The 128653-nt window shown below is 42.8% G+C and overlaps 8 protein-coding genes and 2 long non-coding RNA genes across 13 annotated transcripts; 2 read left to right on the top strand and 8 right to left on the bottom strand.

The window, feature by feature from the left end:
• Window positions 1–18643: 18643 nt before the first annotated feature.
• LOC116523868 lies at window positions 18644–21931 on the bottom strand. Its single transcript, XR_004257169.1, has 2 exons — window positions 21736–21931; window positions 18644–18827 (listed from the first exon to the last, which is right to left on the bottom strand). It is a non-coding gene; the product is annotated as an uncharacterized LOC116523868 (long non-coding RNA).
• Window positions 21932–28453: 6522 nt separating this feature from the next.
• LOC116523844 (zinc finger and SCAN domain-containing protein 2-like) lies at window positions 28454–30745 on the bottom strand. Its single transcript, XM_032238933.1, has 2 exons — window positions 29566–30745; window positions 28454–29406 (listed from the first exon to the last, which is right to left on the bottom strand). Exons 1-2 carry the CDS (start codon window positions 30647–30649, stop codon window positions 29351–29353), a joined length of 1140 nt encoding a protein of 379 aa, XP_032094824.1. The 5' UTR covers window positions 30650–30745; the 3' UTR covers window positions 28454–29350.
• A 591-nt stretch (window positions 30746–31336) lies between these two features.
• LOC116523866 lies at window positions 31337–33854 on the bottom strand. Its single transcript, XR_004257168.1, has 2 exons — window positions 33757–33854; window positions 31337–31373 (listed from the first exon to the last, which is right to left on the bottom strand). It is a non-coding gene; the product is annotated as an uncharacterized LOC116523866 (long non-coding RNA).
• A 4965-nt stretch (window positions 33855–38819) lies between these two features.
• LOC116502452 (zinc finger protein 850-like) lies at window positions 38820–53753 on the bottom strand. Its single transcript, XM_032208341.1, has 4 exons — window positions 53662–53753; window positions 48909–51228; window positions 43703–43766; window positions 38820–40529 (listed from the first exon to the last, which is right to left on the bottom strand). The coding sequence occupies exons 2-4, from the start codon at window positions 50537–50539 to the stop codon at window positions 38820–38822; spliced, it is 3405 nt and encodes a 1134-aa protein (XP_032064232.1). The 5' UTR covers window positions 50540–51228; window positions 53662–53753.
• A 4196-nt stretch (window positions 53754–57949) lies between these two features.
• Window positions 57950–63762, bottom strand: LOC116523841 (zinc finger protein 84-like). The gene is made up of 2 exons (XM_032238930.1): window positions 63689–63762; window positions 57950–60005 (listed from the first exon to the last, which is right to left on the bottom strand). The coding sequence occupies exon 2, from the start codon at window positions 59359–59361 to the stop codon at window positions 58129–58131; it is 1233 nt and encodes a 410-aa protein (XP_032094821.1). The 5' UTR covers window positions 59362–60005; window positions 63689–63762; the 3' UTR covers window positions 57950–58128.
• A 3079-nt stretch (window positions 63763–66841) lies between these two features.
• LOC116523846 (zinc finger protein 182-like) lies at window positions 66842–70930 on the bottom strand. Of its 2 annotated transcripts, none has more exons than XM_032238934.1 (2): window positions 70843–70930; window positions 66842–68859 (listed from the first exon to the last, which is right to left on the bottom strand). In XM_032238934.1, exon 2 carries the CDS (start codon window positions 68207–68209, stop codon window positions 67094–67096), a length of 1116 nt encoding a protein of 371 aa, XP_032094825.1. In that variant the 5' UTR covers window positions 68210–68859; window positions 70843–70930; the 3' UTR covers window positions 66842–67093. The 2 variants fall into 2 exon arrangements, with proteins under 2 accessions (XP_032094825.1, XP_032094826.1); XM_032238935.1 differs by having other exon boundaries at window positions 70847–70930.
• Window positions 70931–80362: 9432 nt separating this feature from the next.
• LOC116523842 (zinc finger protein OZF-like) lies at window positions 80363–85799 on the top strand. Its single transcript, XM_032238931.1, has 2 exons — window positions 80363–80446; window positions 84144–85799. The coding sequence occupies exon 2, from the start codon at window positions 84467–84469 to the stop codon at window positions 85676–85678; it is 1212 nt and encodes a 403-aa protein (XP_032094822.1). The 5' UTR covers window positions 80363–80446; window positions 84144–84466; the 3' UTR covers window positions 85679–85799.
• Window positions 85800–96165: 10366 nt separating this feature from the next.
• On the bottom strand, window positions 96166–102562 carry LOC116523849 (zinc finger and SCAN domain-containing protein 2-like). The gene is made up of 2 exons (XM_032238938.1): window positions 102486–102562; window positions 96166–97954 (listed from the first exon to the last, which is right to left on the bottom strand). Exon 2 carries the CDS (start codon window positions 97271–97273, stop codon window positions 96239–96241), a length of 1035 nt encoding a protein of 344 aa, XP_032094829.1. The 5' UTR covers window positions 97274–97954; window positions 102486–102562; the 3' UTR covers window positions 96166–96238.
• Window positions 102563–103670: 1108 nt separating this feature from the next.
• LOC116523837 (zinc finger protein 84-like) lies at window positions 103671–107865 on the bottom strand. Its single transcript, XM_032238924.1, has one exon. The coding sequence runs from the start codon at window positions 107430–107432 to the stop codon at window positions 105882–105884; it is 1551 nt and encodes a 516-aa protein (XP_032094815.1). The 5' UTR covers window positions 107433–107865; the 3' UTR covers window positions 103671–105881.
• Window positions 107866–111165: 3300 nt separating this feature from the next.
• Window positions 111166–124170, top strand: LOC116523823 (zinc finger protein 271-like). 3 transcript variants are annotated; one of them, XM_032238910.1, is made up of 2 exons: window positions 111166–111315; window positions 119544–124170. In XM_032238910.1, exon 2 carries the CDS (start codon window positions 120239–120241, stop codon window positions 123278–123280), a length of 3042 nt encoding a protein of 1013 aa, XP_032094801.1. In that variant the 5' UTR covers window positions 111166–111315; window positions 119544–120238; the 3' UTR covers window positions 123281–124170. The 3 variants fall into 3 exon arrangements, with proteins under 3 accessions (XP_032094801.1, XP_032094800.1, XP_032094799.1); XM_032238909.1 differs by lacking the exon at window positions 111166–111315 and adding an exon at window positions 111322–111750; XM_032238908.1 differs by lacking the exon at window positions 111166–111315 and adding an exon at window positions 113687–114443 and having other exon boundaries at window positions 120258–124170.
• The last annotated feature ends 4483 nt before the right edge of the window (window positions 124171–128653 follow it).

The following is a 128653-nucleotide window of genomic DNA, read 5'->3' as shown; positions in this document are numbered from 1 at the left end:
CAGAAGGATGTTTGCCATTGATTTCTATATTTACAATTGAAAGAAAGATTTGAACTAGACAAAAAGAGCAATAGATGGAATTTCGTGAAAAATGAAATGGAAGTGAATGGTTGAACATATTATTACTAAGATTTATAAATTGCTATTGAAATTGAATGTCAGCCCTGGGGCCCTTCTTTCTTTTGGATCTTCAGGGCTGCCACATTTAGTGCCTGGACAATCGAGAGGGGGATTGTGAGATGGTCGAGAATTATAGCCATAACAGCATCTTTTCTCTGGGAGTGAAGAACATTCAGTCTGCACCTGGATAGGCGTGACTGGGGGATGTCTCAACTTGGGTAGGTGGAGTGATTGGATTGTGTGATGGACATGTGGGTGCAGGGGATGGAACTCTGACTTTTTTTGAATGTGGAAAACCAGAAGCTTAGTTGCTGCTTGGTTGAAGGTTTTACTTGGAACCCTGACATTGAACTTGCAGAATGAGTAAGTAAAGCATTGTACAATTCAGTGGGCAAAGAACTTTGGATGTAATATAATGCTTGAACAATGGAAAGATATAGCAGAATTACAGATGGAAGGGACCTTGGAGGTCTTCTAGTCCAACCCCCTGCTCAAGCACGAAGCTCTATACCAAATATAAAGCTGTGGAAAATCCATTTGCTACCCAAATCCCAAAATGGTTTCAGTCAAACCGTCTGTGCTAATTTTAGAGATGTGGGGGCTTTAATTGATAAAATGATGCCTAAAGATTCTGCATGATTTGAAGCACCAGTTTTGCCACGGAAGTCCTCAGTTCCAAGTAAGGGCAGAAAATACTGTCCACAACCACTCTGGTGACATTCCTATTGAAGCAGTCCTCACTTTCTGACTGCATTTGGGAAAGGCATCTCTGTCACTAAGCAGCCAGATCAGGAAGCATGATATCATAGGACTGTGCCAACTTACATCTGTTCCTCTGCAGTTGTTAAACGAATCACTGTGGGTTATTAAAGACAATTTCACCTGACTGTGACTGGCAACTTCCTCCTGGCATCACTACGGATTTTGCTTAACAAGGGCCTAGCTGGGAAGGTGAGGACTACTTATACAGCTGAACATCCCAAAGTTTCTGAAACCATTTTTTAAAAAGTGCTGGTTTAAACACAGTTGATCCAGATTTATACATGGATGAGGCACCAACCTGTCCTCAACTCACCCACCAGCTGCTGCTGCTTCGACTCTTGCAGGAGCCCAGAAGCTACTCGGCTCTCTTCCTCCCATCACCGATCCTGTAGATCTTGCACTTCTCTCCCTTCCTATCTAGCAATGCAGCACTTGATGGTTTTAACTCCTTAAAGCTCAATCACAGATTCCTCCACAGATTTCTAGGCGCCAATGTTGCCCATTTGACTGCCATCTCCCGATAGGAGGAGGTAAAACAGGCTCGTCCCGTCTCTGCCTATGAAGGCGTTTGCAAGAGGTTTGCACTGATTACATGCCATCAAGTCATTTTCCACTCCTATCAACCGACCTTTGCAACCGATGCAAGTGAATATTGAAAGGTGACACTTGTGAAGATTATCTACAGGCTGAGCCCTAAACCTTCATGAAGTTCTTACAGCATAAGAGTCGGAAGGGATCAATTCTCCAAGCAGGGATCCCTGTGCTACTCCGCACAAATGGCTCTCCAGTCTCCTCTTCAAAAGCTCCTTCGATGGAGCAACCCAACTTCTGGAGACAAAGCATTTCCATTGATCAATTTTTCACTGACAGGAAGTTTCTCCTTAATTCCAGGTTGGATCCCTTTCTGATGTGTCTCCCTCTGTTCCTTCTTGTCCTGCTCTCAGGAGCTTTCAAAAATAGGCTGCCCCTCTTTCTTTTCTGTGTCAGCCCAGCTTAATTATGGTTATATGTCAAGGATTACCTGTGGTGTCTTTTATCTTCATTCTTGCAGAGCTTAAATAATTGCTCTGAGCAACCTTCCCAATTTCCAGAGGAGGTAGATTTTCCCTTTGATTATTCCGAGGTAGATACCTTGGGCAAAACCCTTGGAGGCGCTACTTTGTAAAAAGCTGGTCTAGAGATTCCTGATCTTTTTTAGCCTGAATCTCGTTGGAGATTTTTTTTAAAAAAATCTGCTCTACATTCTGTTAGAAGAAAATCCAGGCCTAGTTCCAAGCCGGGAATAAAATGAAGGCTGCTTAAGAAAGGGGGTCCGTTTATTGATGAGCAGAACCAGCCTCTGGTTCCAGGGCAGCTGACCGACTGGTTGAATGGGTGGATGGAGCTTTATAGGTTTCTGTTGTGTCTTTTGCTATTCTAATGGTGGTGGGTTAATCCTATTATGTCCTGTTCTTAGATGTGCCAAAGTTTTTTTTTTCAGAAGGCAAGTGGACTTTTTTATTTGTTTTCTTTTGAAGATGTTTCGCTTCTCCTCCAAGAAGCTTCTTCAGCTGTGAGAGGATAGTGGGGAATAGAATCCTGTCAGAGGTGAAGAAGCTTCCTGGATGAGAAGGGAAACATCTTCAAAAGAAAAATAAACAAGAAGCCCAGTTCCCTCCCGAAAAAGCACCTTTGGGACAATCATGGTCTGGATGACTGAGAATCTGTAAAGACTCCAGTTCTTAGAATTTGGGTGGTGGAGAATGTATTGCTGGAGAGGAGGTCTTTTACTTGTGAATAGCCTCACCCAGTCTTTCTTAATGAGGTGCGAATGCCAAAGAGACCGATTACAGGTAGAGTAACAATTGTGGAGTATTAGAAACCCACTGTATGTGTGGAGACCTCACCAGTGAAGAATAATTGAGAAAAGGGTTTTGTGTATAATTTTTAAAATTTATTATTAAACTTGTTCACTGCACATCTGGCAGTTAGAGTGCCTTGCTTTGTCCTAACAATCGTAGCAGCACTGAAGCTACCCAATTTTTGGGGATACAATAGATATGTCAGCATGCTGCTATCACCCAGAAGCCATCAAAGGGAAAAAGCAGGCACTTCCAAGAAAACGAGATCATAGCAGGAGTTGCTAATAAACGTGGAGATCCTGTCATCAAAGCTTCTTCGTACTGAGCGACTGAGGGAAACAGAGATGTTTGAACAAAACATGTTTATTGACAACCACAATAACAGCTTGGAACCACTCTCCTTCCATCTGACAGCTATTTATAGCATAGCTGTCAGATGGTTAAGCAATCTGATGGCTGCAATTCTCCTTCCAGGCGGCATGCGTGTTGGAACCAATAGGAACGTTTTTTTCTTTGATTGACGCCCCTCGGTTGTAACCACAAGGACTTAACAAAAGCCACAATCCCTTTTCTATTCAACTCAATATTCCTACAGTTCTTCTCCATCAGGTTCACCTGCAAGGCAGGATAGCCTTTTCATTTGAAACTTTACATTGCTTTTTTCATTGGGCCTTGGGCCTATTCCCTATACCTCTTCACCCATCAAAGCCATCAATTTCAGTGCACCCACAATTTATTTATTTATTTATTTATTTATTTATTTATTATTAAAATTTATATGCCGCCCAATCCTGAAGGACTCCAGGCAGCTTACAAAAAAGAAAAAAGAAAGAAAAAAGGATAATAAGAAAAGGATAGTTTAAAATTCACAAAACACATGCATTCGTTCTGATCGGGGCTGGACCTCAACAATGAGGTCAACAGCCCCAGGCCTGCCGGAACAGCCAGGTTTTAACAGCTTTCCTGAAGGGCATGAGAGTGGGTAAAGTCCGGATCTCTGGGGGTAGCTGATTCCAAAGGGTCGGAGCAGCCACAGAGAAGGCTCTCCTCTGCGGGCCCACCAGCCGACACTGTCTGGCTGACGGCATCCGAAGGAGGCCCAATCTATGGGATCTTACCGGCCGTTGGGAGGTATGTGGCAGTAGGCAGTCTCGCAGGTACGCTGGCCCTAAGCCATGTAGGGCTTTAAAGGTAATAACCAATACCTTGAATTGCATCCGGAGACCAATTGGTAGCCAGTGCAGCTCGTGGAGGACAGGTGTAATGTGGGTGTACCTCGGTACACCCAATATCGCTTGCGCGGCTGCATTCTGGACTAGCTGTAGTCTCTGAACGCTTTTCAAGGGTAGCCCCATGTAGAGCGCGTTGCAATAATCCAGCCTTGAGGTGACAAGGGCGTGAGTAACCATTTGGTGCCTCCTGATCCAAATAGGGCCGCAATTGGTGCACCAGGCGAACCTGGGCAAAGGCCCCCCTGGTCACAGCCGACAGATGGTGTTCCAGCCCTAAAGCACATGCATTCACGGCTGTCAAGTCCCTGCTTACTTCATCTGCTCTATGGCTACCACCTTATGCTCCTTCCTGATCATAAGCCTTTATTAGGTATAATAGCTGGGGACCGCCAAACACCGACTATATGTCCCCATGCATGTTGCGTTGGACAGTTTTCTTGGCTGCATATTCTTACCGATTAGAATAGCGTCCTGGTAAGAACATGGGGCATGCAGATGCTCTCAGCCACTGTCACTTGCCGTTGATCCAGCCCCAACTTCAGCAGTCCTTTTGATAGAGGACCTGGAGTTACCGTTGACAGCCATTGTTATTGCCTATCATACTAGGCTAGACCCAGTACTATCCAGACTCCTTGATTGGCTCTGCAGGGAGTGGCTATCTGTAGGAATACCCAAGGAATTCCTTCCTTATCACCGTCAATAGTTTGAGCTGTCAGAAATGAGAGATTGCTTATTATGGGGAAGTAGGGTGATTGTTCCACCTTTACTCCGCCATAAGGTAATGGAATACCTCCATGAGGGCCACCAGGGCGTATCACAGATGAAAGCCATGGCCCGCAGCTACATCTGGTGGTCCAAAATGGATGCTGCTATTGCAGAATGGGTTGACAGCCATCAACCATGTCAGTTGTCAAGGCCCGCTCTGCCAGCCTCACCTCCACGGGAATGGGAGTTGCCGCATGGACCATGGTCCCGCATCTAAGTGGACTTTGCTGGCCCAGTCCATGGGTTAAATATTTTAGTTGTCGTAGATGCGTTTTCACACTGGGTGGAAATAATACCAATGCAGTCAACCACGTCGGAAACAACTATCAGAGCATTAGACCGATTGTTTGCCACCCATGGGCCCCAGCCGACATAAACTGTGTTCCAGGACTTCATGGCCAGAGAAGACATTAGACACATACTTGTGGCTCCTTATCGTCCTGCCAGCAATGGCAGGATCGAACGGGCAGTGAGGTCAGCTAAGGAGGCATTGCACAGAATGGGCCCTAGGAACTGCATAGAAAAAAATCACAATTTATCTAGTGGTTTAATATTTGACTCCCTGTCCAGAGTCAGGCAAAAGTCTGGCCGAATTGCTAATCGGTCGGCGACTACGTACGGTGCTGGACCGTTTGCACCCTACGTATGAAACAAACTCACCGCAACCAAAATCAGGTCAACATAGAAATTTCAGGTCTGGGGTTGAACTGCCTGGAAGTTATTACCCAAGTAACCAAGCCCTGTTCTTACAGGGTCTGATTAGAAGATGGTCGACAGTGGCACCACCAGATAGATCAACTGCGATGCCAAGTCCTACAAAGCCAATCAGAAGAGTTATTTATTTATTTATTTATTAGACTTATATACTGCTTCATAGGGCTTTCAGAGTTACCCCCATGACCCGTTCAACCACAACCTGGACAGCCTGGGAATGCCGCCTGCCGGAAGGACTTATCACTCTCCACAGAAAACCCACTGCCACGACCCAATTTGTTCTTGTTGGCAAACTCACCTGCTAGTTCTGGTAGACCTCGGATGGTGGAGTCTCCAATTGCAGACAACAGCTCTGGGTCAGCAGAGGAGGAACGTGAACAGCAACTACCTCAGCCCCCCACCCAGGAATTGAAATGCTCTGGGCGGGTCCGACGCAGGCCCGCCTACGTACAGGACTATGTTTGTCCAATCCAGGAGGAAGGAGTGTTAAGTCCTTGGAGGCGTGACCTCACAGCTACAAACAATCCGAGAGCAATTCCTATTGGAGCTGATGCATCGTCAAGCTGGCAGGAGAATCGCAGGCTCCTGATTGGCTATCTGTCGGACAGCCGGAGGTATAAATAGCTGTCAGACAGAGAAAGCCCCGTTCACGCTGTTAGTTTAATTGTTAACATTTAAATAAATAGTTATTGTGAATGAGCTCCTGTCATTCCTCAGTAGCTTGAGATAAAGCATTCTCCCTCTCCTGTGTGAAAATGACACAGAAGCAACCGCCATTTTTGCCTAGAGGCAGGTGTGACAAAATGGCAGTTGCTTACACAAGTCCATCACATGGCCCAGGGTTAAATCCCAGGCACACTGAAAAATGGCTGCTTCCAGGACACAGCCATGTGGCCCTGGGATCCGTGTCCTGGCCTTCTTCACCAACTTGAGTTTCGGAGACCTTGGAAGAGGAGGCTGTGAGGCCTGGTGGGGTGGAAGTTAAGCCTAAGGACTGCGGGGATGTAGCGGGGAGGGAAGCCTTTGGGGAACCTGGGGTGGGGAAAAGGCCTGTGGGAACCTATGAGGGAGGAGAAGGCCGGGGGACCTTGTGGGGAGGGAAAGGCCGATGGGACTTTGTGGAGGAAAGAAATGCCTATATGGACACTATGGGAGAGGTCAAAGGTCGGAGGGATCCTGTGGAGAGGAAAAGGCTTGAGAACAGCAACAAAAAAAACATCGCACAGTACATCGCTATCAAATTTATATTTTCCATTTTTTCTCTCCAATCATAGCTGTACTTCTGTATAAATATAAATCTTTATTATGGTCCAAGACCAGCAATACGCATTACTTTTTACAATATGTTAAAGAGTACTGACATTAAAATATAATTAAAAACTATTGACGTTAAAAGTGGTTAATAGCATACATGTTCTCAAATTGTTTGGGTCACTCCCTGGTTTACCTGGGTGAAAAGCCGATAAGTATGGGAGTAAAAACAATGGTCCAGAAATTGTTAGAGATATGTCCAAATAATTGGTACAAGATGACAACTATACTTCTATAACCAATTTTTTTTCTTGTGGACATTGCAGCATCACAGAATTTTGCCACTGCATACGTGGTAGCCAGTTTTGTGTCTTGGAGGAGAAAGCCTACATAAAATTATCTGCCCTCCCTGGCAATCTCTTTAATAAGGGGAGAACATGTGCAGACCTACAAACTCTGTATAGCTCACAGTGTAATCGAACATATGAGATATCTTCAACTTCTTTACCACATATACAAAGCTGTTCTGCTATTGGTGTTCTCTTATACCTGCCCTAGAGGAGTGCTGAAGGAAGAATGTTAAATCTGGCTCTGAAGAAAGCTATTCTTTGTTTTGGAAAGATCAGGTCATTTAGATATCTTGCCAATTCCCTCACACCCTGTTTGATTCTGTCCCTACTGTGGAATGGCAACCTATTTAGTTCTTCTTGGAATTCCATGTCCTTCATTCTATTGATTACTACTTGCTTTGTTTGATCAAAGCCTAGAGACATTAAGAATACTAGTGACAGCCCATAAGAGCCCAGCTTGTGATCAATTGCCTGTTTCCAGGGGGAGGGGAAGATGTCAGTCAACACTAGTGGGGGACAGTCCCTCTGGAAAGAAATGCATTTTAAGCCAATGAATGATCATCATCTTCCACACTCTTACCTGAATTTGAGGCATGCCTGGCTCAATTCTTAACTGGGCATTTGGAGTTCCTTTGGTGCAGCTAAGATGGCTCCCAGGAATTTGGTTTGTATGGTTTCTAGCAAGTCTTTCTCTGCAAGGATTCCTGTTTGTGCCCCATACAGAATTTGTGCCAATGTTTTGGCCTCAAAAAGTTTTAAGGCAGCAGGTATCAACTGACCTGTGTAAAAGCAGTGTTTAATTGCGTTTGAGGACCTATTGGTTGCTTGCAATGTATGATCCAGGTGTGCCTTCCATGTCCTATGTGAGTGGAAAACCACATCCTATGTTCTAACCTGTTCCAAACTACGTCCTTCTATTTTCCAGCGGTATTGGCTAGGTCTTTTAGCAAAAACTAAATTTTTTGATTTATCAAAGTTAGGGACCAGCTTGTTTAGCCTGCAATAGCCGAGTGTTGCCCTAATTGCTCTCTTCAGTCCTATAGGAGTTTGTGAAATAATAGCAGCAGCAGCGTATAAGAGAATTGGAATTTTGCATTGTGCTAGGTTAGGAGGGTAGAAATCAGGGTTCTGTAAGAGGTCACAGGGGATTAATATCAAAATTAAAGAAAGAAGGGGACAGGATGTAATCTTGCTGTACCCCTTTGTACCCTTGCTGAAAGGCCTGCTTAAAATCAAGTAAGGCCACAAAAAGAGGGGATATATGTACTAAATGATGGAATACCAAGATATGATCCACTGTAGATCTTCCTTCTCTAAAACCGGCTTATTCGTCTTTGATTATCCTCCCTGAAATTATCCTATCCTGAAATTTATAGTTTAGGTATTTGGCATACAGTTTACTAATAACACTCAGAAGACTAATGGGTCTATAATTGCCTGGGTCATTTCTATTACCTTTTGTATAAATTGGTATGATAATTGCTACTCCCCAATCTCTTGGCATATGGCCTGTTTTATCTATAAATGTAAACAGAGATGCTAAAAGTGGAGCCCACCAACTAGCGTTCTTTTTAATTATTTCTGGCAGGACAATATCAGCACCAGGTGCCTTATTAGCCTTTAGGGCTCCACTCAAACCGGGATATCTCTTCTGGTTGTAACAAGGGGCCAATAAGAAGTTTGGTCCAAACTATTTTGGCTCTCCTTGGTTACATAGTCAGGGTCTGTATATAGCTCCCCTAAAATATTCTTCCCAGGCATGAATCGGAATTTGATTAGTTGGTGGTAGGGGAGGTTTCCCCCAATCTCTGGTGATGTAAACCAAAAAAGGGATGTATTTTTTGTCCCTGATTGGCACAATTAGTCTATGCCAAGACTCCTTCAGAGCTGCACTTTCTTTCCTTTTAGAAGGTTCTTATATTGTGCTTTCAGCTGCTTTAAGTAGTGAGTGTGATCCTCAAAAGAGGCATTGTTCCTTTTCCTGTACTCCATATTATATATCCTTTTTAGTTGCATGCAATCTCTATCAAACCATTTGTTTAATTCTTTGAAAACGGCCTTTGGGAGTAAGTTCTGTTAAAGAGAACCTAATTCATATTTAAAATTAAGTTTCAAACCCCTCTAAGTAAGATCTTCCACACTATTCCTTAGTAGAGATATACGTAGCTCTATGGTTTCTGGGACTAATATCCATTTGGTAACTTCCTTAGCATTTTTCTCATTCCATTTACTGTATTATTTATTTATTAGACTTATATACCGCTTCATAGGGCTTTCAGCCCACTCTAAGCGGTTTACAAATTTTTTAGCAAATTGAGTCAGCAAGTTGCCCCCACAGTCCGGGTCCTCATTTCACCCACCTTGGAAGGATGGAAGGCTGAGTCAACCTTGAGCCTGGTGAGATTTGAACCACTGAGCTGCAGATCACAGTCAGCTAAAGTGGCCTGCAGTACTGCACCCTAACCCACTGCGCCACCTCGGCTCTACGCCACCTCGGTATTTTTCAGAGTATAAGACACCCAGGAATATAAGACGCACCAGGCATTTTTTTAAAAGTAGGTAGGTAGATAGAGGGATAGATAGGGAGAGAAAGAAACACAGTAGTTAGGTAGGGGGAGAGAGAGAGAGTAGTTAGGTAGGTAGGTAGATAAAGGGATAGAGCCAAGGTGGCGCAGTGGTTTAAATGCAGCACTGCAGGCTACAGCTAGATCAGCAGTTCAGCGGTTCAAATCTCACCGGCTCAGGGTTGACTCAGCCTTCCATCCTTCCGAGGTGGGTAAAATGAGGACCCAGATTGTTGGGGGCAATATGCTGACTCTCTGTAAACCGCTTAGAGAGGGCTGAAAGCCCTATGAAGCGGTATATAAGTCTACTGCTATATATAGAGAGAGAAATAGAGAGAGATAGAGTGTAGGTAGATAGGTAGAGAGATAGAGAGAGAAAAATAGAAAGAGATAAAGAGAGACATACAGTAGATAGGTAGGGAGAGAGAGAGTAGTTAGATAAAGGGATAGAGAGAGAGAGGAATAGAAAGAGAGAGAGAGAGAAATACCGTAGGGAGGGAGGGAGAGTGAGAGAGTGTAGGAAGTTAGGTAGAGGGATAGCGAGAGAGAAATATATATAGAGAGAAATACAGCAGATAGGTAGGGAGAGGGAGAGAGTAGTTAGGTAGGTAGATAGATAGATAAAGGGATACACAGAGAGAGAAATAGAGATAAAGAAATACAAGAGGGAGGGAGGGAGGGAGAGAGTGTGTGTAGGTAAGTAGGTCGGTAGGTAGAGGGATAGAGAGAGAAAAAAGGAGAGGGAATACAGTAGATAGGTAGGGTTTCTGCTGGCACAGCACTTGATCAATGTAATTCTCATCAATCATTTAAAGAGCTTTCCAAAAGGAGGGGGAAAGTTTTTGCACTCTGCAAACCTCCCGAAAACAGCTTGTATTTCACGAAACGGGCCCGGTTTTGTTTCAAAAAGGCATGAATAGCCTTGGGGAGGCTTGCAGAGTGCTCCTGGGTGAGGGGAGCAAAAACAAGCGAAAAACAGCCCTTTTTTTCATGAAAACCGGTCTGTTTTTTGTCAAAAAAATTGCATGCATAGCCTTAAGGGGGCTTATTGAGTAGTGCTGGGGCTGGGGGAGGGGCAAAAAAGGCCCATTTTTTTGCTCATTTCTACCCTCCCCAGCCCCCAGGAGCTCTCCGAAGCCACCATAAGGGTATGCACGGCCATTCTGATGAAGGGGCGGGGCTTCAGGAGGCAAACAAATGCTGTATTCGGTGTATAAGACGCACCCAGATTTTCAGCCACTTTTTGAGGGAAAAAGGTCTGTCTTATAGTTCGAAAAATATGGTAATTTTTACCTGGGCATTTTGACTCTCTAACTTGAGTAAGTAGGCTGTGCCTGCCTTTAGAGATTTCTGGTGTAATGTGAGAGTAAGGAATATTGCATCATGATCGCTTTCTAATCGCGCGTCTACCTCCATCTTCTATAGAACTTCAGGAGATAATATCATATTATCCAGTAATGAAACTGTGGATTTTCTTCCTGCTCTCCGATTATATTCTGCTGGATAATTGACCCATGTGGACCCATTAAGGATACAAAGATCCAAGCATACAGTCATCTGTCTTACACACAAGCCTGTCCAATTTGCTTTAGGGTCTTTAAATTGTCTGGAATGCAGGGGTTCTCCTGTTATATTCTCATCATAGTGGATCTTAAATTGATTAAATAATGCTCGATCATTTGGTCCCATTCTAGCGTTTAAGTCCGTCCCCCATCCCCCCTGCTAGAATTATTGCTGCTTTGGGGTATTTGTCTGAGCAGCCAAGAATAAAATCTTCTATGCTGTCCCAAATCTTGTTGATCACATTATTCTTATTAAGTGGAGGAATATAGATATTAAAAATCCAAATCCCCTACTGTTTAAATAAGAGTAAGGTAGTCACAACCCATGGCTGGAAAGGTGGCAGTGATACACATTTAAATTGCAAGGATGTATTAACTAATGTCACAATAGCCCTTTTAGCTCTCCCCCAAATCTTGCGTGGGACAGCCAGGATCTGTGGAGGCCTCAGGTTTCCTGTAAGAAGAGGATATCAAATTGTGATATACAGTCAAAAAAGAGTTGGTATTTTGATGGAACAGACCAACCCGCTATATTCCAGGTTATAAGAGAAAGTGGGTCATCTTTGCAGCTCATCAGGAAACTTGATTTATACAAAGGGAAGTTGTCTGGTTGTTGCCATGGATTGATGTGTGATCATGCACAGAATTGGTCTTCTCTAAAAGTAGGAGGGTCCCATCTAAGTCCTGTGTAGACTCCTGAGGAACTTGTTCAGGGTAAGAGGTTTTAGCACCAGCTAACAGAGCTTGCCATTCCAATGGCTCTTCTCTGGGTGTAGAGCAAGAAGTTATTAGGTCATACTTCATTCTTTGAGATGGTGGCTCTGTCATGGGTCGTCTCTCAGTTTCTTGGGTTGGTGCTGAAGGTGTTATGGGATATTCACACAGGGATGAAAGCATCTCCATCTCTATTGGGACCTCTAATGGCCCCTTTGGGTCTTGGCTTCTATTTTCCATGATCTTGTGTTCATGCAATCCCTTGTCCTCTGGGGGAGAAGTGAGAGGCTCAATTATTGGGGAGACCAGATCTATAAGCGGCTCTGCTGTGACAATTGTGACCAATAAGGATTTATGTAAATTTTCTAACTTGAATAATATATTGTGTTGTTCTTTCCTTGGGAGAGCGCCAAAAGCATTAATGAGACCAGTTTCTGTGCTGTTAAGAATCTCTTCACTGGACAAGACTGGTTAACTCCCACTGTCTTTCTCTCCCTTTCCCAAGGTTGAAAATGAGGACGAGGGAAGAAGGTGGGGCTTAGCAGTGAGAAGACGGACTTTCAGGCTCTCCCTGAATCTCTTCTATTCCGAAGCATCTGGACGGTCCCTTGGACCCAAGCTGTCCCGGAGAGACAGTGAAAGGTAGGGGGAGACCCAGTGGTCCCAGAGACTTTTGCAAAGTCCTGGGATCCTGGAAAAACCTCCTTTGCCAGTGACTTCCAGATTAGCCACAAGGCTAATTGAAACTGCAGGCAGCCCTAAAGAGAGAGAAAGTTTTTTCAGCTGGTAAGAACATTTTATTATTTAGAGAGAATGGACCGCCTAAAAATTCAAACTAATTTAAAGAACAGAAGAATCTAGCGGCGATTTTGATCCTTTTAATGGTTTTGGACGGTGGTTTTAAATGTTATTCACACGGATAATGGATAGATTACTCCAACATCTCCTCTGATCTTCCGCAAACGGGCTGTAAACCAATTCACTAAAATTTGGCTGTTTAGATCTTGACACTTTCACTACTTGGCAGTATTGGCTTAAGATCTGATAAGATTGTACAGCTTTCAACCTGCTTTTACTTTTACTTGCAAATACTTCAGAGCTCTCAAGAAAAAATACTAACTGCGTATAAACATGGCGACTATTCAACCGTCTATTCAAATGATTTCTTCAGCACTACAGAAGATGTCTGACACACAAGATAGAATTCAGAGAAATTGGATTATTTGGTGTTTTTAGCAACAAAGTACGAGGAAAAAACTGAGAATGTTTTTCAAATACAAAATAAGGATGTGGAGATAAAGATTCTCAATTTGTTGATATTCAGGGCAACTGGTTTACTTCTGAGGGAGGAAAGAATGGAATGTTTGAAGGGGAGGCAGCCACACAGAAATTTACTTCAAAAGACAGGAGGAGGAGTGAGAAGCATTAAAGAATTCATACTTTATGAAATACTATTTGCAAAAAATTTGATACCACTACTGAGAATTAAAGACAAGCTGATAAAGGAAATAAAAAGAGGGCAGCAGCATTATATGAGGCATTATAAACAAAAAGGTGCAAAGATTTCTTCGTATGGACTTGCTCATAAAGATGTTTGGAGAACTGGATCTATGAATGGCAGCAGATATAAGACTGTTCTGTTATTGGAGAGACACAGGCTGATAGATGGAAGAGTATAATTCAAAATTAGCTAAACCTAGTTTAATTCATTGCAATAGGTATAGTTGAATAATAATTGATAATGATAGTAATGTATATAATGTTGAGTTGCTATGATAAGTAATAATTGGATATGAGAAGGGAAGGTTAGAAATATCTTTGGACTATATATAAAGATTATTAATCACAATAATAATTATTATAAAAATAAAATAAAACTATATACAGTTAAATCTTAACTAATAGGGGGGAAATGCTATAATATAGGATATAACTAAATAAAGAAAGGAGAATGATAATAAATTATATACATGGAGGATTAGAATTAGAAATCTTTGGTATTAAATATTATGTATGTTTAGCTAAAACAGGATATGAGGACTTAATGTTAATGGAGGATTTATAAATAAGTAAATGAAATGCCAGCATGTGGTTAGGGATTGAATTTTTGGTATAGTTAAGGATGAAGGATGTTTAAATAATTGTTGTCAACTAAAAGTGGAGGTATAATGATATTAATATAGTAAATATTTGTGTTAAGACATTTGAATTAATATGAATTAATGGAAGAGATGCACAAAAACTTTTTCGTAACCAGCTGATATACTTTTTATAACATATGCATGTTGTGGTTTTTTTTTCGTGTTTTTTTTAATCCAATATATAAGTATATACATAATAGAGAGATACAAAGTGTGTCTGTGGGGGGAAATATAGTTAGGATAGTTTAAATAATAAATGTATAAGAATGATAAATGCTAAATACTTGTAACCAAACGACATGCTATATGTGATGATGGCTTTTTTTCTGTTTTGTTTTTTGTTTTTGTTTTTGTCTTTTTTCTTTCATTGTTTGTTTGTGGATATGTGTTATCCATGTAACAAAAAATAATAAAAAAATTTATTAAAAAAAAAGAAAAAAGAAAAATGAGGACGAGACAGCCACCTTGGGAGCTCTCATGTTAACAATTAACGGAGTAACCCTTTCCTCATCAAATACTCTTATGGGAAAGACTTGAAAGGAGGATAAATTAACCTCACCGCAACCAAAATCAGGTCCACATAGAAATTTCAGGTCCGGGGTTGAACTGCCTGGGAGATCAAGTCTTCTGTAAGAACTTTAGTGGGGGTGCCTGGGGCCCGATATTGTACTTGAAGAAAACAGCTAAGTCTTTTTTCAATGTCTCAAAATCATGTTGGATGGCAATTAGTTGTTCGAATATTGAAACCACTGTTTGCGCTGTGAGAAGGCATTGTTTTGCCATAAACTCCGTTGAATTTTCCCAAGGTAAACTCTCCAATACTCTGAAATATCTGGTTGTTCTTTGCCTTTTTAGCCTTTAACTCAGACTCCATATAGGATGTAATTGGACTAGTTTTTGTGAGAAAGAGCTGGCTTTCAGTTTGTCATCCCCCCCTTCCAGGTCGGGAAAGTTTAGTAACTGCTGTTTGCCAATTCTTTTGCAGGTCCCATTCTAATCTCTCCAGATTGTTGGGAAGGGGGGGGAGGTTAGTTTTACTTTCAGATCTCTTGCCAACAAAGTGCTCCTCAATGCCTGGTTGTTTTGCTGTTTTCACTGGAGGGAGAGATCCAGGGCTGGTGCCATGGCGTTTCTTTCTTTTTCCCATACCTTTTTAATCCTTGGCAGCAACAAAAGCTTTTGTCTGTGTTATGGTCCTACGCTGTTATCTCCACGAAAAATGTTATTAAGTAAAAAAGGATCCAATGAGAGTACTAAAAAATGATAAAATAAAAGCAGGAGGCGCCACTGTAAACACGCTCGGCTGACACTAGCTGCAGCTCCGCCCCCTCCCAGCTGTATCTCTGAGATATTTTTCAATAAAATGAATCATGACAGAGTGTTTAGGTAAGTTTCCCGTTGGGAAAGCAAGTGTGTTCAGAGAAGCACTGTGAGAGTAGTGTTGGAGAACACACAAACCAGCATACAGAGACACTCAGTTTAAATAGGCTTTACTTTTGTGGAAATAGAGGTATCATCAACGTCTTTCAGTTAAGGGATAATCCACAAAAAAATAGTCCATAATCATACTAACAGTCCGGTACACAAAGTTTGCGAGCAGTTGCAAAACTTACAATAGCTCACGGTGATCACTATACGGCACTTCTAACAGACAGCTTCCAACACTCAGAGCAGATCAGCATCTAACAGTGATTCTGGCTCCATCTTATGGCCGATTGAGGAAACAGCAGCCAATCACATTTACAGCATGATTTGAAGAAACAGGTACAGCATTGTTACATGATTTATATATTGCCAACCCAACCGTTAGATTATATTCCTAACACAGAACTTAGTCAATTTTTTACCTTCACTTCCAATGACAGATAAGAAATGAAATTTAAGCCTTCTCTAAACTCATCAATTCTTGCCTTATGGGATTTCCTTGACTTTCTCTCCTGTGTGTAAACCTACAATACTGATAAGTCATTTGTACAGTTTCTCTCCTGTATGCATCCTCTGGTATCTCACCAGGTTAAAATTGTGACTTTTTCCACAATCCAGACATCCAAAGGGTTTCTCTCCTGTGTGAGTTCTCTAGTATATTATCAGGTTGGACAGCCGACTGATACTTTCCCCACAATCTGGACACTCGTATGGCTTTTCTCCTGTATGAGTCATCTGGTGTTCCACCAAGTGTGAATCCTGACTAAAACTGTTCCCACAATCAGGACATTCAAAGGGTTTCTCTCCTGTGTGGGTCCTTTGGTGGTTCACCAGGTTGAAATTAGGACTGAAACTTTTCGCACACTGTGGACATTCATACAATTTCTCTCCTGTGTGACATCTCTGGGGTTTCACTAGGTCAGAACAGTAAGTGAAACTATTTCCAGAATCTGGACACTCGTATGGCTTCACTCCTGTATCAGTCCTCTGGTGTATCAGTAGCTCAGAATTCCAACTGAAATGTTTTCTACAATCTGAATATTCATATTGTTTCTCTCGTGTGAGCCCACTGGGTTTCACCAATTGGAATTCTCACTGAAATGTTTCCCACACTGTAGACATTCATATGGTTTCTCCCGTGAGTATGTGAGTCCTCTGGTGTTTCACCAAGCTGGAATTATGACTGAAACGTTTCCCACAATCAGGACATTCAAAGGGTTTCTCTCCTGTGTGAGTCCTCTGATGAATCACCAGGACTGAATTATGACTGAAACTTTTCGCACAAACAGGACATTCAAAGGGTTTCTCTCCTGTGTGAATCCTGTGGTGTTTCAGCAAGCTGGAATTCTGAGTGAAATGTTCCCACAATCAGAACATTCAAAGGGTTTCTCTCCTGTGTGAGTCCTCTGGTGGTTCACCAAGTTTGAATTATGGCTGAAACTTTTCCCACAAACAGGACATTCAAAGGGTTTCTCTCCTGTGTGAGTCCTCTGGTATTTCACCAAGCTGGAATTCTGACTGAAATGTTTCCCACAATCAGGACATTCAAAGGGTTTTTCTCCTGTGTGAATCCTCTGGTGCTTCATCAGCCGATAATTCTGGCTGAAACGTTTCCCACAATCAGGACATTCAAAGGGTTTCTCTCCTGTGTGAGTCCTCTGGTGTTCCAACAGGTAGGAATACTGAATGAAACTTTCTCCACAACAGGACATTCAAAGGGTTTCTCTCCTGTATGAATCCTCTGATGGTTCACTAGCTGAATAATTCCGGCTGAAACGTTTTCCACAATCAGGACATTGATAGGGTTTCTCTCCTGTGTGAGTCCTCTGATGAATCACCAGCCTTGAATTATGACCTGAAAATTTTCCCACAATCAGGACATTCAAAGGGTTTCTCTCCTGTGTGAGTCCTCTGGTGTTCCAACAGGTAGGAATTCTGAATGAAAGTTTCCCCACAAACAGGACTTTCAAAGGGTTTCTCTCCTGTGTGAATCCTCTGGTGGTTTACCAGCTGATAATTCTGACTGAAACATTTCCCACAATCAGGACATTCAAAGGGTTTCTCTCCTGTGTGAGTCCTCTGGTGGTTCACCAGCCGATAATTCTGACTGAAACATTTCCACAATCAGGACATTCAAAGGGTTCTCTCCTGTGTGAGTCCTCTGGTGGTTCATCAGCTCATAATTCTGACTGAAACGTTTCCCACAATCAGGACATTCAAAGGGTTTATCCCCTGTGTGAGTCCTTTTGTGCGTCGCCAGGCTTGAATTACAACTGAAACGTTTTCCACAGTCAGAACATTCAAAGGGTTTCTCTCCTGTATGAATGCTCTGATGATTCAACAGGCTTGAATTTTGACTGAAACCTATCCCACAGTGAGGACATTCAAACGGTTTTTTCTCCTGTGTGAGTCCTCTGGTGTGAACCAAAGCGAAATTTCGACTGAAAAGTTTTGCCACAATCAGAACATTCAAAGGGTTTCTCCCCTGTGTGAGTCCTCTGATGATTCACCACCTCAGAATTCTGACTGAAACTTTCCCACAATCAGGACATTCAAACGGTTTCTCTCCTGTGTGAGTCCTCTGGTGTATCACCAGCTCGGAATTGTAATGAAATGTTTCCTACAATCAGGACAGTTATATGATTTCTTTCCTGTGTGCATCCTCCAGTGTACTACGAGGTTGGAATTCTGAGTGAAAGTTTTCCAACAATCAGAACATTTAAAGATTTTTTCCCCTCGTGTGAATCCTCGATGAATCAAGTTGCCATGCTCACAAAAGCGTTTTACTGCATTGGGAACAGTTATAGGGCTTCTCTCCTGTCTGGGTCCTTTCATGAATCACAAGGGAGCTAATCTTAGTAAATCTTTCCCACATACAGATAATTAGTATGGTTTCGTCCAGAGTTGATCCTGTTATGCATAATATGTGATTTACTATGTGTGTTTTTTCCCACAAACAGGCACATGTATGGAGCTTTTCCACCCTTGAGGTTCTTGAAGAGGTCAAAAATATGTGTTATCTTTTGTTGCATGGAGCTTTGATTCAAGCTACTGTTTTCCTCCTCACATGGCAAGGCCTGCATTACTGTCTACCTTTTGTGGCTATCCAATTGTCTTTTTCCTCCTCACTGACTCCTGGATATTTCCTTCTTTTTCTGAATGGAAAAAATAAATCTCCTTTGGCCTTTTCATGTAATCTGTTGTTGAGTTCTGCATACTCTATTTTTTCCAGTTTGAAATTTGTTCTGGATTTTCTCCCCTTTGTCTCTCACCAGCTGGGGAAAGAGAAGAATTGTGTGCTTTCCTGAAAGCTCAATTTGCTTTCATTTTCAAAGATGCTGGTTATTCTCAGTTGTGCAGAGTACTCTTGTTGGTATCCTCTTCATCTGTAAGATTAAAATAAAAGTGTAACTTTAAAATTATTTCTTTATAAAATGGTTGCAGAAGACTTGAAAAAGTATACATTACAAATAAAAAGCAAACAGGCCAAAAGGCTGAAATAGCTTCTAATGTTAGTTATGATTCATTTGACACATTGGAGATTACAGAAATATATGTTCAAAAATACATTGAATCATAAAATACACTTGTTGATTTCGGTCCATCATAAATTCTTCATACTGCAATTATTGGATAGAATCTCTGTAATCCAGATAAATGTTTTACCAAATATGCTATTTCTCTTTAACACTTTAAATATTATAACTGAAACTCAATTTAAACAATGGCTGATGGACATCTCTAGGTTTATATGGCAAGAGGAAAAACCCCAAATTAAACATAAATTATTGCAAGGTGATAAGGATAGTGGTTTGAGTTGACCAGATTTGAAATTGTACTTTGATGCTTGTTGTATTGTGGCAAAAAGAGTGAGGGACTCTCCAAAATAAGAGCTTCCTTGAGCTTGAAAGGCATGAATAAAGCATTTGATGGTAAAGCTCCTTAGGGTATGATAAGGTTAAAGCAACTGTTGATTTTAATCATCATTCCTTCCTCTTTGGGTGTCTCTCCAGGAACCTTTTTAAGAAAAGAAAGGGTGGGGAGGCCAGACTGATGGAATTATGGTCAAATAATATTATTCAATTATTGTGACCCTATCCACAAATCTACAAGTTGGAATCAGAAGGATGTTTGCCATTGATTTATATATTTACAATTGAAAGAAAGATTTGAATTAGACAAAAAGAGCAAGGGATGCAATTTCGTGAAAAATGAAATGGAAATGAATGGTTGAACATATTATTACTAAGGTTTAAAAACTGCTATTTTTGAGATATATAGTCATAACAACATTTTTTTTCTCTCGGAGTCAAGGACGTTCAGCCTGCACATGGATAGGCGTGACTTGGGGATGTCTCCACTTGGGTAGGTGGAGTGATTGGATCGGTGTGAGGGACATGTGGGTGCAGGAGATGGAACTTTTGACTTTTTTGAATGTGGAAAACCAGAAGCTTACAGATTCGGGTTTTCCCAGATGAGCCAATATGACATCTTCAATAAATTGGAACTTTGAGAAATTGCCTGCCTTGGAGTCTTCATTGGTTGAAGGTTTTACTTGGAACCCTGACATTGAACTTGCAGAATGAGTAAGTAAAGCATTGTATGATTCAGTGGGCAAAGAACTTTGGATGTAATATAATACTTGAACAATGGAAGGATATAACAGAATTACAGATGGAAGGGACCTGGAGGTCTTCTAGTCCAACCCCCTGCTCAAGCCCAAAAGTCTATACCAATTATTTATATATGTGGAAAATCCATGGGTTTTCAGCCTGAAAGCTGCCCCAGACCCAAATAGTTACAGTCACACTTCCTGTGCTAATTTTAGTAATGTGGGGCTTTAATTGATAAAATGATGCCTAAAGATTCTGCATGATTTGAAGCACCAGTTTTACCATGGAAGTCCTCAGTTCCAAGTAAGGCAGAAATACTGTCCACAACCATTCTGGTGACATTCCTCACTGACTGCATTTGGGAAAAGCATCTCTGTCACTAAGCAGCCTGTTCAGGAAGCATGATATCATAGGACTGTGCCAACTTACATCTGTTCCTCTGCAGTTGTTAAGCGAATCACTGTGGGTTGTTAAAGACAATTTCACCTGACTGTGACTGGCAACTTCCTGCTGGCATCACTACTGATTTTGCTTGACAAGAACCTAACTGGGAAGGTCACAAATGGGGATCCCAAGTGTGGGATGCTGAAACCATCATAAATGTGCACCAGTTGACAGATATATGAATATGTACTTTTATAGTGCCATTGTAACAGTGCCACTGAAGGCTCAGGGAACAAATTGTAAGTGAGGATTATCTATACAGCTGAACATCCCAAAGGTTCTGAAACCATTTTTTTTTTAAATTGCTGGGTTAAACCCAATTGATCCAGATTTATACATGGATGAGGCACCGATAGTCAAATGCCACCTTCTAGATCTAGACAAGTGATGGCTAACATTTTTCCCATCGTGCCAAAAGTCCCCCTTGCTTTTGCCGTGTGATGGCTAACACTTTTCACCCTCCCCAGGCTCCAGAGGCTTTCTAGGAACTTGGGGAGGGCGAAAATGGCCTCCCCCCCACCGAGGCTTTATTTTCGGTGTTTTTTTTGCCCCTGGAGATTTCCTTGCCCCCCCCAAAAAAGTCTGAAGTCAACTAACAGGGCAATGCTTCACGTGCCCTAACAAATGGCTCCGCGTGCAACACGTGTGCCATAGGTTCACCATCACGGGCCTAGGCTAATTCACTGCTAGGCCAGGAGAGCCCATACCATTCTGGATAAATGGCTGTGCAGTTGCTTCTTAGAGGTTCTGAGGAACCTGACAACTCTGTCATGCAAGAGATAATTAGAGGGTCAGCTATACTGGATTAATACTTATGAATAGGAAGGTTTGTTTGAAGAGAAGACACGAAAGAGCAACAAACATGACTGGGGCTTGAGGCGGGAAACATTAACTTCTCCAAAGCCCCAGAAGGAAAGACAAGAAGCAATGGATGGAACCAATGGACAGAAGCATTCTATAAATAAGAAGAAATCTCCTGACAGCGACCAGTGGAACGGCTTCCCTTCCCAAGTTGTGGGTGCTCCTCCCTGGAGGCTTGGAAGGAGATACTGGAGAGCCATTTGTCTGAAATTGTCTCAGTTCTGGTGCTTGAGCAGGGGGTTGGACTGCATGATCGCCAAGGTCACATCCAACTGCCTTTGTCTTTCTTCCAGTTGCTTCTCTGCTTCTACGCTGCGGAGGAAATCAAGCAGCCTTTCTTGCTCCCAGCCTCTCCCACAACCTGTCCTCAACTCACCCACCAGGTGCTGCTGCTTCGACTCTTGCAGGAGCCCAGAAACCACTCGGCTTTTCTTCCTCCCGTCAGCGATCCTGTACTTCTCTCCCCCACCCTTTCTAGCAATGCAACACTTGATGGTTTAACTCTTTAAAACTCAACCCCAATGTTGCCCATCTGACTGCCATCTCCCAATAGGAAGGGATAAAACAGGGTAATCCCGTCTCTGCTATTAAGGCGTTTGCAAGAGGTTTGCACGGATTACATGCCATCAAGTCATTTTCCACTCCTACCAACCGACCTTTGCAACCAATGCAAGTGAAATATTGAAGGTGACACTTGTGAAGATTATCTACAGGCTGAGCCCTAAACCTTCATGAAGTTCTTACAGCATAAGAGTCGGAAGGGATCAATTCTCCAAGCAGGGATCCCTGTGCTACTCCGCACAAATGGCTCTCCAGTCTCCTCTTCAAAGCTCCCCGGATGGAGGAGCCGAGACTTCTGGAGACAAAGCATTTCCACTGATCAATTGTTCTCACTGACAGGAAGTTTCTCCTTAATTCCAGGTTGGATCCCTTTCTGATGTGTCTCCCTCTGTTCCTTCTTGTCCTGCTCTCAGGAGCTTTCAAAAATAGGCTGCCCCTCTTTCTTTTCCGTGTCAGCCCAGCTCAATTATGGTTATATGTAAAGGATTACCTTTAGTATCTTTTTATCTTCATTCTTGCAGAGCCTAAAGAATTGCTCTGAGCAACCTTCCCAATTTCCAGAGGAGGTAGATTTTTCCCCTTGATTATTCCGAGGCAGATACCTTGGGCAAAACCCTTGGAGGGCGCTACTTTGTAAAAAGCTGATCTAAAGATTCCTGATCTTTTTTAGTGAATCTCAGTCCAGATTTAAAAAAACAAACTTCTCTACATCCTGCTAGAAGAAAAATCCAGGCCTAGTTCCAAACTGGGAATAAAATGGAGGCTGCTTAGGAAAAAGAGGGGTCCGTTTATTGATGAGCAGAACCAGCCTGTGGTTCCAGGGCAGCTGACCGACTGGTGAATGGGTGGATGGATCTTTATAGGTATCTGTGATGCTGCTGGGGTTGTGCAATGTATGAGTTCTGTCTCTTTTGCTATTCTAATGGTGGTGGGTTAATCCTATTATGTCCTAAAACAGTGTTTTTCAACCTTTTTTGGGCAAAGGCACACTTTTTTCATGAAAAAAATCACGAGGCACACCATCATTAGAAAATGTTAAAAAAAATTAACTCTGTGCCTATATTGACTATATATAAAGTGTTTTTCCCACGGCACACCTTACACTATGTCACGGCACACTAGTGTGCCACGGCACAGTGGTTGAAAAACACTGTCCTAAAAGGTCATGTCCTGTTCTTAGATGTGCCAAAGGTGCTTTTTCAGAAGGTAAGTGGACTTTATTTTATTTTTCTTTTGAAGCTGTTTCACTTCTCCTCCAAGAAGCTTCTTCAGCTCTGACAGGATAGTGGGGAATAGAATCCTGTCAGAGCTGAAGAAGCTTCCTGGATGAGAAGGAAAACATCTTCAAAAGAAAAAATAAACAAGAAAGCCAGTTCCCTCCCGAAGAAGCACCTTTGGGACAACCATGATCTGGATGACTGAGAATCTGTAGAGACTCCTGTTCTTAGAATTTGGGTGGTGAAGAATGTAAATTTTAATCCCATTGCTGGAGATGAAGGTCTTTTACTTGTGAATAGCCTCACCGAGTCTTTCATGATGAATACAAAATATCTGCTGGGGGCTATTAAGAAAAACTGCTTTCTTTCTTTCTTTCTTTCTTTCTTTCTTTCTTTCTTTCTTTCTTTCTTTCTTTCTTTCTTTCTTTCTTTCTTTCTTTCTTTCTTAGTATGCTTCTCCATTTTTCCTTTTGGAGAATATAATATCACGTCTCTTAATATTCCCCAAATATTTCATTCTTCCGAGGGGGGGTGATGTTTCCAGCAATATGCCTAGAAAATGGGGTCAAAAAAGAGAGCTTGATTTCTGTATATTGCAGAAGATATTTTTTAAAACAAATATTTGTAAAAGAAGAAAAAGGAAAAATAGAATATTCTGCCAAAGCACAAGGCTGATTGGACACCATGTTAATTTTTTTAGAGTGCTATCCTGCACTGCCATTTTAATGCAGATTTAATAACGTAAGATTTTTGATAGTGGCCATTTCATCCATTGGCTGTTTCTATGCATGACCTCAAGTTTCATAATGTTTGTTGGATCCAGTTCAGAACTGGGAGAATCATCAGGGAAATCAGACAGATCCTCTGTAATTTTATGTGTTTCAAAAGCTACAAACCCACTGGCACATCCAATGGCTGCTGATGGGGTTGTAAAGTTACAAGGGAAACCTACATTAGTTGCCCAGTTTGAAACCTCCTAATTTTGATCTCCCAAACTGGCAATGGTGGATAAGACCATCCCTGAATCTGAGAAGAATGCCAATCAAAACAGATCCAGTTTAGCCATTCTAATTTTTTAACTCTCCATAAAGAAATGTCATTCTTTCATAGTGTTTAGGACTGAGGTAAATAGCAATGCAACAAATTACGAGGGAGAAGCCTAATTACATCACACATCAGAGGCACAGAGTGGCAGGATGGAGGTACCATTGAAACTGAAAATTTAAATTTATAATGAGGGAAATGAAGCTGAAGAAGACAGATTGGTGATAGAGGTGCTGAATGCCAGAGAGACAGATTACAGGTAGATTAACAATTGTAGCGTATTAGAAACCCACTGAATGTGTGGAGACCTCACTACTAAAGAAGAATTGTGAAAAGTTTTTTGTGTTACAATTTTTTAAAGTTTATTATTAACCTTGTTCACTGCACATCTGGCATTTAGAGGCCATTCTGAGTGCCTAGTTTTGCCCTAACATTCATCGCAACACTGACACTATCCAATATTTTCCTTGCCAAAAGCTATTGATAGTTCTTACATTACGCAATGCACTATTAAAAATGAAAGATTATCCAGCGTTCAATAGATATGTCAGCATGCTGCTATCACCCAGTAGCAATCAAAGAGAAAAAAGCAAGTACTTTAGAGAAAATGAGATCACAGCAGGAGTTGCTAATAAACCTGGAGATTCCTTTCCTCTCATCACAGCCACAACCCCTTTTCTCCTCATCTCAATATTACTACAGTTCTTCTCCATCAGGCTCACCTGCAAGGCAGAATAAACTTTACATTTGAAATTTTACACTGCATTTTTCATTGGGCCTTGGGCCTATTCCCTACACGCCCCTCACCCATCAAACACGTTTACCTTTGGGAGACCTCTGGGAGGCAGCTGTCATTTTAAGTGCACCCACGATCCCTTAATGCAATTTGCACAGTGTTAAGGTAGTGAAATAGAACAGTTTCTCCCTCTCCTGTATGACAATGACTCAGAAGCAGCCGCCATTTTGGCCCAAAGGCAGATGAGACAAAATGGGAACTTCTTCCTCAAGTCCATCACATGACCAAGGATTTAATCCCGGGGACACTGAAAATAAGGGCTGCTTCCAGGACATAGCCATGTGGCCCTGGGATGTGTCTCCTGGCCTTCTTCACCAAGTTTAGGTTCAGAGATCTTCAAAGGATATGGAGGGGGCTGTGAGGCCTGGTGGGGTGGGAGTCAGGCCTAAGGACTGTGGGGACGCAGCAGGAGAGGAAAAAAGCCCTTGGGGACCCTTTGGGTGGGGAAACAGCTTGTGGAGACCTGGTGGGGGAAGGTGAAGGCCTTTGGGGACCCTGTGGAGGAGGGAAAGACCTGTGAGGACTCTGGGGAAGAGGGCAATGCCTATGGGGACCCTGTGGGAGGGCAAGCTTTGGAGGGATCCTGTGGAGAGGGAAAGGCTTGATAACCAAAAAAACAAAAAACAAAAACCAGACAGTATACCTTTATCAAATTAATATTTTCCATTTTTTTCTCTCCAATCACAGGTCTACATCTGAGATATCTTTCAGTAAAACGAACCTGGTGACACTCCTATTGAAGCAGTCCTCACTTACTGACTGCATTTGGGAAAGGCATCTCTGTCACTAAGCAGCCTGATCAGGAAGCATGATATCACATGACAGTGGCAACTTACATCTGTTCCTCTGCAGTTGTTAAGCGAATCACTGTGGGTTGTTAAAGGCAATTTCACCTGATTGTGACTGGCAACTTCCTGCTGGCATCACTACTTATTTTGCTTGACAAGGGCCTAGCTGAGAAGGTCACAAATGGGGATCCCAAGTATGGGATGCTGAAACCATCATAAATGTGCACCAGTTGGCAAAACCCAAATTGTTCTTGCACCTGCATAACCACAGGAACTGCTGACTTGTTGAGGTCACTGAGCTAATGCTACAATGATCACTAATTTGTGCCTTTACAGTCCCATTGTAACTTTGAAGGCTTAGGGAACAAAATGCTATGTGAGGACTACTTATACAACTGAACATCCCAAAGTTTCTGAAAACTTTTTTTAAATTGCTGGATGAAACACATTTGAACCTGATTAATATATGGATGGGGCACTAATAGGAAATGCCATCCTTGTTGGCTAGACGGAAACAAAAAAGGAAAAATCCCAGAAAGATTTCTGAGGATTTCCGATATAATTGCCAAACAAACCATCAAACACTTACCTTTTGGAAACCTCCTTTTGGAAACCTCCTGTAGGCAGCTGTCATTTTCAGTGCACCCACAATCCCTTAATGTAGTTTGCACAGTGTTAAGGTTGAGAAATAGAACAGTTTCTCCCTCTTCCGTGCGACAATGACTCAGAAGCAGCCGCCATTTTAGTCCAGAGGCAGATGAGACAAAATGGGAGCTCATTGCATGGCCAAGGGTTTAATCCCGGGCACACTAAAAATAAAGGCTGCTTCCAGGACATAGCCATATGGTCCTGGGGTGCGTGCCATGGCCTTCTTCACCAACTTGAGGTTCGGAGATCTTCAAAGGATATGGGGGAGAAGGCTGTGAGGCCTGGTGGGGTAGGAGTCAGGCCTAAGGACTGCGGGGACACAGCGGGAGAGGAAAAAGGCCTGTGGTGACCCTGTGAGGGAGGGAAAGGCCCATGGGGACCCTCTGAGGGAGATGTGGTGACCCTGGAGAGGAGGGAAATGCCTATAGGGCCCCTGTAGGAGAGGGCAAAGCTTAGACGGATCCTGTGGAGGAAAAGACTTGATAAACAAAAAAACTTCATGCAGTATATCTTTATCAAATTAATATTTTCCATTTGCTCTTTCTAATCACAAGTCTACATCTGAGATATCTTTCAGTAAAATGAATCAGATATGAACTTAAGTAGTCAATTTCTCTCTTACACTTCCAATGACAGATCAAAAATGAAATATAAGCTTTCTCTAAACTCACCAACTTTTGCCTAATGTGGGTTTCCTTGACTTTTTCTCCTGTGTGTAAAGCTACATTATTTATAGATCATTTGTACAGTTTCTCTCCTTTATGTATCCTCTGGTGTCTCACAAAATTAAAACGGTGACTTTTCACACAATCCAGACATTCAAAGGGTTTCTTTCCTGTGTGAGTTCTGTAGTGTATCACTAGGTTGGAAATCCGACGGAAACTTTTCCCACAATCTAGGCACTCGTGCATTTTCTTTCCTGTAGGTGTGCTTTGATGTTTTACCAGGTTGAAATTCCGACTGAAGCTTTTCCCACAATCTGGACACTCGTATGGATTTCCTCCTGTATGAGTCATCTGGTGTATCAGCAGGTGTGAATTCTGACTAAAACCCTTCCCACAATCAGGACATTCAAAGAGTTTCTCTCCTGTGTGGGTCCTTTGGTGGTTCACCAGGTTGAAATTCTGACTGAAACTTTTCCCACACCGTGAACCTTCATACGGTTTCTCTCCTGTGTGAGTTCTCTGATGTTTCACCAGGTCAGAACAGTAAGTGAAACTTTTTCCACACGCTGGACACTCATATGTCTTTGTAAATCAAAATTCCGACTGAAAAGCTTTCCATAATCTAGACATTCATATTATTTCCCTCTGGTGTTTCACCAGTTTGGACTTCTCACTGATTTTTTCCCCACAAACAGGACATTCAAAGGGTTTCTTTCCTGTATGAGTCCTCTGATGAATCACCAGGCTTAAATTATGACTGAAAGCTTTCCCACAATAAGAACATTCAAAGGGTTTCTCTCCTATATAGGTTCTCTGGTGTATCACCAGATTGGAAATTCGACTTAAACTTTTCCCACAATGTGAACACTCATATGGCTTATCTCCTGTATGAGTCGTCTGTATTACCAAGGGTGAATTCTGACTCTGGATACTCATATAGAGTGGCTTCACTCTTGTATAAGTCTTTTGGTGCAGGGGTTACCAATCTTTTGGACCCAAGGGACTACTAAATTCATAATTTTAAATTCCACAGACCACTAATACGAATCCAGTGCATTGCTCGCTGAAGCGCCAGGACTCCCAGTGACAGGATGAGGTTCTTCAGGCACTTATTTTGCCACCTGTTTCTGCGACCTTAAACAGAGCCATTTGGACCCGTTTCCCACAGAAAACAAAACACAAGGATCTCTCCCCGCAATCTGTCTCTCATCTCCTTTTCTCATCTCTCTCTCCCCCTCTCACTTTGTCTGTCTCTCACATTTCTTTCTCTCATGTCTCTGTGTCTCTTTCATCTTTCTGATTCTTTCTTTCTTTCTCTCTCATCTGTCTCTTTCTCTCGTCTGTCTCTCTCATCTCTCTCTGTCTCCCTCTCATCTCTGCCTGTCTCTCTTGCTCTCTAATATTTCTCTCTCTTTCATCTCTCTCTCTCTCTCATTCCGATTCTCAGACGCACTCTGGGTCTCATGGGTGCTTCTTTGGCCTTTGTTGGTGTTGGACGCACCTCGGTTGCTGGGACGACACACAACCTGCTCTCCACCGCGGCTGAAGTCAATGCTCCATGTCATAATATGCTCCAAGAAGAGAAGGGGATGTTGTCTCCCCTACTGTGAAGCACGCTAAATTTAACTGTGCTGCAGAAGCAACAGGCAGGCACTAACAGCAGTGGAGGAGAGAAACAGCTGAGTCAGGCCAGTGTCTCGGGGCTGAGAGGAAGTCACGTGTCTTCCCCCCCTCCCCTTAATGCAACTGAGGTACGTGGAGCACCAAGAAGGCCCGCGAGACCCAGCAAGGGGTGAAGCTTTGCTCCCAGTCTGGAGTGAATCTTCCCTTCCCAGGCCAGGCGAAGTGTGATGGGAAGGGCAAGGGGCTGGACCAGCCACTGGTGGGTTCAGCTGACAGGAAGCCACCACAAGGGGAAGAAAGAGCCACAGGTTGATGACACCCGTTGCTTCAGCCCACCTGCACCGCCAACCCTCTCCTTGCCATAACAGCACCATTAACTCGTTCCGGTCAGCGAGGACTGCACTACTCCTTGCACGTTCACCACCTACAAAGTTGCAAATTGCACGTACCCCCCTCTACGGTGGAGATTTCCAGCCCCGCCACGAATTGCCTGGCCAGTCCCATATTCCAGAGCTCTAGTCACACGACTGGCCATTGGTCATCCCGGAGCAGCTCATCCAGCCGGATACGCTGTGAACCACCAAAATATTTTGAGGGCCACACTGCTTAGTGATCACTGCTCTGGTGTATCAGAAGATCAGAATTCCAACTAAAGTTTTTCCATAATCTGGACATTTATATCATTTCTCTCATATGAGTCCTCTGATGTCTCACCAGTTTGAAATCCTCACTGAAATGTTTCCCACAATCAGGACATTAAAAATGTTTCTCCTCTCTGGTGTACCACCATGATGGACCTTTGACTGAAACTTTTACCAAAATCAGGACATTCAAAGGGTTTTTCTCCCGTGTGAGTCCTCTGGTGTTTAACCAAACTAGAATTCCAACTGAAACATTTGCCACAATCAGAACATTCAAAGGGTTTCTCTCCTGTGTGAGTCCTTTGGTGTTCCACCAGGTTGGAACTTTGACTGAAACCTTTTCCACAATCAGGACATTCAAAGGGTTTCTCTCCTGTGTGAGTTCTCTGGTGTTTCACCAGGGTGGAATTCTGACTGAAACTTTTCCCACAATCAGGACATTCAAAGGGTTTTTCTCCTGTGTGAGTCCTCTGATGATTCACCAGCTCAGAATTCTGACTGAAACTTTTCCCACAATCTGGACATTCAAAAGGCTTCTCTCCTGTGTGAGTCCTCTGATGTTTCACCAGGATGGAATTATGACTGAAACCTTTCCCACAATCAGGACATTCAAAGGGTTTTTCTCCTGTGTGAGTTCTCTGGTGTTTCACCAGGGTGGAATTCTGACTGAAACGTTTCCCACAATCGAGACATTCAAAGGGTTTTTCTCCTGTGTGAGTCCTCTGATGGTTCACCAGCTCAGAATTCTGACTGAAACTTTTCCCACAATCAGGACATTCAAAGGGTTTCTCCCCTGTGTGAATCCTCTGGTGTTTAACCAAATTGGAATTCAAACTGAAACTTTTCCCACAATCGGGACATTCAAAGGGTTTTTCTCCCGTGTGAGTCCTCTGATGAATCACCAGGCTTGAATTCTGACTGAAACCTTTCCCACAATCAGGACATTCAAAGGGTTTCTCTCCTGAGTAAGTTCTTTGGTGTCTAGCCAGGTTGGAATTCTCACTGAAATTTCTGCCACAATGAAGACATTCAAAGGGTTTTTCTCCTGTGTGAGTCCTCTGATGAATCAGCAGCCTCGAATTTTGACTGAAACCTTTACCACAATCAGAACATTCATAGGGTTTCTCTCCTGTGTGACTCATTTTGTGTATTGCCAGGCTTGAATTCCGACTGAACCGTTTGCCACAATCAGGACATTCAAACGGTTTCTCTCCTGTGTGAGTCCTCTGGTGTATCACCAACTGGGAATTTGCAATGAAAGTTTTCCCACAATGTGGACAGTTATATGACTTCTTTCCTGTGTGCATCCTGTAATGTACCACCAGGTTGAAATTCTGACTGAAAGTTTTCCAACAATCATCACATTCAAAGGGTTTTCCTCTTATGTGAGTCCTCTGATGTATCACCAAGTAGCCATGCTTGCAAAAGCATTTACTGCATTGGGAACACTTACACAGATTCTCTCCTGTGTGGGTCCTTTCATGAAACACTAGGGAAGTGTTTCAAGATCTAATGAAATCTTTACCTACATTCAGATAATTTGTACGACTTTCCTCCAGAGTGGATCCTCTTATACATAATATGTGATCTGCCATGTATTCTTTTCCCACAACAGGCACATCTATGCAGCTTTTCCACCACTGAGGTTCCTGAAGGGTTCAAAAATATGTGTGATCTTTTGATGCATGGAGCTTTGATTCAAGTTACTGTTTTCTTCCTCACAGGGCAAGGCCTGCATTACTGTCTACCTTTTGTGGCTATCCAATTGTCTTTTTCCTCCACACTGACTCCTAGATATTTCCTTCTTTTTCTGAATGGAAAAAATATATCTCCTTTGGCCTTTTCATGTAATCCATTGTTGAGTTCTGCATACTCTACTTTTTCCAGTTTGAAATCTCTTCTGGATTTTCTCCCCTTTGTCTCTCACCAGCTGGGGAAAGAGAAGAATTGTGTGCTTTCCTGAAGTCTAAATTTTCAAAGTTGCTCGCTATTCTCAGTTGTCCAGAGTGCTCTTATTGGTATCCTCTTCATCTGTAAGATTAAAATAAATTGTAAGTTTAAAATTGTTTCTTTATAAAATAAAAAAGTATACATTACAAGTTAAAAGTAAACATGCCACAATGCTGAAATAGCTTCTAATGTTAATTATGATTCAGTTGACACATGGAAGATTACTGAAATCCAAGTTCAAATATACATTTAATCATGAAATACACTTTTTGAATTTGGTCCATCACAAATTGTTCATACTGCAATTATTGGATAGAATCTCTGTAATTCCGATAAATGTTTTACCAAGCAAACTATTTCTCTTTCACACTTTAAATGTTATATGTGAAACTCAATTAAAATGATAGCAGATGGACATCTCTTAGTTTATATGGCAAGGGAAAAAACCAGAAAATTAAACCTAAATTATTGTAATGTTATAACTGAAACTTAATTTAAAGTATGGCAGATGGACATTACTAAGTTTATATGACAAGAGTGGAAACCATAAATTAAACATAAGTTATTGCAAGATGCTAAGGAAAGAGATTTGAGTTGAGCAGATTTGAAATTGTACTTTGATTCTTCTTGTTTTCTGGCAAAGAGTGAGTGACTCGCTAATATAAGAGCATCCTTGAGTTTGACAGGCATGAATAAAGATTTTGATGGCACAACTCTTTATGGTATGATAAGGTTAAAGCAAATGCTTATTTTAATCATCACTTTGTTAGACATGCCATCATCTTTGGGTGTCTCCCCAGGAACCTTTTTAAGAAAAGAAATTGTGGGGAGGCCAGACGGGTAGACTTATGGTCAAATAATATCATTCAATTATCATGACTCCCTCCTCAAATCTAAAGAGGAGTTGAAAACAGCAGGATGTTTGCATTAATTTATACATCTACAATTGAAAGAAAGATTTGAACTAGACAAAAAGAGCTACAGATACAATTTTGTGAAAAATGAATTGGAAATTGGAAGCGAATGGTTGAACATATGATTACTAAGGCTTGGAGATCTTCTAATCCAACTCCCTGCTAAGGCAGGAAGTCTATACCAAATGGTTTTATGATGTTGGTATCTAACATTGAAGAAATTCTCAAGAATATATAAAGGCACCTTGAATGTTTGAAATATAGATAAGAGATTTAATCATTTATGGTGGATGCGTGACAAAGAAATATTGGAATAGGATTCACATCTTAATACAGAATATTCTTAAAGAGAATATAAAGATAAAACCAGAAAGTTTTCTTTTAGTGGATAAAGAACTTGAAAAAAATGAAACTTTTCTCTCTTCCACTTTTCCTCCCATTTTTCCATTGTTTGTATTTTTTCTTTGCACTTCTGTATTTTACATTTTGATGAATTAATAAAATATTTGTGTAAAAAGAAATACTTAGCACTTTAAAGGGTTATTATGAAATATATCTACAGGTGCAGGGGATGGATTATACAATTGCAGTTATACAGTTCCATACAGATAAAAGTTCAAACACACATACCTACAAATATGTATATATGTGGAAAATCCATGTGTTTTTAGCCTAAAAGTTGTCCCAAAACCCAAAATGGTTACAGTCAAAACTTCTGTGCTAATTTTAAAGATGTGGGGGCTTTAACCGATAAAATGATGCCTAAAGACTCTGCAAGATTTGTAGCACCAGTTTTGCCACGGAAGTCCTCAATTCCAAGTAAGGGCAGAAAATACTGTCCAAAACCACTCTGCTGACATTCCTATTGAAGCAGTTCTCACTTACTGACTGTATTTGGAAAAGGCATCTCTGTCACTAAGCAGCCTGATCAGGAAGCATGATATCACAGGATGATGCCAACTGTTACAGCTGTTCCTCTGCAGTTGTTAAGTGAATCACTGTGGGTTAACTATACAGCTGAACAACCCAAAAGTTCTCACAGCTTTCATAACCACAGGGAAAGGTTCTCCTGGGGGCTTGATGTGAAAACACATGAAGAACAGCTGTAGGAATTGGGTAGGTCCAGTCTGGTGAAAAGAAGGACTAGAGGTGACATGTTCCAATACTTAAGGTGCTGCCACAAAGAAGAGAAGATGAACTACTTCTCCAAAACACCAGAAGGAAAGACAAGAAGCAATGGATGAAAATCAACGAAAGAGAGAAGCAACCTAGAAATAGGAAGAAATCTCCTGACAGCGACCAGTGGAACGGCTTCCCTTCCCAAGTTGTGGGTGCTCCTCCCTGGAGGCTTGGAAGAAGATACTGGAGAGCCATTTGTCTGAAATGGTCTCAGTTCTCATGCTTGAGCAGGGGGTTGGACTGCATGATCGCCAAGGTCACATCCAACTGCCTTTGTCTTTCTTCCAGTTGCTTCTCTGCTTCTACGCTGCGGAGGAAATCAAGCAGCCTTTCTTGCTCCCAGCCTCTCCCCCAACCTGTCCTCAACTCACCCTCCAGCTGCTGCTGCTGCTGCTTCGACTCTTGCAGGAGCCCAGAAACCACTCGGCTTCTCTTCCTCCCCTCAGCGATCCTGTAGATCCTGCACTTCTCTCCCTTCCTTTCTAGCAATGCAGCACTTGACGGTTTTAACTCCTTAAAGTTCAACCCCAATGTTGTCCATTTGACTGCCATCTCCCGATAGGAAGGGGCAAAACACGCTCGTCTTGTCTCTGCCTATGAAGGCGTTTGCAAGACGTTTGCACTGATTACATGCCATTTTCCACTCCTACCAACCGACCTTTGCAACCGATGCAAGTGAAATAGTGAAAGGTGACACTTGTGAAGATTATCTACAGGCTGAGCCCTAAACCTTCATGAAGTTCTTACAGCATAAGAGTCGGAAGGGATCAATTCTCCAAGCAGGGATATCTGTGCTACTCCGCACAAATGGCTCTCCAGTCTCCTCTTCAAAAGCTCCTCGGATGGAGCAGCTGCAACTTCTGGAGACAAAGCATTTCCACTGATCAATTGTTCTCACTGACAGGAAGTTTCTCCTTAATTCCAAGTTGGATCCCTTTCTGATGTGTCTCCCTCTGTTCCTTCTTGTCCTGCTCTCAGCTTTCAAGAATAGGCGTCCTCCCCCCTTTCTTTTCTGTGTCAGGCCAGCTGAAATTTGGTTATATGTCAAGGATTACCTGTGGTATCTTGATTATTCCAAGGCAGAGACCCCTGGGGCAAAACCCTTGGAGGGGGCTCATTTGTAAGAAGCTGGTCTAGAGCTTCTTGGTCTAGTTAGTCCAGAATGCAGCCGCGCGAGTGATAGTGGGCGCACCGCGGTTCGCCCACATTACACCCATCCTCCGCGAGCTGCACTGGCTACCTGTCGATCTCCGGGTGCGCTTCAGGGTACTGATGACCACCTTTAAAGCACTCCATGGTAGTGGATCTGGGTACTTGAGAGACCGCCTTCTGCCGATTACCTCCCTCCGACCGATTAGATCGCACAGACTGGGCCTCCTCCGAATCCCATCTGCCAGCCAATGCCGACTGGCGACTACACGGAGGAGAGCCTTTTCTGTTGCAGCTCCGACCCTGTGGAATGATCTCCCCGTCGAGATTCGTACCCTCACCACCATCCAGACCTTCCGCACAGCCCTTAAGACCTGGCTCTCCCATCAGGCCTGGGGATAGGTTCCCAATTTACCCGCCCGAGTGTTGACTGTTGAATGCAAGTTGTGTTTTATTATTTTATTCTGTTCACTTACTGTTTGTCTTTTGGTACTGCACCCCCCTCCCTGTGATTGTAAGCCGCCCTGAGTCCCCTCAGGGAGAAGGGCGGCCTATAAATCTTAATAAAATGTAAATGTAAAATATAAAATGGAGAGATTCCTGATCTTTTTTAGCGTGAATCTTGGTGGAGATTTAAAAACAACACCCTACTCTACATCCTGTTAGAAGGAAAATCCAGGCCTAGTTCCAAGCCAGGAATAAAATGGAGGCTGCTTAAGAAAGGGGGTCCGTTTATTGATGAGCAGAACCAGCCTCTGGTTCCAGGGCAACTGACCGACTGGTTGAATGGGTGGATGGATCTTTATAGGTTTCTGTAATGCTGCTGGGGTTGTGCAATGTAGTGAGCTCTGTGTCTTTTGCTATTCTAATGGTGGTGGGTTAATCCTATTATGTCCTATTCTTAGATGTGCCAAAGGTGTTTTATCAGAAGGCAAGTGGACTTTCTTATTTGTTTTCTTTTGAAGATGTCTCGCTTCTCCTCCAAGAAGCCTCTTCAGCTCTGACAGGATAGTGGGGAATGGAATCCTGGTCACAGAAAGAGAACAATATGCAGCAGGGCTTAGAAAATGGGGTGTAAAAAAGAGGGCTTGATTGTCCGTATAGGGCAGAAGATATTTTTGAAAAGAAATATTTGGGGGAAAAAACCCAAAAAGGAAAGATAGAATATTCCAACAAAGCACAAGGCTGATCGGACACCATGTTAACGTTTTTAGAGTGGTATCCTGCACTGCCATATTAATGCAAATTTAATAAGGTAAGATTTTTGATAGTGGCCATTTCATCTATTGTCTGAGTTTCCACCCACGAGGACCTTGACTTTCATAATGTCTGTTGGATCCAGTTCAGAACTGGGAGAATCATCAGGGAAGTCAGACAGACTCTCTGTAATGTTATGATTTTCGAAAGCTACAAACCCACTGGCACAACCAATGGCTACTTTAGGGGAGTAAAGTTACAAGGGAAACCTACCTTACTTGCCCAGTTTGAAACCTCCTAATGTTGATATCCCAGACTGGCAATGATCATCCCTGAATCTGAGAAGAATGCCAATCCAAACGGATCCAGTTTAGCCATTCTAATTTTTTAACTCTGCATAAAGAAATGTCATTCTTTCATAGAGTTTAGGACTGAGGTAAATAGCAATGCAACAAATTAAGAGGGAGAAGCCTAATTACATCACACATCAGAGGCACAGAGTGGTTGGATTGAGGTATCATTGAACCAGAACATTTAAATTTATAATGAGGGAAATGAACCTGAAGAAGACAGATTGGTTATAGAGGTGCAGAATGCCAAAGAGACAGGCAGATTAACAATTGTAGAATATTTGAAACCTACTGCATGTGTGGAGACCTCACCACTGAAGAATAATTGAGAAAAGGTTTTTGTGTTACAATTTTTTAAAGTTTATTATTAAACTTGTTCACTGCACATCTGGCAGTTAGAGTCCATTCAGAGTGCCTTGCTTTGCCCTAACATAGCAACACTGAAGCTACCCAATTTTTTCCTTGCCAAAAGCTATTGATTGTTCTTACATTAAACAATCAATTATTAAAATTAAAAGATTTTCTTCCGTTCAATTTTTTTCTCACATTGCCACCACCAAGGGGATGCAATAGATATGTCAGCATGCTGCTATCACCCAGCAGTCATCAAAGGGAAAAAGCAGAGACTTCCAAGAAAACGAGATCACAGCAGGAGTTGCTAATAAACATGGAGATCCTGTCATCAAAGCTGCTTAGTACTGAGCGACTGTGGGAAACAGAGACGTTTGAACCATTGACAACCACAATAACAGCTTAGAACAATTCTCTTTCCATCTGACAGCTATTTATACCATAGCTGTCAGATGGTTAAGCAATCTGATGGCTGCAATTCTCCCACCGGCCGGCAAGCATGTCGGAACCAATATGAACGGTTCATTCTTTGATTGACGTCCCACGGTTGCAACCACGAGGACTTAACAAAACCCACAATCCCTTTTCTCCTCATCTCAATATTCCTACAGTTCTTTTCCATCAGGCTCACCTGCAAGGCAGAATAACCTTTACATTTGAAATTTCAGACTGCTTTTTTCATTGGGCCTTGGGCCTATTCCGTACGTGCCCGTCAATCATCAAACACTTACCTTTGGGAGACGACCTGGAGGCAGCTGTCATTTTCATTAAAGCCAGAATCCCTTAATGCAGTTTGCACAGTGTTAAGGTAGTGAAATAGAACAGTTTTTCCCTCTCCTGTATGACAATGACTCAGAAGCAGCCGCCATTTTGGCCCAAAGGCAGATGAGACAATATGGGAGCTGCTTCCACAAGTCCATCACATGACCAAGGATTTAATCACGGGCACACTGAAAATAAGGGCTGCTTCCAGGACATAGCCATGTGGCCCTGGGATATGTATCCTGGCCTTCTTCACCAACTTGATGTTCGGAGACCTTCAAAGGGTATGGAGGAGGAGGCTATGAGGTTTGGTGGGGTGGGAGTGAGGCCTAAGGACTGTAGGGATGCAGTGGGAGAGGGAAAAAGCCTATGGGGACTCTGTGGATCAATGAAATGCCTATATGGACCCTGTGGCAGAGGGCAAAGCTTTGAGGGAAGGTAATAACCAAAAAAAAAAATCACACAGTATATCTTTATCAAATTTATATTTTCCATTTTCTCTCTCTAATCACATCTCTACATCTGAGATATCTTTCAGTAAAATGAAACAGGGAAGAACTTAAATAGTCAATTTCTCATCTACACTTCCAATGAGAGACCAATAATGAAATTTAAGCTCTAAACTCATCAACTTTTGCGTAATGTAGATTTCCTTGAGTTTTTCTCCTGTGTGCAAACCTATATTACCGATAGCTCATTTGTATGGTTTCTCTTCTGTATGCATCCTCTGGTGTCTCACCAGGTAAAAACGGTGACTTTTCAAACAATCCAGACATTCAAAGGGTTTCTCTCCTGTGTTAGTTCAGTAGTGTATCAACAAATGTGAATTCTGACTAAAACTCTTCCCAGAATCTGGACATTAAAAGAGTTTCTCTCTTGTGTGGGTTCTTTCATGGTTCACAAGGTAGAAATTCTGACTGAAACTTTTCCCACACTGTGGATATTCAAAGTTTCACTCCTGTGTGAGTTCTCTGGTATTTCACAAGGTCAGAACAATAAGTGAAACTTGCACCACAATCTGGAAACCAGTATGGCTTCACTCCTGTATTGGTGTTCTAGTGTATAAGTAGACCAGAATTCCTACTAAAACTTTTCCCATAATCTGTATATTCATATCGTTTCTCTCATATGAGTCCTCTGGTGTTTCACCAGTTTGGCTTTCTCACTGAATTTCCCCCCACAAACAGGACATTCAAAGGGTTTCTCACCTGTGTGAGTCCTCTGGTGGTTCACCAAGCTGGAATTATGACTGAAACCTTTCCCACAACCGGGACATTCAAAGGGTTTTCTCATGTGTGAGTCCTCTGGTGGTTCACCAGGTCATAATTCTGACTGAAACGTTTCCCACAATCTGGATATTCAAATGGTTTCTCCCCTGTGTGTGTCCTCTGGTATTTCACCAGGGTGCAATTCTGACTGAATAATTTCCCACAATCTGGACATTCAAAGGGTTTCTCTCCTGTGTGAGTCCTCTGGTGTATCACAAGGCTGGAATTCTGACTGAAACGTTTCCCACAATCAGGACATTCATAGGGTTTCTCTCCTGTGTGAATCCTCTGGTGGTTCACCAGGCAATAATTCTGACTGAAACGTTTCCCACCATCAGGACATTCAAAGGGTTTTTCTCATGTGTGAGTCCTCTGGTGGCTAACCAAATTGGAATTCTTACTGAAACTTTTCCCACAGATAGGACATTCAAAGGGTTTCTCTCCTGTGTGAGTCCTTTGATGAATCACCAGTCTTGACTTATAAATGAAACCTTTCCCACAATCAGGACATTCAAATGATTTTTCCCCTTGCTGAGTCCTCTGGTGTTGAACCAAAGCAGAATTGCAACGGAAACGTTTGCCACAATCAGAACATTCAAAGGGTTTCTCTCCTGTGTGAGTCCTCTGATGAATCACCAGGCTTGAATTATGACTGAAGCCTATCCCACACTCAGGGCATTCAAACGGTTTTTCTCCTGTGTGTGTCCTCTGGTGTTGAATCAAGGTGAAATTTCGACTGAAACGTTTGCCACAATCAGAACATTCAAAGGGTTTCTCACCTGTGTGAGTCCTCTGGTGGTCCACCAAGCTGGAATTACGACTGAAACCTTTCCCACAACCGGGACATTCAAAGGGTTTCTCTCCTGTGTGAGTCCTCTGGTGTTCCAACAGATGGGAATACATACTGAAACTTTTCCCACAAACAGGACATTCAAAGGGTTTTTCTCGTGTGTGAGTCCTCTGGTGGTTCACCAGGTCATAATTCTGACTGAAACGTTTCCCACAATCTGGACATTCAAATGGTTTCTCTCCTGTGTGTGTCCTCTGGTGTTTCACCAGGGTGCAATTCTGACTGAATAATTTCCCACAAACAGGACATTCAAAGGGTTTCTCTCCTGTGTGAGTCCTCTGGTGTATCACAAGGCTGGAATTCTGACTGAAACGTTTCCCACAATCAGGACATTCATAGGGTTTCTCTCCTGTGTGAATCCTCTGGTGGTTCACCAGGCAATAATTCTGACTGAAACGTTTCCCACAATCAGGACATTCAAAGGGTTTTTCTCCTGTGTGAATCCTCTGGTGTTCCACCAACCTGGAATTCTGATTGAAACCTTTCCCACAAAGAGGACATTCATAGGGTTTCTCTCCTGTGTGAGTCCTCTGATGAATCACCAGGTCATAATTCCGACTAAAACGTTTACCACAATCAGGACATTCAAAGGCTTTGTCTCCTGTGTGGGTCCTCTGGTGGCTAACCAAATTGGAATTCTTACTGAAACTTTTCCCACAGATAGGACATTCAAAGGGTTTCTCTCCTGTGTGAGTCCTTTGATGAATCACCAGGCTTGACTTATAAATGAAACCTTTCCCACAATCAGGACATTCAAACGATTTTTCTCCTTGCTGAGTCCTCTGGTGTTGAACCAAAGCAGAGTTGCAACGGAAACGTTTGCCACAATCGGAACATTCAAAGGGTTTCTCTCCTGTGTGAGTCCTCTGATGAACCACCAGGCTTGAATTATGACTGAAACCTATCCCACAGTCAGGGCATTCAAACGGTTTTTCTCCCGTGTGTGTCCTCTGGTGTTGAACCAAGGTGAAATTTCGACTGAAACGTTTGCCACAATCAGAACATTCAAAGGGTTTCTCTCCTGTGTGAGTCCTCTGATGAGTCACCAGGCTTGAATTATGACTGAAACTTTTCCCACAATCAGGACATTCAAACAGTTTCTCTCCTGTGTGAGTCCTCTGGTGTATCACCAGCTGGGAATTTGTAATGAAACTTTTTCCACAATCAGCACAATTATATGATTTCTTTCCTGTGTGCATCCTGTAATATACGTACCATCAGGTTGGAATTCTGACTGAATAATTTCCAACAATCAACACATTCAAAGGATTTTCCCCTCACGTGAGTCCTCTGATGTATCACCAAGTTGCCATGCTTACAAAAGCATTTACTATATTGCGAGTAGTTATAGAACTTCTCTCCTGTGTGGGTCATTCAAAGGGGATTTTCTCCCCTTTCTCTCATCAGTTGTGGAAAGAGAAGAATTTTGTGCTTTTCTGAAGGCTCAATTTACTTTCATTTTCAAAGTTGCTGGTTATTCTCAGTTGTCCAGAGCGTTCATATTGCTATCCTCTTTCATCTGTAAGATTTAAATAAAAGTGTAAGTTTAAAAAATATTCTTTATACAATGATTGCAGAAGTATACATTACAAGTAAAAAGCAAAGATGCCATAATGCTGAAATAACTTCTAACTTTAATTATTATTCTTTTGAAACATTGCAGAGTACTGAGATCCAAGTTCAAATATGCAATCATGAAATAAACTTGACAAATTCTTCAAACTTTAATTATTGGGTAGAATCTCTGTAATTCAGATAAATGTTTTAATAAACATGCTATTTCTCTTTCACTTGGAACCCTGACATTCCACTTGCAGAATGAGTATGCAAAGCATTGTATGATTCAGTGGGCAAAGAACTTTGGATGTAATATAATGTTTGAACAATGGAAGGATATAAAAGAATTACAGATGGAAGGGACCTTGGAGGTCTTCTAGTCCAACCCCCTGCTCAAGCATGAAGCTCTATACCAAATATAGAGCTGTGGAAAATCCATCTGTTTTCTACCAGAAAGCTACCCAAATCCCAAAATGGTTAGTCAAACCTGTGCTAATTTTAGAGATGTGGGGGCTTTAATTGATAAAATGATACCTAAAGACTCTGCACGATTTGAAGAATCAGTTTTGCCCGTGGAAGTTCTGAGATGCAAATATAGTTTATAGTTTATTTATTTGTATGCCGCCCTTTTCCCTGGGGGGACTCAGGGCGGCTCACAAGTCATGGGAAGGGGAGGACAGAACAAGTTATGAACATAAAACAATACATTGTTAAAAGAAAACACAGCAATCATACCATTCAGGTGGGGTTAGGGTCTTTAGCCCCAGGCCTGCTGGGACAGCCAGATTTTAAGGGCAGTGCGGAAGGTCTGGAGGGTGGTGAGGGTACGAATCTCCACGGGGAGTTCGTTCCAGAGGGTCGGAGCAGCCACCGAGAAGGCTCTCCTCCGGGTAGTTGCCAGATGACATTGGCTCGTTGATGGAATTCGGAGGAGGCCTAATCTATGCGATCTGATTGGTCTAGTGGAGGTAATTGGCAGTAGGCGGTCTCTCAAGTACCCAGACCCAATACCATGAAGGGCTTTGTCGGTGACAAGTAGCACCTTGAAGCGCATCCGGAGAGCAACAGGTAGCCAGTGCAGCTCGCGGAGGATAGGTGTTACGTGGGTGAAGCGAGGTGCACCCACGATCACTCGCGTGGCCGCATTCTGGACCAGCTGAAGTCGCCGGATACTCTTCAAGGGCAGCCCCATGTAGAGCACATTGCAGTACTCCAGCCTAGAGGTCACAAGTGACTGTTGTGAGGGCCTCCTGATTCAGGTAGGGGCGCAACTGGCGCACCAGACGAATCTGGGCAAATGCCCCCCTGGTCACAGCTGACAAGTGATGCTCGAAAGTCAGCTGTGGATCCAGGAGGACTCCCAAGTTGCGGACCCTATCTGAGGGGCGTATAATTTGACCCCCCAGCCTGAGAGATGGAACACTGGGCCAATTAGTGGGAGGGAAGCACAACAGCCACTCTGTCTTATCTGGATTGAGTACAAGCTTGTTAACCCCCATCCAGTCTCTAATGGCCTCAAGACCCTGGCACATCACGTCCATCGCTTCATTGAGTTGGCACGGGGCGGACAGATACAACTGCGTATCGTCCGCATATTGGTGGTATTTTATCCCGTGCCGTTGGATGATCTCGCCCAGAGGTTTCATGTAGAGATTAAAAAGAAGGGGGGACAGGACCGAACCCTGCGGCACCCCATACGTTAGGGGTCTAGGGGTCGATCTCTGCCCTCCAACTAACACCGACTGCGACCTGTCCGAGAGGTAAGAGGAGAACCACCGTAAAACAGTGCCTCCCACCCCCACCTCCCGCAGTCGTCGCAGAAGGATACCATGGTCGATGGTATTGAAAGCCGCCGAGAGGTCAAGGAGTACCAGGATGGAGGCGTGGCCTCCATCCCTGGCTCTCCAGAGATCATCGGTCAATGCGACCAAAGCGGTTTCTCTGCTGTAGCCAGGTCTGAAGCCTGACTGGAATGGATCCAGATAACAACAGAAAATGCCCACAACCACACTGGTGACATTCCTATTGAAGCAGTCCTCACTTACTGACTCCATTTGGGAAAGGCATCTCTGTCACTAAGCAGCCTGATCAGGAAGCATGATGTCGCCTGATAGTGCCAACTTATATTTTCCTCTGCAGTTGTGAGTTGTTAAAGGCAATTTCACCTAACTATGGCTGGCAACTTCCTGCTGGCATCACTACTGATTTTGCTTGACAGAATCTAGCTGGGAAGGTCACAAATGGGGATCCCGAGTGTGGGATGCTGAAACCATCATAAATGTGCATCGGTTGGCAGAACCCAAATTGTCGGAACTCTTTTTCTTGCACCTTCATAACCACAGGAACTGCTGACTTGTTCAGGTCACTGAACAAGTGCTACAATCAGCACTAATTTATGGACTAGATGTATATGTGCCATACCGTTCCCTTGTAACTTTGAAGGATCAGGGAACAAAGGGTAAGAAAGGACTACCTATTCAGCTGAACTTCCGAAAGGTTCTCGAAAGCTTTCATAACTGCAGGAACTACTGGCTTAAACTGGACTGCATGATCGCCAAGGTGGCTTAAACTGGACTGCATGATCGCCAAGGTCACATCCAACTGCCTTTGGAATCTGATTAATGCATGGATGGAGTTTCAATAGGAAATATCATGCTTCTTGGCTAGACGTGGAAACAAAAAAGCAAAAATCCCAGAAGAGATTTCTGGTGATTTTCTGATATACTATTGCCAAAAAAACCAGCAGGTCCATGACAGAATAACAGCGTTGGAAGGGATCTTGGAGCTTTGTTAGATCTAGACCAATCTCCTGCTCAGTCAAGAGAGTCCATACCATTCTGGATAAATGGCTGTCCAGTTTCTCCTTAAAGATTCCCGGGGAACCTGACAACTCTGTCCTGCAAAAGATAGGGGAGATAATTAGAAGAGTCTCTAGTCCAACCCCCTGCTCAGGCAGGGAGCTCTATACCAAATATCTATATATGTGGAAAATCCATGTGTTTTCTGCCTGAAAGCTGTCTCAAAACCCAAAATAGTTACAGTCAAACCTTTGGTGCTAATATTAGAGATGTGGGGCTTTAAATGATAAAATGATGCCTAAAGACTGCAAGATTTGAAGCACCAAACTTGCCCGTGGAAGCCCCAGGCTCCAGAGGCTTTCTATAAACCTGTTGTGGGTGAAAACGCCCCCCCCCCCCCATTTTATCTTTGGTAGTTTTTAACCTTCTGGAAATATCCCTGTAGCTGACAGGGCAGCGCCTCACGTGTCCTATCAAATGGCTCCGTGTGCGACCTGTGAGACGCGTGCCATAGGTTCGCCCTCACGGCTCTAGACTAATTCACTACTTGGTCAAGAGATCCCATACAATTCTGGATAAATGGCTGTCCAGTTGCTAATTAGAGGTTTCTGAGGAACCTGACAACAAAATTAGAGGGTCAGCTATACTGGATTTAATACTTATGAACAGGAAGGTTTGTTTGAAGAGAAGACACGAAAGAGCAACAAACATGACTGGGGGCTTTGGCGGAAACATATGAAGAACAGTTGTAGGAATTGGATATGTCAAGTCTTGGTGAAAAGAAGGACTAGAGGTGACATGTTCCAATACTTGAAGTGCTGCCACAAAGAAGAGAAAATGAACTTCTTTTGCAAAGCCCCAGAAGGAAAGACAAGAAGCAATGGATGGAAACCAAGGAAGGACAGAAGCATCCTAGAAATAAGAAGAAATCTCCTGACAGCGACCAGAGGAACGGCTTCCCTTCCCAACTTGTGGGTGCTCCTCCCTGGAGGCTTGGAAGGAGATACTGGAGAGCCATTTGTCTGAAATGGTCTCAGTTCTCGTGCTTAAGCAGGGGGTCGGACTGCATGATCGCCAAGGTCACATCCAACTGCCTTTGTCTTTCTTCCAGTTGCTTCTCTGCTTCGACGCTGCGGAGGAAATCAAGCAGCCTTTCTTGCTCCCAGCCTCTCCCCAATCTGTCCTCAACTCACCCACCAGCTGCTGCTGCTGCTGCTTCGACTCTTGCAGGAGCCCAGAAACCACTCGGCTTCTCTTCCTCCCCTCAGCGATCCTGTAGATCCTGCACTTCTCTCCCTTCCTTTCTAGCAATGCAGCACTTGATGGTTTTAACCTCTTAAAGCTCAACCCCAATGTTGCCCATTTGACTGCCATCTCCCGATGGGAGGGGGTAAAACACGCTCGTCCCGTCTCTGCCTATGAAGGCGTTTGCAAGAGGTTTGCACTGATTACATGCCATCAAGTCATTTTCCACTCCTACCAACCGACCTTTGCAACCGATGCAAGTGAAATAGTGAAATGTGACACTTGTAAAGATTATCTACAGGTTGAGCCCTAAACGTTCATGAAGTTCTTACAGCATAAGAGTCGGAAGGGATCAATTCTCCAAGCAGGGATCCCTGTGCTACTCCGCACAAATGGCTCTCCAGTCTCCTCTTCAAAAGCTCCTCGGATGGAGCAGCCGAGACTTCTGGAGACAAAGCATTTCCACTGATCAATTGTTCTCACTGACAGGAAGTTTCTCCTTAATTCCAGGTTGGATCCCTTTCTGATGTGTCTCCCTCTGTTCCTTCTTGTCCTGCTCTCAGGGGCTTTCAAGAATAGGCGTCCTCCCCCCTTTCTTTTTTGTGTCAGCCCAGCTCAAATATGGTTGTATGTCAAGGATTACCAGTGGCATCTTGATTATTACGAGGCAGTCACCTTGGGCAAAACCCTTGGAGGGCGCTACTTTGTAAGAAGCTGGTCTAGAGATTCCTGATCATTTTTAGTGAATCTCAGTCCAGATTTTTTTTTTAAAAAAAAATTCTCTACTCCCTGTCAGAAGGAAAATCCAGGCCTAGTTCCAAGTCGGGAATAAAATGGAGGCTGTTTAAGAAAGGGGGTCCGTTTATTGATGAGCAGAACCAGCCTGTGGTTCCAGGGCAACTGACCGACTGGTTGAATGGGCGGATGGAGCTTTATAGGTTTCTGTGATGCTGCTGGGGTTGTGCAATGTATGAGTTCTGCCTCTTTTGCTATTCTAATGGTGGTGGGTTAATCCTATTATGCCCTAAAAGGTCATTCCTGTTCTTAGATGTGCCAAAGGTGCTTTTTCAGAAGGAAAATGGACTTTTTTATTTGTTTTCTTTTGAAGATGTTTTTCTTCTCCTCCAAGAAACCTCTTCAGCTCTGACAGGATAGTGGGGAATGGAATCCTGATCACAGAGACAGAACAATATGCAGCAGGGCTTAGAAAATGGGGTGTAAAAAAAGAGGGCTTGATTGTCTGTATAGGGCAGAAGATATTTTTAAAAAAGAATTATTTGTAAAAAAACAGAAAGGAAAGATAGAATATTCCGCCAAAGAACAAGGCTGATTGGAAACCACATTAACGTTTTTAGAGTGGTAACCTGCACTGCCATTTTAATGCAGATTTAATAAGGTAAGATTTTTGATAGTGGCCATTTCATCTATTGGCTCTGTTTCCACCCACAAGGACCTCAACTTTCATAATGTCTGTTGGATCCAGTTGAGAACTGGGAGAATCATTAGGGAAATCTGACAGATCCTCTGTAATATTATGTGTTTCAAAAGCTACAAACCCACTGGCACATCCCATGGCTGCTTTAGGGGTTGTAAAGTTATAAGGGAAACCTATCTTAGTTCTCCTGTTTGAAACCTCCTAACTTTGATCTCCCAAACTGGCAATGGTGGAGAAGACCATCCCTGAATCTGAGAAGAATGCCAATCCAAACGGATCCAGTTTAGCCATTCTAATTTTTTAACTTTGCATAAAGAAATGTCATTGTTTCATAGAGTTTAGGACTGAGGTAAATAGCAATGCAACAAATTAAGAGGGAGAAGTCTAATTACATTACACATCAGAAGCACAGAGTGGCTGGATGGAGGTACCATTGGACCTGAAAATTTAAATTTATAATGGGGAGAGAAATGAAGCTGAAGGAGACAGATTGGTTATAGAGGTGCCGAATGCCAAAGAGACAGATTACAGGTAGATTAACAATTGTAGAGTATTAGAAACTCACTGTATGTGTGGAGACCTCGCCACTGAAGAATTGAGAAAATGGTTTTGTGTTATAATTTTTTAAAGTTTATTATTAAACTTGTTCACTGCACATCTGGCAGTTAGAGCCCATTCTGAGTGCCTTGCTTTGCCCCAACAATCATAGCAGCACTGAAGCTACCCATTTTTTTCCTTGCCAAAAGCTATTGATTATTCTTACATTACACAATCAATTATTAAAAATAAAAGATTTTCCTCCATTCAATTTTTTTCTCACATCGCCACCACCAAGGGGATACAATAGATATGTCAGCATGCTGCTATCATCCAGCAGCCAGCAAAGGGAAAAAGCAGGCACTTCCAAGAAAACGAGATCATAGCACAAGTTGCTAACAAACGTGGAGATCCTGTCATCAAAGCTGCTTAGTACTGAGCGACTGAGGGAAACAGAGGCATTTGCACCATTAACGCGTTTATTGACAACCACAATAACAGCTTAGAACAATTCTCCTTCCATCTGACAGCTATTTATAGCATAGCTGTCAGATGGTTAAGCAATCTGATGGCTGCAATTCTCCTGCCGGCCGGCACGTGTGTCGAACCAATAGGAACAGTTCCTTTTTTGATTGACTCCCCGGGATCGCGGTTTACCAGGTTGAAATTCTGACTGAAACTTTCCCCACACTGTGGATATTCAATACAATACAATACAATACCAGAGTTGGAAGGGACCTTGGGGGGTCTCCTAGTCCAAAGCCTGCCTAGGCAGGAAACCCTATACCTTTCAGACAAACGGCTACCCAACATCTTAAAGACTTCCAGTGTTGGGGCATTCACAACTTCTGGAGGCAAGCTGTTCCACTGATTAATTGTTCTCACTGTCAGGAAATTTCTCCTCAGTTCTAAGTTGCTTCTCTCCTTGATTAGTTTCCACCCATTGCTTCTTGTTCTACCCTCAGGTGCCTAGGAAAATAGTTTGACTCCCTCTTCTTTGTGGCAACCCCTGATATATTGGAACACTGCTATCATGTCTCCCCTAGTCCTTCTTTCTATTAAACTAGACATACCCAGTTCCTGCAACCGTTCTACATATGGTTTAGTCTCCAGTCCCCTAATCATCTTTTCTACATCGTGGCAACCAAAACTAAATGCAGTACTCAAAGTGTGGCCTTACCAAGGCATTATAAAGTGGTATTAACACTTCACATGATCTTGATTCTATCCCTGTTCATGCAGCCTAGAACTGTGTTGGCTTTTTTGGCAGCTGCTGCACACTGCTGGCTCATATTTAAATGCTTGTCCACTAGGATTCCAAGATCCCTTTCACAGTTACTACTATTGAGCAAGATACCACCTATACTGTACCTGTGCATTTTGTTTTTGTTGCCTAAATGTAGAACCCTACTCTTTTCACCATTGAATTTCATTTTATTAGATAGTGCCCAATGTTCAAGTTTTTCAAGATCCTTCTGTATCTTAAGCCTGTCTTCTGGAGTGTTGGCTATTCCTGCCAGCTTGGTGTCATCTGCAAACTTGATGAGTTCCCCATTTATTCCCTCATCCAAATCATTGATGAAGATGTTGAAGAGTACTGGGCCTAAAACAGCGCCTTGGGGTACTCCATTGCATACGTCCCTCCATGTAGATGCAGTTCCATTGAGGGCTACATGTTGAGTGCGGCTGGTCAGCCAGTTACAAATCCATCTGGTGGTGATGCTGTCTAACCCACATTCTTCTACTTTATCTTGTAGTAGGTTATGGTCTACCTTATCAAATGCCTTACTGAAGTCCAAGTAAACTATATTGATGGCATTCCTTTGGTCCACTAATTTTGTCACACTAATTTTATTCATACGATTTCACTCCTGCGTGAGTCCTCTGGTGTTTCACCAGGACAGAACAGTAAGTGAAACTTTTCCCACAACCTGGACACTAGTATAGCTTCACTCCTGTAAAGGTCCTCTGTATAAGTAGATCAAAACTCCAATTGAAAGGTTTCCCACAATCTGGACTTTCATATTGTTTCTCTCGTGTAAGTCCTCTGGTGTTTCATCAGTTTGGACTTCTCACTGAATTTTTTCCCACAAACAGGACATTCAAAGTGTTTTTCTCCTGTGTGACTCCTCTGGTGTTTCACCAGCCTGGAATTCTGATTGAAACCTTTCCCACAGATAGGACATTCATAGGGTTTCTCTCCTGTGTGAGTCCTCTGATGAATCACCAGGGAATAATTCCGACTGAAACGTTTATCACAATTAGAACATTCAAAGGCTTTCTCTCCTGTGTGAGTCCTCTGGTGGCTAACCAAATTGTAATTCAGACTGAAACGTTTGCCACAATCAGAACATTCAAAGGGTTTCTCTCCTGTGTGAGTCTTCTGGTGTTGAAACAAAGCGGAATTGCAACGGAAACGTTTGCCACAATCAGAACATTCAAAGGGTTTCTCTCCTGTGTGAGTCCTCTGGTGGTCCACCAGGCTTGAATTATGACTGAAACCTATCCCACATTCAGGACATTCAAATGGCTTTTCTCCTGTGTGAGTCCTTTGATGAATCACCAGGCTTGACTTATAAATGAAACCTTTCCCACAATCAGGACATTCAAATGGTTTTTCTCCTGTGTGAGTCCTTTGGTGTTGAACTAAAGTGGAATTTCGACTGAAATGTTTGCCACAATCAGAACATTCAAAGGGTTTCTCTCCTGTGTGAGTCCTCTGATGAGTCACCAGGCTTGAATTATGACTGAAACTTTTCCCACAATCAGGACATTCAAACGGTTTTTCTCCTGTGTGAGTCCTCTGGTGTTGAACTAAAGCGAACTTTTCACTGAAATGTTTGCCACAATCAGAACATTCAAAGGGTTTTTCTCCTGTGTGAGTCCTCTGGTGTTTAACCAAATGGGAATTCAGAATGAAACGTTTGCCACAATCAGAACATTCAAAGGGTTTCTCTCCTGTGTGAGTCCTCTGATGAATCACCAGGCTTGAATTATGACTGAAACATTTCACACAATCAGGACATTCAAAGGGCTTTTCTCCTGTGTGAGTCCTCTGGTGTTCCACCAGCCTGGAATTCTGATTGAAACCTTTCCCACAAAGAGGACATTCAAAGGGTTTCTCTCCTGTGTGAGTCCTCTGGTGTTTAACCAAATGGGAATTCTGACTGAAATGTTTCCCACAATCAGGACATTCAAAGGGTTTCTCTCCTGTGTGAATCCTCTGATGAGTCACCAGGCTTGAATTATGACTGAAACTTTTCCCACAATCAGGACATTCAAACGGTTTTTCTCCTGTGTGAGTCCTCTGGTGTTCCACCAGGTTGGAATTCTGACTAAAACCTTTCCCACAATCAGAACATTCAAAGGGTTTGTCTCCTGTGTGAGTCCTCTGATGTTGAACTAAAGTGAAATTTCGACTGAAATGTTTGCCACAATCAGAGCACTCAAAGGGTTTCTCTCCTGTGTGAGTCCTCTGATGAATCACCAGGCTTGAATTATGACTGAAACCTATCCCACAATCAGGACATTCAAATGCTTTCTCTCCTGTGTGCATCTTCTGGTGTATCACCAGCTGGGAATTTGTAATGAAACTTTTACCACAATCAGTACAGTTATTTGAATTCTTTCCTGTGTGCATCCCGTAATATTCCATTAGGTTCCAATTCTGACTGATTTTTTTCCAATCAGCACATTCTAAGAGTTTTCCTCTTATGTGAGTCCTCTGATATATCACCAAGTTGCCCTGCTTGTAAAAGCTTTTACTGCATTGGTAGTTATAGGGCTTCTCTCCTGTGTCGGTCCTTCAATGAACCACAAGTAATTTGTATGGCTTTCCTCCAGAGTGGATCCTCTTATGCATAATATGTTATTTGCTATGTGAGGTTTTCCTACAATAGGCCCATCTATAGAGTTTTTCTGCCACTGAGGTTCTTGAAGAGGTCAAAAATATGTGTGATCTCTTGTTGCATGGAGCTTTTATTCAAGCTACTGTTTTCTTCCTCACTGGGCAAGGCCTCCATTACTGTCTAGAGACTTGCATTACTGTCTACCTTTTGTGGCTATCCAATTGTCTGTTTCCTCCTCAGTCACTTCTAGATATTTCCTTCTTTTTCTAATTGGAAAAAATAAATCTCCTTTGACCTTTTCATGGAATCTGGTGTTGAATTCTGCATAATCTACTTTTTCCAATTTGAAATCTCTTCAAATTTCCTCCCCTTTTTCTCTCACCAGCTGGGGAAAGAGAAGAATTGTGTGCTTTTCTGAAGACTCAATTTACTTTCATTTTCAAATTGCTGGTTATTCTCAGTTGTCCCAGAGAACTCATATTGGTATCCTCTTCATCTGTAAGATTTAAATAAAAGTGTAAGTTTAAAATTGTTTCTTTATACAATGGTTGCAGAAGATGTGAAAAAGTGTACATTGCAAGTAAAAAGCAAAAATGCCACAATGCTGAAATAACTTCTAATGTTATTTATGATTCTTTTGAAACATTGCAGATTACTCATATCCAAATTCAAATATGCAATCATGAAATAGACTTGTTGACAAATTCTTCAAACTTCAATTATTGGGTAGAATCTCTGTAATTCAGATTTTTTTTTTTAATAAACATGCTATTTCTCTTTCACACTTTAGATGTTATAGCTGAAACTCAATTTAAAGTATGGCAGATAGACATCTCTAACTTTATATTGCAAGGAAAAAAAACAAAAATTAAACATAAATTATTGCAAGGTGCTAAGGAAAGAGGTTTGAGTTGACCAGATTTGAAATTGTACTTTGATGCTTGTTGTTTTGTGGCAAAAAGAGTGAAGGACTCTCCAAAATAAAAGCTTCTTTGAGATTGACAGGCATGAATAAAGATTTTGATGGCAAAGCTCTTTATCGTATGATAAAGTTAAAGCAAATGTTGATCATAGTCATCATTCTTTCCTCTTTGGTGTCTCCCCAGGAACTTTTTTAAGAAAAGAAAGGGTGGCAAAACCAGATTGGTTGACCTATGGTTAAAAATTATTGTTCAATTATCGTGCCCCTATCTGAAAATCTACAAGTTGGAATCAGAAGGACGTTTGCCATTGATTTATACATTTAAAGGAGTGGGAAATGACTAGACAAAAAGAGCAATGGATACAATTTCGTGAAAAATGAAATGGAAATGAATGGTTGAACATATTATTACTAAGGTTTATAAACTGCTATTGAATTTGAATATCAGCCCTGGGGCCCTTCTTTTCTTTTGGATCTTCAAGGCTGCCACATTTATTGCCTGGGAAATCGGGAGGGGGATTGTGAGATTGTTGAGAATTATAGCCATAACAGCATCTTTTCTCTGGGAGTCAAGGACGTTCAGCCTGCACATGGATAGGCGTGACTGGGGGATGTCTCCACTTGGGTAGGTGGAGTGATTGGATCATGTGATGGACATGTGGGTGTAGGGGATAGAACTCTGACTTTTTGGAATGTGGAAAACCGGAAGCTTTCAGTTTCAGGTTTTCCCAGATGTGCCAATATGACATCTTCAATAGATTGGAACTTTGAGGAATTGCCTGCCTTGGAGTCTTCATTGGTTGAAGGTTTTACTTGAAACCCTGACACTGAACTTGCAGAATGAGTAAGTAAAGCATTGTACGATTCAGTAGGCAAAGTACTTTGGATGTAATATAATACTTGAACAATGGAAGGATATAAAAGAATTACAGATGGAAGGGACCTTGGAGGTCCTTTAGTCCAACCCCCTGCTCAAGCACAAAGCTCTATTCCCATTATGTAAATATGTGGAAAATCCATGTGTTTTCTGCCTGAAAGCTGTCCCAAAACCCCAAGTAGTTACAGTCAAACCTTCGGTGCTAATATTAGAGATGTGGGGCTTTAAATGATAAAATGATACCTAAAGACTTGAAGCACCAATTTTGCCTGTGAAACCTGTTGTGGGTGAAAACAACCCCCCCCCCCCCGGCTTTATTTTTGGCGGTTTTTCACCCTCTGGAAATATCCCTGTAGCTGATAGGACAACGCCTCACGTGTCCTAACAAATGGCTCCGCATGCGACCTGTGACACGAGTGCCATATGTTCGTCATCACGGCTCTAGACTAATTCACTGCTAGGTCAGGAGAGCCCACACCATTCTGGATAAATGGCTGTGCAGTTGCTTCTTAGGGGTTTCTGAGGAACCTGACAACTCTGTCATGCAAGAGATAGGGGAGATAATTAGAGGGTCAGCTATACTGGATTTAATACTTATGAACAGGAAGGTTCGTTTGAAGAAAAGACACCAAAGAGGAACAAACATGACTGGAGGCTTGAGGTGGAAAATTATGAAGAACAGTTGTAGGAATTGGGTATGTTCAGTCTTGGTGAAAAGAAGGACTAGAGGTGACATGTTCCAATACTTGAAGTGCTGCCACAAAGAAGAGAAGATGAACTTCTTTTGCAAAGCCCCAGAAGGCAAGACAAGAAGCAATGGATGAAAATCAACGAAAGAGAGAAGCAACCAAGAAATAGGAAGAAATCTCCTGACAGCGACCAGTGGAACGGAAGCCCTTCCCAAGTTGTGGGTGCTCCTCCCTGGAGGCTTGGAAGGAGATACTGGAGAGCCATTTGTCTGAAATGGTCTCAGTTCTCGTGCTTGAGCAGGGGGTTGGACTGCATGATCGCCAAGGTCACATCCAACTGCCTTTGTCTTTCTTCCAGTTGCTTCTCTGCTTCTACGCTGCGGAGGAAATCAAGCAGCCTTTCTTGCTCCCAGCCTCTCCCACAACTTGTCCTCAACTCACCCACCAGCTGCTGCTGCTGCTGCTGCTGCTGCTACTGCTTCGACTCTTGCAGGAGCCTAGAAACCACTCGACTTTTCTTCCTCCCGTCAGCGATCCTGTAGATCCTGCACTTCTCTTCCCTCCTTTCTAGCAATGCAGCACTTGATGGTTTTAACTCCTTAAAGCTCAACTCCAGATGCCTCCATGGCTTTCTAGGTGCCAATGCTGCCCATCTGACCGCCATCTCCCGATAAGAGGAGGTAAAACAGGCTCGTCCCGTCTCTGCCTATTAAGGTGTTTGCAAAAGGTTTGCACTGATTACATGCCATCAAGTCATTTTCCACTCCTACCAACCGACCTTTGCAATCGATGCAAGTGAAATATTGAAAGGTGACACTTGTGAAAATTAGCTACAGGCTGAGCCCTAGACCTTCATGAAGTTTTTGGGCATAAAACTTGGAAAGGACCAATTCTCAAAGCAGGGATATTCCGCACAAATGGCTCTCCAGTCTCCTCTTAAAAAGCTCCTCCTCCTGCAGCCGCAACCTCTGGAGACAAAGAATTTCAACTGATCAATTGTTCTCACTGACAGGAGATTGGATCCCTTTCTGATGTGTCTCCCTTTGTTCCTTCTTGTCCTGCTCTCAGGAACTTTCAAGAATAGGCTGCCCCCCCCTTTCTTTTCTGTCTCAGCCCAGCTGAAATATGGTTGCATGTCAAGGATTACCTGTGGTATCTTTTTATCTGATTGCAGAGCCTAAAGAATTGCTCTGAGGAACTTTCCCAATTTCCAGAGGAGGTAGATTTTCCCCTTGATTATTCCAACGCAGACACCCTGAGCAAAACCCTTGGAGGGGGCTCCTTTGTAAAAAGCTGGTCTAGAGATTCCTGGTTTTTTAAGAGTGAATCTCTGTGGAATTTTTTTTAAAAAAACTGCTCTACATCCTGTTAAAAGGAAAATCCAGGCCTAGTTCCAAGCCGGGAATAAAATGGAGGCTGCTTAAAAAAGGGGGTCCGTTTATTGATGAGCAGAACCAGCCTGTGGTTCCAGGGCAGCTGACCGACTGGTTGAATGGGTGGATGAAGCTTTATAGGTTTCTGTGATGCTGCTGGGGTTCTGCAATGTAGTGAGCTCTGTGTCTTTTGCTATTCTAATGGTGGTGGGTTAATCCTATTATGTCCTGTTCTTAGATGTGCCAAAGGTGTTTTATCAGAAGGCAAGTGGACTTTTTTATTTGTTTACTTTTGAAGATGTTTTCCTTCTCCTCCAAGAAGCCTCTTCAGCTCTGACAGGAGAGTGGGGAATGGAATCCTGGTCACAGAAAGAGAAGAATATGCAGCAGGGCTTAGAAAATCAGGTGTAAAAAAGAGGGCTTGATTGTCTGTATAGGGCAGAAAATATTTTTAAAAAGAAATATTTGTAAAAGAAACAGAAAGGAAAGATAGAATATTCTGGAAAAAAAACACGGCTGATTGGACAACATGTTAACGTTTTTAGAGTGGTATCCTGCACTGCCATTTTAATGCATATTTAATAAGCTAAGTTTTTTGCTAGTGGCCATTTCATCTATTGGCTCTGTTTCTATCCATGAGGACCTTGACTTCCATAATTTGTTGGATCCAGTTCAGAACTGGGAGAATCATCAGGGAAGTCAGACAGATCCTCTGTAATGTTATGATTTTCAAAAGCTACAAACCCACTGGCACAACCAATGGCTGCTTTGGGGGTTGTAAAGTTACAAGGGAAACCTATCTTAGTTGCCCAGTTTGAAACCTTCTAATTTAAATTTATAATGAGGAGGGAAATGAAGCTGAAGGAGACAGATTGGTTATAGAGGGGCAAAATGCCAAAGAGACAGATTACAGATAGATTAACAATTGTGGAGCATTAGAAAGCCCCTCTATGTGTGGAGACCTCATCACTGAAGAATTGAGAAAAGGGTTTTGTGTTATTTAAGTTTATTATTAAACTTGTTCACTACACAGCTGGCAGTTAGAGCCCATTCGGAGTGCCTTGCTTTGTCCTAACAATCGTAGCAGCACTGAAGCTACCCAATTTTTTCCTTGCCAAAAGCTATTGATTGTTCTTACATTACACAAACAATTATTAAAATTAAAAGATTTTCCTCCGTTCATTTTTTTTCTCACATCGCCACCACCAAGGGGATACAATAGATCAGTGTTTTTCAACCACTGTGCTGCGGCACACTAGTGTGCCGTGACATAGTGTAAGGTGTGCCGTGGGAAAATTACTTTATATATAGTCAATATAAGCACAGAGTTAATTTTTTTTAACATTTTCTAATGGTGGTGTGCCTCATGATTTTTTTCATGAAAAAAGTGTGCCTTTGCACAAAAAAGGTTGAAAAACACTGCAATAGATATGTCAGCATGCTGCTATCACCCAGCAGCCATCAAAGGGAAAAAGCAGGCACTTCCAAGAAAACGAGATCACAGCACAAGTTGCTAACAAACGTGGAGATCCTGTCATCAAAGCTGCTTAGTACTGAGCGACTGAGGGAAATAGACGTTTGAACCATTAACACGTTTATTGACAACCACAATAACAGCTTAGAACAATTCTCCTTCCATCTGACAACTATTTATACCATAGCTGTCAGATGGTTAAGCGATCTGATGGTTGCAATTCTCCCGCTGGCCAGCACTCATGTCGGAACCAATAGGAATGGTTCCTTCTTTGATTGACGCCCCGGGATCGCGGTTCAGCAGGTTGAAATTCTGACTGATACTTTTCCCACACTGTGGATATTCAATACATTACAATACAATACCAGAGTTGGAAGGGACCTTGGAGGTCTTCAAGTCCAACTCCCCTGCCTAGGCAGGACACCCTATACCATTTCACACAAACGGCTACCCAACATCTTCTTAAAGACTTCCAGTGTTGGGGCATTCACAACCTCTGGAGGCAAGCTGTTTCACTAATTGTTCCAACTGTCAGGAAATTTCTCCTCAGTTCTAAGTTGCTTCTCTCCTTGATTAGTTTCCACCCATTGCTTTCTTTTTCTACCCTCAGGTGCCTTGGAAAATAGTTTGACTCCCTCTGTGGCAACCCCTGAGATATTGGAACACTGCTATCATGTCTCCCCTAGTCCTTCTTTCTATTAAACTAGACATACCCAGTTCCTGCAACCGTTCTTCATGTTTTAGTCTCTCTTCGGGGGAGTGCCTTCTCTGTAGCAGCCCCGGCCCTCTGGAACGATCTACCCCCTGAAATCCGGACCCTCCCCATTCTCTCGGCCTTCTGAAAGTCTGTTAAGATCTGGCTGTTCCGGCAGGCCTGGGGCTGCTGATCTTGATTGACCTTCAGCCCCACTAAGATCGAGTTCATGTTGTGTCTGTTTTTAATTTGCTCATATTTTTAATTTTTATTATCTTCTTTTTTAAACTGTTTTTATGTAAGCCGCCCGGAGTCCCCCGGGATTGGGGGGCATACAAATCTATTAAAATTGAAAATTGAAATTCCAGTCCCCTAATCATCTTTGTTGTTCTTCTCTGCACTCTTTCTAGAGTCTCCACATCTTTTCTACATTGTGGCAACCAAAACTAAATGCAGTACTCAAAGTGTGGCCTTACCAAGGCATTATAAAGTGGTATTAACACTTCACATGATCTTGATTCTATCCCTCTGTTTATGCAGCCTAGAACTGTGTTGACTTTTTTGGCAGCTGCTGCACACTGCTGGCTCATATTTAAATGCTTGTCCACTAGGATTCCAAGATCCCTTTCACAGTTACTACTATTGAGCAAGATACCACCTATACTGTACCTGTGCATTTTGTTTTTGTTGCCTAAATGTAGAACCCTACTCTTTTCACCATTGAATTTCATTTTATTAGATAGTGCCCAATGTTCAAGTTTGTCAAGATCCTTCTGTATCTTAAGCCTGTCTTCTGGAGTGTTGGCTATTCCTGCCAGCTTGGTGTCATCTGCAAACTTGATGAGTTCCCAATTTATTCCCTCATCCAAATCATTGATGAAGATGTTGAAGAGTACTGGGCCTAAAACAGAGCCTTGGGGTACTCCATTGCATACTTCCCTCCATGTAGATGCAGTTCCATTGAGGACATGTTGAGTGTGGTTGGTCAGCCAGTTACAAATCCATCTGGCGGTGCTGTCTAACCCACATTCTTCTACTTTATCTAGTAGTAGGTTATGGTCTACCTTATCAAATGGCTTACTGAAGTCCAAGTAAACTATATCGATGGCATTCCTTTGGTCCACTAATTTTGTCACAATAATTTTATTCATATGGTTTCACTCCTGCGTGAGTCCTCTGGTGTTTTACCAGGTCAGAATAGTAAGTGAAACTTTTCCCACAACCTGGACACTAGTATGGCTTTACTCCTGTAAAAGTCCTCTGGTGTATAAGTAGATCAAAATTCTAACTGAAAAGTTTTCCACAATCTGGACATTTATATTGTTTCTCTCATGTAAGTCCTCTGGTGTTTCACCAGTTTGGACTTCTCACTGAATTTTTCCCCACAAAGAAGGACATTCAAAGTGTTTTTCTCCTGTGTGAATCCTCTGGTGTTTCACCAGCCTGAAATTTTGATTGAAGCCTTTCCCACAGATAGGACATTTATAGGGTTTCTCTCCTGTGTGAGTCCTCTGATGAATCACCAGGGAATAATTCCGACTGAAACGTTTATCACAATCAGGACATTCAAAGGGTTTCTCTCCTGTGTGAGTCCTCTGGTGTCTCACAAGGCTGGAACTCAGACTAAAATCTTTCCCACAATCAGGACATTCAAGAGGTTTTTCTCTTGTGTGAGTCTTCTGGTGTTCCACCAGATTGGACTTCTGACTAAAACCTTTCCCACAATCAGAGCATTCAAAGGGTTTCTCTCCTGTGTGAGTCCTCTGGTGGCTAACCAAATTGGAATTCTTACTGAAACATTTCCCACAGATAGGACATTCAAAGGGTTTCTCTCCTGTGTGAGTCCTTTGATGAATCTCTAGGCTTGATTTATAAATGAAACCTTTCCCACAATCAGGACATTCAAACTGTTTTTCTCCTTGCTGAGTCCTCTGGTGTTGAACCAAAGTGGAATTGCAACGGAAACGTTTGCCACAATCAGAACATTCAAAGGGTTTCTCTCCTGTGTGAGTCCTCTGATGAATCACCAGGCTTGAATTATGACTGAAACCTATCCCACAGTCAGGACATTCAAACGGTTTTTCCCCTGTGTGAGTCCTCTGGTGTTGAACCAAGGTGAAATTTCGACTGAAACGTTTGCCACAATCAGAACATTCAAAGGGTTTCTCTCCTGTGTGAGTCCTCCGATGAATCACTAGGCTTGAATTATGACTGAAACCTATCCCACAATCAGGACATTCAAATGGTTTTTCTCCTGTGTGAGTCCTCTGGTGTTGAACCAAGGAGAAATTTCGACTGAAACGTTTGCCACAATCAGAACATTCAAAGGGTTTCTCTCCTGTGTGAGTCCTCTGATGAATCACCAGGCTTGAATTATGACTGAAACCTATCCCACAATCAGAACATTCAAAGGGTTTCTCTCCGGTGTGAGTCCTCTGATGAGTCACCAGGCTTGAATGATGACTGAAACTTTTCCCACAATCAGGACATTCAAATGGTTTCTCTCCTGTGTGAGTCCTCTGGTGTATTTCCAGCTGGGAATTTGTAATGAAGCTTTTTCCACAATCAGCACAGTTATATGATTTCTTTCCTGTGTGCATCGTGTAATATACGTACCATCAGGTTGGAATTCTGACTGAATGTTTTCCAACAGTCAACACATTCAAAGGGTTTTCCCCTCACTTGAGTCCTCTGATGTATCACCAAGTTGACATGCTTGCAAAAGCGTTTACTGCATTGCGAGTAGTTATAGAACTTCTCTCCTGTGTGGCTCATTCAATGAACCACAAGGGAGCTGATCTAACTAAATCTTTTCCCACATTCAGGTAATTTGTATGGCTTTCCTCCAGAGTGGATCCTCTTATGCATAATATGTGATTTGCTATGTGTGCTTTTTCCACAACAGGCACCTCTATGGAACCTTTCTACCACTGAAGTTCTTGAAGAGGTCAAAAATACATGTGATCTCTTGTTGCATGGAGCTTGGCTGCATTACCATCTAGAGACTTGCATTAGTGTCTACCTTTTGTGGCTATCCAATTGTCTTTTTCCTCCTCACTCATTTCTAGATTTTTACCTCTTTTTCTAAATGGAAGAAATAATCTCCTTTCACCTTTTCATGTAATCTATTGCTGAATTCTGCATAATCTACTTTTTCCAGTTTGAAATCTCTTCTGGATTTTCTCCCTGGTTGTTGCTGGTTATTCTCAGTTGTCCAGAGCGCTCATATTGGTATCCTCTTCATCTGTAAGATTTAAATAAAAGTGTAAGTTTAAAATTTTTTCTTTATACAATGGTTGCAGAAGATGTGAAAAAGTATACATTACAAGTAAAAAGCAAACTTGCCATAATGCTGAAATAACTTCTAACGTTAATTATGATTCTTTTAAAACATTGCAGAGTACTGAGATCCAAGTTCAAATATGCAATCATGAAATAGACCTGTTGACAAATTCTTCAAACTTCAATTATTGGGTAGAATCTCTGTAATTCAGATAAAATGTTTTAATAAACATGCTATTTCTCTTTCACTTGGAACTCTGCCATTCAACTTGCAAATGAGTATGTAAAGCATTGTATGATTCAGTGGGCAAAGAACTTTGGATGTAATATAATGCTTGAACAATGGAAGGATATAAAAGAATTACAGATGGAAGGGATCTTGGAGGTCTTCTAGTCCAACCCCCTTCTCAGGCAGGGAACTCTATACCAAATATGTACATACTTGGAAAATCCATGTGTTTTCTGGCTAAAAGCTGTCCCCAAACCCAAAATACTTACAGTCAAACCTTCTGTGCTAATTTTAATGATGTCGGAGCTTTAATTGATAAAATGATGCCTAAAGACTTTGCAAGATTTGAAGCATCAGTTTTGGCCGTGGAAGTTCTGAGATGCAAATAACGACAGAAAATACTGTCCACAACCACTCTGATGACATTCCTACTGAAGCAGTCCTCACTTACTGACTGCATTTGGGACTGGCATCTGTGTCACTAAGCAGCCTCTTCAGAAAGCATGATGTTGCCTGATAGTGCCACAATTAAAGGCGATAATCATAATAAATTAGTGATACAAATAAAGAAAGATTTAGAAAATTGGAAAAATATTCAGTTATCACTCATGGAACGTATAGCAACAATTAAAATGAATATTTTACCAAGAATCCTATTCCTGTTGCAAGCTGCACCTATTAATCCAGGTTAAAAATTCTTTCAAGAATTAAATAAAATAAGCGCTAGGTTCATTTGGCAGGGACGAAAACCGAGGATCAAACTAAAGTCAATGCAAGACAGCAAAGAGAGGGGAGGCTTAGCATTACCAAATTGGGATTTATATGCATCAGCAGTAACAATAACATTGGTGAAGGACTGGATAGAGCTAAATAATAAAAGAATTTTGACCTTTTGTAAGCAGGCTGGTATACATTCCTATGGGTTGATAAAAATAAAATGCACAAATACTTTCAAAATCATTTAATCAGAAGAGCGTTATTGCAAAAATAGTATTGATTGAACAAAATCCTAACATACAGAGACTTATTTGATAGACAGGGAAATTTAAAAACAGTTGAAGAATTGGCAGATCAGAACATGAAAGTTGACTGGCTAACTTACCTCCAAATCAAAATTAAATACAATAAAGATACTAAATTATATGACATCGAAACAGAACCACACGAATTGGATAAAATTATTCAAAGATCAGATAGAAAGATGATAGGGAGAATATATAAATTCCTCCTGAAGTATAAAATGGAAGAGGAAATTGTGAAAGAACAAATGATAAAAGAGGCGCAGAACTTTGGCTATAATATTGAATTAGACAAATGGAAAAATTTTGGGGGAACAAACTTAAAAATGACACTATCTGTTGTATACAAGGAAAACCAGTACAAAATGTTTTACAGATGGCACCTAGCACCAACAAGGTTAGCTAAAATCTTAACAAATACCTCCCCAAAATGTTGGAAATGCGAATCAATACACGGAACATATTACCATTTATGGTGGATCTGTGAGGAGGCTAAATTTTTTTGGAAAAGGATCAGAAATTGGCTGGAAGCAATAACAGGGGTTAAAATAGAATGGAAACCTGAAGTTTTTTTTATTTGGAATTATGTCTGCGAAATACAAAAAAGAAATCCAGTATTTAATACTACATATAATTATGGCGGCAAGGATTGCCTTGGCCCAGAAATGGAACAACAAATTAATTCCAAGGGAAGATGAAATAATAAGAAAGATTATGGACTGTGCCGAAATGGACAAACTAACTAAAGAAATCCAGGGAAAAGAAGAATCAGAATTCTACCAGATATGGGATAAATGGTATAGGTGGATGGAGGAAAGAAACAAAAATCAATGAAGGAATATAACAAAAATAAAAAATAATAGTTATGAGTAAAATAAGAGGGTTAAGAATGGTGAAATCCAAATGAAATACAATAGAGGAGAAATAATATAAAGTGAGCGGTATCGATTGATGATTGCTATTATAAAGAACAGGAAGTTCCTGTTCATATTGTATTATATAAATGTGGTGTACATCTAATTTTTGTGTGTGTATTTTACATGTTTGTTAATAAAAATCTTAAAAAAAGAAAAAACAGAAAGCATGATGTCGCCTGATAGTGCCAACTTATCTTTTCCTCTGCAGTTGTGAGTTGTTAAAGGCAATTTCACCTGACTATGGCTGGCAACTTCCTGCTGGCATCACTACTGATTTTGCTTGACAGAATCTAGCTGGGAAGGTCACAACTGGGGATCCCGAGTGTGGGATGCTGAAACCATCATAAATGTGCACCGGTTGGCAGAACCCAAATTGTCGGAACTCTTTTTCTTGCACCTTCATAACCACAGGAACTGCTGACTTGTTCAGGTCACTGAACAAGTGCTACAATCAGCACTAATTTATGGACTAGATGTATATGTGCCTTACCGTTCCCTTGTAACTTTGAAAGGATCAGGGAACAAAGGGTAAGAAAGGACTACCTATTCAGCTGAACTTCCGAAAGGTTCTCAAAGCTTTCATAACTACAGGAACTACTGGCTTAAGCACACTGGAATCTGATTAATACATGGATGGAGCATCAATAGGAAATGTGCTTCTTGGTTAGACATGGGGGGAAAAAGCCAAAATCCCAGAAGAGATTTCTGGTGATTTTCCGATATTATTGCCAAAAAAACCAGCAGATCCATGACATAATAACAGTGTTGGAAGGAATCTTGGAGCTCTGCTAGATCTAGACCAATCTCCTGCTCTGTCAAGAGAGCCCATACCATTCTGGATAAATGGCTGTCCAGTTTCTCCTTAAAGGTTCCCGAGGAACCTGACAACTCTGTCCTGCAAAAGATAGGGGAGATAATTAGAGGGTCAGCTATACTGGATTTAATACTTATGAACAGGAAGGTTCAATTGAAGAGATGACACAAAGAGCAACAAACATGACCCGGGGCTTGATGTGAAAACACATGAAAGAACAGTTGTAGGAATTGGGTAGGTCCATTCTTGGTGAAAAGAAGTACTAGAAGTGACATGTTACAATATTTGAGGTGCTGCCACAAAGAAGAGAAGATTAACTTCTCCAAAGCCGCAGAAGGCAAGACAAGAAGCAATGGATGGAAACCAACGAAGGACAGAAGCATCCTAGAAACAAAAAGAAATCTCCTGACAGCGACCAGTGGAACGGCTTCCCTTCCCAAGTTGTGGGTGCTCCTCCCTGGAGGCTTGGAAGGAGATACAGGAGAGCCATTTGTCTGAAATGGTCTAAGTTCTCGTGCTTGAGCAGGGGGTTGGACTGCATGATCGCCAAGGTCACATCCAACTGCCTTTGTCTTCCTTCCAGTTGCTTCTCTGCTTCTACGCTGCGGAGGAAATCAAGCAGCCTTTCTTGCTCCCAGCCTCTCCCACAACCTGTCCTCAACTCACCCACCAGCTGCTGCTGCTGCTACTGCTTCGACTCTTGCAGGAGCCCAGAAACCACTCGGCTTTTCTTCCTCTAGTAGATCCTGCACTTCTCCCTTCCTTTCTAGCAATGCAGCACTTGATGGTTTTAACTATTTAAAGTTCAACCCCAATGTTGCTCATCTGACTGCCATCTCCCGATAGGAGGGGGTAAAACAGACTCGTCCAGTCTCTGCCTACTATGGCGTTTGCAAGACGTTTGCATTGATTACATGGGGAAAACCCTTGGAGGGCCCTCCTTTGTAAAAAGCTGCTCTAAGATTCCTGATCTTTTTTAGCGTGAATCTCGGTGGAGATTTAAAAAGAACACCCTGTTCTACATCCTGTTAGAAGGAAAATCCATGCCTAGTTCCAAACCGGGAATAAAATGGAGGCTGCTTAAAAAAGGGGGTCCGTTTATTGATGAGCAGAACCAGCCTGTGTTTCCAGGGCAGCTGACCGACTGGTTGAATGGGTGGATGGATCTTTATAGGTTTCTGTGATGCTGCTGGGGTTGTGCAACGTAGTGAGCTCTGTGTCTTTTGCTACTCTAATGGTGGTGGGTTAATCCTATTATATCCTGTTCTTAGATGTACCAAAGGTGTTTTATCAGAAGGCAAGTGGACTTTCTTATTTGTTTTCTTTTGAAGATGTTTTCCTTCTCCTCCAAGAAGCCTCTTCAGCTCTGACAGGATAGAGGGGAATGGAATCCTGGTCACAGAGACAGAACAATATGCAGCAGGGCTTAGAAAATGGGGTGTAAAAAAAGAGGGCTTGATTGTCTGTATATGGCAGATTTTTGTAAAAGAAATATTTGTAAACCCAAAAAGGAAAAATAGAATATTCCGCCAAAGCACAAGGCTGATTGGACACCATGTTAACATTTTTGGAGCGGTATCCTGCACTGCTATTTTAATGCAGATTTAATAATGTATGATTTTTGATAGTGGCCATTTCATCTGTGTTGTCTGTGTTTCCACCCACGAAGACCTTGACTTTCATAATGTCTGTTGGATCCAGTTCAGAACTGGGAGAATCATCAGGGAATTCAGACAGACTCTCTGTAATGTTATGATTTTCAAAAGCTACAAACCCACTGGCACATCCAATGGCTGCTTTAGGGGTTGTAAAGTTACAAGGGAAACCTATCTTAGTTCTCCTGTTTGAAACCTCCTAACTTTGATCTCCCAGACTAGCAATGGCGGAGAAGACCATCCCTGAATCTGAGAAGAATGCCAATCCAAACGGATCCAGTTTAGCCATTCTAATTTTTTAACTCTGCATAAAGAAATGTCATTCTTTCATAGAGTTTAGGACTGAGGTAAATAGCAATGCAACAAATTAAGAGGGAGAAGCCTAATTACATCACACATCAGAGGCACAGAGTGGCTGGATGGATGTACCATTGAAACTGAAAATTTAAATTTATTACGGGAAGGGAAATGCAGCTGAAGAAAACAGATTGGTTATAGAGTTGCCAAATGCCAAAGAGACCAATTACAGGTAGATTAACAATTGTGGAGTATTAGAAACCCACTGTATGTGTGGAGATCTCCCCACAGAAGAATTGAGAAAAGGGTTTTGTGTTACAATTTTTTAAAGTTTATTATTAAACTCGTTCACTGCACATCTGGCAGTTAGAGGCCATTCTGAGTGCCTTGCTTTGTCCTAACAATCGTAGCAGCACTGAAGCTACCCAATTTTTTCCTTCCCAAAGGTATTGATTGTTCTTTTATTACACAATCGTTAAAAATAAAAGATTTTCCTCCATTCAATTTTTTTCTCACATTGTCACCACCAAGGGGAAACAATAAATATGTCAGCATGCTGCTATCACCCAATAGCCATCAAAGGGAAAAAGCAGGCACTTCCAAGAAAACGAGATCACAGCAGGAGTTGCTAATAAACATGGAGATCCTGTCATCAAAGCTGCTTAGTACTGAGCGACTGAGGGAAACAGAGGCATTTGCACCATTAACGCGTTTATTGACAACCACAATAACAGCTTAGAACAATTCTCCTTCCATCTGACATTTATACCATAGCTGTCATGATGGCTGTAATTCTCCTGCCGGCCGGCAAGCGTGTCGGAACCAATAGGAACGGTTCCTTCTTTGACGCCCCACGGTTGTAACCACAAGGACTTAACAAAACCCACAATCCCTTTTCTCCTCAATATTCCTACAGTTGTTCTCCATCAGGTTCACCTGCAAGGCAGAATAGCCTTTTCATTTGAAATTTCAGACTGCTATTTTCATTGGGCCTTGGGCGTCTTCCCTACACACCCCTCACCCATCAAAACACTTACCTTTTGGAGACCTCTGGGAGGCAGCTGTCATTTTCATTAAACCCACAATCCCTTAATGCAATTTGCACAGTGTTAAGGTAGTGAAATAGAACAGTTTTTCCCTCCCCTGTATGACAATGACTCAGAAGCAGCCGTCATTTTGGCCCAGAGGCAGATGAGACAAAATGGCAGTTGCTTCCACAAGTCCATCACATGGCCAAGTGTTTAGTCCTGGGCACACTGAAAATAACGGTTGTTTCCAGGACATGGCCATGTGGCCTTGGGATACGTATCCTGGCCTTCTTCACCAACTTGATGTTCGGAGACCTTCAAAGGTATGGAGGAGGCTGTGAGGCCTGGTGGGGTGGAGTCAGGCCTAAGGACTGTGGGGATGCAGTGGGAGAGGAAAAAAGCCTTTGGAGACCCTTTGGGTGGGGAAAAGGCTTGTGGAGACCCGGTGGGGGAGGTGAAGGCCTTTGGGACCCTGTGGAGGAGGGAAAGACTGTGAGGACTCTGGGGAAGAGGGAAATGCCTATGGGGACCCTGTGGGAGGGCAAACTTTGGAGGGATCCTGTGGAGAGGGAAAGGCTTGACAACCAAAAAATCAAAAAACAAAAACCAGACAGTATACCTTTATCAAATTAATATCTTTCATTTTGTCTCACCAATCACAGGTCTACATCTGAGATATCTTTCAGTATAATGAATCAGATATGAACTTAAGTAGTCAATTTCTCACTATACTTCCAATGACAGATCAAAAATGAAATTTAAGCCTTCTCTAAACTCATCAACTTTTGCCTAATGTGGATTAACTTGCCTTTCTCTTCTGTGTGTAAACCTACACTACTGATAGCTCATTTGTATGGTTTCTCTCCTGTATGCATCCTCTGGTGTCTCACCAGGTTAATACGGTGACATTTCACCTAATCCAGACATTCAATGGGCTTCTCTGCTGTATAAGTTCTGTAGTGTAACACCAGAGTGGAAAGCAGAACCTTTTCCCACAATCTGGATACTCAGGTGCTTACACTCCTGTATAAGTTCTCTGGTATATAAATATATCAGAATTCCGACTAAAACTTTTTCCACAATCTGGACATTCATATCATTTCTCTTGTGTGAGTCCTCTGGTGTACCACCAAGTTGGACCTATGGGAGAAACCTTTCCCACAATCAAGACATTCAAAGGGTTTCTCTCCAGTATGAGTCCTCTGATGTTTAACAAAATTGGAATTCTCACTGAATTTCTTTCCACAATCAGGACATTCAAAAGGTTTCTCTCCTGTGTGAGTCCTCTTGTGTATCACCAGGCTGGAATTCTGACAAAAACGTTTCCCACAATCTAGACATTCAAAGGGTTTCTCCCCTGTGTGAGTCCTCTGGTGTTTCACCAGGCTGGAATTCTGACAAAAACGTTTCCCACAATCTGGACATTCAAAACGTTTATCTCCTGTGTGAGTCCGTTGGTGTTCCAACAGGTGGGAATTTTGATTGAAACATTTCCCACAAACTGGACATTCAAAGGGTTTCTCTCCTGTGTGAGTCCTCTGGTGTATCACCAGGCTGCAGAACCAACTGAAACTTTTCCCACAATCAGGACATTCAAAGGGTTTCTCCCCTGTGTGAGTCCTCTGGTGTTTCACCAAATTGGAATTCAAACTGAAACATTTGCCACAATCAGGACATTCAAAGGGTTTCTCCCCTGTGTGAGTCCTCTGGTGTTCCAACAGGTGGGAATTCTGATTGAAACATTTTCCACAAACAGGACATTCAAAGGGTTTTTCTTCTGTGTGAGTCCTCTGGTGTATTACCAGGCTGGAGTACCAACTGAAACTTTTCCCACAATCAGGACATTGAAAGGGTTTTTCTCCTGTGTGACTCCTCTGATGGTTCACCAGATCATAATTCTGACTGAAACCTTTCCCACAATCTGGACATTCAAAAGGTTTCTCTCCTGTGTGGGTCCTCTGGTGTTTAACCAAATTGGAATTCCAACTGAAGCATTTGCCACAATCAGAACATTCAAAGGGTTTCTCTCCTGTGTGAGTCCTCTGATGAATCACCAGGCTTGAATTCTGACTGAAACATTTGCCACAATCAGGACATTCAAAAGGTTTCTCTCCTGTGTGAGTCCTCTGGTGTTTCACCAGTTGGGAATTTGTAATGAAACTTTTCCCACAATCAGGACAGTTAGCCGATTTCTTTCCTGTGTCCATTCTCTATTCTACCACCAGGTCCAAATTTTGACTGAAAGTTTTCCAACAATCAGCACTTTCAAAGGGTCTTCTCCTTGTGTGAGTCCTCTGATGTATCACCAAGTTACTATGCTTGCAAAAGCAATTACTGCATTGGGAGTAGTTATAGGGCTTCTCTGCTGTCTGAGTCCTTTCATGAACCACAAGGGAGCTGATCTAACAAAATCTTTTCCCACATTTGGATAATTGTTATTTCTTTCTTCAAATGTGGATCCTGTTGTGCATAATTTTTGATTTGATATGTGTGTTTTTCCCACAACAGGCACGTCTATAGAGCTGTTTTGTTCCTCATAGGGGGAGGCCTGTATTAATGTCTAGAGACCTGCATTACTGTCTACCAATTGTCTTTTTCCTCCCCTCTGACTTTTAGATATTTCCTTCTAAATGGAAAACATAATCTCCTTTGACCTTTTCATGTAATCTATTGTTGAATTCATCATAATCTACTTTTTCCAGTTTGAAATCTCTTCTGGATTTTCTCCCCTTTGTCTCTCACCAGCTGGGGAAAGAGAAGAATTGTATGCTTTTCTGAAGGCTCAATTTACTTTCCGTTTCAAAGTTGCTGGTTATTCTCATTTGTCCCAGAGGGCTCATATTTGTATCCTCTTCATCTATAAGATTTAAATAAAAATGTAAGTTTAAAATTATTTCTTTATAAAATGGTTGCAGATGTTGTGAAAAAAGTATACATTACATGTAAAAAAGCAAACACGCCATAATGCTGAAATAGCCTCTAATGTTAATTATGATTCATTTGACACATTGTAGATTACTCATATCCAAATTCAAATATACAATCATGAAATACACTTGTTGACAAATACTTAATACTGCTATTATTGGGTAGAATCTGTGTAATTCAGAGAGATGATTTACCAAACATGATATTTCTCTTTCACACTATAAATATTATATGTGAAACTCAATTTAAACTATGGCAGATGGACATCTGTATATGGCAAGGAGATAAAACAAAAAATTAAACATATATTATTGCAAGATTCAAAGGAAAGAGATTTGAGTTGACCATATTTGAAATTGTATGTTTATGCTTATTGTTTTCTGGCAAAAAGAGTGAGTGACTCTCCAAGATAAGAACTTCCTTAAGCTTGACAGGCATGAATAAAGATTTTAATGGCAAAGCTCTTTATGGTATGATAAGGTTAAAGCAATGTTGATTTTAATCACCACTTTGTTAGACATGCCTTCCTGTTTGGGAAGGGCACCTTGAATGTTGGAAATTTAAATAAGAGCTTTTATCATTTATGGTGGATGTGTAACAAAGAAATATTGGAGTAGGATTCACATCATACAGGATTCATACAGGAGATTCTTAAGGAAAATATATAAATATAAAACCAGAAAGTTTTATTTCAGTGGATAAAGAACTTGAAAATTTTTTTTTTCTCTGTTCCACTTTTCCTCCCATTTTTCCATTATTTTTATTTTTTCTTTGCACTTCTGTATTTTACGTTTTGATGCATTAATAAAATATTTGGGAAAAAACAAATTCTTAGCATAGTAAATGGTTATTATAAAATATATGTGCTTGGGATGGATTATACAATTGTAGATAGATGCATACAGAGAGAAGTACAAATACAGACGCCTACAAACATGTTTATATATGGAAAATTCATGGGTTTTCAGCCTGAAAGTTGTCCCAAAACCCAAAATGGTTACAGTTAACACCACCTGTGCTAATTTTAGTGATGTGGGGGCTTTAATTGATAAAAGGATGCCTAAAGACTCTGCATGATTTGAAGCATCAGTTTTGCCATGGAAGTCCTCAGTTCAACGTAAGGGAAGAAAATACTGTCCAAAACCACTCTGGTGACATTCCTACTGAATCAGTCCTTACTAACTGACTGTATTTGGGAAAGGCATCTGTGTCATTAAGCAGCCTGATCAGGAAGCATGATATCATAGGACAGTGCCAACTTACATCTGTTACTCTGCACTTGTTAAACAAATTACTGTGGGTTTTTAAAGGCAATTTCACCTGACTATGGCTTGCAACTTTCTGCTGGCATCCCCACTGATTTTGCTTGACATAATCTAGCTGGGAAGGTCACAACTAGGGATCCCGAGTGTGGGATGCTGAAACCATCATAAATGTGCACCGGTTGGCAGAACCCAAATTGTTGGAACTGCTTTTCTTGCAGCTTCATAAACATAAGAACTGCTGACTTAGAGGTGACATGTTCCAATACTTGAGGTGCTGCCACAAAGAGAAGATGAACTTCTTCTCCAAAGCACTAGAAGGCAAGACAAAAAGTAATGGATGGAAACCAATGAAGGACAGAAGCATCCTAGAAATAAGAAGAAATCTCCTGACAGCGACCAGTGGAACGGCTTCCCTTCCCAAGTTGTGGGTGCTCCTCCCTGGAGGCTTGGAAGGAGATACTGGAGAGCCATTTGTCTGAAATGGTCTCTGTTCTCATGCTTGAGCAGGGGGTTGGACTGCATGATCGCCAAGGTCACATCCAACTGCCTTTGTCTTTCTTCCAGTTGCTTCTCTGCTTCTACGCTGCGGAGGAAATCAAGCAGCCTTTCTTGCTCCCAGCCTCTCCCCCAACCTGCCCTCAACTCACCCACCAGCTGCTGCTGCTTCGACTCTTGCAGGAGCCCAGAAATCACTCGGCTTCTCTTCCTCCCGCCACGGATCCTGTAGGTCCTGCACTTCTCTCCCTTCCTTTCTAGCAATGAAGCACTTGATGGTTTTAACTCCTTAAAGCTCAATCCCAATGTTGCCCATCTGACCGCCATCTCCCGGTAGGAGGAGGTAAAACAGGCTCGTCCTATTAAGGCGTTTGCAAGACGTTTGCACTGATTACATGCCATCAAGTCATTTTCCACTCCCACCAACCGACCTTTGCAACCGATGCAAGTGAAATAGTGAAAGGTGACACTTCTTAACTTGTGAAGATTATCTACAGGCTGAGCCCTAAACGTTCATGAAGTTCTTAGGGCATAAGAGTCGAAAGGGATCAATTCTCCAAGCAGGGACCCCAATGCTATTCCGGACAAATGGCTCTCCAGTCTCCTCTTAAAAAGCTCCTCGGATCCAGCAGCCACAACTTCTGGAGACAAAGCATTTCCACTGATCAATTGTTCTCACTGACAGGAAGTTTCTCCTTAATTCCAGGTTGGATCCCTTTCTGATGTGTCTCCCTCTGTTCCTTCTTGTCCTGCTCTCAGGGGCTTTGAGGAATAGGCTGCCACGCTCCCCTTTTCTGTGTCAGCCGGCTCAGTTGGGTTATATGTCAAGGATTACCTGTAGTATCTCTTGGAAGAAATAATCTTCTGGGTTCAGTTCCAAGTGGTGAAAATATCACTGGATTCATGGAAGTTGCTTGGAAATATGGTTTAATAGTGGACAGGATCACATGACTTGAAGATGTTGGGTGAAGGGAAAAAAAGGGAAGAGATGCTGAGAGTACCTGAGATTTTGAATGTGAGCTTGTATTCTGATTGGTTGTCAAACTCTCACGGGCCATGCAGGGGCAACTCGGAAGGCTGTCCTGAGTCCCAAGCTTGGTTGAGCCTTGCTGGGAAATGTAATCTTTCCAGTTCCATATGGAAAGCTCTATTGCTAGATGGGTAGAGGGATACCTTTGTTGAATCTAGGATGAGGGCATTTGCCTATGAATATACCTATCTATCTCTTTATCTCTTAAGTGTGGACATCTGCTGTGGGTTCTTGAGGATGGTGAGGACTTTTAATAGTGAGTCTGTTGTTTCCTGCCTAAAAACATGTTTCTCCATTTCTCATGCAGGGAAATATAATCTGCTTTTTAATTATTTCCTAGTGTAGGAAGTTATCATCCAGCCCTCTCCCAGAAAAATGAAATATCCTAGGAAATATTGAAAAGGCAGAATATTTCTCTGGTTGTGAAAAGGAACAAACGTGTTTTAAAAGACAGAATAGCTCCTTGTAGCTTCCTGCCCATCCCCACTTTGTCAATGGGCCATTAAGAAGGCCAAACTAATCCACTTTACATAATAAAGAGCTCTCCCCTCCAGCTCCAAGGAGATGGGATTAAGGCATGATAATATTGGCCTTTTACCCAACTCACCACATGGCATCTGAGAACTCAACCTGTTATATATGCAAATGTTCCCTGTTACCAGCTCTCTGATTGGCTGGTCATTTGACAGTTGCTTTGGGCTCGAGTATAAATACCCTGACAGTTGCAGGGACGTTTTTGAATCGCTGTCATCTCGCAATAAACATCTTACTCTCTGATTCCATGGCTCATGCGTCTTTCTCACAAACATATACAACACTGGCGACGAAGGTGGGATTCGAACCGCAAATTGACAACACAAAAAGGTAAATGGATAACACACAAATAAATGGTTATTATGCAAATAACTGGGGGGAAGGAGTGTTATATATGCAAATGTTAGAGGAGTGTTGAGTATGCAAATAACTGGGGGGAAGGAGTGTTATATATGCAAATGTTCCCTGTTACCAGCTCTCTGATTGGCTGGTCATTTGACAGTTGCTTTGGGCTCGAGTATAAATACCCTGACAGTTGCAGGGACGTTTTTGAATTGCTGTCATCTCGCAATAAACATCTTACTCTCTGATTCCATGGCTCCTGCGTCTTTCTCACAAACATATACAACACAACCAAACCTGGATTCAAAACACAGCCTAGAGAGTTGCCACTGCATGGCCCCATGGGAGTCTGACAACCAATCAGAATACAAGGTCAAGATCAAAGGCCAGAGAGGGCATAAAACCAGGGACTCAGCATCTCAGTCCTTCCCTTCTCTTTTCTCCACCATTCTCCACCATGTGATCACCTTTTCTGTTCAGGACTCAAGCCATGTGGTTCTGTCCACCAATAAACCATCTTTCCAAGCAGCCTCCATGTCTCCAGTGTCTTTTTCCCCACTTGGAGCCGAACCCAGAAGGACATTTCTTTCATCACTAGAAAATTTCATTTTTCTTGGAGAGGAGTGGGTGGTAACGTCCTACATATGTTTTTATCTTCATACTTGCAGAGCCTAAAGAATTGCTCTGAACAACCTTCCCAATTTCCAGAGGAGGTAGATTTCCATCTTGATTATTCCGAGGCAGATACCTTAGGCAAAACCTTTGGAGGGGGCTACTTTGTAAAAAGCTGATCTAGAGATTCCTGATCTTTTTTAGGGTAAATCTTGGTGGAGATTTAAAAAAAAACCACTGTTCTATCCAATTACAGGTAGAGTAACAATTGTAGCATATTAGAAACCCAGGGTTTTGAGGGTTTTGTATTACAATTTTATTAATTTTATTATTAAACTTATTCACTGCACATCTGGAAGTTTGAGGCCATTCTAAGTGCCTTGTCTTCCCCTAATATTCATAGCAACACTGACGCTACCCAATATTTTCTTTGCCAAAAGTTATTTATTTCATTACACAATGCATTATTAAAAATGGAAGATTATCCACCATTCAATAGATATGTCAGCATACTGCTATCACCAGTGGTGGGTTTCAAAAAAAGTTTTTTTTAATATATATATTTTATTTTTGAATAAACACAGACAAAACACAACAAACACCACAAAAATATCTTCCATTACAAATTGTAAAAAGTGTCTCAATTGGTTACAAAGAGCTTTCTTTCATGCATCCCTTCCACAGTCATCACCTACAATTCACATTGTAGTACATATTTTAAATCAAATATATTTATATATATTACTATCATACCTCAATCTTCATATGACTATAATTGTTTTTACGTCCCTTTATATAAAATATTGCAAAATTTAAAGCAAAACTACATGATGGCATTCTGTTATCTACTCTCAATATCATCCAGCAACATTACATCTTTATGACACTTTCTAAATAAAAATTACGTTTAATAACAAAGTTTCTAAACCTCCTTTCTTAATCACTGTTTACAATTTATATCCAATTTCCTTTATCATGTTAATACAAATATTACATTATTATCATTCTCAATCATTTATTTAACAATATCCGTCATTTTTTTTTGGTTTTAGTTTAACTAAATTTAACTTACTTTTAAATATTATAAGCTTTCAGACATAACAGAGTTTCTAAACTTCCTTTCATGATCACTATTTAGAATTTATACCAAATTTCCTCTTATCAAACCAATACATATGTGTACATTGTTATCATTATCAATTATTTATCTAACTATATCCATTATCACTTCATTTTTAGCATAATGCTTTAATTTTAACTAAATTTGAGTAATATTTTGTTATTAGTTTTCACATCTCAACCTGCGTCTTTCCAGTAATAGTGCAGTCTTATATCTTTTGCCATTTGTGGAATTAGTCTTCTGGTTATTTCCTTAATCAAATTTGTGTGGACTTCTCTCACCCATCAAACACTTATCTTTTAGAGACCTCTGGGAGGCAGCTGTCATTTTCAGTGCACCCACGATCCCTTAATACAGTTTGCAGAGTGTTAAGGTGAAATAGTGAACAGTTTGAAACAGAATGAAATAGAACAGTTTCTCCCTCCGCTGTATGACAATGACTCAGAAGCAGCCGCCATTTTGGCCCAGAGGCAGATGAGACAAAATGGGAACTTCTTCCCCAAGTCCATCACATGACCAAGGATTTAATCACGGGCACACTGAAAATAACGGCTGCTTCCAGGACATAGCCATGTGGCCCTGGGATGCGTATCCTGGCCTTTTTCACCAACTTGAGTTTCAGAGACCTTCAAAGGGTATGGAGGAGGAGGCTGTGAGGCCTGGTGGGGTGGGAGTCAGGCCTAAGGACTGCGGGGATGCAGCGGGAGAGGAAAAATGCCTTTGGGGACATTGTGGGGGAGGGAAAGGCCTGTGGGGACTCTGCGGAGGAAAGAAATGTCTACAGGGACCCTGTGGGAGAGGGCAAAGCTTGGAGGGATCTTGTGGAGAGGGAAAGGCTTGATAACCAAAAAAATACTCTACTCCCCCCCCCCCCCCCGGTTGAAACCTCTTACTGATTTTCTTTCCTTTGTCTCTCAGCTGCTGGGGAAGGAGAAGAATTGTGTGGTTTTCTGAAGGAAATGGAAAATAGTTTTATTTCTGCCTCAATTTGCTTTGCTTTACAATGTTGCTTGTTATTCTCAGTTGTCTGGAGTTCTCTTATTGGCATCCTCTTTGCCTGTAAGATTCAAGCAAAAGTGTAACTTTACTTGTTTTAAAAAAAACCAATGTATAAATTGTTTTAATAGTTTTAAAAAAAGGAGAAAAGTATACATTACAACAAAAAAAGCAAACATGCCACAATGCTAGAATAATCGCTTACATTAATTATGATTCATTTGACACATGGAAGACTACTGAGATCCAAGCTGAAATATCCATTCAAGCAATTAAATGACTTGTTAGCTTATTGGCAAGTACAGTCACGCGAAAAAGAAAGTGCACTCTCTCTGAGTGCCTTTATCAATTGATCATCAGCAAGTACCTCTATAAAAGCCAAAGTTGAAGGAGTTTGCTGGTCTCCAGCATTGCTGGAGTTGCTGCCCACTGAACGGGAAGGGTTATAAGGCCATTTCCAAGTAATTTAAAATTTATCCTTCTAGAGCAGGGAAAATTATTCAGACATAGAAAACATTCAAGACAGTTGCCAATATTCCCAGAAGTAGACATCCCAGCAAATAAACCCCAAGGTCAGTCCGTGCAATGCTCAGAAAAATAGCAAAAAAAGAGTTATTGTATTTTATGGAATATAAGACGTACCAGAGTATAAGACCCACCAAGATTTTGAAGAGGCAAACTTAAAAAAAAGGTTTTGCATTCTGAAGACCTCCCAAAAATGGCCCATTTTTTGTCAAAAAAGGGCATGCATAGCCTTTAGGAGGCTTATAGAGTGCTTATAGGGGTTGGGGGGGGGCAAAAATGAGCAAAAAACAGCCAGTTTTGGGAAATTTTGGGGAAAGAAACATGTAGCAGCAGCTGACTTGTTTCACCCTGTTGCTTTTATGCCGTGGAAGAAATCAAACAGCCTACTTGCTCCCAGCCTCATAGAATAATAGAGTTGGAAGGACTTTGAAGGTCTTCTAGTCCAACACTCTGCACAAGGTGGAGACCCTGAAAAAAATGCTCTTTTCACTTCTCTGACTTGTCCTTAACTCACTGTCCAGTTGCTGCTCTTCCCTTGGAAGTGCACAAGAGCCACTCTGCACACCATATTCCTCCCATGAGTGAGCCAGACGTTCCCTTCTGCTTCTCCTCCACCACCCTTTCTAGCAATGCTAAGGGAGATATGATAGCAGTGTTCCAATATCTCAGGGGCTGCCACAAAGAAGAGGGAGTCAAATTATTCTGCAAAGCACCCAAGGGTAGAACAAGAAGCGATGGGTGGAAACTAATCAAGAAGAGAGGCAACTTAGAACTAAGGAGAAATTTCCTGACAGTTAGAACAATTAATCAGTGGAACAACTTGCATCCAGAAGTTGTGAATGCTCCAACACTGGACGTTTTTAAGAAGATGTTGGACAACCATTTGTCTGAAGTGGTGTAGGGTTTCCTGCCTGAGCAGAGGGTTGGACTATAAGACCTGTAAGGTCCCTTCCAACTCTGTTATTCTATTATATTATAATGCAGTACTTGATGTTTTAACTCCTTTTAGCTCCTCCAGATGCCACTATTATATTGTCGGCTTTCTAGTCACAGACGCTGCTTATTTGACTGCTATCTCCTGATAGGAGGCCAAAAAACAGGCTTGACCTGTCTCTACCTAAGGTGTTTGCAAGATGTTTTCACTGGTTACATGCTATCAAATCTTTATTTCTTTTATTCCTAGCAACCTATCATTCCAACTGAACCAAGTAAAATAGTGAAATCCACTTACCTTGTCAAGATTAGCTACTTGTTGAGCCCTAAAAGTTCATGAAGTTCTTACAGAATAAGAGTTGGAAGGAACTGGCTCTACAAGCAGGAGACCCTGTACCTTTCCAGACCAATGGCTGTCCAATCTCCTCTTAAAAATCTTCATTGACAGAGCATTCATAACGTCTGGAGACAGTCTGAAGAAGCCCTATCAAGAATGGTCTTTGTGGATGGGTAGTACCCAAGACACCACTTTTGCAGAAGGAGAGCAGGATGAAAAGGCTAAAATATGCTAAACCTCACAAAAACTGAACTAAGGATCAGTAAAAAAAAAATGTTATTTAATGATGACACCAAGATTGAAATTTTTGAATCCAATTGTCAACAATATGTAAGAAGAGTTGGAGAGAGAGAGATAAATGAGTGTTGTAGGTTTCAGGGAAACATGGTGGAGCATCTATCCTGGTTTGGAGCTACATTTCTGCAAGTGGTATTGGCAATACTGATGGGATCATGAACACTGAAAAGAACAGACAAGTTTTAATTTATTGTACCATTCCTTCTGGAAAGTGCCTGATTGGGAATAGGTTTATTTTTCAGCATGACAACAGTCCCAAGCACACTGTTCCTGCAGTGAAATGATATTTAGTGAGAGAAAGAGCTGATAAAACACAGAAATGGACTGGACTGGCTTCAACAGAGTTAATTTCTGAATATTATGAACACTGTATGGGATCAGCTGGATTAGAGAAAGAAATAAGATAACCTACCATATTTTTCGGAGTATAAGATGCACCTTTTCCCTCAAAAAAGAGGGTGAAAATCTGGGTGCATCTTATACACTGAATACAGCATTTTTGGCCTCCTGAAACCCCACCCCTTTTGCAAAAATGGCCATGCATAGCCTTTAGGAGGCTTCCAGAATGCTCCTGTGGGCTGGAGACGGTAAAAATGAGTGAAAAATGGACCATTTTTTGCTTGACACACACACACCCAGCCCGAAGGAACACTATAAGCCTCCTAAAGGCTATGCATGCCCTTTTTTTGACAAAAAATGGGGCCGTTTTTGCAAAGAATGGGCCGTTTTTGGTGGGGTCTGCAGAGTGCAATTTTTTTTTTATTTGCCTCTTCAAAATCTTGGTGCTTCTTATACTCTGAAAAACACAGTCAATCTAAAGAACAACTCTGGGATGTGCTGAAAGAAGCCTGGTATAATATACCAGAAGATAACCACAGAAAAGCTCAGGACAGTCTCCCAGATGTGCCTACAACCAAGTTTGTTCACACTAAATGCTGACTATTCCCCGAAGAAGCCATTTTGTTCTGCGATTTGTGTTTGTTTACATTTTATATACCTATTTCTTGTATTTCCTGTTCAGATCTTAATATGAAGATGGAAAAATAATTAGGGATGGTCATTAAAACTTTTGGTAAAACAACAAATCTAATGATGGCTTTAAACTTTTGCACAATACTATTAACTTTTCCATTAAAGCCGTATTTTACAACAGTTAAAAGAGTTCCAAACTTATGAGCAAGCTGTCAACAGAGATCCTTGAGAGCAGGGTGCGTCTCCCAAAGCTTGTCTTTGTGACACTCCAAAATCCAAATTATAAACAGTAGGGAGCTTCAGTGGAATTAGCAACCAAATGAAGGGGAAAATAAGTAGCAGCCACTTGAAACCTCTCAGCACTAAAAAGTTAAACATGTTGCTGCCAATCAAACAAGACAATTACCTCCACTAGACCGATTAGATCCCACAGATTAGGCCTCCTCCGAATTCCATCCGCCGGCCAGTGTCGACTGGCGACTACCCGGAGGAGAGCCTTCTCTGTGGCTGCTCCGACCCTCTGGAACGAACTCCCCGTGGACATTCGAACCCTCACCACCCTCCAGGCCTTCCGCAAAGCCCTCAAAACCTGGCTGTTCCGACAGGCCTGGGGCTAAAGAGCTGTTGCCCCCGTCTTGAATGGTATGACTGTTGTGAGTTTTAAATTATATATTGTTATGCTTGTTTTTAAATTTTTGTCTGTATCCCCCTTCCCCGGTTCGAGTTGTCCCCTTCGGGGGAAAAGGGCGGCATATAAATACAATAAACTGAAACTGAACTGAAATAATGTACTTGTGACCTCCCCTTGATTTTCATGATCCCGCTCCATTTGAAATCTCAGAAAATGATTGCAAATGCTGATAGCAGTTACAAAAGGAAGGTTGCATGAAATCCCCTGAGTTAGGCTGTGATCTACAGTGTTGTTATGCTGTCTTACCAGAGGTGGTATTCAGCAGGTTCTGACCAGGAGAACCTGTAGCGGAAATTTTGAGTCGGAGAACCGGTAAATACCATCTCTGACTGGCCCCACCCCCATCTATTATCTGATCTATTATCTCCCAAGTCCCAGCTGATTGGGAGGAAATGGGATTTTGCAGTAACCTTCCTCTGGAGTGGGGAGGGAATCAGAGGTGGGTTTTTGCCAGTTCGCCCTGGATCAGGTGAACCGGTAGTGGCGGCTTCTGCGCATGAGCAAACCCGTAATAAAATAAATTGAAACCCACCACTGGAGGGAATGGAGATTTTACAGTATCCTTCCCTTACCACACCCACGGAACTGGTAGTAAAAAAATTTAAACCCCCCCACTGTACAGTCTTATGGCTCTTTTTTATCCTTGGGGAACATGTAACTCTGTTGGTGGAAAGGGGAAATCAAGTTGTTTGGATGCAGCTTCATTTGAGAGATGAAAACTCTTAACACAGGAGAAGGAAGTCAGGAAATGGATCCTCCTACTCAGAACAAGGGATTCTCCCTATTTTTGGGAGGAGAGCCTGTGAATTTATGAGAGTCAAAATCGGATGGCATGGAAGATCACTTTTGTACATTAAGAGTTCCTTATGCATTTTAATGCAATTTGATAGTCAGAAAAGATGCTACCAGACTTCTCTTGACATACTGTATAAGGGTAGCTAGTCAGCAAGTCGCAGCATCTAATGGCGGGGTGAAAGATGTTGGGTGTTGTAATCCAACCACATCTACAGGGCTTTCTCGCTAATCTTTTGATAGCGATGAATTGCTAATTTGCATTTAGGGGTGCAGGTTTAACATAGGCAATTATCTTTTTCCATCTCGATCCTTGGTTTTGATCTTTCCTTGGGGGTGACGGTGTGTGGCATTGCTCGCTGACGCCCCAGTCGCCTTCTCCCCGCAGTGGCTTCAGCGAAGGGGTTAAACCTAGAGAGCTTTTCTTTTCCGCCTAGAGAGGAGGCAGGAAAGGGGAAAAAATAGGGGCTGGGAACCCAGTTTCAGGCCCCTCCTGCTTCCCGTTCTGGTCTTCCGATGGCTTTTAAGAGCCAGGGCTGCGGGCCACTCGGGGAGAGGCGCTCAAGGGCTGCCAGGTGGGCAAGGACGCTGCGAGTGGGGGAAGAGGAGGGGGGAATCCCCAGGTGCGGGAAGGGGAGGGGAGATTCCTTGGGGGAGGGAAGGAGAACGAGGTGGGGTTTCCCCAGTTGCGCCCCCTCCCCTTCCCATTCTCCGCCTTTCCTTGCAAGGTTTTCTGCTCCGTGGGAATCGCTGCGCTGCCGCTTCTCCTCCTCCTCCTCGGTTGCTGCTTCTGCGAACGGCTCTCTGACACCCCCTTAAAATCCTCCCTCCATTCCACCCCCTCCTTCCCTGCAGCCCCATATTTGGTGCAGCCCTGCTCCCGGGGGAGGCCGCCTGGTGTTGGGGAAGGATGAGCACCACCGTTCCCTGTGGCTGCTGGGGAGGATTCGCCTCCCGGGGTCTGGAGGGGAGGAAGAGCATCTGGGCTCAGGGATCGTGGCTGGGGGTGGGTGGGGTTCCCTGCCAGGGCGTCAACCCTGCTAGGAACCCAGTGGCATCTGAATGGCGGGCGACAGAGACCTGAAAGGCGTTCAGGTGCGTTTGGCCAATGGGCAGCCCTCTCCAGGTGGGCTTGCTTTGAGATGCAGCACCTGAATCTGCCTCTCTTACCTGCCCAGATTCTCTCTCTGGTGACTGCTGCATCCCTGTTTCTCTGCCCCTGTGTAAGGGAGCAGCCCTCTCTGCGGACATTTTCAATTTTTATTTCTTTTATGGGTTGTATAATCTACCCTGAAAAAGAAGCCCTCCTCTGTTTTTTTGCAAATAGCTTTGCAAAGAGATCAAGAGACTTCTATGAAGTATTTAGAAAGATAAAGGATTCTCAGGTCTAGGGATAGGCCTGGGAGCTCTTAAGAACTGCCTTTGAGCATTTTGGGGAAGAGAGACTGGTGTGCAGAAGAGGCAGGTTGGTTGAGCTCTAGAGAGGCTTCAGATTTTGGAATAAAATGCTGCACGGAGAGTTCCTGTTTATATTTTATTCAGCCAGCCCAGCTTCCTCTAGTTATTATATTACATTCTCCCCTTTCCAATTTTCAGTTTCCTCCCAATTTCATGTCTGTCGTAGGTATGGTATTTCTCTGAGTCTCTCCACCTTCACTTTTATAGCTTTCAGTTTCTGTAAATATTTAAGTATTTTAACATAATGTAAATCTTGGGCACTTCAGAGCCTACTAACTTCAGCCTGACACATTATATGATGCTATTTGTCCGGGCTTTTTTTTTTAAAAGGGAAGGGCCAGGTCCATTTTCCTCAGGCAATTCAAAAGAATAAACCACTGTCTGGATTGATCATTTTTAATGCAAATCAGTTCAGTAAGTTTAATGCCAAGGGCATTGCCCACACAAGCTCCCATATATTAAAAGTTCCTTACGTAGGATATTGGGAAAAGAAAGTATTAACATTTAGATGAACATTTTGTCCCCATAGCTCTCCATTTTTTTAAAAAAGTAGTTAACCTTGACCCTGGCTCAACAGCAGTAACTGTGAACAGGATCTAGGACTTTCAGTGGACAGTCACCCCAAGTATGAGCTAGCAGTGTGCTGCAGCTGCAGAAAAGCCAATGCAGTCCTAGTCTGCATCAATAGTGGGATAGTATGAAGAGCATGTGAAGTCCCAAAAGTGCGCTTATCAAGACACAACTACACTTCGTTTTTCCTTGAAGACGGTTCTGAAGAAAATTCTTGGATGCAAAGCGAAACATCTTCAAGGAAAAACAAAGGAAGTCCAGTTGCCTCTTGAAAAAAACACTTTTGGGGTAACCATGACCTGGATGAGACTGAGACTCTGCATAGACATCCCATGAAATGCTAGTTCTGCATACACTGACTGGTAAAACTACGCTTGGAATCCTGCACCCAGTTTTGGTCACCATGATACAGAAAAGATATTGAGACTCTAGAAAGAGTTCAGAGAAGAGCAACAAAGATGATTAGGGAATTGGAAGGCTAAAACGTACGAAGAAAAATAGCAGGAACTGGATATGTCTAACACAGAGAAGGGCTAGTGGGTGACATGATAGCAATCTTTCAATATTTGGAGGCTGACAAAGAAAGGATTGGCTTATTTTCCAAAATGCCTGAGAGCAGGAGAAATAACAGATAGAGACTTATCAAAAAGGAATCCAACTTAGAATTAAGGAGAAATGTCTTGTCAGTGAGAACAATCAGTGGCATGGCTTGCTTCCAGAAATTGTGCGTGTTCCATCAGGCGAGGTTGGGCAGCCATTTGTCCAGAATGGTATAGTATCTCCTGCTTAGAGAGTTGGTCCCTTCCAATTCTTATTTTCTAATTCTGTTAGAACCTCATGAACATTTAGGGCTTAGCATGTAGCTAATCTTCAGAAGCTAATTAGTGTCACACTTCACTATTTCACTTGGGTCAGTTGCAAAGGGAGGTTGCTAGGAGTCGAGCAGGTCAAAAGCATGTAAAAAATGCAAGTAGAAAAATAGGGACCACTTTGGTGGGAAGGTAACAGCGTTCTGTGTGATTTTGGTATTTAGTCATGCCAGCCACATGACCATGGAGACGTCTTCGGACAGTGCTGGCTCGTCGGCTTTGAAAGGGAGATGAGCACCGCCCCCTAGAATCGGGAACGACTAGCGCATATGTGCAAGGGAAACCTTTACTTTTAGGAGTCGAGCATGTAATCACTGAAAACATCTTGCAAACGCCTTAGGTGGATATGGAACAAATGTGTTTTTCCAACTCCTGTCAGGAGATGGCGCTCATGAAGGCAGCATCTGTGCTAGAAAGCCAACAATACAGTAGCTGCATCTGTGGTTGAGCTTAAAGGAGTTAAAACCATCAAGTTACTTTTATTGCTAGAAAGAATAGGAGGAGCCGAGAAGCTCAAGGAATTTCCTCTTCCTGCTCATCCCTGGGAGGCAGGTGATATGCATAGTGGCTTTTGTGCTCTTCCAAGGGTGGAAGCAGCAGCTGGAAGGTGAGTTGAAGACAGGTTGGAGGAGAGGCTGGGAGCAAGAAAGGCTGTTTGGTTTGGGTGCTGATTTATGAATATTTATGATGGTTGAAACATGATACCCATTTATGACTTTGCAAGCTAGCTTCTCATAAGCAAAGTCAGTGGGGATGCGGGCAAGATCCTTACAAGTGACAATCGTGAAATTGACTTTAACAACCCACAGTGATCTGCTTAACAAGTGCAGAGGTGCAGATGTAAGTGGGCACTGCCACGTGGCATCATGCTTCATGATCAAGCTGCTTAGTGATGCAGATGCCAGTCCCAATTGCTGTAGATAAGTGAGGACTGTTTGAATTGAAATGACACCAGAATGGCTATGGACAGTATTTTCTGCCCTTATTTGGAGCTGAGGACATTTTTCTGTCTGAAAATACATGGTTTTTCTACATATATGCCTTTATAGGTGTGTGTATTTGGACTTCTCTCAGTAGGCATATATCTACAATTGTATAATCTATCCCTAGCACTTCCAGATATATTTGATGATAACTCTTTGCAGTGCTAAGAACTTATGATTGATGCAAGTCAGTAAGAGAATTTCATGATTGGATGGCTATTTGAACTTGGATCTCTCTAATCTCTCTAATCTCTCAATCATAATATAAGAGGTTATTCTAGCATTGTAGCATGTTTGCTTTTCAATGGGATGTATACTTTTTTTCTTTTTCTCACATTTTCTGTAACCATTTTATAAATAATTAAAGTTACACTTTTCTTTGCATCTTACAGACAAAGAGGATGCCAATAAGAGCATTCTGGGCAACTGAAGAGTAACAAGCAAGGTTAAGAAATCAAGCCAGAAATCAAGTTGTTTTACATTTCCTTCAGAAAACCACACAATTCTTCTCCTTCCCCAGAAGCCGGGGAACAAAGGATAGAAAATAAAAAAAGAAGATTTTTCAAGCTGGAATTAGTAATTTATATAGAACACAAGAATACATTGTATGAAAAGATCAGAGGAGATTATTTTTCCATTCAGAAAAAGAAGGAAATAATCTGGAAGTCAGTGTAGAGTAAAAGATCACATTGGACAGTCACGTAGGGCAGACATAATGCAGGCTTCACACTGTGAGGAAGAAAATGCTTTGAATCAAAGTTCCACCCAACAAGGACCACACATATTTTTGACCTCTTCAATATCGGTGGTGGAACAGCTTCATAGATCTACCTATTGTGAGAAAGATTGCAAGTCACAGCTGATTATGGACAACCGGATCCACATTGGAGAAAAGCCATATAAATATTCTGAATGTGGCAAAAACTTTAGTCAAAACTGCTCCCTTGTGGTTGATGGAAGGACCCACACAGAACAGGCGCCGTACATGTTTTCCCAATGTGATGAAAGCTTTGGCATGCACAGCAACTTGGTAATACATCAGAGGACTCACAACAGGGAGAAATCATATGACTGTCCTGATTGTGGGAAGAGTTTCATTGGAAACTCTCACCTCATGAGACACCTGAGGACTCACACAGGAGAGAAACCCTTTGAGTGTCCCGCTTGTGGGAAAAGTTTCAGTCAGAATTCCACCCTGGTGAAACACCAGAGGACTCACACAGGGGAGAAGCTCTTTGAATGTTCTGACTGTGGGAAAAGTTTTAGTCAGAATTTCAACCTGATGATACATCAGAGGACTCATACAGGAGAGAAACCTTTTGAATGTCCTGACTGTGGAAAAACTTTCAGTCAGAATTCCAACCTGGTGATACATCAGAGAACTCACACAGGGGAGAAATTGTATGACTGCGCTGATTGTGGGAAAAGTTTCATTACAAATTCCCACCTGGTGATACATCAGAGGACTCACACAGGAGAGAAACCCTTTGAATGTCCTATTTGTGGGAAGAGTTTCAGTCAGAATTACAGCCTGGTGATACACCAGAGGACCCACACAGGAGAGAAACCTTTTGAATGTCCTGATTGTGGGAAGAGTTTTAGTCAGAATTCACACTTGGTAATACACCAGAGGATTCACACAGGAGAGAAACCGTATGAGTGTCCAGAGTGTGGGAAAAGTTTTAGTCGGAATTCCAGCCTGGTGGTACACCAGAGGATACATACAGGAGAGAAGCCGTATGAGTGTCCAGAGTGTGGCAAAGATTTCAGTAGTAGGTCTAGTCTTCTAAGTCATGTAGGCTTACACACAGGGGAGAAACCTTTCAAATGTCCAGTCTGTGGACGGTACTTCATGCGTAAATCATCTCTTATTGCACACAAGGAAATCCACACAAGGCAAACATTGATGAGTTTAGAGAAGGCTTGAATTTCATTTCTGATCTCTCATTGGGAATGTAGGTGAGAAATTGTCTGCAGGTAGTCCTTAACTTACCATCATAATTGAGCTCAAAAGTTCTGTTGCTGTGTGAGAAATTTGTTAAATGAGTTTTGCCCCCTTTGATGACTTCATACCATATTTGTTAAGTGAATCAATGCAGTTAAATGAGCAACATGGTTGTTAAGTGAATCTGATTTCCCCATTGACATTGTCAGGTTGCAAAAGGTGATCCCATGACCCTGGGAAGTGTAACCATTGTAAATGTCAGTTGTCAAGTAAATCCCGTGACCATGGGGATGCTGAAATGCTCATAAGTGTGAAAAATGCTCATAAGTCACTATTTTCATTGTAACTTTGAATGGTCATTAAGCAAACTGTTGTAAGACAAGGACTACCTGCATTTGAATCCTGACCTACTGCTTTTAAGTGAATACATATCAGAATAAGATGGAGGGGAAAAAGAGGAAAATCTGAATTTGAAAAATGCTAACTACCAATTTCTGATTATCAGCAAAGAATTTCTGGATATTTCCTGTTGCAGAAGTACAGGAATTCCTCAAAAAGGCTTTTGGGTGGTGTTTTTTGTATATTGATTGTGTAATTCTCACATGCGGATTTTCCACCTTCTACCTTGGTGTCCTCCAGCTTTTGAGCTCCAGAATTCCCCAGCCACTATACAAGTAGTAATTGATATACAACTCTAATGGGGCCTGCCAATTAGTTGCCTGTTAAGTGAGACTGTTTTGCTTAACTAATCAGTTCTCCCTGATGCAGCAATTAAACGAGTTGTTAAGTGGAACAGTGGCTACCTCAGTGTTGGGAGAAGCTCTTGGAGTCCAAGCGTGGGACAGGATTCCCTTCCCTAGGCCTCTCCCAAACACCCGGTGCTCTGCTTCCCAACTCTTGTGTTCCCCCAAGCCTTTCCCTCCCCCACAGGTCCCACACAACCTTTCCCCCTCCCCAGGCCTTTTCCCACTCCCACTGGATCTCTGAAGCCCTTAGGCCAAACTCCCACCCCACCAGGCTTCACACCCTAAACCTCATATTTTGAAGGTTTCTGATCTCACATTGTGAAAGGAGGGTAGACCAACATTGATTGTGTGCTGAGAGCAGTCATCATTTTCAGAGTGCCCAGGATACACCAATGGGCCACACAATGTACTTGTGGAAGCAGCCGCCATTTTGCCACACCTGTCTCAGGGCCAAAATAGTGGCTGCTTTTGAGTCACTGTTGTGTGGGAGAAACTGCTCTGTTTTGCTACCGTAACAATCTGCAGACCGCCTTAAGGAGTTGGGGTGCTCTTAAAATGAGGGATGACTCCGGGATACCTCCCAAAAGTAAGTGTATGATAGGTGTGCGGGGAGTTGGCCCAAGGCCCAGTGATAAAAAGCAGTGTAAAATTTCACAGGTAAAGCCTGTTTTGCCTTGCAGGTGAACCTGCTGAAGAGCTGTAGGAATATTGAGTTAAGGAGAAAAGGTATTCTGGGTTGATCACAGGATCTCCAGGTTTATTAGCAACTCCTGCTGGGATCTCACCCTTTTGGAGGTGTCTGCTTATTACCATTTGATAGCTGCTGGGTGACAGCAGGACCAAGTTGCTGAAAAAACTGTTGCATTCCCTTGCTGGTGGCGATGTGAGGGGAAAAATTGATCAGTGGAAAATGTTTCATTCTTAAAAATGCATTGTATAAGAACTGTCATTAGCTTTTGACAAGGAAAAAGTGGATAGTGTTGCTATGAACATCTGGGCAAGGCAAAATGCTCAGTCCCCTCAAACTGTGAGATGTGCAGTGAATAAATTTAATAATAAAATAATAACAAAAAGATAACGTAAAGCCATTTTCTGATCTATCCGACCTGCTGGGTTTCTAACACACTACAATTGTTAAGCCACCTTGCAACCTGTCTCTTGTGAATTCTGCATCTCTATAACCAATCTGTCTTCTTCAGTTTCCCTTCCCTCATTAAAAATTTAAAGTTTCAGTTCCAATTGTGCATCAGTCCCGCCATTCTGTCCCTCTGATGACGTGAGCTGCAGTTAGGTTTCTGCCTCTTAATTTATTGTTATATTGCTATCTGCCCCAGTCCTAAATTCTATGAAAGTACGACATTTCATTAGGCGCAGTTAAAAAAATTGAATGGCTAAACTGGATTTGTTTTGTTTGCCATTCTTCTCAGTTTCAGGGCTGGTCTTCTCCATCACTATCAGTCTGAGAGATGGAAATAAGGACGTTTCAAACTGGGCACCTAAGCTATGGTTTCCCTTGTAACTTTACAACCTCTAAACCAGCCATTGGTTGTGCCAGTGGGTTTGTAGGCTTTGAAAATCATAAAATTACAGAGGATCTGTCTGACTTCCCTGATGATTCTCCCAATTCTGAACCAAATCTGGACATTGTGAAAATAGAGGTTCTTGTGGATGGAGTCGGTGAATAAATACAAAAGTTTTTTTGTTTTTTGTTTTAAACCTGCCAATGATTTCCTTTAACATAAGAAGAACTTGGCTGATCAATTTGAAGCTAGTCCCGAGTTTGGCATTTGGGATATCTGAAGGTGCCTGTCACCCCTCTTAGTTCTTCTGGGCTCTTGTGTCCAGTGATTTTATTCTTTCTTTTAAAAGATTGAGAATGTCACAAATTATTTAATTAAAGTAAACTTCTGTTGCTGCAAACGATCCTTGTGTTTACAACCATCACATTGTTCCCCAATTCTGTGACAGCTACACTGCATGCTGGGGATAGATTATACTGTACAATTGTAGATACATGCATACAGAGAGAAGTTCAAACACACAAACACACTCTTACAAATGTATATATTAGAAAATCCATGTGTCTTAAACCTGAAGAATGTCTCCAAATGGTTACAGTGAAATATGAGCCCATTTTAGAGATGTGGGGACTTTGATGAAATGATGCCTAAGGCCTCTGCAAGATTTGAAAGACCAGTTTTGCCCATGGAAATCCTCAGCTCAAAGTAAGGGTAGAAAATCCTTTCCACAACTATTTTGCTGACATCCCCATTTAAGTAGTCCTCACTTGCTGTCTGCATTTGGGACTGGCTTCTGTGTCACTATGCAGCCCAATCATGAAGCATGATGTCATGTGAGACTGCCAACTTAACATCTGTTCCTCTGCGGTTGTGGGTTGTTAAAGGCAATTTCACCTGACTGTGGCTTGCAACATCCTGCCGGCATCCCCATTGATTTTGCTTGTGTGAAGCAAGCTGGGAAAGTCTCAAATGGGGACCTCAAATGGGATGCTGCAATCATCATAAATGTGCACCGGTTGGCAAGAACCCAAATTGGTGCAACTCCTTTTCCTGCACCTTCATAACCACAGGACCAGCTGACTTGTTCAAGTCACTAAACATGTGCTACAATGACCACAGATTTGTGGATCAGGTGTACATCTGTTTTCACAGTGCCATTGTAACTTTGAAGGCTAATGAAACAAAGGCTAAACAAGGACTACCTATACAAACTGAACACCTGAAAAGGTCCTCCATTGTAGTTGAATCTGGTTAATACACGGATGGGGCTCCAATGGGAAATATTGTGCTTGTTGGCTATACATGAAACTAAAACCACAAAAATTTCAGAAGAGACTGTGGCCTCTCAGTGCGCCTCCTCCCCCTCCGAGTCCCCTCTCCATCTCGCAGCCTCCTTGCCCACCTGGTGCCCCTTGAGCAAGGAGAGGAGGAGATCTCCCTGCGAGCCCTAGATTAAGAGACCATTTGGGTGACTAGGAAGGGAGGCGGGAGGGGAAGGAAACTGGATTCCCAGCCCCCACCTTCCCCGCCTCCTCTCTAGGCACAAAAGAAAAGCTCTCTGTGTTGAACCACTTGGCTGAAACCACTGAGGGGAGTGGGTGACTGGGACACTGCTGAGCAATACCAAAGTCCTCCATCCGGAGACTGCAAAAGACCATCATACCGCACTGGAAGGCCAAAAGACCAAAAACAAGGATCCACGTTTAAAAAGATAGCTGCATGCACTAATCTCCACCTCTAAATGCAAACTTAAAATTTGTCGCCATTGAAAATGGACAAGAAACTCCTGTAGATGTTGAGCTACAAAACCCATCCTCCTTCACCCTGGCATTATTGCCTCAATTTGCTCAATACAATATCTAACCTTATGCAGTATGTCAAAAGGAGTCTGGTAGCATCTTTTCTGACGACAAGAAATTGCATTAAAATACACGACTGACTCTTAATCTGCAAAAGGGCTACTCTTCACTCCTACAGTTTTGGGGTCCCATAAAGTCACATGGCTCTCCTCCCAAAAATAGGGAAAATCCCTTGTTCTGAGTAGGAGGATCCATTTCCTGCCTTCCTTCTCTTGTTTTAAGGGTTCTCATCTCTAAAATGAAGCTGCACCCAAAAAACAACTTGATTCCCCCTTTCCATCAACAGAGTTACATGTTCCCCAAAGAGAAAAATGAAATGAGGAACAGCAGCCATCGGACACCACAACGCTCTTCCTCACAATGCCAGGCTATCAACATTTCAGGTAATTTTCAGAGATTTCAAATGGTGAGGGATCCTGAAATTCAAGGGGAGGCCCCAAGCTACATGGTTCCCCTCTTGTTTGATTGGCAGCAACATATTTACCTGTTTAGTGCTAAGGGAGATTTCAAGCAGCAGTTATTTATTTTCATCTCTGTACCTGTTGGCACCTGCGTTTGGTTGCTAATTGACTCTGTACTGAAGCTCCCTACTGTTTATATTTTGGAGCAGTGGTGGGATTCAAAAAGTTTACTACCAGTTCTGTGGGCGTGGACTTGGTGGGTGTGACTTGGTGGGCGTGGCAGGGGAAGGTTACTGCAAAATCCCCATTCCCTCCTGATCAGCTGGGACTCAGGAGCTAGAGAATAGATGGGGGCAGGGCCAGTCAGAGGTGGTATTTACTGGTTCTCCGAACTACTCAAAATTTCCGCTACCGGTTTTCCAGCACTGATCAGAACCTGCTGAATACCAGCTCGGGTTTGGAGTCTCACGAAGACAAAATTTGGGAAACACTCTCTGCTCTTAGGATTTCTGTTGGCAGCTTGCTCCTGATTTGGGAAGTCTACTGCTGCAAAACATCGCTTTAAAGTAACTACAAGAAGAAAAAGTGGAATGGCTCCTTTACGAAGAAGGCCCATTGAAGAAGTGTTTTACTTGTTTTTATTCCCAAGAAGGGAATGCATCATACAATGCAAAGTACAACTGGGATAGAATTTACCTGTCTTCAGTTAATCGTACAAACTTGGAGAGGAAGATTGGAGTGAGAGTGTTGGAAGGAAAATCCATCTGGTTCAGTTCCAAGCTGGGAGAAAGACGCTAGAAACAGGCTGATTGGAAAGAAAGTTTAATGATGAACCGAACCACACACAAAGATAGTGTGCAGTTCTGGGTCAGCTGAACTACTGGTTTTGCTTGTACATGGACTTTTATACTGGTTTTTTTTTCAACAGCATTTTGTAATCTGGAGGCTTGCTTCATGTGTTTTTATTATTTGATTGGTTTTACTTGTTTAGCAACAGCTAATGATGGATCTTAATTATTACTTCCTTAGCTGTAATTCTGCCACACATATGTAATTTGATTTTATCCTGTTGTCTATTGCCTCTAGCTTGCTTTACTTAATGGATCGGTACTGTTTCCACTTTTCTTAATGAATGGAGTTTAAATTATGTCCTGTCCTTTCTTAATCCCATCTTAATTCCTAAAGGTGTTTGCAAATCAATTGGCCCAATTTTTCTTAATGGCCCCAAAATATCTGCTGAGAGCTATTAAGACTGTCTGTTTTTTGTTTGTTTGTTGTTGTTTTTTTGACTTTAAGAGCATGTTTCTCCATTTCTCCCTTTGGGGAAATATAATATTCTGCTTTTAATATTCCCAAAAATATTTCATTCTTCCGGGGGTGAGGGTGGGCTTCCCACAAGAGCAAGATACTTGAGGTCCTGAGCAGGGCTTAGATAGTATTGTGCAAAAGTTTTAAGCCGTCATTGTATTTGTTATTTTAGCAAAAAATTAAATGACCATAATTATTTTTCCATCTCTGTATTAAGAGTCAAATGCAAGAAATATGTATATAACCAACACAAATCGCAGAACAAAATGGCTTCTTCAGGGAATAGTCAGCAAGAGCCTTGGTGGGGCAGTGGTTAGAGTGCAGTACTGCAGGCTACTTCTGCTGACTGCCGGCTGACTGCAATTTGGCAGTTCAAATCTCACCAGGCTCAAGATTGACTCAGCCTTCCATCCTTCCAAGGTGGGTAAAATGAGGACCCAGATTGTTGGGGGGTAATAGGCTGACTCTGTAAACCGCTTAGAGAGGGCTGTAAAACACTGTAAAGCAGTATATAAGTCTAAGTGCTATTGCTATTTAATGTGACCTCGCTTGATCTCTTGAGTGTAAAATTCGAAATGAAACAGGGAGAAGAATAAAAAAGCAAAAAAAAAAAACCTACCAGAGAGCATTTGAGTGAGGCTCTTCCCACAAGGCAGTCACGCAGCCCAGGTGTGGGCGATGTTCCAAAAGTATGGAGATGTTCAAAATCAGAGATGATCAAAAGTATGGAGGAGGTGAAGGAGGGTGTGATGCCTGGTAGGGTGGGAGTCAGGCCTAAGGATTGCAGGGTGTCCAATATAAGTGTGGACCCTGTGGGGGAGGGAAAGGCTTATGGTAGTGACCAGATTTTAAAATTGGTAAAGCGGGACACCACTGACCATGGGGGGGGGGATGAAGGGGTGCCCAACACGTAGCCCAGCGTGCCCAGGTCCTTCTTCTCGCCTGGTCTCATCATCACCCTCTGGCCACCCGAAGCCTTCCAGCCAGCCTGGGGCGAGTCGGCCGCAGTGCAGCCGGTGGGGGCAGGAAGACTTCGGGCGGCTCCTGGGTGGCGGGCATCCGGGCGGGAAGAGCCAGCGAGGGAGTGGCAGTGGCATCTTCGGCGGCGGAACAGAGGCGCAGCCCCAGCAGCAGGGCAGCCTCCATCAGGTGGCGAGGCGAGCTGTGTGCACGAGGCCTCTTGGCCAGCCCGCCTCACGACTTGTTAGTGCTCAGCAGGGCGCAGCCTCCGTGCGGCCTCCAGCCCCGCAGGCTGCCCCCGCAGCGCACAGCCATTATAGTCATCCTGCAATTCCTTGGCGGTGGCTGCGGCAGCCGCGAGACCTCCTCCTCCTCAGCCACTGCCATCTTGGCTCCCCCCTCCCTCAGCCCCCTCCCTCCGGCTTCCCTCAGGCCCCGCCCTGCTCTTTCCTCGCCCTCGCTCAGCAGGTCCTGGCAGCACCGCCGACGCCCTTTCGTCAACTCACCCATGGGAAGCACTTAGAATTTCTCCCGTCCACCCATCCCTTTGTTAACTCTCTGACGAGGGAACAGTGAGAATGAATTTCATTTGGAAGCGCAGGAACCTGATTCGACGTAGGAGAATTCACCACACCCCTTCTTCCAGGACCGTACAGCAGCAATTAACCGAATGGTGGGGACGCTTCGTGGGGGCGGGGTGGGTGGGAAAAGAGCCGGAGAAGCCTGCCAGCCAATAGGGATGCAAAAGGGGAGGGGAGGGGCCCCGAGCAACCAGCCAATGGGAGGGAGCAGCTCAGGCGGCCTCTAATGGAAACTCTCTGCTAGCATAGTGAGAAGTCACCGGTGGATTTCTCAAAATCTTTGGAGTGAAACTGAGATACTAACTTGTGCATTTTTTTAAAAAATTGGGACTTTTTAAAAACACTGTGGGACAAATTGTGAAAAATCGTGACTGTCTCGCCAAAAGCAGGACGTCTGGTCACCTTAGCTTATGGGAACCATGTGGGGACCCTATGGGGGAGGAATGGCCTATGGGTATCTGTGAGGACCTAAAGATTGGGATAGGGGAGGCCTTTGGAAGGCAAGCCTGGACCTGTGCTAGGCCTCCAAGAGCTTCTCCAAACTCTAAATAGCCACTGTTGAGCTTAACAACTTGCACATTCATTTGACGGCTTCATCAGGGAGAGAAGGGAGTGGGGGTAGTTCAGCAAGGTAATCTCACTTAACCACCGTCACAACATGCAACCAAAATTGGCAGGCCCCATTACAGTTATATCTCAAGGGCTACTTACAGTATATGATAGTTGGGGAATTATGGCACTCAATCTGGAGGACAAGGTAGAAGACAGAAGCTCCACATGATGGAATTCCACAATCAATATAATATATGACATCTAGAAACAGGTAGTTCATCTTTATCAAACAACAGTTTCCATTTTTTCCTCTCCCAAGTACAGGTCTAAATCAGAGATGTGTTGAGTAAAAATGGTTAGGCTGGTATTCAGAGTCTATTTCTCACCTACCCTCAACAGGAGTTTAGAAATGAAATTCAAACTTTCTCCAAACTCATCAACTTTTGCCTCATATGAATTGTCTAGTATGCGATAAGGAGTTATTTAGGCCTAAAGTACTGTCCACAGACTGGACATTTGAAAGGTCTCTCCCATATGAGTCCTCTGGTGTTTGACCAGGTTTGAATTGAAATGGAAACTTTCCCCACAATTAGGGCATTCAAAGTGTTTCCCTCCTATGTGAAACCTCAGGTTTTAGCAAATCCAAGCATGCAGAGATGAAGTGAGGAAAGCTAAGGCTCATAATGAACAAAGGCTTGCAACAAAAGTAAAAAATAACAACAAAAAGCTTCTTCCAACATATTAAAAACAAGAAAAAGGTCAAGGAAACAATTGGTCCATTGGTGGGAGAAAGTGGCAAGAAGGTGACAAGCAAGAGGGAGAAAGCAGAACTACTTAACTCATTTTTGGTTTTTTTTTTCCATTTCTTTACACAAAGGGAAAGCTGTAGGATGCAAGTGGGTATACAAGAAGAAAGCACTACCAATAATGAGGTACAATATAAAGCAAGGTTAGTGGCACAAGTTTTTTCACAGATGAAAAATGTGCACTGTGATGAGGTATTCAGGTCAACAATGAAGAGTGAAAGCATAAGGCTGGCACTAGCATTGGCAGTGGCACTTGACCATAAAATTTGGCATTTTGACATAACCACTGCATTCCTCAATGCAGAATTAGAGGAAGAATTTACATGGTTCAAGCACCAGGGTATGAAAGTAAACATCCTAAAAAGTTGTATAAGTTGAACAAGGCCATTTATGGACTGAAACAGCCAGCCAGGAATTGGAATATCTATTTAGACAAGGTGTCAGCTCCGGCCAGGTCAGAGGCCTGGAGCTGCCATTCAGGGAAGACGACTGGGCCAGTTGCCAAGACTCACCATCCCACCTACACAAACTGAAGAAATTCATGCTAACAATCCATGATTAATTGCCGGGTGGTTTCACTCTGGGCCACAAGGTGATGGGGGTGCGCACGAGCGGGGTGCGGCTTATCTTAATTACCAACGTAGCTATAAAAGGTGATGGGAAGCACAGGGTGGCAGCTCTGGCAATTTATTCATTGCCTTAGTGCTTTGTTGGTCCGTTCGTGCCGAAGGAAGAATACAAACTGCATTTAAAAACCGTTTCTGTTTGGCTGATTTCATTAACCCTTCAGAACCTGACACAAGGTATTGAAGGGTCTTGGGTTTAAGAGTTGTAAGGCTGATGGTTGTATATACACTGAAAAGTTAACGGTGGGGATTGTCAACTATTAGTATTTCTGGATGATCTTTGTTTCATTGCAAAGGTTGTATCACAGTAAAAAGGATTCTCGGGTATTTGAAGGAAACTGTGAATTTGGGCCTTCAAATACAGATATATGAAGACTATTAAGGTAATTGGATTTATGTTTATTCCAGTCATGAAGGGAAGTGTGTCAGAGTAGATATATTCATGAATTGGAATATATTCATGAACTGGAATAGGACATAGTAAAAAGTCAGCCAATGAATAGGCATAACAAAAGATCAGCCAATGGAAGCTAAAACAATTTGGAGACTGGGCGTGGCTTAGCTCTGTCTGCTGCTGTGAACTGAAACTGTTCTCTCCTCTGCCCTGTGTTTGCTTGTATTTGCTACCACATTGGAACAATAAACATGGTATTGTATATTTGCCTTATGTGTTATTGAATCCTGCTGAATCAGTTACCTTTGTGTGTTTTCTGGATGTGACTGCTGCAAACTCTGATAGAACAGTTGCAGGAACTGGGTATGTCTAATTTGATGAAAAGAAGGACTAGGTGTGTCATGGAAACAGTGTTCCAATATCTCAGGGGCAGTCACAAAGAACAGGGGCTCAAAACTATTCTCCAAAGCACCTGAGGGCATAACAAAAAGCAAGAGGTGGAAACTAATCAGGGAAGCAAGCTAGAACTAAGCAGAAATTTCCTGACAGTTAGAACAATTAATCAGTGAACCAATTTGCCTCCGAATGTTGTAAACTGGAAGTTTTTCAGGAGAGATTGGATAACCATTTGTCTGAAATAGTGTAGGGTTTCCTGCCTAAGCAGGGAGTTGGACTAGAAGACCTCCAAGGTTCCTTCCAACTCTCGTTATTCTACCCTTCCATTCCCTTCCTTTCCCTTCTAATCACCAGGTGGGAATTCTGACTGAAACTTTTGCCACAAACAAGTCACTAATTTGGTTTCTCCTGTGTGTGAGTCCTCCGATGTGTCACCATGTGGGAATTCAGACTGAAACGTATGCCACAAACAGGACACTCATACGGCTTCTTTCCTGTGTGAGTCCTCTGGTGTATCACCACGCTGGAAGTACGACTGAAACGTTTCCCACACTCAGGACATTCAAAAGGTTTCTCTCCTGTGTGAGTCCTGTGGTGTACAACCAGGTTGGAATGGTGACTGAAGCATTTTCCACAATCAGGACATTCAAAGGGTTTCTCTCCTGTGTGAATCCTTTGGTGTATCACCATTTGGGAATTCTGAGAGAAACGTTTGCCACAAACTGGACACTCATACGGTTTCTCTCCTGTGTGTGTCCTCTGGTGTATCACCAGTGGGGAATTCTGACTGAAACATTTCCCACAATCGGGGCATTCAAAGGGTTTCTCTCCTATGTGAGTCCTCTGATGTGTCACTAGATGGGAATTTCTAATGAAACTTTTTCCACAATCAGGACATTCAAAGGGTTTATTTCCTGTGTGTGTCTTCTGGTGACTGATGAGATTGAATTTTCTAAGGAAACATTCCTCACAATATGGACATTGGTATGATTTCTCTGCTGTGTGAGTCCTCTGGTGTTTCACCAGGTTGGTATTCTGACTGAAACTTTTCCCACAATCGGGACATTCAAAGGGTTTCTCTCCCGTGTGAATCCTCTGGTGTTTCACCAGGTCAGAATTCTGAATGAAACTTTTCCCACAAAGAGCACATTGAAATGGTTTCTCTCCTGTGTGTGTCCTCTGGTGTACCACCAGCTGGGAATTTTGACTGAAACTTTTCCCACAAAGAGCACATTCAAAGGGTCTCTCTCCTGTGTGAGTCCTCTGGTGAATCATGACCTGGGATTTTCTAATGAAACTTTTCTCACAATCAGGACATTCAAAGAGTTTCCCTCGTGTGTGAGTCCTCTGGTGCATCACAAGGTGAGAATTTCTAGTGAAACATTTCCCGCAATCAGAACATTCATATGATTTCTTTTTTGTGTGCATCCTCTAGTATATTACCAGGCCGGTGTTTAGACTGAGGGTTTCAAAGGGTTTCTCCCTGGTGTGAGTTCTCTAATGTATCACCAAGTTGCCATGCTCACTTCGTTGGGAGCACATGTAGGGCTCCTCCCCTATGTGGGTCCTTCCATGAACCACAAGGAGCAGTTCTGACTAAAGCTTTGGCCACATTAGTATTGCTTTTCTCCAATGTGGATCATTTCATGCACACTCAGTTGTGATTTGAAATACGCACTTTGACCACAATACACACGTCTGTGGAGCTGCAAAACGGGATCACATGACCCTAGAATATGGCAATCGTCATAAATGTGAGTTAGCTGCCAAGGATTCAAATATAGATCACGTGATGATGGGACTGCTGCAATAGTCATAAGTATGAAAAAGGGTCATAAGTCAGTTTTTTCAGTTGCATTGTAACTTCAAACAGTTACTAAATGAACAGTTGTAAGTTGAGAACTACATATAATGAATCCTTGTGTTCCACATACGCTACTCTTTTCAGTTTGAAATCTCTTCGTGATCACCTACTGGAGAAGGAGGATAATTTTGGGGTTTTCTGAAGGAAATAGAGAATATTTTTATTTCTGGCTTCATTTCCTTTCCTTTTTAATGTTGCTTGTTATTCTCAGGTGTCCAGAGTTCTCTTATTGGTTCTCTCTTTGCCTGTAAGATTCAAAGAAAAGTGTAAGTTTTATTCTTAAAGAAAAAATGTACGGTACATTAACGGTGGAAAGCAAATATGCCACAATGCTAAAATAACCTTAGATTAATTATGATTTATTTCACACATTGAAGATTACTGAGATCCAAGGTCACATTTGCATTCAACCATGAAATTCTCTGTATGACTTGGGTCAATATACATTCTTAGTACAGCAATTATTGGATAGAATTGCTGTAATTAGGATTAATACAACATATAACAGAATAATAGAGTTGGAAGAGAACTTGAAGGTCTTCTAGTCCAACCTTCTGCTCTACCATTTCAGAAGTGGCCGTCAAATCTCTTTTTGGAAGCCTCCAGTGATGGAGCACCCAAAACCTTTGAAGGCAAGGAATTTTCTCTTTAGTTCTAGATTGCTTTTCTCTTTAGTTTCCGTCCATCGTTTTTCCTGGTGCTTTGAGAAATAGTTTGACTTGTCTTTGTCTATATAGGAGCCCTTCAAATAGTGGAACACTGCTCCGCTAGTCTTTCTCATTAGACTAAATCAGGGGTCTGCAACCTTAAACACTCAGAGCCATTTGTTTCCCTTTGCCACAGAAAACATTGGAAGCCACAAAATCCTGGTGGGTGTGGCCTACTTGTCACTCCCACCGAGTCACATGACCTCCCCCAGCCACTCCTACCCAGGTTAATTTAACTCCCGGTGTTTGCTGTGGGAAATGGATCTCTTTCTCTCTCCCTCCCCTTTTCCCCTTCTCTCTCTCATTTGTTTCCCTCTCTCCAGCTCTCTCTCTCTCATTTCTCTGTCCCTCTTTCTGTCTGTCATTTGTTTCTCATTTTCCTCTCTCATTCGTTTCCTCTATCATTTTCTTATTTATCTTTTTCTCCCCTTTTCTCTCTCTCATTTCTCTCTCCCCCTCTCATTTCTGTTTTTCTCTCTTTTCCTCTCGCTCCCTCCTTCCTTCCTTCTTTTACTTTCTCCCTTCTCTCTCTCATTTGTTTTCCTCTCTTTTCCTTCTTTCTGAGAAAGGGAAATGAGAGCTGGAGGGCGCTCCAGCTCTCTCATTTCTCTCTCCCTCTCCCCCTTCTCTTTTTCATTTGTTTCTTTTTCCTCTCTCATATTCACTCCCTCCATCATTTTTGCTTTTCGCTCTCTTTCTTTTTCTCCTCTTCTCTGTGTCTTTCTCTATCTCCTCTCTCTCTCTCTGTCTCTTCTCTCTCTCTCTTTCTCCCTCCCTCCCTCTCTCTCTCCCTCTCTCTCTCTCAGATAGCCGAGACTGGGCCAATCTGATGAGCTCTCCTTGGGGCTCTTCGCTACTCCTTTTCTTTCTTCTTGACAACTTTTCGGAAATCCGGGCTGGCTGAGGAGCAAGCAGGAGCTGTGACGGCAGCTCCCTCCTCCTTCTCCTTTTGCAACCCCTTGGCCAGCTGTTGCAGAGCCAGGAGGGCGTGCACGAGCAGGGATACGTTCCTCAAGCAAGTGGCTGGGCTTGACCAAAGTGAAGCAAAACAGTCTGGAGCTGGTGAGTCGATGGGCTGATGGGTGAGCGTCTTTAGTGAGAGCGCTCTGTCTTTCTCTGAGCAGGGTAGCGGGAAAAGTGGGCTGGCCCTGCCAAACATTGCATGCACACCCCAGGGATCAGGCTCGGAGAAAGCCGGAGTACCCTCACCAAAGATGCTTGCCCATCAGCCGGTCAACCTGCCAGCTCCGCACAGCTTTGCTGCACTTTGGTGGAGCCCGGCCTCTCACTTGAGGGTATCCTGGCTCATAAGCGCCCTCCTGATCTCACAACAGCCAGCCAGGGGGTCACGTGAGGAGGAGGAAGCTGCCAACACGGATCATGCTTGCTCCTCAGCTGCGGGCCTGTCCTCCTTTCCATCATGACCTCCTCCCGGATCACATTCCCACCCTGCCAGACCTCATGTTAGCAAGTTTGGCGATGGCCACGGCCAGGTTGGGCCAGTGTCTCGGGGTGAAGAGCAAGTCACGCAACAGGGTCAGAAGGGAGCTGCAGGAGAGGGGGTCAAAGAGCTGCATGCGCCTTGAGAGCCATGGGTTGCCTAACCCTAACCCAATTCCCGTAACCATTTTTTGTATGTTTTAGCCTTCCGTCCCATACCATAATTACCAAGGATGCATTTTCTGTTTCAGACTTTACCAATACTTGTGATACGCCATTTAAATAACAGCAGATGGAGTTCTCTTAAGTTTATATTGCAAGGGAAAAAACAATAATTAAATTATAAATTATTGCAAGACAGTAAGGAAAGAGGAAGTTGGGTTTACCAGATTTCAAATTGTACTTTGAGGCTTGTTGTTTTGTCTGGCAAAAAGAGTGGGTGACTCTCCAAATAAAGAGGTTACATGAGCTAGAGGGCCATCAATTAAGATTTTGAAGGCATGACTATTTATGGTATGGCATGATTAGGGAATGATATAAAGGCAATGAATTTTGGAAATATAAAGAAGAGTTTTTCATAATTTATGGTATGCATGTCACAAAGCAAAGGAATGGAGTAACATACACATCTTAATACGAAAGACTATAAAAGGGAATATAAAGATAAAAGCACATAGGGTTTTTTTGAAAAAATCTTGAAAAAAACGGAACATTGATATTATGTATATTGATGGAGGCAAGAATTCTTTGTGCATAAAAATGGAAGAATATCTTCATTCCCACAATGGCTGAATGGCTGCGAAGCCTGATGGAGTTAGCAGAGAGGGCTAAATTGGCTGCTTTGATTAAAGAAAAGAACAGGATTAATTTTGTTTCAACATGGAAACTGCTTTTGGACTGTTCTTGAGATAGAAAAAAATTAAAGTTTGATTTTGAGTTTTGTTGATACGTTTGCCATTATAGAAGTAGCTAGTTTATGTTATCATATGAAAGTACCGTAAATAGTTTTATGTTAGCACCTTATTTTAGTGCACCAAAAGGAATCAGAAGTCAATGGTTTTCTTTTTCTTTTCCCCTTAACCCTACACTTATCTCGCTCCCCCTTTTCCTCCCTTCTACCATGATTTTCAATTTTTTTGCACTTTTGAATTTTATATTTTGATCAATTGATAATTTTTTTGTGAGGAGAAAACTCCCAAATTCTTAGCAGTGCAAAGCATTACTATTAAGTAACTATTAAGTTGCTGGGGATAGATTATACAATTGTAGATATTTGCATAGAGAAAAATACAAATAAACAAATGTACAAATTTATATATCTGGAAAATCCATGTATTTTCAGCCTGAAAAATGTTGTAAAATGGTTACAGTCAAACCTTTCAAGCTACTTTTAGAGATGTGGGGGCTTTAACTGATGAAATGATGCCTAAAGCCTCCGCAAGATTTGAAGCAGCCATTTTGCCTATGGAAGTTCTGAGATGCAAATAAGGGCGGAAAATACTTTCCACCACCACTCTGGTGACATCCCCATTCAAGAAGTCCTCACTTACTGACTGAATTTGGGACTGGCATCTGTGTCACTAAGCGCCTGATCATGAAGCCTGAGGTCACATGAGAGTGCCAACGTACATCTGTTCCTCTGCAGTTGTTAAACAAATCACTGTGAGTTATTAAAGGGAATTTCACATGATCATGGCTTGCAAATTCCTACTCACATCCCCACTGATTTTCCTTGTGTGAAGCGAGCTGGGAAGGCCAGAAATTGGGATCTTGAGTGTGGGACGCTGAAACCATCTTGAATGTCCACCGGTTGGCAGAACCCAAATTGGTACAACTCCTTTTCCTGCATATTCATAACCATAAGAACAGCTGACTTGTTCAGGTCACTGATTTCTGGACCACGTCTGCATTTGCTTTTACAGTGCCATAGTAACTTTGAAGGCTCATGAAACAAATTGTAAGCATGGACCACCTATGCAAACTGAACATCTGACAAGGTCGTCAATTGGACCTTTTTAGTTCAACCTGGTTAATACACGGATGGGGCACCAATAGGAAATACTGTGCCTGTAGGCTAGACGTGGAAGTAAAAAAATAAAAAAGACACAGTGGCAGATCAGTCCGATATTATTGCCAAGAAAGCATAACAGGGTCCATAACAGAACAAAAGAGTTGAAATTGGAAACCTTCCAGTCTACAGAAGAGGAGACCGAGGGGGGAAATGATAGCGGTCTTCCAATATCTGAGGGGCTGCCACAAAGAAGAGGGGCTCAACCTCTTCTCCAGAGCATCTGAAGGCAGAACAAGAAGCAATGGATGGAAACGAATCAAGGAGAGAAGCAACCTAGAAACAAGGAGACGTTTCCTGACTGTGGGAACAATTAACCGGTTTGCCTGCAGAAGTTGTGGATGCTCCATCACTGGAGGCTTTCAGGAAGAGACTGGACAGCCATGTGCCTGAAATGTAAAAGGTCTTCTGCTGGAGCAGGGGGCAGGACTAGATGACCTCAAAGATCCCCCCAGCTGTTATTCCACATTCTATCTAGTTGCTTCTCTGCTTCCAGGCCGTGGAGGGAACCAAACAGCCTGAGCGGCTCCCGGATTCTCCTCCCACCAGCCCTCAACTCACCTCCCAGCTGCTGCTTCGATCCTTGGAAGAGCCGCCAGAGCCTCTCTACACGCCACTCTCCCCTCCTCTTCCATGAGTCTTCCGGAAGAGGAAGTTCCTCTGTGCTTCTCTTCTTTCGTCCTTTCTAGCAACACAATACTCGATAGTTTTAACTCTTTTAAACTCAGCCACAGAGGTCGCTGTTGTACTGGTGGCTTTCCAGGCAGATGCTGCCATCTCGCGATATGAGGCTGAAAAACCGGCTTGTCCCTTCTCAAACTATGGCGTTGGCCAGATCAGATCGTCTCACTGATTACACGCTATCATCAATCATTTTCAGACTCCTAGCAACCTTTTTTTCCAGCTGAGCCAAGTGAAATAGTAAAATGTGTACTTAGCTTGTAAAGATTAGCTACATGCTGAGCAAGTCCATGAAGTTCTTACGGAATTGCAGAATAAGAGTCGGAATGGATCAAGTCTCAAAGCAGAAAACCCTATTTGATTCTGGGCGATTGGCTGTCCAATCTCCTCATAAAAACCTCCATTGATGGAGAACCCACAACTTCTAGAGGCAAGCCATTCCACTTGTTCTGGTGGATAAAAGATTTCTCCTTGATTCAAGATTGGATAATTTTATCCAATTTCTTTTTATTCAATTCCTGCAACCATTCATTCTATGTTTTACCCTCCAGTACCCTAAATGTCTTTGTTGTAGTTCTCTGCACTCCTTCTAAAGTCCGAACACTTCTTTTCCACCTGGTGACCAAAAGTGAATGCAGTATTCAAAGTGTAGTATTACCAATACAGTATATAACACAGTACCAAGACTGCATGTGATCTTGATATTATCCCTATGGTGCTGTAGACTAGGACTGAATTGACTTTTTAGGCAATTACAGCACACTGCTGGCTTATATGTGATTGTTTCTAAGTCCCTGTCACAGTTACTGCTCTAGAGCCAGGTACAACCCCAGATGCCATGTTGACCTACAGTGAGAAGCAGCACAATAAGGAATGGTCTTTGTGGATGGGTAACAGCCAAGACATCACTTTTGCAGAAGGGAAACATGGTAAAAAGGTTAAAATATGCTGAAGCTGACAAAAATTGTATGCAATGAAATTTTATTTTAATTTATGCCAATTAGTGTACATTCAAAGCAACAATAAAGTTATTCTAAGTCTAAATCGAACTAAGGATCAGTGGAAAAGAGTATTATGGAATGATGAATCCAAGTTTGAAATTTTTGGATCTAATTCTTGATAACACCTGGGAAGAATTGGAGAAATGAACAAATGAATGTTTGTGGCCTTCAGGGAAACATGGTAGAGTATTTGTCCTAGTTTGGAGTTGCATTTCTGCCAGTGGTGTTTGAGATATTGATGGGATCATGAATGCAGAAAAGTATAGACAGGTTTTAGTTTAATTTAATTAATTTGAAAGTCAACATGTCATGGTTGACTTGCAGCCTCCTCGCAACGAAACAATAACAGGAGAGAGAGGAGAGGCATCGGGATGTGAGGGTGGTTTGGAAGGGAAAATCTGGAATCCAAGTACCATCTGGAAGCCAAACGACTGAGCCGCGGGAACAGCGTGGACAGCACGGCGAGTAGCAGACGAGGCTTCAGTAGTGGCAGCTACTTCCGGCTGCGCTGAACAGCTGTTTGTTGGATCCTCGGCCTGGTTCCAGTTTTGCTATATTGCCTATTTGTCGGCTGGCCAGGAGGACACCGCCCAACCACCTGCCCACTGATTGAGATGAGGATTGCTGATGCGCCATCGCCACTGGAGAGGGATCCAGCTACAGCGCATTCAATATTTGGTGTCCTGGAAACATTTCCCCCCCTACTAATCTGAATGAATGAATAAATCCCATGGCAGAGCTCCTAGACTTTTACAGAAGTTTTATATCAAATATCCTGATAAGCCTTGAATTCCCTCGAAATGCTAATGCTTGTTATTGTTATTTTGTGTTATTTTCTTTTTCTCTTTCTCCAGGGATATCCTTTCCTGAAAGAAGGCTGGATGTCAGTCTCTGCTTTGCTTACTTGCTATCGGCTGCCATAGAAACGGGGGTGGTGGTGGTGGTATTTGGGATGGGAAAAAATGGTACTGGAGGTGATATGATAAAGGAAGTGTTTTTCTCACCATCTTCTGCGCATGCTGATGGCCAGTGTTTGGACCTGGTCAAGGCCAACCGTACTCCATACCAACATAATGAGCTTCCAGCACTGACTTTACAACAAACTTTACTCAAGCATTGGACTCATTCTGTACCAAGGCTCTGGCCTGATTAAACTTATTGCTGGCTTGATGGTTCCTGAGTGTGTTTTCTTAGTTTGGCCCAGGTCCGGGCTTGGACCTTTGAGAGCACATTCATTTGAAGGCTTTATCAGGGAGAGAAGGGGGTGACGGGAGTTCAGCAAGGTAATCTCACTTAACCATTGTTACAACATGCAACCAAAAATGGCAGGCCCCATTACAGTTGTATTTCAAGGACTACTTGTAGAATGGTCAATTATGGCACTCATAATCTGGAGGATAAGAAGGTAGAAGATAGAAATGTCAACCTCGAAACTGGCCAAACTGGGGCCATTTTCTTTTCTGCTTCAGTGTTATAGTGCCACATACTGGAGCTGAGGGATAGGGCAGGGGAAATAGAGATAGTTGGGATGCTATACACAAAACAAATGTTCTCCCTTGGGAACCAAGGACATTCCCGCAAGTACTCAGGAGACTGAGGTCACCTAGCAACTGGACTGTATGCTGATTGGATCATGTGACTATTTTGGGAAAGTGACAAACTTTTACTTTTAATTAGATGAAAACCACGGGAACTGTTAGAGTAGGTTTTCATCAGCTTGTGTCAATATGACATCTCTAATAAAACTATTCTTTGAGGAAACTATCTGCCTTGGAGTGTAGTTTGTTCTGGGTATGTTATGGAACTCTGGTAGGAAACTCCACATGGTGGAATTCTACAATCAATATAATATATATAGAAACAAGTAGTTCACCTTTATCAAATAACAGTTTCAACATTTTTTCTCTCCAACTACATCTCAAACCTGAGATGTATTGACTAAAAAGCATCAGGCCAGTATCTAGAGTCTATTTTTCGCCTACACGCTCAATGGGAGTTCAGAAATGAAATTCAAGTCTTCTCCAAACTCATCAACTTTTGCCTCATGTGAATTTTCTTGTATGCAATAAAGAGTTATTTAGGCCTAAAGTGCTGTCCACAGACTGGACATTTGAAAAGTCTCTCCGATATGAGTCTTCTGGTGTTTCATCAGGTTTAAATTTAAATGGAAACTTTCCCCATAATCAGGACATTCCAAGTGTTTTTCTCCTGTGAGAGACCTCTGGTGAATCACCATGTGGAAATTCTGACTGAAACTTTTGCCACAAACAGGACACTAATACGGTTTCTCTCCCATGTGAGTCCTCTGGTGATGGATGACCTCGGAATTTGTAATGAAAGTTTTCCCATGATCAGGACATTCAAAGGGTTTCTCTCCTGTGTGAATCCTCTGGTGTACCACGAGGTGGGAATTGTGATTGAACCTTTCCCCACAATCAGGACATTCAAAGGGTTTCTCTCCTGTGTGAATCCTCTGATGAATCACTAGGCTGGAGTTGCGTCTGAAACGTTTCCCACAATCAGGACATTCAAATGGTTTTTCTCCTGTGTGAATCCTCTGGTGTATCACCAGGTGGCTTTTGTGACTGAACTTCTTCTCACAGAAAGGGCATTCAAAGGGTTTATCTCCTGTGTGTGTCCTCTGGTGACTGATGACCTCGGATTTTGTAATGAAACTTTTCCCACAAGCAGGACATTCAAAGGGTTTCTCTCCTGTGTGAATCCTCTTGTGAACAACTAGGTGGGACTTGTGACTGAAGCATTTTTCACAATCAGGACATTCAAAAGGTTTCTCTCCTGTGTGAGTCCTCTGGTGTATCACTAGGCTGGAGTTGCATCTGAAACTTTTCCCACAATCAGGACATTCAAAGGGTTTCTCTCCTGTATGAATCCTCTTGTGTACCACCAAGTGGGAGTTGTGCCTGAAGCATTTCTCACAATCAGGACATTTAAAGGGTTTGTCTCCTGAGTGAGTCCTCTGGTGTCTCACTAGATGGGAATTTCTAATAAAACTTTTTCCACAGTCAGGACATTCAAAGGGTTTATTTCCTCTGTGTGTCCTCTGGTGACTGATGAGCTCCAATTTGCTAAGGAAATATTTCCCACAATATGGACACTGGTATGATTTCTGCCCTGTGTGAGTCCTCTCATGTTTCACCAGGTTGGAATTCTGACTGAAACTTTTCCCACAAACTGGACACTCATACGGTTTCTCTCCTGTGTGAGTCCTCTGGTGGTTCACCAGGTCAGAATTCTGACTGAAACTTTTCCCACAAAGAGCACATTCAAAGGGTTTCTCTCCTGTGTGAGTCCTCTGGTGTACCACCAGGTGGGAATTTTGACTGAAACTTTTCCCACAAAGACCACATTGAAATGGTTTTTCTCCTGTGTGAATCGTCTGATGAATGATGACCTCAGATTTTCTAATGAAACTTTTCCCACAATCAGGACATTCAAAGAGTTTCTCTCCTGTGTGAGTCCTCTGGTGGATCACTAGGCTGGAGTTGTGTCTGAAACGTTTCCCACAATTAGGACATTCAAAGGGTTTCTCTCCTGTGTGAGTCCTCTGGTGTACCACCAGGTGGGAATTGTGATTGAACCTTTTCCCACAATCAGGACATTCAAAGGGTTTCTCTCCTGTGTGAGTCCTCTGGTGGTTCACCAGGCTACAGTACCGACTGAAACTTTTCCCACAAATAGGACATTCAAAGGGTTTTTCTCCTGTGTGAGTCCTCTGGTGTATCACAAGGTGGGAATTTGCAATGAAACATTTTCCGCAATCAGAACATTCATGTGATTTCTTTTTTGTGTGCATCATCTTGTGCATCCCCAGGCCGGAGTTTAGACTGAAACTTTTCCCACAGTCAGTTCATTCAAAGGGTTTCTCCCTGGTGTGAGTTCTCTAATGTATCACCAAGTTGCCAAGTTCACTACATTAGGAGCACTTGTAGGGCTCCTCTCTTATGTGGGTCCTTCCATGAACCACAAGGAAGCTGTTCTGACCAAAGCTTTGGCCACATTAGTATTGCTTTTCTCCAATGTGGATCATTTCGTGAATACTCAGTTGTGATTTGAAATACGCACTTTGCCCACAATAGACACGTCTGTGGAGCTGCAAAACGGGATCACATGACTCCAGAACACAGCAACCATCATAGATGTGAGTGCCAACCACTCCAATATAAATCACTTGACCATGGGCTGCAATAGTCATAAGTATGAAAAATGGTCATAAATCAGTTTTTTCCCTGGCATTGTAACTTCAAACACTCACTAAATGAACTGTTGTAAGTTGAGGACTACATGTAATGTATCCTTTTGTTCCACATACTTCAAACTCTTTTCAGTTTGAAATCTCTTCTTGATCACCTGTTGGAGAAGGAGAGGAATGTTGGGGTTTTCTGAAGGAAATAGAGAATATTTTTATTTCTGGCTTGATTTGTTTTGCTTTTTAATGTTGCTTGTTATTCTCAGTTGTCCTGAGTGCTCTTATCCTCTTTGCCTGTAAGATTCAAAGAAATGTGTTAGTGTTAGTGTTTATAAAATGGTTGCAGAAGATGTGGAAAAAGAAAAAAATATACGGTACATTAACAGTGGAAAGCAAATATGCCACAATGCTAAAATAACCTTAGATTATGATTTATTTCACACATTGAAGATTACGGAGATTCAAGTTTACATTTGCATTCAACCATGAAATTCTCTTGTTGATTTGGGTCAATGCATATTCTTAGCACAACAATTATTGGATAAAATTGCTGTAATTAGGATTAATACAACATATAACAGAATAATAAAACTGGAAGGGACCTTGAAGGTCTTCTAATCCAGCCTTCTGCTCTACCATTTCAGACAAGTGGCCGTCAAATCTCTTTTTGAAAGCCTCCAGTGATGGAGCACCCAAAACTTCTGAAAGCAAGATATTCGATTGATTGCTATAATCTCTCTTTTGTTAGTTTCGGTCCATTGTTTCTTTTGGTACTTTGGAAAATCATTTGACTTTGTCTATATAGGAGCCCCTCAAATATTGGAACACTGTTATCATGTCTCCGCTAGTCCTTCTCATTAGACTAGACATACCCAATTCCTGTAAGCATTCTTTGTATGTTTTAGCCTCCAGCACCCTGATTACCAAATATACATTTTCTGTTTCAGATTTTACCAATACTTGTGATACTCCATTTAAATAATGGCAGATGGAGATCTCTAAGTTTATATTGCAAGGGAGAAAACAAGAATTTAAAATAAATTATTATAAGATGCTAAGGAAAGAGGCTTGGGTTTATCAGATTTGAAATTGTACTTTTATCGTTGTTTTGTCTGGCAAAAATAGTGGGTGACTTCCAAATTAAGAGGTTACTTGAGCTAGAGGAAGAATTTGATGGTACAACTATTTATGGTATGATACGGTTAGGGAATTATATAAAGGCAATGAATTTTGGAAATATAAAGAAGAGCTTTTTATAATTTATGGTGGGCATGTAGCAAAGCAAAGAAATGTTGCAGTAAGATGAACATCATACAGAAGACTATTAAAGTGAATATGAAGAGAAAAGCTTAATGGATAAAGAACTTGGGGAAAAAATGAAACATTGATGTTATATCAACAGAAAAATGAAAGAATATTTTCATTCCCACAATGGATAACCTGATGAAGTTAACAAAGATGGGTAAATTGACTGCTTTGATTAAAGAAAAGAACAGGAATAATTTTGCTTCTATGTGGAAACTGCTTTTGGATTTTGATCTTGAGATAGAGAAAAAATGAAAAATTGATTTTGGGTTTTGTTGATTAAATATGTTTGTTGTTATAAAACAAACTTTATATTATAGTACTACTTTATATTATATAAAAGAAAATAGTTGAGGTTTTATGATAGAAGTCAATGCTTTTCTTTTTCCCTTAACTCTACACTTTTCTTGCTCCCCTTTTCTTCCCTTCTTTTACCCTTATCTTCATTTTCCTTTGCACTTTTGTATTTTATATTTTGATCAATTAATATTTTTTTGTGAAGAAAAAAACTAAATTCCTAGTGCTCCAATGGGTTATTATGAAATACGGTATATCTGGAAATTCCAGGGATAGATTATACAATGGTGGATATATGCGTTCAGAGAAAGTATAAATAAATAAATCTACAAATTTATATATCTGGAAAATCCATGTATTTTCAGCCTCAAAAATGTTCCAAAATGGTTACAATCAAACCTTTAAAACTACTTTTAGAGATGCGGGGGCTTTAATTGATGAAATGATGTCTAAACCCTCTGCAAGATTTGAAGCAAACATTTTGCCCATGGAAGTCCTGACATCCAAATAAGGTCAGAAAATACTTTCCATCACCACTCTTCTCACACTCCTATTGAAGCGGTCCTCACTTACTGACTACATTTGGGACTCACATGTGTCACTAAGCAGCCTGATCATAAAGCATGATGTCACATGAGAGTGCCAAGTTACATCTGTTCCTCTGCAGTTGTGGGTTTTTAAAGGCAATTTCAGCAGACCCTGACTGGCAACTTCCTGCTGGCATCCTGACCGATTTTGCTTGTCAGAAGCTAGTTGGGAAGGTCACAAATGGGAATCAGGAGTGTGGGATGCTGCAACCATCCCGAATGTCCACCGGTTAGTAGATACCAAATTGATGCAACTCCTTTTTCTGCACCTGCATAACCACAAGAACAATGACCACAGATTTCTGGACCAGATCTGCATCTGCTTTTGCAGTGCCATAGTAACTGTGAAGGCTCATGAAACAAATTGTAAGCTTGGGCCACCTATACAAACTGAACATCTGAAAAGGTCCTCAATAGGACCTTTTTAGTTGAATCCAGTTAATACATGGATGGGGCACCAATAGAAATATCCTGCTTGTTGGCTAGACGTGGAAGTAAAAACATCCAAAAGACACAATGGCAGATCAGTCCAACATTCTTGCCAAGAAAACATAACAGGGTCCATAACAGAACAAAAGAGTTGAAATTGGAAATCTTCCAGTCTACAGAAGAGGAGGCCGAGGGGTGAAATGATAGCGGTCTTCCAATATCTGAGGGGCTGCCACAAAGAAGAGGGGCTCAACCTCTTCTCCAGAGCACCTGAAGGCAGAACAAGAAGCAACGGATGGAAACGAATCAAGCAGAGAAGCAACCCAGAAACAAGGAAACGTTTCCTGACTGTGAGAACAATTAACCGGTTTCCCTGCAGAAGTTGTGGATGCTCCATGACTGGAGGCTTTCAGGAAGAGACTGGACAGCCATGTGCCTGAAATGTAAAAGGTCTCCTGCTGGAGCAGGGGGGCTGGACTAGATGACCACAAAGCTGTTATTTCCACATTCTATCTAGTTGCTTCTCTGCTTCCAGGCCGTGGAGGGAACCAAAGAGCCTGAGTTGCTCCCGGATTCTCCTCCCACCAGCCCTCAACTCACCTCCCAGCTGCTGCTTCGAGCCTTGAAGTGGCGCCAGTCTCTGCACGAAACTCTCCTCCCGTCTTCAGTTAGTGTTCCGGAAGAGGAACTTCCTCTGTGCTTCTCTTCTTTCGTCCTTTCTAGCAATACAGTACTCGATGCTTTTAACTCCTTTAAGCTCAGCCACAGAGGTCGCTGTTGTACTACTGGCTTTCCAACCCACAAGCTCCAGTGTAGGAGAGGCCAAAACCGGATGAGTGAAAAGTGACTAACCCTACCAGATTCCTCTTGACATACCGTATAAGGTTAGATATTGTATTCAGCAAATCACAGCATCTAAGGGTGAAGGATGGTGGGTGTTGTAGTCCAATGACCTCTGCAGCTCTTTCTTTCCTCATCTTCAATAGCTATGAATTCCTAATTTCCATTTAGAGGTCCAGATTAGCACATCTTTTTTTTTAACCTGGATCTTTATTTTGGGTCTTTTGGCCTCCCCTTGAGGGGGTGACGGTTTTTTGCGGTCCCCGGTTGGGGGAACTTTGGCATCGCTCGGCCGCGCCCCCGTCGCCCCCTCCCTGCAGCTCTTCAGTGAAGGGGTTAAAGGCAGAGAACTTTTGCGCCCAGAGTGGAGGCAGGAAAAGGGGGAACCCAGTTTCCTTCCCCTCTCTGATCTCCAGATGTCTCTTACGCCAAGTGCTGCGGGGATCCCCGCTCGGGGAGAGGTGCTCAAGGGCTGCCAGGTGGGCAAGGACGCTGCGAGTGGGGGAGGGGAAAGGAGGAGGAGGGGGATCCCCAGGTGCGGGAAGGGGAGGAGGGATTCCTTGGGGGAGGGAAGGAGAGCGAGGTGGGGTTTCCCCAGTTGCGCCCCCTGCCCTTCCCAGTCTCCGCCTTTCCTTGCAAGGTTTTCCGCTCCGTGGGAACTGCTCCGCCGCCGCTTCTCCTCCTCCTCCTCCTCGGTTGCTGCTTCTGCGAACGGCTCTCTTTCACACACACCCCCTTAAAATCCTCCCTCCATTCCACCCCCTCCTTCCCTGCAGCATTTGGTGCAGCTCTGCTCCCGGGGGAGGCCGCCTGATGTTGGGGAAGGTTGGCCACCCCCGTTCCCACCTTCCCCTGTGGCTGCTGGGGAGGATCCGCCTCCCGGGGTCTGGAGGGGTGGAAGAGCATCTGGGCTCAGATGCTCCCTCCCAGGGCGTGAACCCTGCTACGAGGAGCCCAGTGGCATCTAAAGGTGGGCTTGCTTTGAGACGCATCACCTGAATCTGCCTCTCACCTGCCCAGATTCCCTTCCTGGTGACAGCTGCATCCCCGTTTCTCTCTTACCATGGGAGGGAATAGCCCTGTCTGCAAAGGTTTTCGATTTAATTTTAGTCCTTTTATGGGCTGTATAATCTACCCTGAAGAAAAAGCTCTATACTGTTCTTTACAAACAGCTTTGCAAAATGATCAAGAGGCTTCTGTGATATGTGTGTGTGAAGTGGGGGGGAGAGAAGGGAATAGAAGGAGGTGGGTTTTTTTGGTTGGAAGAGGAGGGGGGAGGGGGAATGGAGGGGAGAAGGGGGAAAGGAGGGGGAGGGGGCTAAGAGGAGTTCCCTGAGGGAAAAAGGCGGGAAGATAAGGATAGGAGAAAGCTAGGGAAAAAAGGTCTGAGAGGGTAGGAAAAGAGGCTTAAGGGGGAAATTGAGAAAGAGGCCTGGGGAAAGGGAGAGGGAGAGAAGGGAATAGAGAGGACAGGAGAGGCTTTTGTGGGGCAAGCCTGAGGGAGAGAAGGGGATGGGACAGGAGAGGCTTTTGTGGGGCAAGGCTGAGGGAGAGAAGAGGATGGGACAGGAGAGGCTTTTGTGGGGCAAGCCTGAAGGAGAGAAGAGGATGGGACAGGAGAGGCTTTTGTGGGGCAAGCCTGAAGGAGTGAAGGGGTAGGACAGGAGAGGCTTTTGTGGGGCAAGCCTGAAGGAGTGAAGGGGATATGACAGGAGAGGCTTTTGTGGGGCAAGCCTGAAGGAGTGAAGGGGATAGGACAGGAGAGGCTTTTGTGGGGCAAGCCTGAAGGAGAGAAGAGGATGGGACAGGAGAGGCTTTTGTGGGGCAAGCCTGAGGGAGAGAAGGGGATAGGACAGGAGAGGCTTTTGTGGGGCAAGCCTGAGGGAGAGAAGAGGATGGGACAGGAGAGGCTTTTGTGGGGCAAGCCTGAAGGAGTGAAGGGGTAGGACAGGAGAGGCTTTTGTGGGGCAAGCCTGAAGGAGTGAAGGGGATAGGACAGGAGAGGCTTTTGTGGGGCAAGCCTGAAGGAGAGAAGAGGATGGGACAGGAGAGGCTTTTGTGGGGCAAGCCTGAGGGAGAGAAGGGGATAGGACAGGAGAGACTTTTGTGGGGCAAGCCTGAAGGAGTGAAGGGGATAGGACAGGAGAGGCTTTTGTGGGGCAAGCCTGAGGCAGAGAAGGGGAAGGGACAGGAGAGGCTTTTGTGGGGCAAGCCTGAAGGAGAGAAGAGGATGGGACAGGAGAGGCTTTTGTGGGGCAAGCCTGAGGCAGAGAAGGGGATGGGACAGGAGAGGCTTTTGTGGGGCAAGCCTGAAGGAGAGAAGAGGATGGGACAGGAGAGGCTTTTGTGGGGCAAGCCTGAGGCAGAGAAGGGGATGGGACAGGAGAGGCTTCTGTGGGGCAAGCCTGAAGGAGTGAAGGGGATGGGACAGGAGAGGCTTTTGTGGGGCAAGCCTGAGGGAGAGAAGGGGATGGGACAGGAGACCCTTTTGTGGGGCAATAGCAGTTAGACATATACTGCTTCATAGGGCTTTCAGCCCTCTCTAAGCGATTTACAGAGTCGGCATATCGCCCCCACAGTCTGGGTCCTCGTTTTACCCAGGGAAGGAGCCCTACATGTGCTCCCAACGAAGTGAGCTTGGCAATTTGGTGATACATTAGAGAACACACCAGGGAGAATCCTGATTGTGAGAAAAGTTTCAGTCTGAACTCCAGCCTGGTAATATATTAGAGAATGCACACAAAAAAGAAATCATATGAATGTCCTGATTGCGGGAAATGTTTCAGCAAAAATTCCAACCTATTGACACACCAGGGGACTCACACAGGAGAGAAACCCTTTGAATGTCCTGACTGTGGGAAAGGTTTCAGTCAGAATTCCCGCCTAGTGAAACACCAGAGAACTCACACAGGAGAGAAACCCTTTGAACATCCTGACTGTGGGAAAGGTTTCAGTCAGAATTCCCGCCTAGAGATACACCAGAGGACTCACACAGGTGAAAAACCCTTTGAATGTCCTGACTGTGGGAAAGGTTTCAGCAAGAATTCCCACCTAGTGATACACCAGAGGACTCACACAGGAGAGAAACCCTTTGAATGTCCTGACTGTGGGAAAGGTTTCAGTCAGAATTCTCGCCTAGTGAAACACCAGAGGACTCACACAGGAGAGAAACCCTTTGAACGTCCTGACTTTGGGAAAGGTTTCAGTCAGAATTCTCACCTCAAGATACACAAGAGGACTCACACAAGTGAGAAATCCTTTGAATGTCCTGACTGTGGGAAAGGTTTCAGTCAGAATTCCCGCCTAGTGATACACCAGAGGACTCACACAGGAGAGAAACCCTTTGAATGTCCTGACTGTAGGAAAGGTTTCAGTCAGAATTCTCACCTCAAGATACACAAGAGGACTCACACAGGTGAGAAATCCTTTGAATGTCCTCACTGTGGGAAAGGTTTCAGTCAGAATTCTTACCTGAAGACACACCAGAGGACTCACACAGGAGAGAAACCCTTTGAATGTCCAGAGTGTAGGAAAGTTTTCAGTCAGAATTCTCACCTGAAAACACACGAGAGGACTCACAAAGGAGAGAAACCTTTCAAATGTCCTCGCTGTGGGAAATGTTTCAGTCACAAGTCCAGCTTGTTGATACACCAGAGGACTCACACAGGAGAGAAACCGTACGAGTGTCCGGTTTGTGGGAAAAGTTTCAGTCACAATTCCGACCTGGTAGTACATCAGAGCAGGAGCAGATTGACTTATTCTCTAGGGCACCAGATGGCAGGATAAGTAATTGGGGGAATCTATTTAAAATGAGGCCCAACCTAGAAGATACGTATATGTATTTTTCCAGAGCAATTAATCAGTGGAATAGTTTGCCTCCCGGTTTTGTGGGTCACTGGAGGTTTTCACGAGTGGATTGGATGACCATTTGAGAGGGAAGTGTCCTGCCTTGAAGAGCAGGTTGGACCAAAAGACCTCCGAAGTACCTTCCAAGCCTATAATGCAACGTTTCCATTAATTTAGAGGCAGTTTAGAAGATAGGTAAAGAGCAGCCACATGAACTTGCTTCTTGTGGCATTTTTGGGGAAAAAGTTTATTCATAAAATTAATATAAATAAAACTCCAAAAGAACCCACAAAGCTTTAAAAGCAAAGCAAGAATAGACACAACGTTTAAAAAAAAGCAAAAAAAATGTGTAAAAACAGATTTACATATACTATCCCCTCCACTTGAGCATTCATACGTATGTTGTTGGAGCAATATTAGTTACTTCCCCTTGTGAAGCAGGCCCAAAATTTATAAAGTTCTACCTCTGTTTACAAATAATATGACTTTCATCAATCTACTACACAGAGAGGCAAAGTGGTTAACAGGTGGTAAACAGCAAAGTTAAAATTGCATTAACAATTTAGTTTTGCATTTAATTTGTATAAAGTCCAGAATGGCTTTTTATTTACCATAATCATTGTCTGTGATCTGTCCGGGATGAAATATCTTTGTTTGATTCTTACGAATAAAACTTTTTCTTAATATTTTCATTGAAAACTATAAAACAAGTATTGTGTTTTATTCCTCAAAATCGTAAACCTCTGTTGTCGATCCATTTTCCCCACAGTCCAGTCCAAATAGTTTTCCAGTTGGATATGGCAAGTCCATTTCCCAGCGACAACCAACTTCAATTCAAAGTCCGGTTCATCACACATCTAATCTGTTCACTCCAAATCTGTAGAATCCACATCTCCTTCAGCCTTCTCCAACCAACCAGTTTCCAAACCATGGCGAGGAATCTTTTAAGAAGTGACTATGCTTCCTATGGAAGCTTCTTGGGAAGAGCTCAGGCTCACAAAGGGATTCATTTCTGTGCGCTCATAATCCCAAACGCTTCCATCAGTTTTTCAGGCCATTTCCAGGCTCTTTTTGGAGACATTTTTGTGCTGTTTTTGTTTATTTTGGGGTTTTTTAGGCAGTTCCTGGGGTGTATTTTGGCCCATTTTTCAGGCCATTTACGGGCTGTTTTGGGGCCTTTCTTTTGGCTGTTTTTGGCCATTTTTCAGGCCCTTTGGGAGCATTTTCTGGTCTGTGTTCAGGCTGTTGTCAGGCAGTAATTTGGGCTGTATTATGGGATGTTTGTGGGCAATTTTTGGCCGGTTTGGGGATTGTTTTTAGGCAGTTTCTAGAGTGTTTGGGGGGCATTTTCAGGCCATTTACAGGTGGCTTTGGGCCATTTTGGGGGTACTTTTGGGGCAATATATGGACAATTTCTGGGCCATTTACCAGCTAATTTGGGCCATTTTCAGACGTCAGATTGTATTTAAGGTGATATTTGGGGATATTTGTTGGCTGTTTTGTGGCTGTTCATAGCCATTTTATGGGCTGTATTTTGGGACTTTTTTGGCAGTTTTCTAGGCCTTTTCCAGGCTGTTTTCTGGGGTGGGTTTTGGCTCTTTTTCAGCCTGTTTCTGGGAGGTTTTTAGGGCCGTTTGTGGCCATTTTTAGACGTTTTCAGGGCTGTTGTTTGGACCATTGTTTTGCCATTTCCGAGCCGTTTTTCAGGCTATTTCTCAGAGGGTTTTTTTGTGGTGTTCTTAGCTGTTTTTCAGGCCCAAAAATGTGTGGGGCTGGGACCAGCCAATGGTGGGATTAGCCGATTCACTGAACCGCGGAGAATTTTAACAACTGGCTTGCCCGAATGGATCCGAACTGGCTGAATCCCACCTCTGCCCAGAGGCCACCCTGGACTCAATGGGATCTGATGAGCTCACCTAGGCACTGGTCACTGCTGTGCCAGAGGTGGGCTGCTCTGCCGAGTGGGCATCCATTGGTGTCTTCAACTCCCCATGCTGCCAGGACCAACGTCGCAAAAATGGCCTCACCAAACCGATCCCAAACCAGCACCATTGTTTGACTGCCACCCCCACCGCCCAGCATCATCACCTTCAGACAGGGACCTCTTCCGCCACCGCGTCAAATAACTGCCAGACAGATTCAATGTCAGTAGCAGGGTCCCAAACCACCAGCTGCCAATGAACTCCATCACCATTCTCCGGTAGGTCCCATGTCTTGTCCCACGTCCTGGACTGAAGTAACGTGGGCCAGCTGTACATGTCCAAGGGCCTCAGACTCCTTGGGGCATATATCTAACTGGGAAGCCCCATCGTCCTGCGCTGGAAGGACTGCCACTAGGGACAGGTCCACCCCCACTCCGGCAGTGGCCTCCATCACTGTTCCCTCAGTATTTCCCATGATACTCCCCTGCCTTATTATGTCCTGCAGGGAACAGGTAGGCAAACAGCTGGAGACAAGTAAGGGGGAAGGATGGAACACTGACTTACAGTCATGTTCCAAGCCTCCCGCACCAGAAAACAGCAAGTGACATAGTTCTTGGCATGAGATGTGTTTTAATGCAGGCTTGAAAACTCAGCACAAAGTAACTGCAAAGTTATCGCTAGCTGCTGCTGCTTCACAACTGGTTTTAACAGCCCTATATGCCCCTCTCCTCCCCAGTAGCTTCTGGATGCTGAGAATGGCGGACCTCCTCTTTCCTTAGCGTCTTGGAATAATTTATATGTAATCCTTGGTTTCATCCCTTGTAATATAAACTCAGAGATCTCCATCTGCCATTGTTCAAATGGAGTATCACTTACAAGTATTTGTAAAGTCTAAAACAGAAAATGTATTTTTGGTAATTAGGGTGCTGGAGGTTAAAATGTAGAAAGAATGGTTATAGAATTGGGCATGTCTAGTCTAATGAGAAGGACTAGCGAAGACATGACAACAGTGTTCCAATATTTGAGGAGCTCCCATGAAGACAAAGAGGACCATTTATTTTCCAAAGTACTAAAAGAAACGATGGATGGAAACTAAACAAAGAGATGCAACCTATAACTAAAAAGAAAATTCCAAGGAGAATGGTGGTGATGTGCAGTCAGGTGAGGCAGAGCCTTACCACTGTCATCATGAAAAGAAAAAAAATGTAAAAGGAAAAAGGCTGAGGTAGTTGCTGCCAGAATCACAGTGGATGACTCTGCTTAGTGCTTAACTATTTAAAAAAGCCTCTAAAAAAGTGCCCACAGGAGGAGGCGGGAGAACCACGTGCCTCATTTACTCTGACTTGATGATCACTCGAGCAGAGTTAAGCAAGGGTTAAAAGCCGAAGAATTCCTCATGTAGATGAGGCATGTGGTTCTCTTGCCTCCTCCTTTGGGCGTTTTTTTAGAGTCTATTTGAAGAGTTAAGCAGAGTCATCCATTGGGGACTCTGGCACCAGCTAACCCAGCCTGACCTCAGCAGCTTTTGCCTTTTTCCTTTTATATTTTTACATTTTCATGATGGCAGGCAAGAGCAGAGTTGAAATCCTCTGTGATTGTGAAACAGCTGGTAATGGTATATGGGTTGGAGGGAGGGGGAGGAATTCAAAATTAATGTAACTTGTAAATAATTTGTGTGTGCATGTTTGTTTGTTTGTGTGTTGGTTTCTTCACTCAAACAAACTCAATTTGAGAGAGAGTTTGTTTGAGAGGAGAGGGAAAGGGGAAGGAGAGGCATGGATGGTAGCCCGCCAGCTTTCTTTTTCTGTGTCGGGGCAGCCCGCCAGCAGAGGCGGGTGTTTTGCCTGCCTCTGCTGGCGGGCTGGCACTTTCTTTTGTTTGCCTACAGGCGGGCAGCAGCCTCTGGGCAAAAGAAAGAAAGCGATTTTTGCCCGCCCCACCACTATATCCGATATAGAGGTGTCCCGCCTCTATGTCGGAAATAGAAAGAAAGCGGCTCCCCCCCCACCGCCACAATGTCTAACATAGTGCCTCACCAGCCATAAACCTCACCGCACGTCACTGAATTATACATGTACTAACTGCGTCTCGCATAACGTATGCACAATATTGGGAAAAAATGTGGTGCTCCATCACTGGAAGCTTTCAAAAAGAGATTTGACGGCCACTTCTGAAATGGTAGAGCAGAGGGTTGGACTAGAAGAACTTTAAGCTCCCTTCCCACTCTATGATTCTATTATATATTGTATTGTATTAATTACAGCAATTCTAGCCAATAATTGCTATACTAAGAATTTGTATTGACACAAGTCAACAAGAGAATTTCATGGTTGAATGCAAATGTGAACTTGGATCTCCGTAATCTTCAATGTGTGAAATAAATCATAATTGATCTAAGGTTATTTTAGCATTGTGGAATATTTCCTTTTTACCTTTAATGTATATAGTTTTCTTTTTTACATCTTCTGCAACTATTTTATAAACAATTTCTTTGAATCTTACAGGCAAAGCGGATGCCAATAAGAGAACTCCGGACAACTGAGAATAACAAGCAATGTTAAAAAGGGAAATCAATGAAGCCAGAAATCAAAACATTTCCATTTCCTTCAGAAACCCACAAAATTCTCCTTCTTCCCCAGCAGGTAATCAAGAAGAGATTTCGAACTGGAAAAAGTAGAGTATGCAGAACACAAGGATACATTACAGGCAGTCCTTGTCTGACAACACTTCATTTAGTAACTATTCGAAGTGACAGTGGCTCTGAAAAACCTGACTTAAGACCATTTTTCACACTTATGACTACTGCTGCAGCCCCATGGTCACATGATCTATATTTAAATTCTTGGCATCTAACTCACATTTATGACGATTGCCCTATTCTAGGGTCACGTGATCCCATTTTGCAGGTCCACAGATGGGCAAAATGTGTAGCAGTCTACTGCTATATATTTCAAATCATAACTGAGTGTGCACGAAATGATCCACATTGGAGAAAAACAATATTAATATGGCCAAAGCTTTAGTCAGAACTGTTCCTTGTGGTTGGTTCATGGAGGGACCCACATAGGGAAGGAGCACTACATGTACTCCCAATGAAGTGAGCTTGGCAACTTGGTGATACATTAGAGAACACACCAGGGAGAATCCTGTTTGTGGGAAAAGCTTCAGTTTGAACTCCAGCCTGGTAATATCTTAGAGGATGCAAACAAAAAAGAAATCATATGAATGTCCTGATTGCGGGAAAGGTTTCAGCAAGAATTCCATCCTGTTGAGACACCAGAGGACTCACACAGGAGAGAAACCCTTTGAATGTCCTGAATGTGGGAAAGGTTTCGGTCACAATTCCCACTTGGTGGTACACCAATTGCTTCACACAGGAGAGAAACCCTTTGAATGTCCTGAGTGTGGGAAAAGTTTCAGCAGCAATTCCCACCTAGTGATACACCAGAGGACTCACACAGGAGAGAAACCCTTTGAATGTCCTGTGTGTGGGAAAGGTTTCAGTCAGAATTCCAGCCTAGTGATACACCAGAGGACTCACACAGGAGAGAAACCCTTTGAATGTCCTGACTGTGGGAAAGGTTTCAGTACGAAGTCCAACCTGGTGATACACCAGAGGACTCACAAAAGAGAGAAACCTGTTGAATGTCCTGTTTGTGGGGAAAGCTTCGGTCACAATTCCCACTTGGTGGTACACCAATTGCTTCACACAGGAGAGAAACCCTTTGAATGTCCTGAGTGTGGGAAAAGTTTCAGCAGCAATTCCCAGCTAGTGATTCACGAGAGGACTCACACAGGAGAGAAACCCTTTGAATGTCCTGACTGTGGGAAAGGTTTCAATACGAAGTCCAACCTGGTGAGACACCAGAGGACTCACACAGGAGAGAAACCCTTTGAATGCCCTGTTTGTGGCAAAGGTTTCGGTCACAAATCCCACTTGGTGGTACACCAATTGCTTCACACAGGAGAGAAACCCTTTGAATGTCCTGACTGTGGGAAAGGTTTCAGTCAGAATTCCGAGCTAGTGATACACCAGAGGACTCACACAGGAGAGAAACCATTTGAATGTTCTGACTGTGGGAAACATTATAGTCGGAATTCCTACCTGGTGAGACACCAGAGGACTCACACGGGAGAGAAACACTTTGAATGTCCTGAGTGTGGGAAATGTTTCAGTTGCAAGTCCACCCTGTTCAGACACCAGAGGACTCACACAGGAGACAAACCCTTTGAATGTCCTGAGTGTGGGAAATGTTTCAGTCAGAATTCCTACCTAATGATACACCAGAAGACTCACACAGGAGAAAAACCCTTTGAATGTCCTGACTGTGGGAAAGGTTTCAGTCACAAATCCATCCTGATGAGACACCAGAGGACTCACACAGGAGAGAAACCCTTTGAATGTCCTGTTTGTGGGAAAGGTTTCAGTCAGAATTCCAACCTAGTGAAACACCAGAGGACTCACACAGGAGAGAAACCCTTTGAATGTCCTGTCTGTGGGAAAGGTTTCAGTAAGAAGTCCAACCTGGTGAGACACCAGAGGACTCACACAGGAGATAAACCCTTTGAATGTCCTGTTTGTGGCAAAGGTTTCGGTCAGAAATCCCACTTGGTGGTACACCAATTGCTTCACACAGGAGAGAAACCCTTTGAATGTCCTGACTGTGGGAAAGGTTTCAGTCAGAATTCTGAGCTAGTGATACACCACAAGACTCACAAAAGAGAGAAACCCTTTGAATGTCCTGTTTGTGGGAAAAGCTTCGGTCACAATTCCCACTTGGTGGTACACCAATTGCTTCACACAGGAGAGAAACCCTTTGAATGTCCTGAGTGTGGGAAAAGTTTCAGCAGCAATTCCCACCTAGTGATACACCAGAGGACTCACACAGGAGAGAAACCCTTTGAATGTCCTGTCTGTGGGAAAGGTTTCAGTCAGAATTCCAGCCTAGTGATACACCAGAGGACTCACACAGGAGAGAAACCCTTTGAATGTCCTGACTGTGGGAAAGGTTTCAGTACGAAGTCCACCCTGGTGATACACCAGAGGACTCACAAAAGAGAGAAACCCTTTGAATGTCCTGTTTGTGGGAAAAGCTTCGGTCACAATTCCCACTTGGTGGTACACCAATTGCTTCACACAGGAGAGAAACCCTTTGAATGTCCTGAGTGTGGGAAAAGTTTCAGCAGCAATTCCCAGCTAGTGATTCACGAGAGGACTCACACAGGAGAGAAACCCTTTGAATGTCCTGACTGTGGGAAAGGTTTCAATACGAAGTCCAACCTGGTGAGACACCAGAGGACTCACACAGGAGAGAAACCCTTTGAATGTCCTGTTTGTGGCAAAGGTTTCGGTCACAAATCCCACTTGGTGGTACACCAATTGCTTCACACAGGAGAGAAACCCTTTGGATGTCCTGACTGTGGGAAAGGTTTCAGTCAGAATTCTGAGCTAGTGATACACCAGAGGACTCACACAGGAGAGAAACCATTTGAATGTTCTGACTGTGGGAAACATTATACTCGGAATTCCTACCTGGTGAGACACCAGAGGACTCACACGGGAGAGAAACACTTTGAATGTCCTGAGTGTGGGAAATGTTTCAGTTGCAAGTCCACCCTGTTCAGACACCAGAGGACTCACACAGGAGACAAACCCTTTGAATGTCCTGAGTGTGGGAAATGTTTCAGTCAGAATTCCTACCTAATGATACACCAGAAGACTCACACAGGAGAAAAACCCTTTGAATGTCCTGACTGTGGGAAAGGTTTCAGTCACAAATCCATCCTGATGATACACCAGAGGACTCACACAGGAGAGAAACCATATTCTTGTCCATATTGTGGGGAATGTTTCATTACAAAATTCTACGTCATGAGTCACCAGAGAACTCATATAGGAGCGAAACTGTCTGAATGTACTATTTGTGGCAAAGGTTCCACTCAGAATTCTAGCTTCATGAAACATCAGAAGTCTCACACCGTAGAGAAACCCTTTGAATGTCTTGACTGTGGAAAAGGTTTGATTTCAAAATTACAGCTCACAAATCACCAGATGATACACACAGGAGAGAATGCTTTTGAATGTGCTGACTGTGGGAAAAGTTTCACCAAGAGTTCCAGTCTGGTTAAACACCAGAGGACTCACACAGGGGAGAAACCGTACGAGTGTCCTGTTTGTGGCAAAAGTTTCAGTCAGAATTCCAATATGGTGATTCACTGGAGGTCACATGAAAAACACTGAATGCCCTATTTAGCGAAAAGTTTTCATTTCAATTCAAACCTAGTGAAACACCAGGGGACTCACATGGGAGCGCCTTTCAAATGGCCAGTCTGTGGATAATCCTTTTGGCCAAAATGACTCCTTATCGCAGGGGTGTCAAACTAGATTTTATTGAGGGCTGCATCATGGTTCTGTTTGACCTAGGTGGAGGGCTGTGGTGGAAGTGGACAGGAGGGCATAGCTATCTTAACGTCACTTGGGTTGGGTCCCCTGTGGAAGCCCGAGTGCTTTGCCAACAAAAATTGGATCCTGAGTTCCATTTTCAGCTGCAGTGGCCTCCTGCAACCCTCTACCAATGAAAATGGAGGTCGGGAGGGTCTCCTGCGTCCCCCGCAACCTCCATTTTTAGTTGCAATGGCCTCCTGCAACCCTCTGCCAGTGCAAATGCTGGCAGAGGCACCATGGACCAGTCCGCTGTTTTCACGACAGCCCACGGGCCGGATTTAACCACCCTGTGGCCCGCATCTGACCCTGGTCTTTGAGTTTGACACCCCTTCCTTATTGCATACAACTCAATATATATGAGGCAAAAGTTGATGAGTTTGGAGAAGGTTTGAATTTCATTTCTGAACTCCTGTTGAGAGTGTAGGTGAGAACACTGAATACTCATCTGAATACTGGCTGATCATTTTGCTGAATTACCCTCACCGCTTGCTCCTCCTGATGAAGCCATCAAATGAACGGGGAAATTGTTAAACTCAACAGTGGCTACTTCAGAGTTTGGAGAATCCCACCCTTGGGTCCTCCTAGGCCGCTCCCTTCCATCGGAGCGGTGAGTACTGCCACTTGTGTACTGGACCCGTGTCCCTCCTGGCTGGTCGCGAACAGCAAGGAGGTGACGCAGAGCTGGATCCAGGCGATGGTGAATGCTTCTCTTCGGGAGGGCTTCTTCCCACCAGCACTGAAGATAGCGGTGGTGAGACCCCTCCTGAAGAAGCCATTGTGTGACCCAGCTAGTTTGAACAACTACCGGCCAGTCTCCAACCTCCCTTTCATTGGGAAGGTTGTTGAGAAAGTGGTAGCCTCTCAACTCCGACAGTCCTTGGAGGAAACCGATTATCTGGATGCCTTTCAGTTGGGATTCAGGCCTGGCTACAGCACGGAAACTGCTTTGGTCGCACTGACCGATGATCTCTGGAGAGCCAGGGATGGAGGTTATTCCTCCATCCTAGTGCTCCTTGACCTCTCAGCGGCCTTCGATACCATCGACCATGTATCCTTCTGCGACGGTTACGAGGTGGGAGTGGGCGGCACTGTTTTTCGGTGGTTCTCCTCCTACCTCTCGGACAGGTCGCAGTCGGTGTTAGTTGGGGGAGAGAGGTCGACCCCTAGGCCCCTGAAATATGGGATTCCTCAGGGTTCGGTCCTATCCCCCCTTCTGTTCAATATCTACATGAAGCCACTGGGTGAGATCATTTGACGGCACGGGATAAAATACCATCAATATGCGGACGATACTCAGTTGTATCTGTCCGTCCCGTGCCAACTCAGTGAAGCGGTTGACATGATGTGCCAGTGCCTGGAGGGTGTCAGGGTCTGGATGGGAGTTAACAAGCTTGTACTCAATCCAGACAAGACCTGTTGTGTTTCCCTCCCAAGAATTTGGCCAGTATTCCATCACTCAGGCTGGGGGGTGAAAATTTACGCCCCTCAGACAGGGCGCGCAACTTGGGAGTCCTCCTGGACCCACAGCTGACCTTTGAACATCACCTGTCGGCTGTGACCAGGAGGGCATTTGCCCAGGTTCGCTTGGTGCACCAGTTGTGCCCTACCTGAACCGGTAGGCACTCGCGACAGTCACTCATGCCCTTGTGACCTCAAGACTGGACTACTGCAATGCGCTCTACATGGGGCAGCCTTTGAAGAGTATTCGGAGACTACAACTCATCCAGAATGCAGCCGCGCGAACGATTTTGGGTGCACCTCGGTACACCCACGTTACACCTATCCTCCGCGAGCTGCACTGGTTAGCGATCGGTCTCCGGATACGCTTCAAAGTGCTAGTCGTAACTTATAAATCCCTTCATGGTATTGGACCTGGGTACTTGAGAGACCGCCTTCTGCCAATTACCTCCCACAGACCCGTTAGATCGCACAGGGTCAGCCTCCTCCGGGTTCCGTCTACCAGCCAATGCCATCTGGCTACTACCCAAAGCTCCGGCCCTTTGGAATGAACTCCCCGTGGAGATTCGGACCCTCACCCCTCTCCAGGCCTTCCGGAAAGCCGTCAAAACCTGGCTGTGCTGGCAGGCCTGGGGTTGATGAGTTCCCCTCCCCTCTCGACTTATATGGCCATATGACTCTTGTGTATTTTAATTATATGTATTGTGTTTGTATCCCCTTTCCCCTTTTGAGTTGTTCGCTGCCCTGAGTCCCTCCCGGAGAAGGGCGGCATACAAATAAATTAAATCTTAAATCTTAAATCTTCCTCACAGGTCCCAATAGGTCAGTCGTCCCCCTTAGGCTCCCCACATGGTTCCATAGACCTTCCCCCACCACGGGTCTCCACTTCTTCTGGATCCCTGCAGTCCTTAGGCTTGACTCACAGCCTCCTCCATCCCTTTTGAAGATCTCTGAATCTCATGTGGGGAAAGGGGACAGGGCATGTATCTCTGGGCTGTCTGACTGCTTAATAGAAAGAGCCATTCCTTTGAGTGCGCCCGGGATTCATCCGTAGGCCATGCAGTGAACTTGTGGAAGCAGCTGTCATTTTGCCATGGCTGCCTATGTCAATAAGGTGGCTGCTTCTTGGTCACTGGGAATGGAACAAATTGTTCTGTTTTGCTACCTTTAACACTTTGTAGACTGTGTTAAAGAATTGTGGGTGCAATGAAAATGGTGTCTGCCTCTGGGAGATCATAATGTCAAGACAACAAGAAAATATAGAATTGCTTTATGCCATACCACACTTAGAATACATAGTTGAGTGCTGGTTACCATGATATAAAAATGTTGAGACACTGGAAAATGTGCACAGGAGAGCAACCAAGAGGGACCAGATAGCTATCTTCAAGTACTTATACATCTGACACAAAGAAGAGCAGTTTGACTTATTCTCTAGGGCACCAGATGGCAGGATAAGAAGTAATTGGGGGAAGCTATTTAAAATGAGGCCCAACGTAGAAGATATGCGCATATATTTTGTCAGAGCAATTAATCAGTGGAATAGTTTGCCTCCCGGTTTTGTGGGTCACTGGAGGTTTTCAAGAGTGGACTGGATGACCATTTGAGAGGGATGGTTTAAGTGTCCTGCCTTGAAGAGCAGGTTGGACCAGAAGACCTCTGAGGTCCCTTCCAAGCCTATAATGCAATGTTTCCATGAATTTGGAGGCAGTTTAGAAGATAGGTAAAGAGCAGCCACATGAACTTCCTTGTGGATTTTTTGGGGGGGAAATTTATTCAGAAAATTAATATAAATAAAACTCCAAAAACCCCCACAAAGCTTTAAAAGCAAAGCAAGAATAGACACAACATTTAAAAAGAAAGCAAATAAAATGTGCAAAAACAGATTTACATATACTATCTCCTCCACTTGAGTATTCATGCATATGTCGGAGTAATATTAGTGAAGCAGGCCCAAAATTTATAAAGTTCTATATTTACAAACAATTTGACTTTCATCAATCTACTACACAGAGAGGCAAAGTGGTTAACAGGTGAATAAACAGCAAAGTCAAAATCGCATTAACAATTTAGTTTTGCATTTAATTTGTATAAAGTCCATAATGGCTTTTTATTTACCATAATCATTGTCTGTGATCTGTCCGAGATGAAATATCTTTGATTCTTACAAATAAAACTTTTTTTAAATATTTTGGCTGAGAACAATAAAACAACTATTGTGTTTTATTCCTGAAAATCATAAACCTCTGTTGTCGATCCATTTTCCCCAAAGACTCCAGTCCAAATAGTTTTCCAGTTGGATATGGCAAGACCATTGCCCAGCGACAACTAACTTCACTTCAAAGTCTGGTTCATCACACATCAAATCTGTTCACTCCAAATCTGTAGAATCCACAAATCCTTCAGCCTTCTCCAGCCAACCAGCAGTTTCCAAACCATGGTGAGGAATCTCTTGAGAAGTGACTGTGCTCCCTATGGAAGCTTCTTGGGAAGAGCTCAGGCTCACAAAGGGATTCATTTCTATGTGCTCATAATCCCAAACGCTTCCATCAGTTTTTCAGGCCATTTCCAGGCTGTTTTTGGAGACATTTTTGTGCCGTTTTTGTTTGTTTTGGGTTGTTTTTAGATGGAATGTGAAATGATTATACTGGATTAGAAAAATATCAGTTGGAAAAGTTACCAGGGGATAGAAAAAGAAAAAGAATGGAGGGGGAATTTGGAAATAAGTCTAACAAAATATATTTAAAATTACAACACGAGACCTAAAAAATATTGGTGCTTACTGATGTATAACTATGTAATAGTATTATGGGGATAAGTGGAAACCTGAATCCCTCTCACACTTCGGCCAAAAAAGAGGCTTGGGGGTGCGGGGAGGAAACCAATGGAACTCGTATATAGGTAGACTTTTAAAAGGAGAAGGTATGTAAAATTAGTAATAAGGAAAATAGTTTTTTTGAATATAATTATTTTTTTATTTTTTTTTACTTCCCCCCCGAGCCCCCACAACCTACCCCCCCCGACTTCCCAGAACCCGTACACAGTATAGATATTTAACAAACACAGTCTAAGATATAGTGAGAAAAAAAAGAGTAAGAAATTAATAACATCTTTGCGTTGAACTTAGCTCCTCCTTGCTAAACTAACTTTAAACAATTTAAATCATTCCTAATCTTAAGCATAGGTTATCTGGAATTTCTTAGTCCCATATTTATTTTGTATATAATCAATCCATTTTTTCCAGTCTCGTTTATATCTCTCATTTGAATGGTCTTTAAGATATGCAGATATTTTAGCCATCTCAGCTAAATTTGTGACTTTCAATGTCCATTCTTGGATTGTAGGCAAATCTTCCTTCTTCCAGTATTGCGCCACCAACAGTCTTGCTGCCGTTATTAAATGCAAAATCAGATTAACCTCTACTGCTGTACAGTCAGTAATTATACCTAACAAAAATAACTGAGGGGTAAACTTTATCCTTTTTTAAAGAATATTTTGTATAATCCACCATATTTTTATCCAAAATGCCTTAACCTTTTGTCAAGTCCACCATATATGGAAGTATGTAGCATCAAGAGAACCACATCTCCAACATATGGGTTGTAAATTCGAATACATAGAAGCCAATTTTTTAGGATCTAAATGCCATATATAGAACATCTTGTAAAAATTTTCTCTCAGGTTTTGGGCTTGTGTAAATTTCACATTTCT

The sequence above is a fragment of the Thamnophis elegans genome, chromosome 2 (assembly GCF_009769535.1).
Source record: "Thamnophis elegans isolate rThaEle1 chromosome 2, rThaEle1.pri, whole genome shotgun sequence".
In the NCBI taxonomy this organism is placed as follows: Eukaryota; Metazoa; Chordata; class Lepidosauria; order Squamata; family Colubridae; genus Thamnophis; species Thamnophis elegans.
Note: the sequence above shows the minus strand (reverse complement) of the source record. Positions and strands in the feature narration are given on the sequence as shown.

Bases quoted from the DNA above. Each gene is read 5' to 3' on its own strand.
- LOC116523844 (XM_032238933.1), bottom strand. From the start codon at position 30,649: ATGCACACAGGAAAGAAGTCATATAACTGTCCACATTGTGGGAAAACT. The intron at 29,407-29,565 runs ACCAGAGGACTC...CTGGTGAGACAT, and splicing joins GAATTCTAGTTTGGTTAAAC to CAGAGGACTCATATGAGAGA.
- LOC116502452 (XM_032208341.1), bottom strand. From the start codon at position 50,539: ATGGAATATTACGGGATGCACACAGGAAAGAATTCAAATAACTGTACT. The intron at 43,767-48,908 runs ATGAAAGTCCAG...TATCTTTTGCAG, and splicing joins ACTTACACGAGAGAAACAAT to GACAGAGTTGTCAGGTTCCC. The intron at 40,530-43,702 runs GTATGGACTCTC...ATTCCAACCTGA, and splicing joins ACAGCCATTTATCCAGAATG to TGGTACGTATATTACAGGAT.
- LOC116523841 (XM_032238930.1), bottom strand. From the start codon at position 59,361: ATGCACACAGGAAAGAAATCATATAACTGTGCTGATTGTGGAAAAAGC.
- LOC116523846 (XM_032238934.1), bottom strand. From the start codon at position 68,209: ATGGACACAGGAAAGAAATCGGCTAACTGTCCTGATTGTGGGAAAAGT.
- LOC116523842 (XM_032238931.1), top strand. From the start codon at position 84,467: ATGCAGGCTTCACACTGTGAGGAAGAAAATGCTTTGAATCAAAGTTCC.
- LOC116523849 (XM_032238938.1), bottom strand. From the start codon at position 97,273: ATGCACACAAAAAAGAAATCATATGAATGTTCTGATTGCGGGAAATGT.
- LOC116523837 (XM_032238924.1), bottom strand. From the start codon at position 107,432: ATGCACAAGATGATGCACACAAAAAAGAAATCACATGAATGTTCTGAT.
- LOC116523823 (XM_032238908.1), top strand. From the start codon at position 114,005: ATGCACACAAAAAAGAAATCATATGAATGTCCTGATTGCGGGAAATGT. The intron at 114,444-120,257 runs CCTTTGAACGTC...CAAAAAAGAAAT, and splicing joins GACTCACACAGGAGAGAAAC to CATATGAATGTCCTGATTGC.